Source organism: Mesoplodon mirus (genome assembly GCF_964341445.2).
Source record: "Mesoplodon mirus genome assembly, chromosome: X".
Classification (NCBI taxonomy): domain Eukaryota; kingdom Metazoa; phylum Chordata; class Mammalia; order Artiodactyla; family Ziphiidae; genus Mesoplodon; species Mesoplodon mirus.
The window spans coordinates 111,640,273-111,758,993 of NC_138981.1; the positions used below are offsets into that span (position 1 = coordinate 111,640,273).

The 118,721-nt window shown below is 49.0% G+C and overlaps 3 protein-coding genes and 1 long non-coding RNA gene across 16 annotated transcripts; 2 read left to right on the forward strand and 2 right to left on the reverse strand.

Annotated features, from left to right (window-relative positions):
• Nucleotides 1–5,095: 5,095 nt before the first annotated feature.
• ELF4 (E74 like ETS transcription factor 4) lies at nucleotides 5,096–52,748 on the reverse strand. Of its 9 annotated transcripts, none has more exons than XM_082609162.1 (11): nucleotides 44,795–45,036; nucleotides 19,496–19,617; nucleotides 19,343–19,396; nucleotides 15,110–15,281; nucleotides 14,603–14,695; nucleotides 13,049–13,240; nucleotides 12,123–12,206; nucleotides 11,854–12,046; nucleotides 10,792–11,169; nucleotides 9,378–9,936; nucleotides 5,096–8,760 (listed from the first exon to the last, which is right to left on the reverse strand). In XM_082609162.1, the coding sequence occupies exons 3-11, from the start codon at nucleotides 19,358–19,360 to the stop codon at nucleotides 8,401–8,403; spliced, it is 2,049 nt and encodes a 682-aa protein (XP_082465288.1). In that variant the 5' UTR covers nucleotides 19,361–19,396; nucleotides 19,496–19,617; nucleotides 44,795–45,036; the 3' UTR covers nucleotides 5,096–8,400. The 9 variants fall into 9 exon arrangements, with proteins under 9 accessions (XP_082465288.1, XP_082465290.1, XP_082465286.1 ...); XM_082609164.1 differs by having other exon boundaries at nucleotides 5,096–8,069; nucleotides 8,685–8,760; nucleotides 19,343–19,617; nucleotides 44,795–45,035; XM_082609160.1 differs by lacking the exon at nucleotides 44,795–45,036 and adding an exon at nucleotides 52,665–52,748 and having other exon boundaries at nucleotides 19,343–19,617.
• Nucleotides 45,108–55,032, forward strand: LOC309796125. Its single transcript, XR_014292428.1, has 3 exons — nucleotides 45,108–45,193; nucleotides 54,374–54,583; nucleotides 54,707–55,032. It is a non-coding gene; the product is annotated as an uncharacterized lncRNA (long non-coding RNA).
• A 1,730-nt stretch (nucleotides 55,033–56,762) lies between these two features.
• On the reverse strand, nucleotides 56,763–87,816 carry AIFM1 (apoptosis inducing factor mitochondria associated 1). Of its 3 annotated transcripts, XR_014292427.1 has the most exons (17): nucleotides 87,546–87,816; nucleotides 80,357–80,499; nucleotides 76,061–76,160; nucleotides 74,742–74,866; nucleotides 74,487–74,617; nucleotides 72,921–73,011; nucleotides 68,565–68,649; nucleotides 67,850–67,926; nucleotides 66,828–66,936; nucleotides 65,966–66,073; nucleotides 65,553–65,641; nucleotides 64,953–65,093; nucleotides 63,189–63,331; nucleotides 61,612–61,736; nucleotides 59,624–59,820; nucleotides 59,183–59,308; nucleotides 56,763–57,608 (listed from the first exon to the last, which is right to left on the reverse strand). XR_014292427.1 is itself a non-coding variant. In XM_082609168.1 (16 exons), exons 1-16 carry the CDS (start codon nucleotides 87,649–87,651, stop codon nucleotides 59,237–59,239), a joined length of 1,830 nt encoding a protein of 609 aa, XP_082465294.1. In that variant the 5' UTR covers nucleotides 87,652–87,816; the 3' UTR covers nucleotides 59,043–59,236. The 3 variants fall into 3 exon arrangements, 2 of the variants coding, with proteins under 2 accessions (XP_082465294.1, XP_082465293.1); XM_082609168.1 differs by lacking the exons at nucleotides 56,763–57,608; nucleotides 80,357–80,499 and adding an exon at nucleotides 79,043–79,173 and having other exon boundaries at nucleotides 59,043–59,308; XM_082609167.1 differs by lacking the exon at nucleotides 56,763–57,608 and having other exon boundaries at nucleotides 59,043–59,308.
• A 5,192-nt stretch (nucleotides 87,817–93,008) lies between these two features.
• RAB33A (RAB33A, member RAS oncogene family) lies at nucleotides 93,009–102,719 on the forward strand (the record flags this gene model as incomplete). Of its 3 annotated transcripts, none has more annotated exons than XM_082609836.1 (2): nucleotides 93,009–93,266; nucleotides 102,151–102,719. In XM_082609836.1, 2 exons carry the CDS (start codon nucleotides 93,009–93,011, stop codon nucleotides 102,604–102,606), a joined length of 714 nt encoding a protein of 237 aa, XP_082465962.1. In that variant the 3' UTR covers nucleotides 102,607–102,719. The 3 variants fall into 3 exon arrangements, with proteins under 3 accessions (XP_082465962.1, XP_082465963.1, XP_082465964.1); XM_082609837.1 differs by having other exon boundaries at nucleotides 102,157–102,719; XM_082609838.1 differs by having other exon boundaries at nucleotides 93,009–93,283; nucleotides 102,151–102,324.
• Between the last annotated feature and the right edge of the window lie 16,002 nt (nucleotides 102,720–118,721).

Here is a 118,721-nt window from a genome sequence, read left to right on the forward strand (position 1 = left end):
CTGTCCTCACTGCCCTCCTCAGAGTGCACAGTATGGGTTTGTTCCTGCAGCTTTCCCCCCTGCGCCCCCGACCTCCCTGGATACTGAGCCTCTCGGCTCCCCACCCTTGTCCCCATCTCTCCCCCTTGCCTGACTCAGAGCACCCCTTTCCACTCTCTTCTCTCTCTGCTCCCTCGTTCTCCCTCTGCCCCCCACCCCTGTTCTCCTTTGGAATCTGCAGAGGGCTCTGGGATTGCCTGCCAGATGTTGAACCCAGGCCTCAGCTATTTCCTAGGTTGAGGGCAGGAGACTGGTCTCCGGCCGGCCTCCACTCCTGCCTGGGGACCTGGGGCTGAGTGTGCAGCCCTACCAGGCTTCCCTTCCAGCGCTGGGTTTGTTCGTGGGGAGAGAGGGAGGGGCTTGGGCTGCTTCCCTGTCCCAGCCCCCTCTGTGGCGTTGTCTTTCCCACTCTTGTTCTTATTTTTCTACCAATTGCTATTTTTCCGAACAATCCTTGTAGAGAGTTATGTGCCATCCAAAGGCGGGAGGGCCTCCCTATGGCCAGCTCTGGTTGGAGATGGTACAGTTTTATTGTACAGGTGCTAAAACAACAACAACAAAAGAAGAAAATGGAAAAAAAAAAAAAAGGACAAAAAAAAGGCAAAAAAAAAAAAAAGCCAGTTTGAGGATGGGACAATCTGTTCTCTGGAGACTCCTGACCCTTGCAGGAGCATTGGTGGTTATTTTCTTTGTATTGTGTTTGTTCTTTGTTCCCAGGGGGAAGTTCTAGGCCCCCTTCTGTAGGACTGCTCCCCACCCCCACCATACTGCCCAGTTGGTTTTGAACAGTTGTTCTCCCTTTCTAAAAAAAAAAAAAGATATATATATATATATATGTATGTGTGTATATATATATATATATATATATATATATATATATATATATGAAATTGAGGGTTTTTTTGGGGGGTTTTAATTTTTTGGTTCTGTTGGGGTTCATGGTATTGTGTGGTTTATTTTATGTTTGCCTTTACTTTTTGCATTTGGGTGTGTATTCTGGCTGCCCTTTATGTTTAATTTTAATCAACTGGCTGTGGAGTCAAAAACACTTGCATACTGAAAAACCTGTGTCAGGGCTTCTGTCTCCTGTCTTCTCTCCTCCCCGTATTGGCTCTTCCGTGGTTACAGGAGGTGGGCATCCCCATGAAGTCAGTGGGGAAAGCCCTGATCCTGCTTTGCAGTTTTGGGTCCTTATGGGCACAGCAAATGAGGACAAGGTGGAGTGGCCAGTGAGCATCTGGGTCACTGGGGCAAGATCTGGAAAGGAAAGGAAAGGCAGGGGCAAATCCTGGGGGTGGGCCAGTGGGGAGAATTGAGCACCTGCGTTGGTTTGGCACGGGGCGGTGGGGGTTGGTGGGGTCCCCCTGCGCATGTGCACGCATTCCTCGTTCCGCACAGGAGGAGCATGATCCGGGGGAGGGACCCCCTTTTAGGTGGCTGTGAGGGATGCTGCTCTGCAGGCCTCTCACTGTTGTGGCCTCTCCCGTTGCGGAGCACAGGCTCCGGACGCGCAGGCTCAGCGGCCATGGCTCATGGGCCCAGCCGCTCCGCGGCATGTGGGATCTTCCCGGACCAGGTCATGAACCCGTGTCCCCTGCATCGGCAGGCGGACTCTTAACCACTGCGCCACCAGGGAAGCCCAGATGCTGCTCTTTAACTCAAGCAAATCACCTGCCTGCCAGCTCTCTTTCCTTCCCTGGGCCACCGGTGTCAGCAGCTGACTTCATGGTCTTGTCACTGCCCTCTGTCATGCCGGTGTGCCCCCTGCCCCCGTACCCAGTGCAGTCTTTCTGTGGTTCTGTTTTCCTAAGACCCCGCTACTATGGAGGCAAGATGCCCATTCTGAATTTTACAACTTTTCTCCCTGCTTCTGAAAACCAGTGGTAGAAGCTATGATTCCTTCTGACTGCTGGCTCCAGAATGAACCCGTTATTGTTTGAGGGGAACGGGATGCCTGCAGGCCTGGGATGAGGCCCTTTTAAGCTATGTTCTTAGGACCTCTCACTGTGGCTGCAGTCTCTGGAGAGCCGTATCGGCGTACAGGCCAGGGGTCTGTGTGTCTGGCCGACGGGAGCCCAGCCAGCCCCAGGAGTGATCTGTGAGCTGCTCAGATGCAGGAGCAGCAGTAGTCCTCCCCATTGGCCTTCACTTACCCACTTTCTGATCCTGAGACCTCGGGTTCCCAAACAACACCTGAGGCCATGTGGCGAGTGCAAGGATCCAGCTAGGCCAAGGATGCTATGGGAGCTCAGAGGGATGGGCAGGGGCACAGGGTTGTTCAGAAATGATGCCTGGTTGACAAGTAGGAAAATGGGAATTAGGGGTGGTAGGGAAGAATCTTTTTTTTTTTTTCTTTTTGCGGTATGCGGGCCTCTCACTGTTGTGGCCTCTCCCGTTGCGGAGCACAGGCTCCGGATGCGCAGGCCCAGCGGCCATGGCTCACGGGCCCAGCCGCCCCGCGGCATATGGGATCCTCCCAGACCGGGGCACGAACCCGTATCCCCTGCATCGGCAGGCGGACTCTCAACCACTGCGCCACCAGGGAGGCCCGGGAAGAATCTTTGAACTAAGGAGACATCTGAGCACAGGCTTGGAGACAAAGAAGGGTAGTATGTGCAGGAAACTACAACCCACTTCAGTGTCACCGGAGCTAGAAGGTACAGGTTGGGGAGGAGGGTGCAGGAGCCCTGCCAGCCATGCCACGGAGTATATGGCTTTGACTTTTGCCTGAGGTGATGGGGAACCATGGGAACTCTTTAAACCAGGTATGACACAATATCTTTTTGTTGTTTTTCTTTTAATACATTGGTAAAAATGTGCTGGAGGTAGGACAGGCAGAGGGAGGGGAAGAGGTGATTCCTTGAGATTCAGAAGAAAGGATGAAGGGAGAGTCGTGGGGATGCTATAAGGATTTCTATTTAGGGCAGGAAGGAGATGCTGTGGGCAAAGTCTGAATGACCCCAAAGGAATAGGTGATGGTCCTTTGGGGACCCATGGACAGCCATGGGCGTTTGGGGTGTGTGGGTGTGCGCACCCCTTTATTTCTCTGGAGAAAGGGGATGAGTTAAGAGCGGGACCAAACAGCAGTTTCTTTTCTTGCTTTTGGGTTCCCTTCCCAACACCTTTTCTGAAGTCCTCTCACTGCCCTTCTGCCAGAGTGGGAAGATCAAAGCAGGAGGTACGACTGTGAATCCCGACTGTGAATCCCGTAAAGCAGGAGGTAAATCTGCATCCCTGGTCCGGACTGGGGTGAGGACGATGGCCTCTTATTAAGTGATCTAATCCTTTCAGTGCGGCCTAGGGGAAAGAGCCAGCCCACCACTTAGCCATCTAGGCTGACTTCGGGTGAGAGAGAACCTAATCTTTCGAGCCTTCATTGCCCCATCTGCCAAATGGGGCTCAATTTACTGCCGACGGAAGAGAATCATACTGAGTAAACATGGCTGTTTAGCTGAAGTTAGTTCCTCCTACATGCTGAGGTCACGAGCTTACAGTTAATGATGGTCTTACCAGAATGTTCATTTTGGGGGTGCAGGGTTGAGAGGGAGGCCCAGTTCAAGTCTCCGTACTCCGAGAAAGAACGACCAGCAATCTATTTGGGTTGGGGGGGGAATTGGGCGGTAAGCTCCTGCGCCTTCCATATTTTACCCTATGACGGGGAAGCTTGTTGGGTGCTTTACTGTGTCCCGTCCCTGCTAAGACAAGTGCGTGTGTGGTTTGCGGAGAATGAGGTCCGCCCCAAGGGCGGCCTGCTTAGCTCCCAGGGGGAGGGGCCAAGTGCTGGAGCCTTCTGGACCCCGCAACGGGGCGGGCCAGGCTCCACGTGTTCCCCGAGACCACGGGTTTCCATGGCGAGGCGGGCTGCTAAGCTGCAGCGTTGGGCAAACGGACTCGGACGCCTCCCAGGAGCCCGGGCTCACGCCGCGGGCGGTCGGGGCCCTCCGCGCACAGACGGCTGTCGCGGGTGACTCGATCACTCTCCAATTTCAAGGTTGAAAGCGGCGGTGCGTGCAAGTGTAGCTAAAGGCAGGCCGCGGTGGGGAGGTGGCCAGGCCGGGCGCCCCGCGGCTGGGGGCGGTGGCCCGGTCTCACTCCCGCCGCCCGTGCGAGAGTGGCGGCCGGCGCAGGAGGCCAGGCCCGCCGCGTGCTCACCTGCTAGTCCCGGAGGCTGGGGGTGGGGGGCGACGGGGCGGGGCCAGGGCGCGACCAGCCAATGGGGAGAGGGCATTCATTCGACCGCTGAATTCCCCCTGGAAAGGGGAAGGGGAGGGGAAGGGGAGGGGGAGGGGGCCGGGGGGAAAGTTCCAAGCTACGGAGCGATGGAAGGCCTTGGTGGGGGCCGGAGCCGCCCAGGGACAGTTTGGGGCGCAGGGTCAGGACAGAGGCAGAGGAAGATGCCGGCCGCGGCCGCCTCCGCCAAGAGCGGCACGCCCCGCCCTGGCCGCCTCTCCCTTCCCGGGCTCCGCTGGGTCACCCGCCCGCCTGCGCCGGCTCCATAGCGCCACCTGCTGGACGCAGGCCGCACGCCTAGCGTGCGAAGGCCGAGGCTCTCACAGGCTGCGACCGCCTTGGCCTCCCAGGCCTGGGAGCGGCCAGAGGGGAATGAGCTCACTCACCTCGGATCCAGCGGCTTTGGAGCCGGAGGCAACCGCCTCTTCAAAAATACATGATGGGGTCAGAAAGACTGCGATCGTGAGAATAACTTCTTGTTCCGCCTCTCCCACAGGGCCTGACACTTCTACCACTCAGTCCCACCCAGGGATGAGGAAATAGTGATGAGTCTGTCCCAGGAAGGGGGCAGCAGAAAAGGGCAGGAGTTCAGAGTCTACGGGGCACCTGGTGGCAGCAAGGCACTGCTGGAAGCAGCCTTGGTCTCCTTGTGGACCCTGCTGTCGCTGTCCTGGGGTGGCCGCAGACGTGGGCAAGGGAGGCAGCTGCCTGCAGTGCTATATGAGGGGAAAAAAGCTGTGGTAGCCCCCAAGTATGGGTTGTCCTTTTCTCGCCCCTCTTGCCTGCCTTAGTATAGGGCTGAAATCCCCATGGTTAGAAACAGGACTTATTCATTCTTTCAATAAACATTTATTGAGCACCTACTGTGTGCCAGGCACTGTGCTAGGCGCTGGGGATACATCAGTGACTAACACACAGTCCCTGTCCTTGAGGAGCTCACAGTCTATCGGAGGGGAAACATACATAAACACATAGCTAAGGAGCTACCATGTGCTAAGTGCTACAATAAGAGGTATATACAAAGTGCTGTGGGAGCTCCGAGGAGGGAGTAATGCATCAGCTGCTGGGGGTGAGGAGCAAGTCTCTTGACTCAAACCATTGCAAAGGCAGGGATGTTGTTGCCACGTGACCCTGGTTGAAATGAACCTGTCTCCTGAGGCTCTCCTCTAGCCCTCTCCCATAACTATATCAGCACAGGTTAGTTTATCAGATTAGCTAATTTAACACTTCGAGTAGGAAAGAAACTGGACAGGGAAGTTTCTTTAGGGGCAGGGGATGTTCAAAGTAGTAACAACTCTTGCATGCTAAGGCTGGGGGGTGGGGTGGGGGTACCATGAGGGCACTGAGCCAGGGAGGGCAGGCCCTGGGCAGTGGAGCACCTGGGGTGAGTGCCTGTGCAGAGGGGAGGTCGGAGGTCACCTACCTCAAACTTTGGTCCCCCATCTCTCACCAGCTCAATCAGTAACCGTCTGCTGATGCTCACTAGTTGCTTCGTAGTGTGCCCTGCTCTTTGGGTGATACAGCCCTTGCCCCTCAGAAGGTAACACACTAACTGGGGAGACTAAATAGGTTCAGGTCACTGAAGATGTAAGTAACAGTTTGTGATTATTATAGGGGAGATGTCACAGGCTGCTCACAGTCAGTTGCCAAAAGAGTGGCAAGTGCAACAAGTTTAAATGAACTCACTAAGGATAGGCTGGTCTGGGGAGGCAGCTTCCCTGAACCAAGACTTGAAGGATGGATACAACTTAATTGGTACCAGCGGGGTGGGAAGACCATTCCGGTTGAGCAGAAGCAAGTAAAGCAAAAGCACAGAGCTGGGAAACTCCAACAGAGGCACATTCAAAGGCCAGCCAATCCACCCCTTTGACTGGAGCAGTACACAGGTCAGGGAAGCAATGTTGAGCCGACTGGGGAAGTCAGGCCCTGATGGTGAAGGGCCTTGCCAGAAGGTCAAAGACTTAGGAACCTGTCTGAAGAAAGAGCTGATGCTAAGCGCAAAATACTTCTGGAACGGCTGACCTGAGCCCTCAAGTGCTCCCCCACACCTCCTCCAGGACCCCTGGACTGCCTCACGATTCAGAAAATGAAGGGTTAATGCCCAGCTGCCCAGAACAGATTGGAGGTTAAGTATTTTGAGTGTCACCCCGACCAGGAGGCATCCTGGCAGAGGAAGAACAGAGGTGGTGCCTTGGCAGATTGGAGGGGCTGAGTCGGATCACCCTGGGGGGCTGCCAATATGTCTGGGGAGGGGGTTAAGCTCTGAGTGAGTTTGAGCTAGGCTGGGAATGTGGAAGAACGGCCAGATTTGAGAGACAATGGTGAACTGCGCTGGAGTTCAGGAAATGGGGAGGGGACAGGGTCACGTGAACGCAGCCATCAGCTGGCTCTGAAATGTCAAGCTTAGAAGGTCAGGAAAATGGTGGCACCATTAACAGAAACAGGCAAGTCATGACGGCCTTTTTGTTTCGAAAGGTTTCGCGTGTGTGGAGGACTTTCAAAACTCCTTTTTTTTTTTTTTTTTTTTTTTTTTTGCGGTACGCGGGCCTCTCACTGTTGTGGCCTCTCCCGTTGCGGAGCACAGGCTCCGGACGCGCAGGCTCAGCGGCCATGGCTCACGGGCCCAGCCGCTCCGCGGCATGTGGGATCTTCCCGGACCAGGTCACGAACCCGTGTCCCCTGCATCGGCAGGCGGACTCTCAACCACTGCGCCACCAGGGAAGCCCCGAAAATCCATTTTTGATAGAGGGGCACTCTCTGAGGGACTGACAGGCATCCAGGTAGAACTATCCAGCAGACCGCTAGAAATGTGAGCCACAAGCTGAGGAGAAGAGTGAGGGCTGGAGCTTTAGATTTCAGACCCAACCCAAAGAGCCCTCCTGGAGCCAGGAGGATGGATGAGGCCCTTGGGGGCACCCACATGTAAAGTGGTACATGTGGAGCCAGCACGGGCAGAGAGAGAGAGGGTGACGGAGGACTCGGATGAGCCCAGCTAGTGCCGAAGGGGATGGGAAGTAGTGTCATGTGCCGTGAGGGCTCACAGGGGCCAAGAACTGTGAAGAAGACCTTCGTATGATGAGTTCTATGGGGTTGGGGTGAGGGGGGCAGGGCCACTCTTAACCCATGTGGCACCTTTGTGCCAAAATTACTTTTAAAGGTGACCCTTTTCAAGATGCTTTACTTTCCACCACCAGGAAATGGTCACAATAAACTGATTTTATTAGAAAAAGTCACGTTAACGCCAAGCGCTGGAGACGTGTGAGAAATACACCTGCACAACCATATATGCTTCCCTCCTGGGGGGAGAAGAGGGAGAACAAGAGGACGATAATGGGCTTGGCAGTGAGCAGAAGGAGAGAGAAGGGCAACCAGGGGAGGTAGTTAGGTCACGTGGCTGGTTTTGTGCCAGGGACATAGCAAAGGTCCTGAGGCACTGATTCACATTAACCAAATTCACCAGATAATATCACTGTTTCCAAGGCTGACATATTAGAGCTCTTAGCCTGGCTCTGAAACTTGGCGGAGGGAGAAAAGCAAATTCACAGAAGAGAGAGGGGACGGGATGGAGGCCCCAGGCCGAGGGGTTGACTTCAAGAGAAAATTGGCTGACCCCCTCTCAGAAAGAGGAAAGATGGAAGGAAGGCACGTGGAGAGACAGGAGGAACAGGGAGCTCACAGCTGCTGGCTCCCGTCTTCGTGGAGGAGGAATCAGGGTGAGGTGAGAAAGCTGGAGATCAGGGGCCGCGGCCCACTGGAGGTGGTCTGCTGCAGCCGTCGCGGGAGTGGCTGGGTGGACCGACCTGTGAGGGGAGTAGAAAGTAGGCTGAGCAGCAAGTAGGCACGAGCGGGGACGGAGGCAGGCCCAAAGCACATCGCTACTGGATTATCCGACTGTCCCCGGCCCCGCCTGCCAGCAGGGAAGCGGCAGGGGCAAAATTAATCAAGAGGGAAGCCAGGATTCGGGGTGCAGGGCAGGGCGCCGGTGAAGGCTGCTATTACAGCCCGAGCCCTTGGCACAAATATCCAGCTAATTTAGCCCCCCTCCCCACCCGGGGACGTTGTGGCTGGGTCTGCCCCTGGAGGGGCGCTTCAGCGAAGCACTCTGGGGAGCTGATGTTTCCGGCCTGCTGGCTAATGACTGGTGGGCAAAGAGGCTGAGCCCAGGAAGAAAGCGTCTTCCCCAACATACATGCCCATCGAAGGTCTCCTCCCCTGGACCTGCTCCAGCTCTGTGACATCTCTCGGATTTGGGGGCTCCAACCTGTACCCCATAGGCTCAGAGCAACCGAATCTTGGTTTGTACAAAGGGAACCGGAGAAGGCTTTCCCTTAAAACAGAAAATTCCCCGTCTCTGTGGCTGACCCACAGAGAGACACACACCCTTGAAGACCTCACAGCTACACCCCTGTCCTCACCAAAGAAATGGAGATACAGACCCACGAGTACACACAGATACATACAGAGATATTCACATACGGGGTAGTAAATACTCTGTGGAGGGGAAGAAGATGGTGAAATACAGTCAGGCAAAAAGACTCTTCTCACGAAGCCCCTACTCCAGCCCTGGCTACAAACGTCTCAGGAGGTCTGCCCTCCGTCACCAAGTCAGCCTATTACCCCGACAAGAACATATCCCCTAGTGCTCTTGAAAGCTGTGGTCTGACACCAGGGATGCTCCGACTGGGCCTGTCTTGGCCATGGTGACGCCAGGCAGGGGTGGGGCACGGGGGTGTGGTGTACTGACACCCCACTGAAATATAAGGGCAGGTGTGCTACTTCAGTCAGTCTCTCTTAGAGGAAGTCCGTACACAAATGCTTCTCAACTTTGCCTGGTGGGTCACACTTCCCCCCAAGCCCTCCGTTTATATGTCATGGGGCTCCATCTTAATGAGGGAAGTGGGGTTGAATGGGGAGAAGGGGGCTGGTGTCGGGGATCTGGTCAGCAGGCTCCCAGATGTGGTCACACTAGGCTCAGCCGTAAACAGGGACCCTGAGCCCGAGGAGAGCTCAAGTTCAGCCACCGGGGTCAGCCCAACAGTGGGGCGGCTGGGAGGAGAGAAAGTCTGGTTTCCCAGAAGGCTCGGATTGTGGGAACCCCTTGAAACTACCTGGGTTGGAAGTGGCTGAAGGTGAGCCTGATCCCTCAGGAGCTCCCTCAGGGTCTCTTCAGGAACCAGCAGCCCCTCCATGGGGGCCCCGGTCATCATGCCCTGTACATAGGAGGAGGGCCTCAGCGGCCCCTCCTTGACCCCAGGGGCTGCTGTGGCACCGGAAGTCCTGATGAAGGCCGCAATCACAGTCCCGGGGGGCTGAGAGCTGGGCCCTGCTGGGCCAGCCCCTGTGACCGAGGGTGGTGCTGGATTGGTCGGACAGTTGCCCCCAGCCAGAATTTGGGGGAGGCTACTGAGAATCAGCGGAGCCCCTGGTGCTGCCACCTGGTTCTCTTGGAAACTGGTGTTCAGGGGGAAGGAGGCCTGCAAGGTGAAGGTGTCCTTGAAGGTCGAAGCAGGCGGAACACTCTGGAGAACGAGCTGGGTTGAAGCAGTAGTACTGGCAGGAGGCCCATTGGTCAGCACTGTGGTCAGCGGGATGGTCTGCAGGGTCAAGGCCGAGCCTGACCCGACAGGAGCCACTCCTAGGTGGATGTTGCTGGGCACTGAAGAAGTACTGAGGAGAAATGGAAAACAGATTTGGTTCAGGTAGGAGGCTCAGAAGGAGGGCACAGGAGGAACGGAGCTGAAGGCGTTTTCTTTGTCGTCACTTTGGCTACCGTTTGTTGAGCACTTAGTAAAGGTCAGGGATCATTCTAACTGGCTGGCATGCAGGATTTCACTCAATCTTCCGATCAGCCCATGAGTTGAATAAGATTAACAATCTGATTTTACTGTGTGAGGAAACAGGAACAGAGAGGTTATGTAACTTGCCCTAGACCACACAGCTAGTAACAGGGACACATCAAGGCTTTCTGACTCCAGAGCTCGTGTTTGTCACCACTCCACTCTACTGCCGTCCCTCTTCAGAAGAGCATCCCTGTGGCCCACACCAGCGTAGTGACAGGTGTATACATATAAGCCAGACAAAGCCCAAAGTTTTCATGGAGAATGGGAGGCACCTTAGTGTGGACAAGAAGTAGCAAGAGCTTTCCTGGTGGGCTTGGAGGGCCTGAGGAAGGCAGGAGGTAACATTCTCTGCTGCCTCTTTTCTGGAGTGGAGGAGGCTTGGGGGGATGGGCCCAGGAGTGGAGGCTCCTGGTGGCTGCTTGGGAGCACTCTGGGGTAACAGAAACAGCCCCAGCTGGCAAGAGAAGCACCCCAGGTCAACAGCTGGCTTGGCCGTTACATTGCCGTGTGACCTCAGGCAAGCCTCTTTTCCTCTTTTAACCAACAAGTGTCCTACTGGCTTCCCAGGGATGCCACAAGGGTCCCAGGAGACCCGAGAGAGAGCGGAGCTTTGCAAGAAGCTGAAAACGCTCCCCATCATGAGGTACTGTGGGAAGACTTGGAACGACCTGGGTGCACTTACCTCACAGCTTTGGTGCGTTTGGCCTGGCTCTCTGGTGGAGAGACAAGCACTGTGGAGGTAGTGGGGATCTCCTCATCTAGAGACAGTCCCGATTCCAGACTCGCAGATGGCTGTAGACCAACGTGCTGAACCTTTGGCTTTTCCCAGGAAGTGGCGCCCTTGCCATGCGGGGCAGCTCTGGATGATACCCTGGAGCTGGCTCGCCGGGTGGTGCCGCTGGACGAGGTGGAGGGAGTGGAGGCCTGAGGGGATGTGGCTGGGGCTTCACTTGTCTCATCCTCGTCTTCAATCACCACCAGGTCCTTGGGCATCTCCTTAAACTGGTACACCAGCCTCTGCCCTTCCACTTTGGCAAGGATGCCTCTTTGGTAGTAATATCTGTGGGACATGGGGCAGAAAGTGGGGGGTGAGCCAGGGACACACCACCCTCCCGGGCAGGGCGCGCACGAGGTGGAGGCTGGTCGGGGAGCCAGACGTGAGCCCAAGGGCAAGGGAAGGGGTAGGACCAACTCTCGGACTTGGAAGGCTTTTATGAAATTTCTGAGATCTCCCCCCTGATGACTCAAAGGGTCCACAAGAAGGGATTTCAAATGCTGAACCCCATCCTGCTTTGGAGCAGAGGACGGGGGTGAGTGAAGGATGGGACGGGTGGACAATGGGGGTTCAGCAGTCCCCCAACCTGAGAGACCGACCATGGGTAAGTCAGGCCCATCTTCCTGGGCCCCTAGCTCGCAGAATATGAAGGAAGCCCTTCTTGGGGATGGGGGGCCCTAAAGTTCTCTTTCTACTCTAAAAAGAAAAAAAGGCTAGGACAGAAATGCAAGAGGAAGGGGACCGTCCCTCCCAGGCGGGACCTGGGAAATGGGCTGGGGGGCAAGCAAACGGGAGAGTCACAGGAATTCCCTCCTCGGAAGAGCGTCCCGGTGACCCAGGCCACAGGAGCGAGGCACTTACGCATCACCCAGAGCCCAGTCTTTTCAGGGAAAATTGGAGGCCCCTCAGCGACGGGACTCCTTGGACAGAAGGAAGAGCTTGGTGACTCCTCAAGGCAGGGGCTCCTACCTTAGTGCCCGTCCCATCGTCTCGTAGTTCATGTCAGGCTTGTTCTTCTGCTTCCCCCACAGCTTGGACACCGCTTTGGAATCTACCAGCTTGAAGATGCCTTTCTCTCGCTGGGTCCACTTGATGTACTTGGGGCAGGTGTTCCGGTCTTGCAGAAGTGCGAGGAGGAACTCCCACAGGTAGATGGTGCTGCCTGCAGAGTGGCAGGCGGTAAGGGCGCGCCCAGGCCCCCCGGCTCCCTACCCGCCTCACCTGCCTCCCCACCGTACCTTTGCCATCCTTGGATTTCTTCCGAATAGGGATGCTGGGGTCAGTGACGGGTGAGGTACTGCGGTTGCCCTTGGTCTTCCGGACTGTGGGGGGATGGTGGGAGCAGGGTGAGCGCTGATGGGCAGCTCCCGAGAGGGAGGGCCCAAGCGCTCACCAAGTTAGGGTGATGAGGCAGACAAGGAAGAGGCAGGTCGGGAGGCCCGGGGTCACTCTCCACAGGCACAGACTTCAGGTGCCCGCACCTGCCCAATGGCCAGCCCTCATTTTCAGGCCCCAAAGGTAGAGCAGGATGCTGCTCCTGTGTGGGGTGGCGGAGTGCTTACCGATGAGCCACCTTTAGAAGATCAGAATCTGCCTCGCCTAATTTTTGAAACAAAAAGGCAGCCTAAAGGCGTGACTGTGGTGCGGATAAGTGTGGCACCAGGGTTTGGTTGCCGCACGGACACGGCAGTATCGACCAGGCATCGCCTGAGTAAATCAATAACACTGGGGCTTGGGAAAGCCCAAAGTCCTCTCCCATACATGGTCTCGGCTCCGTAAGCTCCGAGAGGGAAGATAAGAGCACGGGTTGAGGCAGAGGCCCCCGGAGGGCCAGGGACTGGCCAGGGGGCCAAGCCTGGTGTCTGAACACTCAGTACAGGATTCAACCCATGGGGATCATTGGGTTTTTAAGAGTTTACATATCTGCTGGGCAGATGGGGGTGGCCTGGGAAATGTCAGGCTTTGGGCAGGCTACCTGATGAGGCCCGTCTTTCCAGAAGGGAGGACTTTCTGTCCATCCCGCCACACCGGAGAGCTGCTCTCTTAATGTGTCTGTGAACCTCACCCCGACACCCACCCCTACTTATGGTCTCCCTGAGCCCCTCCTACTGCCCACCCCCATGAAGGAACACTGTCCCCCTCCCCCCCGCCTTCTCTCTCTTACGTCTCTTCTTCGATTTTCCAGTCTTCTTGGCACTTTCCTCTCTGGGGACCTTCTCCTCCAGACAGCGCTCCTCCTGGCCACCAGGGTCACCAGCCCTGTTCAGGGCGTCGGGCTCAGAGACAGGAAACAGGTAGCTGGGCAGAGTGACGGCTGGAGCAGGGTCCGGGTCTGGAAGCATTTCGGAGGTGCTGACTACAAGAAGAAAGGCCTGAGGTGGGTGGGGCCCAGGGCATGGTCTCCCAGTGCTCAAGAGAACAGTGGGCTCCTGGCGGGGCGGGGCGAGGCGCCATTCCCCATGGCCCCAGACACAGGATACACCTGAAAATGCCTCCCGTGTCTCACAACACTAGGAGAGGAAACATCTGCAGAGCTGTGGGCACGAGCTGGCCCCAATCACGGCGGCCACGTTTATAGCCCACTGCTGGTGGTGGGGAGGTTCCAGGTGACACCCAAGGAAAAGGGCCACCTTGATTTAGTCATCTACTCATTTCACAACCGGAAGGGGCCTTAGACATCATTTAGCCCAATTCCTCTGCTTTTCTGGTGAGGAAACTGAGACCCAGAGATGGCAGAGCATGTGCCCAAGGTCACACAGCAAGCTGGTCACACATGCCTGGTACATGCAGGCACTCAGAAAATATTTGTTGAATCCTGAATGAATATTAGTGACAGAGTCGGGATTAGGAATGCTAGGATTCAGAATTTGCAGCTTCAGGGCTTTCTTTCCCCCACTGTATCCCAGCACCTCCTTGAGAAGGGGCAGTTGGGGCCAGGAATCCTGTGGAGTCACCGCAAATGCATGGGGGTTGCTGAGGGAGAAGCCTGCCTCGGGGGCCATCGGAGGAGGTAGGGGCCAACCTCCCAGAACAGTGAAGGGATGAGGAGGCCACACCCTGCACAGTCTTCCTGGGAGTTCAGCAAGACAGCAGAGGGGCCTGAAGTTACCCTGGCCAATAGTATTCAGCCTTAAAAAGGAAGGAAATGCTGACACATGCTATACATGGACGGACCTTGAGGACGTTACGTAAGTGAAATAAGCCAGTCCCTCCAAAACAAGTACTGTAAGCTTCTACTTATCTGAGGTCCCTAGAGGAGTCGAATTCATTGACACAGAAAGTAGAATGGTGGTGGCCAGGGGCTGAGGGGAAGGGGAAATGGGGAGTTAGTGTTTCATGGGGACAGACTTTCAGTTTTACAAGATGGCAAGAGGTCTGGAGAGGACGGTGGTGGCTGCATAACAGAACAAATGTACTTAATGCCACGGACCTGCACACTGAAAAATGGTTCAGGTGGTCCATTTTATGTTATGTGTATTTTACCATAATTGAAAAACTAGAAAAAAAAAAAAAAACCAAACAGTCACCCTGGCCATCTTTGCTTGTCTCCAGTGCCATCCTGCCCTTCCCATTCCAGTCAGAACCAAAGAGCACGTGCACGTGTATATGGGTGGGTGTGGGTGCGCACACATGTCCCTGAGAATCTAATACATGGATGTGATATTTTTAAATGGAATTTTGTGTTGCTTCAACTTAAGGCGCCAGGGTTCAAACTTACAGATCTGCTTCTCATCCAGGATGTCATTGGGAGACTCGACGTTGAGCAAGACTTCAGTGGTTGACATGGTTTGCGAGGTTGCTTCATTGTCATCTGGTGCCGGGTTCCATGATGTGGGGGAGAAGAAAAGTTCCCTCAGGGCATAGGGCAGTGGATGCAGCTACAACCAGGGCCAGCTCAGAGAACGGAGCTAAGGAGCCCAGGGGCAGCCGGGAGGGGACCAGCACGCCTCCCACCCTGATTCTCCACCTTTCTCTACACCCAGCCCAGCTGGTCTCCCCTCACTGCCCCGCTCCATCTCAGGAGATCATGAATCCATTTAGGTGGTTTCCTTCTCTCTGAAGTGGTACTACCTCCTGCTTATCCGACTCACCCCATCTAATTTCCAACTGTTGGGGGCCTTGACCTTGGCTGTGTGGGGTCACTAGAAGCCATTGTGGACTACTGTTCCCTGAAGACAGAACCCCTTTCTCCTCCACACCTTCTCTGCCCAGGAAGGAAACAGACCTGCCAGCAAAAAACTACCCTCCAGGATCTGATCCTGAGTCATGCACAAGGTCCCGTCTGTTATGATGCCATTGTGAACGTCGTCCAGCTCCAGGCCTGAGTACAGATGCAGTAATTCGGGGTAGGGGACCTGCTCCACGATCACAGCTGGGAACACTGAGGGGTCTTCCAGCTACGGAGAAGAGAGGGATCTGGTTCAGGGCTCACCCGCCTCTTCCAGGAAGCCCTCCGTACCAGAATCTGACCTTTCTTGCAATTCCTAATTCTTGGATCCCTCAGGGGCTGTCCTTTGTAGGGCATGACATTGCTCTGGGTCCAACCTCACTAGGTGATGCTTTGAGTGGGTTCTTTTTTTTTTTTTTTGTGCGGTACGCGGGCCTCTCACTGTTGTGGCCTCCCCCGTTGTGGAGCACAGGCTCCGGACGCGCAGGCTCGGCGGCCATGGCTCATGGGCCCAGCTGCTCCGCGTGCATGTGGGATCTTCCCGGACTGGGGCACGAACCTGTGTCCCCTGCATCGGCAGGCAGACTCTCAACCACTGCGCCACCAGGGAAGCCCATGAGTGGGCTCTTAATGAATAGAGATGGGTTAGCTCTGTACCAGCTGCACTCAACCAAGGGCAGACAGTTCTAACTGGTCATAGTTATGGGTTCATCGGTGAACAGGGTTAGTGCTCAGTCTATGAAAAGGATAAGGCTCATTCTGAAGCCAGTGGGAAAGGATTCGTCAACGGCAAGGGCGAGGGACTCAGCCTACGCTCAGGGTTGGGTACCAGGGTTAGGGGCTCAGACTGTGAACATCTTAGGGCTCAGTCCGTGGTGATGAGAGTAGGAATGAAGACAGAAGAACAGAGGCATTATAGAGGTAGGAAGGTAAGGGCCTCGTCCCTGCCTGGATGGGGGAGAGGGTTCTGACTTCCAGCTTGATTCAGTGGGTGCATGGGGATACTGTTCTTGTTAAGGGGGAACCCAGAAGGACGAGGAGCAGGGTTTTGGAGAAAGATAAGGGAGAAAGTGTCTGAATATGGTGAGTTGGAGGTACCACTGAGATACTTAAAATGGAGATACCTCAGGGAGTCAAAAATACATATCCAAGAGCTCATCCCTGGGACTGGATAAAATTATTGGGATGAGAATTTGACCCCCAGAGGACATAGTGGTTCTAAAATCAAACAAAGCTAAATTTTAAAAATGAGTGCGATCACAACTGTTTTTTAAAAATGATGAATAGAAGGAAATATACCAGGATGTTCATAATAATTATATTTTGGTTGTGGGATTTTGGGTGATTTTTTTTCTTTTCTACTTGTCTGTATTTTCCAATTTTTCTTTCATGAGTCTGTTAATTCTTTCTTCATGAAAAAAAAGAATGAGAATGCTCAGTTCTGCCTAATGTTCCTGAAGGATCCAGAAGAATAAAATCGATGAAACTGGCTTTGGGTTTGGCCGCTGGGCAGTTACCTGGCTAGAGCAGTTTCAGGGGAGTGCTGGGGTCCCAAAACACATTACAACAGATCTCAGAGACGATGGACAGAGGGAGGTAGGCAGGTGGGCGTAGTGATTAAGGCCACAGAGTCTAGAGCTACCGGTCCAGTACGATAGCCACTAGCCACCGGTGACTGTGTAAATTTTTTCAAGATTAAAATTTCAGTTCTTCAGTTGCACCAGCTATAGTTCAAGTGCTCCATAGCCACATGGCCCCACATTGGACAGCGCAAATCTAGAGCATTTCTAGCATCTCAGAAAATTCTATTGGACTGTGCTGATCTAGAGCCAGACTACCTGGGTTTGAAACCAAACTCTGCTATTTACGAGCAGTGTGATCTTGGGCAAGTTACCTAACCTTTCTGTGCATCGGTTTCCTCCTTTATGAAACTGGGGAGATCATATTATTGACCCCATAGGGTTTTTTAAACAGATCAACGTAGATAAAGCACTTAGAACAGGATCTGGCATAGAGTAGGTTCTCATTAGGTGCTTTAGGCGTCAGGGGCTTCTAGGAGACTAGTAACGTTTTATTTCTTGACCTGGGTGGTGAGTTAATGCGTGTTCACTTTATAGTTATTCTTTAAATATATATATATATATATATATATATATAATTTATGCACTCTTTTGTATTCATTTTTAAATTGAAGTATAGTTAGTTTACAATGCTGTGTTAGTTTCAAGTGTACAGCAAAGTGATGCAGTTATACATACACACACACACATACACACATATATATGTTCTTTTTCAGATTCTTTTCCATTATACGTTACCTCTTTTGTATTCACAGTATATTTTGCAACAAAAATTGTTTCCTAAAAAGAGTGAGAGAAGGGAGGTGAAAAAGTAAACCCAGAGGGTGGAGGCTACACTGGGGAGAAGAACAGAGCTAAGAAGGTGGTATGTTGGAGGAGGCGGGCAGAAGGGAGGAAAGGGTTTCTTTTAGAGTTGGGGAGACATGAAAATGTTCTAGGTTGAGGAGAAAGGTGTGGGAGGTCTGAAAGGTACAAGGGAGAGAGGAGGTGATGGGTGGTGTGAGGTCTTGAAGGCGGCAGGAGAGAAGAGATTAAGCACTGGGGTAGGTGTTACCCAGGACGGCGGAAAGGAAATAGGAACAGGTGATGTTATTGCTAAGAGGGGGAAGGGAGGGAAAGTGAGGGCGTCCTCGGGTTTGAGCTTCTCTGTGAATTGGAGGAGAGGCTGTCTGCTGAGGGTGGAGGGGCAGGCGTGGGGTCGGGAGGGAAGAACAGCTTCGGTGAAGAGCAGCCTTTCTGAAGAACAGAAATAATTGCTGAGTGGACTGGAAACAAGTTAAAAAGTGACTAGCGGAGTTGAGAACCCAGGTAAAGTTAGATTTTTCTTCCCTTCGTCCAGGAGGCTAGGCACGCCAGAGATGCCGGATAAAACTGAGCAACTTTAGGTTAAGACCTAGCTGGACAGAAAGTACCATGTACTCCAAGCCCACTAGGGGGCAGCCTTTGGTAGGTCACTAGAGATTGGACAAAGTTTCCCATCCTCACACGGATCTGGGATAGACAGCATCAGAATTAGGCTGGGGTGCCCTTGGAGATAATCCAGCTGGACCTCCTCTTGGTGAAGATGGGGAGATGGCAGCCAGATAGGGTCGGGGACAGGACTTGCCCAGGTGACACTGTGGCCACACTGGGATCAGAACCCAGGGCTTTGGACTTCTAATCTTCCATTCCTTCTACCGGACCTGGCTGCCTCTTCTTCTCCAGTGTGTGGAAGGAGGGTACTGGAGGGTAGGGATGAGTGTGCCAGGACACCATCCAACGGGTACATATAAGTACCCTAGTGCCAGGCAAGGTATGGAGCAGTGGGGGCCTGAGTGCCAGAATTCTGTTCTATTTTCCAATTTCCTCCCACTAGAGGAACCTATCTCCAGTTTATCCTGAATCCTTAGATCGAGGCTGAAAAGACGGTTATGGAAGGGCTCATCCACCGGGCTAGAGACATGAGTCTGAAGGTGCCGGGGGTTGGACTGTACCCTGCGGTGCCAGCTGGCAGTTCTCAGTCCTGCTATGTGGTTGTCCCAGCACCTTTCTCACTGTGACACTGGAGGTGAAGCAAAGTGGCCAAAAATGCACACGGAGGTCAGTGTACACTTGTGCATTCAGCCCCTGTTGCTGAGTGACAGCTCAGCTAGTGTACTTAGCAGCTGCTTGGCTGGCTTGGGAAGTATACGTGCCCTGTAATTGCACGTGGGCAAAACCAGCTCACTAAATGACCACCTGATGACTACTGCCTGGCCGCATGGGACTCGTTGGTGCACAGTCTGGCTGGCAAGCAGCCCCTATGTCCTGAACCTAGTAGGTGCTTGATCAATATTTGCTGACTGGGACTTCCCTGGTGGTCCAGTTGTAAAGAATCTGCCTTCCAATGCAGGGGATGCGGGTTCGATCCCTGGTCAGGGAACTAAGATCCCACATGCTGCGGGGCAACTAAGACCACGTGCCACAACTACTGAGCCCACATGCCTCATCTAGAGAGAGAAGTCCAAGCGCTGCAACGAAGAACCCGCGCACCACAACAAAAGAATATCCCGTGCGCCACAACCAAGACCCGACGCAGCCAAAAATAAACATACATAAATGAATAAATAAAATATACATTAAAACAACAACAACAACATTTGCTTTCTGGCTCACTGGCTGTCTGCCTGCCTCTCTGTGTCTATCTGATCGTCTGCACTGGCTGACCAGGCTCTGTTCTCTGGGGCCATACCTGGTGGATGTCATCCATTCCGTTGCTTGCAAACTCAAAGATCAGGTCACTGGGCTGCAGAGTAATAGCCATGCTGTCTTCTCAGAGAGCCGACTGCGGGATCCGCAGGGCCCTCTGGAGGCGTGGGGTTGCCTAAATGAAGAGATGCTGTACCTTGGAGCCTAGAGCCTACACCACGAGCCACGGTAAAATAGGGGTTGTAGAGAGCTGGAGTAGGTGGTGGCCTAAGCCAGGTTCAAGGCTGCATGCTGGGCTGGGCCAAATGCAGGAGCGACCTACAGAGAAGGGAGAGATGGGGGCAGTGAGTAAGTCACCTTCCTTGAGCTCTGTTCCTAGGACAGACTGCCAGAAGAGGGATAGCCAAAAGTGGAGGACGGTGGGAGCAGAAGGGGGAGGGAAAAGAAAAGGAGGCAGGTAAGGAAAGAAGGAAGAAGAGAAAGTTAATTGAGTCTCCTTGAGAGGGAAGAGGCTGAGCCTCGATGCCAGTCTGGGTCACCAGCATCTGCACCTGAGCTGGCCTCCCTCCTTTCCCACGCCCTCTGGAGAAGGTGAGACATAGCGAGAATTTCGGCTGTCTCCACTCTGAAGATTAATCCCCAGGGTGCGGCCACAGGGGAAGCCAGGGGCAGGCCATCTGGCCTCATGGATGGAGCATGTAGAATCCCTACAGTACCCTTGGCTGGGGAAAGAATCTGTGTGCGAGACTTGGGGTGGGGACATTTGGGTGCACAGGATGGTCTTCTAGGCTCTGCCTGGCTCAGTTTGCCTTGGGAGTAGGGGCCACTTAGTTCTGAAGGGCAGAGTCCACAGTGGAAGTAATGTCTCACTGTAGGGGTTGCGTTGTCAGGGCCAGTGACAGCCTGACCCTGCTTGAGGGGATGGGACTCTCAGACTCAGCCACGCCTCCAGAGAGCCTGGAGACAGAGGGACAGGTGGGCTGCATGTCCTGCGCTCTCGTCACCACCCAGCCACCGCCGCCACCCGCCAGAGACGATGGCCTCTGTGCCATATGTGGCTTGTGCTCTTGGTTTAGCTTTGCTTTCAGTTTCAAGACTGAACTGTCACCCTGGGAACCGGCGAGGAGAGCCGCAGCTGGGGGAAGGGCGCAGGGAACCTTCCCCATCGTCCAGGGCCAGCTCGGGGGCCCCCCTCTTCTAGGAGATCTGTCTGCTGCAGTCCACACGTCTGCCCTCTGTGGCACTCACAGTCTGTGCCTCAGGTGCTCACGTGGCACCCGGGCCTCTGATTGTTTCCTGTGCTCCCTGCCCTTCTCGAGTCGTCGGCGCAGCACCCAGGCCTGCCTCCCAGAGCCCTGGCTCCCCTCCCACGCCCCTCCCTCCACCGCGGTCAGCATCTCCGGCCCGAACACTCAGGTAGCACAGCACGGCTTTGGCCCCGAGGGTTCTGCTCTGCGTGGTACCCGCGTGTGTGTAGGTGTGGCAGGTCTACCTACGAACAGCCTGGTTCAACCATAAGCGTCTGAAGAACTGGCTCCACGCACCATAGGAGGAGAGACACACTTGACCCCCAGCTCCTCGACACTCCTTTAGCTGTGTCAGGATGGCAAAACCTTCTCCTGGCCCGTAAAGAAAGGAGGAACTTCAGAGAGGGACAAAGGGGAGGAAAGGGAGGGGGATCACGGGTGACCTCCCTGATGACCGCTCTCCCCCACAGGAGACACCCAGGCCTCTCCCACTTCCTTTCCGTTAGCCCACAGGGCTGGCTCCACCCTCCCCCCCACACCTTTCCACCCACCCCCAAGCAAAAACTTTGAGAAGTCGCTCAAGTCAGCGTGGCAGGTCTTAGTTTCCCTTTGGGTGAATGAGAGGCTGAGCCCCACTAGCACGGCTTTCCACCACCACCACCCCGCCCCCCCCACCTGCACGTGACCCGGGAGCCTGTGGCCTCCTGGAGAAGCCTCCCAGGGCCATTTATGCTTGGAAGGTCTGTCTCCCCCAGTCAAAGTGCCCCAAGGTCTGCATTCCGCAGCTCCCACCCTCCCACAGGCCGGCCGTCTGCCCCCAGGAAGCATTCTCATACTAATCAAATGAAAGGCGATCACTTTCACCTAATCCCACTTTGTCTAAACATGAAACTCCTGTGCCTGCCCCTCTCTCCTCCGAGGTCATTCCGCCATGGCCTTTCCCTCCAGGTTTGCTCATCAGTTTGGCTTCTCTTCACAGTTCTGTGCACCTCCCTTACCTCCCCCATTAGAACATGGCTTCACTGAGGGCATGGATGAAACTTTAGCACCTTGCACGGTGCTGGGCATGTAGCAGGCGCTCAACGTATATTTGTGGAACGAACACATGAATGAATGGTACTGGTCAGCTAGTGCCAGTGAGGTGTGTTTTCTGGGCAATAAGTATACCCATGCGTACACTGGGTGTGGGGTGGCTGTCGTGTGCTCTAGCTTACTGGAGAGAGAGAAACGTGTGCACTGTGTATGTGTTACATCTGTGTGTTTCTGCACTGTAATTTACAATGAGGGGAGCTCGGGAGGGGGTTTGCTGTGGGTGTGCAAACACACTGTAGATATACATATGTGCAGGGTGTGGGTATATGTGCGTGAGAGCCTCTGTGTGTCAAAGGGCTCTGGTCCTGTCTGGGCCAGCACAGCCACAAGCTCAGTCGTCGGTTCCTCCTCCGCCAGGCCTGCCTTTGTGAGAATGACAAGCCCGAGCTAATACTGGCTGCACACCAAGCTGATGCCGGCTGGCAGAAGCTGGCTGTGGTGAAGTGGGCCGGGGCGGGGCCCAGGGTTCTGCTGGCGAGAGGGCCGCCACGGCCACCCAGCCCCACACATGGAAAACTCAAAGTCCTCTTGCTTCCCAGGAAAAGAATGCCAGTAGCAGAATGTGTATGTGGCCCACGGGTCCTTGGGGTGAGCCCCCGGGCCAGGCCCGCTCTCCTAGGGGGGTGGTGGGCGAGGGAAGGCAGCTCCGCACTGGATTGGATGGAACCCTTGGCCATCAAGGCAAAAAGGAGAGGTTTGAAATACAGGATAGAGACGAATCCAATTGCCTTCTTTAGGTATCAGCGTGTCTAAATATCCAAATTCAGGACTTGGTTAGTGCAGGTCCTGATGGCCCAGAATTGTGACTATTGTGAGGCTGCATCCAGCACCCAAGGCTGATCCTGGTTTCTTGTTCTGCCCGAGCTTGAGCCTGAAGTTAAGGTGAAGAGGTGTGCGGGGTGGGGGTGGGGAGCTAAGAAAAGTCTCCCCTCACCCCCATGGAACCTTCCAGTCCAGGTTTCACCCTTCCCCCTTCAGATGTTTGAGGATTTGAAAGTGAGAGGTGGGGACAGGCTCATTTGCATGTTCACTCACTCTCCCCCGAGTCCCTCAAAATAACCTCCCTCTCCCAGGAACCTGAAACCAAAGAAGCCACCAGCACAAGAAGGCCCGCCCTGCTGGAGGCCGGGGAGGCCCGCACAGGGGCTCCCCTCCCTGGCGTCCTTACAGACGCCCTGGGACACACACTCCCTGGCCTAGAGCCCTGGACACCGCCTCATGGGTGAGTGGGGGGCTAGGAAGGTCCACAAGGACACTTGGCTCAAGGAATCGGGCACCTGGTTACCCTTAGTAACCGGTGCTGAGTTCCTCCCACCCCGCCCCATCATTGCAAAGCTCACAGCTGGCTCCAGTCAAAGTCCACTCCCAGGGTGGCAAGAGCTCCACTCCCTTTGAGGCCACTGCAGTATCCCTGGCTCCCAGGGCCTGTCCTACTTGGGCTGAAAGCAAAGCCTTTGTGAGAGCATACGCCCCGGCCTGTGCGCGCACGCCACATGAGGGAGCAAGAAAGCGAAGGCGCCCACACCCCCCCGCCTGCAAACGCACACCTCTGGTTCTCTGTGGTTGTGATTGCATTTCAAAACCAAAATAGCAAAATAGAAGTGGTTTGGGCTGTTCCTGCGTCATCACAGCTGGGCCCCCTTCAGACGTACAGACCCTTTCTGGGGCTGTCACTGGAACATGTCAAGCGGTGTCCAGCACCCACCCATCTGGGCCTCCCCTACAGGAAACAGCCCCTATGTGAAAGCCACGTCCACAGTCTCCGTGGAGCAAGTTTAAATCTACACCCGTTCAGCTGAGCCAATGGCTCTCACAGAATCACTAATAACACCCGTGGCATTTTCACACACGCCGGCAAACATTGGGGCCAGATGGTCAGCTGGGCCCACAGAGCAGAGTTCTCCAGTTCCTCGCCCTCTCGCAGCCAGCTCTCACTCCTGAAATACCCCGTCCTCCCTGAAACCTTTCTGGAATTCTCTGGAAAGGAAGTGACAATTTCCTTCATGCCATTTCCCACTCCCTCAACACCCCTCCCCCACAACCACAAACAAAATGGAAACTACCCCAGGAACAGCTGTACCCTCTACTTAAAAACAGCCCCTCCTCCGACTAATAGTCATCAAGCAGCACATTTGCACACTGCACCACATGACCAGTGGCGTGTATTTAAGAGGCAGAGGGCCAGACTCGGGGGTCCAGTCTGCAGCCATGGACGTAGCAGAAGTAAGCCAAGTGTGGGACTCCTGCACAACCTTGGTCCAACTAGAGCTGGACTCTAAGCAGCCAGCTAAACCCCCCTCCTTGAACAGATGCCCAGCAAAGGGGCCCTGGCCACAGCTATTTTGTCAGCTTCTTCTCCTCTATTCCTGCCTTCTTACCACTCCCTCCATTTGAGATGAAATCAGGAAGAGGGAGGGAAAAAAAGAAAGGTTTTGCAAGCTCTGTTGGTTGGGGTTTCTCTGTGCTTATTTACAAGAACCCCAGTTTCCTTCCTTGGCCCTCAGTCACTGCCTAATTCCCGTGTACGGTTTGTCACAGCTCTGATGGTAAGGCAGGCCCAGAGCTCCTCTCCAACTGCCCCTGCCCTTTCTCAGCTCCAGGCCTGGCCCTACTTTCCCGCCGTAGCTGGCGCACTGGAGGAGGGGTCAGGGCTGCAGGTCGCAGGCACAGAGACGTCTGCTCCTCTTTCTCCAGGAGACCCAACAAGAGGTGTGACCCCGGCAAAGTCAGCCATCTTTCTGGGCTGTGGTTTCTGTTATCCTTAAGATGGGTGAGGGCTGAGGGGAATCCAGGCCTAGCAGCTGCTCACCGTGGAGTCTCGGGTGAATGAAGATGGTGGTGGGAAAGTGCTTTGAAAATTAAAACACACTCATTCAGATGATGAGTTCCAGGTGACCTCCCAGAGAGCAAGGGGGGCTGGGGACCCCATTAAGCTCCTGGATGCCCCCCCCCATGGCCCTAGAACATAGACAGGGTGGGCTGCAGGCTTCCAGTTGTCGGCTTGGAAAGGGCTGGCTCCTCTCCTGGGATGGGGGCCCTGTCCTCACCACCTCCACCCAGCCCCAGCCCTCTGGGCTGTGGTTATGTGGCAAGAAGAGCACTACAGAAGCCCCAGTGGGGGGGGGGGGAGGGCTATGACAAAGGGAACCTATTTCCCCAGCTGTCCTGACTCCGGGAGCCTGGCCTGAGAAAGCCAAAAGAGCGCCCCCTGGAGGTGCCTGCAGCCGCCGCACCCTCATCTCCGGAGCTCCAGGGGCCGGGAGGAGGCAGAGGGGCGGGCACCAAGCGCTCCTGGGAAGCGAGGAACAAGTCAGTGACGGGGAGAACATGCTGCGGGAAAGCGGGCAAAGCCCAATCCAGGCCAGCTACTGAAGCCCAGTGGGGCGCGCGGCCAGCCACAGCCTAGAAGACCCCAGAAGTCCCTGCAGACTGTAAGGGCACGGGCTTCCCAGCGAGAGGACCCAGCTTTGCCTTGGGGCTTAGGCAGGTCACCCTCTTCCTCTGGGAAACGAGGCCATCCCCCCTAGCTCACGGGATTGTTGTGGAAGGCCAGCAGGTCAATGTAGGTGAGAGCCCTCTGTTACCCCCTAAGTGTGTTTTTAGATTTCCTGGTCAGATTCGTGTCTCTTTGGCTGAGGTCATGCATTAAGCATTCAGGATATCTTTACCTAGATGGACAGGAAGAAAGGGAAATGGAGTGGTGGGATGAAATGGAGGCTGAGGGGGGGACATAACCAACACTTATCAAACATGGTAGAGAGCGGAAACCAGTTTGACTATGGGGAGGAGGTGGGACTGGCTGGGGGGGCAGGGAAATCAGGGGGTAAGTGCACAGGCCTCGATTCACCAGGTGGTGGAATTTGAACTTGATATGGAAAGCAACTGGGAGTTACTGTTGATTCTTGAGCAAGGGAGGGGCATAAAGCAAGCAGTTCTCAAGGAAGATCAGTTTGGTCTGAGTGCATGAGTGGAGGAGATGGAAGGGGATCAGGTGGGGCACCTGGAGCCAAGGAGGTGAATCCCAGGGCCACTCTGAAGGAATAAAATGACAGAGTACAGGGCCATACAGTAATTGCAGAGATCCCAAGATTGCAGCCTGTTCTTGCTGTGAGAATTGTAAAGGACAGTGACTGGGGCAGGAAATATGGCAAGAACATGAGCTCAGTTTGGACATTTTGAAGTTGGGATTATCTTGAAAAATCCAGGATTAATGGTGGAAAAAAGGGGGTCCAGACAGTCATTTTGCTAAACACACACACATGCACACGCACACGCACACACACACCCTGGCAAGGGGGGCCTCGACAGGCCTTCAGTGGCCAGAGGAGCAGGCCTGGCCTGGCGAGGCTGGCATCCTGGACACTGTAGCAGAAAGCTGCATGTGTTGAATGAAAATGCTTCGAATGGCACACACTCCACCCCCACCCCTGCCCCCAGTAAGGCCTGCCTGCTTCCACGGGGTGGGGGGGGGTGGGCTGGGGACAGACACACTGACCAGAGACTAATTAAATTTATTAGTGGGTTTTTTAGAAGCTGGGGCAATCTGTGGCTGGGCACCAAAAGGATATTAAGTCAGATAACTTTTATTGAAGGGACAGTGTTCTTTGTCGAGGCCCCTGCCAGCACGTGTCCTAGAATGCCAGCACGTGTCCTAGAAACGAATGCAGAGGCTCCCTGCTGGGATCTGGGGCTCCCCCAGGTGGGAGGGGTGGCGCGGGGTTTGAGACCTGCTTGGCCCTTGGTGCCCCTTCCAAATACCCCCTTCCCCTACTGGCTACTTTCCAGGCAAGGAAAAGCAAGGGGCGGTCCAGCGTCCCCTGCACAGAGGGGCGGGCTCGAGAAAGGATGAACTGGAAAGAGCCTACGGGCGGGTGGGCCGGGGTGGGCAGACAGGGAGGGCACCTTCAGCCCAGCCCCGATGTCACCGGGAGCTGGCGGGGGCTCCTCCCTCCCCCCCCCCACATGGCTGAAAGCCTCTCCTTGACTCAGTCTCAGGATGTCAAAGTTAAAAGGGACCTGAAAGATCATGGCATCCATCCTTCCTGTCATCCAGCTGCAGACACCGAGTTCTCGAGGAAGGAGAAGTGACTTGCTCAAGGTCACACAGCTAGTTGCCGTGACTCCCAGGTGACCTTTCTTCCTCCCCTCCTCATTGTCTCTCCCGCATCCTCAAAAAAGCCAACCCTTTCCTTTGGTGAGAACAGACAGCAGCCAAAGACCCACGGCTGGCAAATAACAATGAGGCCGCACATGTGCAGAACACATTTAACTTTCGCAATGACTTCCCCACCTCCGTGTCTTTGTTCCCACTGTCCCCTAGGCCTGATATGCCCTTCCCCAATTTCTGCGGCGCCAATTCCCACACGGTGTTCAAGATCTGAAGCAAATGTCACCTCCTGGGGCTTCCCTGGTGGCGTAGTGGTTGAGAGTCCGCCTGCCGATGCAGGGGATGCGGGTTCGTGCCCCGGTCCGGGAAGATCCCACATGCCGTGGAGTGGCTGGGCCCGTGAGCCATGGCCACTGAGCCTGCGTGTCCGGAGCCTGTGCTCCGCAACGGGAGAGGCCACAACAGTGAGAGGCCCACATACAGCAAAAAAAAAAAGAAAAAAAAATGTCACCTCCTGTACAAAGCTTTACCTGCTTCCTCCTCACCTGATATATCTCCTCCTCCCTCTACTCTTCTTAACACCTTAGCTTGACTTACATTAAAGCAGGGGGTCTGCAAACTATGGCCCATGTGCCAAATCCAGCCCACCGTCTTTTTGTGTGGCCAGTGAGCTAAGGATGGTTTTTGTAATTTTTTAAGGATTGGGGAAAAAAATCAAAAGAAGAACAATATTTCCTGCCACAGGAGAATTATACAAAGTCCAAATTTCAGTGTCCACAAAGAAAGTTTTATTGGAATGCAGCTATGTGCATTCGTTTACGTATTGTCTGTGGTGGTTCTGCATCATAAGTTGAGTTGCTGTGACAAGAGTTCACATGGGCTGCAAAGGCTAAACTACTTACTATGTGGTCCTTTGCAGGAAAAGTTTGCTGACTCCTGGACCAAAGGCTTCACTCTCCTTCAGAATGAATAAATTCAAGTTCCTTTCATAGAAGAATGTCACAAGGACTCACGGGTGCCTGGAGGGAGGCATGGAACATCAAGTACAAACTGCTAATCTTCATCAGAAAGTTCTGGCCCTGGCTCTGCCTATGGTGTGACCTTGAGCAAGTCACTTTTGCTTTGTGGGCCTCAGTTTCCTCAGCTGCACAGCGATGGGGGGTTGGCCTGGATGGCCTCAGGCCTTTTCCGGCCCTACAGTTTAGAGACTCAGCCATCTGCTGCATTTCCAACTCAACACAGTTTTGAGCAGGCACCATTCTGATCATTTTCTCTCAGAACAAGACCTTACAGAAGGTTCCCCTGCCCAGCTGTGGCTTTCCCTACCATCGTGGGCCCCCTCACTTATACTCACTTGCCCCGCCCGACCCTTCCCTTCTGCTGACCTGTCTGCCCTTCTCTCCGAACTCCTCTTCCGGCAAAACGAATGTGGCCTCCTCTGAGGAAGCACCGCCCCCCCTCGCCCGGTGGTCCAGGGGCCTCCATTTTGCGGGGGGGGGGGTGGAGGCAGGGAAAGAAGAGCTCTCGGCTCTCCTCGGCCTCCCAGGGCCCACAGCAGACAGGCAGTGGAGCAGGAGATAGGACCAGCCCTCCCCGCACCCCTGCTCTGCCAGAGGAAACAGCCCCTCTCTGCCACTTCCTGTCCCAGGGGTTTCAGCAGTTTCCCCTTCAGGGCCTGCGGGCCCTCCCAGCCCCGCCCCTGCCCCACACAGGTCAGAGAGTGCAGAGAGGGGAGGGGCCCTGTGGGTGAGTGGGGAGGATCCCTCACAGGAAGGCTGAGGAGACAGCTGTCTACACAAGGGGACGCCCCAGCTGCTCCTCTGCCAGCCGGCTTGGGCTGGGGGAGCCGGGACCTGGGAGGGAGATGGGGCTGCCTCCACAAACCCTCTCCTGTTAGCAGATGAGTACTCGTGAGCTCATCACCTCACCCAGCGACCACCTTGGACAGCACAGTGAGCCTGCTGGGTGGAAGAGTGGGCTGTACATGCTGAGGTCAGTTCTGCCTGGGCTGAGGACCAGCCCTGGGTGGCTTCAGATGGAGAGGCGGGTTGAAGCCAGAGAGCCTGGGGAAACCAGGCCAACCATGGTGGTTAATTCGGAGCAGCAGGTGACACTGAAGTCAATGGCATGTCAAAACTTTGCATGATTTTGTCCCTAGCGCCGATGGACAGAGGCAACAATGGAGAGCAAAGTATTCTGTTACATGCGGGTCAAGGGTAGTGGCATTTTCTGGGTGATGGAACAGGAAGCTATCACGTTCCACAGCCGCTGCTGATTTGGTGTGGTGACTTCTACTTGTAAATACCTCCCAGTTGCCTTTGCAAGGTGGGGCTCCTAGCAGTGGGGCTGTGTGCCCGTGAGGGATCCGGTCAGGTGACCGGAAGCTCTGCCAGGCCTTCCCAAGGCAATGGGTCAGAGGAGCAGTAGTAGCCTGAGGCTCTGCACCTCTGCCCAGTTGTCAGTCCCCCTGAAGACAGGTTAGAAGTACATGATGATGGTTCTAGAAGCCTTGGTGCCTGGGATGGGGGCCTAATAGTGGATAGACACAACCACCTTGGCCCCCTGTCGTAATATTGTTCCATGAGGTTCAGGTAGCAGTGAGCGAAGCTAAGGTAAGGGGACCCCTAGAAATCATGGCTCCGAATGGGCCAACGAAAATGGATGGGAAGATGGTCTTGATACCTCTCCCGGCTCTGAGAGGTCATCTTCTTGTGCTTTTGGCCAAGAGCCCTGACCAGCCAGGCCTCCTGTCAAAAGAACAGTCCGGCTTCGCCCTCTCCCCTCTCCCTCCATGCCTCCAGAGCCAAAAAGACCCAGTGCCCCTGCGATAGAGCCCCATCGCTCCTGAGGGGCGTGCCCGCTCCACCCCGCAAGTTGGAGTAAATACTGCTTCACAGCTGGTATGGAGGATGCCAAGGAAGCCTCAGAGACAACATCTGGATGTGCACCCGGGCTCCTGCCAGCCCCTCCCTCCATCTGCAGTGCAAACCCAGGGACAGGGTTTGGTTACAAGCCCAACTCAAAGCTGGTGGCACGTGTTTGGAAAGCACACCTGACTGGGCGGAGTGGGTGGAAGCACTTGAGACCGGTGCCAGCTCAGGGCAAGCACTTGCGGGGTTGGCACCGATCTGAGCTACTGCTGGACCCGGGATGGCGGGTGTAGCCACTGTGGCCTCAGCCGTGGGCATGTTGCAGGAGGGGCAGAGTGGCGTGGGTACTCATTTAAAGTGGGCACGATTTTCTTTTGTGTCCTCTGATATCACGCCAGCCTGTTCCCTCTGCTTCTGGGGAAGGGGACCGAACAGTAAAAATTACAGGGTGACAGGGTGGAGCATAGGGAAGATGGCATGGATTTACATTTATTGGGTACAAGCCGCGGGGCTGGTGTCATGCCAGTCACTTGCCGTAGGGTTATCTCCTTTCATTCTTACAGCATCCCAAACAAAGTAGCTAGTCAGTGGCAGAGCCCGGGTTTGAACCCAGGTTTATTTCCAACTAGCACGCTCTTTGAACTTTGTTTTCAGTTACATCTCTTTTGGTAATAATCTTGTTTTAATAGTTCCATTTTACAAACAGGAGAAGTGAGGCTTAGAAAAGATTAGGTAACAGGACCAAGGTCACACTGCCTGTCAAGGATGGAGGCAGAACTCAAACCCAGGCCTGTGTGACCTCAAAGTCTGTGCTTTTTCCCACTGCTCCATGCTGGCGACCATCTGCTCAGATTCCTAGCTCAGAGCTTGCTCACAACACCCAACGTTGAAGGCTCGGAGCCCCTATGATGTCCTTCAACAAAAGCTTCCCAAGCCTGTGTCCCAGACGCCTCAAAGCTCCATCTGATAGGTGAAACCTAACTTTCTGGGCAAAGATGCACCAAAATGGTGACGAGTTGAGCCCCTGTGGCCAGCTGTGGAGGAAAGGTATTGTGGAGTACAAGGCTTCCGGCTCTGTTGATGAAGGAGGCTGACTCTATTCCTGTACCTCAGGAGACTACTGTTTCCAGAGTGTTGCTGGCTCCAGACCTGGAGTGGCTTAGGCATGGTCCCTGCCCCATAAATATACACTTGCTCTCGCCTTACACATAATTTAAGTCTGGGTTCTTATCTCAGGGTGTTGGTTCACATGTTTTTTCAAATATTTATGGAAAGTCAGCCCTGAACACCTCATAGGTGCCAGGTCTGTGGCCAGGGGCCTATCGCTGGGCCCACCCCATTCTTCTCTGTGGTAGGGTCTATTTGTATCTAAGTTCCCGGTAAGCTGGGTTAGCCCATCTGCCTAAACAACATTGCTGGGGTTTTTTCCCCTCAAAACACTCCTATAGCAAGTGTCTCTTCAAAATTGAGGCTTGGAGGTTGGGGGAAAACGGGGAGTGACTGCTAATGGGTATAGAGTTTCTTTATGGGGCGATAAAAATATTCTAAAATGGGTTGTGGTGAAGGACATACAACTCTGTGAGTATACAAAAAGGCATTGAATTGTATACTTTAATTGGGTGAATTGTATGGTATTGAATTATAATTATATCTAATAAAGCTGCTATTTAAAAAAAAAAAAAAAAAGTGGCCCAGAGAGGGCTCACTCAAGGCCACACGCAAGTTCATAGAACAGCTCAGGCCAGACTCCAGGTCTTTGGATTTCTGATTCTGAAGCTCGCCCCTCCCATCAGCCTCCCCATAACCCTGAACAAGCATTAACTGCTGAGGTTCAGCGAGTGTGCAAGGCAGCCCTATGCATGAGGGTTGGCAGCTGGATCTAGAGCAACAGGGTAGGAGTAGAAAATGCTCTAGAGCTGGGGCTTCAACTTAGGTCTCCATGAGCGTGGCCAAGTCCCTGCCCATCTCTGAGAGCCAGCGGCCCCATCTGTTAAGTGAAGTGGATGAGTCTGGTGATCTTTGCAAAAGGCTCCACCAGCTCTGACCGTCTGCAGTTCTAATTATAAAGCCCTTCAGGATGGAAGAGACCGGCATCGGATGCGGGGCTCTTCTTGGAGTGCTGCAGGGGGCCTGGACACGATTAGGTGTTCCAGCTGATGCTCCTCATGCAAAGTGACGACCAGGACTTTCCCGTGAGAGTCAGATGCTCTCAGAGGACTCCACTGCTGAGTTTCTCTATGGGGGGGGGGCTAGCTGGGCCTGATTTCGCTCCCCCCCCACCGCCCCTGCCCACCAGCAGTGCTAGGTGGTAGAATTACCCATAATAGAGACCCATGGATCGTGTCCTTTGGAGATGTCAGGAACCAGGTTCTTGGCCAGGCCCCTAGGCAGCCCCACCGCGTGCTGAGCTTGCCTCCGCAGTGGAGGGAATGATTGCTGATGGCCACCAGTCTAGTCCCCACTGGACAGGATGTTTCCACATCGAGCCCCACTTCCTGCAGCTAGGCCTGGGCTCCGGTTTCCCCCTTCTCCTGCCATCTGGTTGCCTGCCCTCTGCCCCCTCCCCTTGCTGGGTGTTTACAGGCTGCCTTATCAGCCTGGGGAATCTGGGCCTCACCCAGTCGGCTGCCCTGCCCCGCCCGGCACAGCCAGCCTGCCCAGGGCCCTACCTGCTGTGGTTTCGTCACTCCAGGCAGGCACCCCTACACCCAGGGCAGGCAGGGGGTGTGGATGAGGGCTTGATGCCTGCCGGAGTGAGAGCTGAATATTCATAGCGCGTCGTCCACCTTGTACAAGCTGGGGTAGGGTATGCCCTCTTTCTACATTGTCACTGTCTCTATCTGCAGGCTCTGGGGACAGAAATGAGGCGCTCGGGCTGCTGAGGAGGCTAACTTTGGCCTGGAGAGCCTCGACGGCTCTTCTGTTCTTGGCCACCAAGAGGTGAGCGGGGGGCTGGGGGCACAGCAGTAGGCTGGAAGGCTCTGAGTGTACAGACAGTTGGTTGTTTTTTTTTTTTTAACTGCAGAGTACTGTAAACACTTCACGCTACAGGTGGGGCGGAATGAGGGGCTGCAGACTGAGTGTGGTGGTGGAGGGAAGGCTGGGGAATCCGTGGGCACAGCCTTCAGAGCCCAGACCTCAGAGCTCCCTGGGTCCCACGCTGTCTCCATCTCACCTTGGGATCTGGTCACCCACCCAAAGGCTACGATGAGGCCAGAGCCAACCACTGAGCAAGTCCAATGACTTCCCCTCAGAGCACAACAGCTTAGATTTTTCCATCAAATGAGTTTGAACTAAGGAAGGGGACAGGAATGGGGACAGTGGGCAAATAAACATGCAGGAGGTGATGGATTTCCCTTCCAGCACTTTGGGCTAAAACCTTGAAAGTTCATGTTCTGACCTGTTCCTAGGTGGGTCCCACAGGGACAGGGCTTGCTTGCTAAAGCTGACCAATCCCCAGAGCAGGAATCAAAGCCACAGTCCAAACCTGCTCATCTTCCAGGGGCTTCCATTTTGTTCACTGAGAAATCAATTAAAATATGCTCAGGCAGTAGACTGCGGCATTCACACTACAGATAAAATGCCATACTTCAAAGAAATTTTATACAGCTGTGCCTTTCTAGGCCTCTAAGATACAATTCAATAGTTTGGGGCGCTTGGGTGGGAAAGTTTGGAAAAACTCTGCTCAGGCAATTTTGCCATTAATGGGCTATGTAACCACAGGCATGCCATGTCACATGGCTCTCACAGCCTCGGGCTTCCCCCGCCCCCCTCCACCAGAGATTTCATGCTACTCAGAGCTTCTCACAAGCTTACTGACCCTAGTAGCAGTCAGGGCTCCGCAGGCCACCCCACCTCCCCAGGAATAACTTCCCACCACTCAGAAAAATCATAAACCATTTAGTGTTAATGTGTTAATGGGTGATACTGGGTTAATGTGTCACCTCTCTCCTCAGCACATTTTCATTTTAAAAGGCCATCCGGAGCTACCCTGCTTTAACCTAAGCAGTGGCTCCGGGGTTAATAGGGGTGCCAGTGAGCCAGGGAGTGTTTCTTGCTGACACCATTAGCCCTGGAGCGAGCCGGCCTTCCCATCTACTCCCCATGCTTGTGGTCTCTGTTGGGAAGCTGTATAGAGGGGATGTGAAAGTCTTTGAAAAGCTAGCCAGGCCTGGTGCAGCAGAAAGCCCACTTGACTGGGCATGAGGAAGAGTAAGTTCCAGTCATGGCCCTGCCTCTGCCTAGCTCCTCCCCTAGCCTCTGAGCTGGCGCCTGCCCCTACTCCAGGGCACACATGTACATCTATGGCTGTGGCCACACCAGCCGTACTCGGCAGAGCTTTACAGTCCAAACTCATCTGCTTGCTTTCCAAAGGTCTTTCACAGTCTGACCCCACCCTACCTACTCAGCCTTGTTTCCCATGATTTCCCAACTCAAGCCTGGGCTTCAAGCCCAGTGGTCTCCTCATGGTCCCCTGAGGGAACATTCCAGGCTCATTCACGGAGTTTCTCAGGCCTGCCAGGCCCTTGCTGCTCTGTTTTGGTTAATCAAATAGTGCCCATCCAGCAAGGTCCCAACCAAGTTCCCCAGATCCATGGAGCTGGTTGTGCCCTGATAACGAGCGAGAGTCCACACCAATGGAGGAGCCCCCTTCTAAACTCCCATAGCCCTTAAATTCGACCACAAGATCTCTTAATCCCACGCAATCTTGAATTGCTCCTTATTTCATGTGTATGTCTTATTTCCCCAACAGGTGGTAAAATCCATAGGATCAAGGTCTATTTAATCTGCTCCTGACTCTAACAAACACAGGTCTGGGCATTCATGAACTAAGTCCGTGTAAATTCTCAGCCCAGGTGAGATCTCTAGAAAAGAGACCCCGAATCCTGATAGATCTGAGGGCTACAGTCTAGGGGTGGGGATAGGGATAGAATTAGGGGGCAAAGGTCTCCAGGCTCAAACATTACTCGTCTTCTCTTGCTCCAGGCCTCTACTAAGGGAAACACATACCAGCTAGAGTCATTTATTCCAAACAGCATCAAGAAGGCGGTTGAGGGCCTCCCTGGTGGCGCAGTGGTTGAGAGTCCGCCTGCCGATGCAGGGGATACGGGTTCGTGCCCCGGTCTGGGAGGATCCCATATGCCGCGGAGCGGCTGGGCCCGTGAGCCATGGCCGCTGAGCCTGCGCGTCCGGAGCCTGCGCGTCCGGAGCCTGTGCTCCGCAACGGGAGAGGCCACAGCAGTGAGAGGCCCGCATACCGCAAAAAGAAAAAAAAAAAAAAAGAAGGCGGTTGATGATCAATCAGGTCATCATCAAAGCATTTTCTCTTTGTACAAAACCACAGTGTTTCTACCTGTTGAATATTGGGTGCTGGTCTGATCACTGGACCCTTGGGAAAGACTTCATGATGCTGGATCAGTTCTAAGAACTAAAGTGGTTCAAGAGAATGCGGTGTAAGGATAACATTTTTTTTTTAAAGAGGTCTTTTGTTGGCTAGATATACAAGGTTGAAAAGGGATATGACTGTCATCTAGAAAATGATGTATGGAGCAGATAATCATGGAACCCTGCACCAAAACTAGGTTATAGGACTTCCCTGGTGGCGCAGTGGTTGGGAGTCCGCCTGCCGATGCGGGGGACGCGGGTTCGTGCCCCGGTCTGGGAAGATCCCACATGCCGCAGAGCGGCTAGGCCCGTGAGCCATGGCTGCTGAGCCTGCGCGTCCGGAGCCTGTGCTCCACAACGGGAGAGGCCACAACAGTGAGAGGCCCACGTACCAAAAAAAAAAAAAAAAAAAAAAAAAAAAAAAGGTTATAAACGAAGGGCAAATAATAAATAGTTCTATTTTGCAAATGCATAGTAAAGTCAAGAAACTCTTTACCGAAGAATATCAATGAGGGACTCCCCTGGTGGTCCAGTGGTTAAGAATCCGCCTTCCAATGCAGGGGGTTTGATTCCTGGTCGGGGAACTAATCCCACATGTCGCGGGGCAACTAAGCCCACGTGCCGAAACTACTGAGCCCGCGTGCCTCAACTAGAGATCTGGCGTGCCACAAACTATGGAGCCCACGTGCTCTGGAGCCCGTGAGCCACAGCTACAGAGAAGCCAGCATGCCACAAGGAAGATCCCGCATGCTGCAACTAAGACCCGACACGGCCAAAAATAAATAAATAAATAAATAATTTTAAAAAAAGAATGAGTTGAAAAAAATAGAATAGCGGACTTCCCTGGTGCCACAGTGGTTAAGAATCTGTCTGCCAATGCAGGGAACAGGCGTTCAACCCTTGGTCTGGAAAGATCCCACATGCCGCGGAGCAACTAAGCCCATGGGCCACAACTACTGAGCCTGTGCTCTAGAGCTCATGCACCACAACTACTGAGCCCGCGCGCCTAGAGCCTGTGCTCCACAACAAGAGAAGCCACTGCAATGATAAGCCTGCACACTGCAATGAAGAGTAGCCCCCTCTCGCCGCAACTAGAGAAAGCCCGTGCGCAGCAATGAAGACCGAACACAGCCAAAAATTTTAAAAAAAATTAAAAAAAAAAAAGAATATCAATGAAGAGATTAAGCATCTTCTAAAATGACAGTAACATTAGGGTCATCCATGATTATAAAATAAGATCACAAAAGCACAGCCAAACATATCTGCTATAACAGTTGATGTAAATAGAATAAATGCAGGTATTAAAAAAAGATGATATTATAAATAAGCCATAAGGATATATTGTAAAACACAGGGAATATAGCCAACATTTTATAATAACTCTAAATAGAGTATAACCTTTAAAAATTGTGAATCACTGTGTTGTACACCTGAAACTTATATGATATTGTAAATCAACTATATGTCAATTAAAAAATGATACTGACAATCTGATTCTAAAATTTACATGGAATTGCAAACAACTTAAAATAGGCAAGAACAACTTTGATAAAGAGCAAAGTTGGAGGGCTAATACTACCTGATTTTAAGAATGATTATAAAGCTACAGTAATCAAAACAATTGGTATTAGCATAAAGATAAACAAATAGATCAGTCAACAGAACAGAATATAGAGCCCAGAAATAAACCTATATATAAGGACAACTGTAACAGACTAACGATAACTTTTTCAACAAGTGGTGCTGGAATAACTGGATATCCACATGTGAAAAGAAAAAAATGGACTTGGATTTGTACCACTCAGCATAGAGAAAAATTAACTCGAAATTGATCGAAGACCAAAATGTAAAACCTAAAATTTCAAAACTTCTAAAAGAAACCATAAGACAAAATATCTGTGACCTGAGGCTAGGTGAAGAATTCTAAGATACAACACCAAAAGCATGATCCATAAAAGTAAAAACTGATTGGTTAGACTTCAACGAAATTGAAAACTTCTGCTCTTCAAAAGACACTATGGGACTGCCCTGGTGGCGCAGTGGTTAAGAATCCACCTGCCAATGCAGGGGACACGGGTTTGAACCCTGGTCTGGGAAGAGCCCACATGCCGCGGAGCAACTAAGCCCATGCGCCACAACTACTGAGTCTGTGCTCTAGAGTCCACGTGCCACAGCTACTGAGCCCACGTGCCACAACTACTGAAGCCTGTGCACCTAGAGCCCGTGCTTCGCAACAGGAGAAGCTACCACAATGAGAAGCCCGCGCACCGCAACGGAGAGTAGCCCCTGCTCATTGCAACTAGAGAAAGCCCACAGCAACGAACACCCAATGCAGTCAAAAATAAACAAACAAACAAACAAATAAATGTAGTAGTAATATTCTAAAAAAAATGACACTATGACTCTGAAGGAATGTCTACATTAATAAAACAATAACCTAAAAAAATTCTTCTAGCTCATTCTAATCACTAAATGGCAAGGATTTTATATGGCTATTTGTGTCTTCAATAAAAAATTTAACACCCCCCCAAAAAAAGAAAGACACTATGAAGAGAATGAAAAGACAAGGCACATACTCAGACAAAATCTTTGCAAAGCATGTATCTGATAAAGGTCTTATATCTAGAATATATAAAGAATTCTCAAAACTCAACTATAAGAAAACAAACAAGTCAATTTAAAAATGGGCCAAAGATTTGAACAGACACCTCACCAAAGTAGATATATTGGTGACAAATAAGTACATGAAAAGATGTTCAATTCATGTTCAGTCAATGGCAACCACATTACAATATATAAACATATCTAATTACCATGGTGTACACCTTAACTTTACACAATGTTATATGTCAAATACAGACGGTCCCCAACTTAATGATGGTTCAACTTCTGATTTTTCAACTTTACGACGGTGTGAAAACGATACACATTCAGTTGCAACTGTACTTCAAATTTTGAACTTTGGTCTTTTCCCGGGCTAGTGATATGTGATGCTGGGCAATGGCAGCCACCACATCGCCCTGTCAGCCACGCATTCACGAGGGTAAACGACTGATAGACTTACAACCATCCTGTATGCAGACAACCATTCTGTTTTTCACTTTCAGTCCATTATTCAATAAATTACATGAGATATTCAACACTTTATCATAAAATAGGCTTTGCGTTAGATGATTTTGCCCAAATGTATGCTAAGGTAACTGTTCTGAGCATGTTTTTTTTTGTTTTTTTTTTTTTTGTTTTGTTTTGTTTTGTTTTGTGGTACGCGGGTCTCTCACTGTTGTGGCCTCTCCCGTTGCAGAGCACAGGCTCCGGACACGCAGGCTCAGCAGCCATGGCTCACGGGCCCAGCCGCTCCACGGCATGCGGGATCTTCCTGGACCGGGGTACGAACCCATGTCCCCTGCATCGGCAGGTGGACTCTCAACCACTGCGCCACCAGGGAAGCCCTCTGAGCATGTTTAAGGTAGGCTAGGCTAAGCTATGGTGCTCAGTAGGTTAGGTGTAATTGACGTATTTTCAGCTTAAGATAGTTTCAACTTCCGATGGGTTTATCAGTATGTAACCTCATCATAAGTCAATGAAGATTTGTACATTTCAATTAAAAAAATGAATACTGGAGACAAATTCTGAACCCTGGAACTTACTGAGTGTGCTGATTCGAAAGTGTTTTGTTGTTTTATCTTTTGCTCCTGCTCCTGCCGATGTTATCGTCCCACCGAGCCTGGAAGGCCCCTAGAGCACAGCCAATGCGCTCTCTTTCCTCTTTTGAAAGGCCATCTGCCCTCTCACTTCCAGGAGACCTTCCCCAATTAAGTTAAGGAGGGAGAAGAATGATCTTCCTCTAGGTAAGCTCTCCTCGAACCCGCCATCAACTAATCTACGAACCTCAAGTGCCACAGGCTGGCTGACACTTCAGCTCCCGCCCTCTGTGAGGCTAAGTGCATGTGTATTACTAGAGCTCCAGAATTGGGTTTAGATTCTTCAGAGCAGGGGCCTGGGCCTGCTGTGGTTTTTTTTTTTTTTTTTAGGATCAGGGTGGCGCCAAGAAAGTGGTCACCTAATGAGACAGGTGTTTTCTGTGCATGGATTCTCACAGAATCAGCAGAGCTGAACTAGCCTCTCTTATCCTCTGGGGGCATTATGGGAAAAAGACAGATTATCTCCTAAATCTGTGTCTTAAGTACCTCCTTGTTATCAGGTCATCAGGAATTTGGGGAGGTTAAGACTAATTGCCCACTCTCCCATCCCCCATCCCATCCCATCCCCCAAGGCCTACTGGTGGGGACCAAGGGACTGAGTGAAGTGGCTCAGGGGTGGTCCAAGTGTGGTCCAGGGCCTCCTGCCCTTGTGGGTGGTCGCAGGCTTCTCAAGCAAACAAAATCCACTTGCTTGCAGATGGAACCTCCAAGTTACTTTCTGGGAGGCCTTTGGAATGGGAGTGGCCCCCAGCCCCCCAGGAACTCTTCTGGGCAAAGGCAGTGTCCCAGCCCCAACCCAAGGCCTCTGGGCATGAGTGAAAGGAGGCAGAAAGTGAGCACTGGTTGGCCTGTCGGCTCCCAGAATTCTACCCTCAGTAGGGTAATAACAACAAACTGATGATTGCTAAATACTTGCCAGGGATGGAACATGAGGCCTTCTCTCAAAGGAACTAACTCACTCGTATTCCTACCGAGAACGAAACTTGAGATGAAGTGGTGAAGAGATGAAGATGGCAATGTTAATAAAAATGTTAAAGACTTGATTTTTACTCTTCACTACAGCACTGCCTGCCACTCAGAAAGATTTTAACACACACACACACACACACACACACACACACACAATCTTCTTCCACATCCCTTCCTTATCCTGTGTGACAGCAGAGTTTACAAAACGTTAGCAGAAAGATGTGGAAAATCTCCCTGTTGGTTTTATGAATGGGCATTGCGTGCCCTGCCAGCACTGCCAGAGAAGCAGTTGATCCCTGGAGCCTGGAAAAGTCAAGGGTGTGGGAGGAGGAAATGATAAGAACAACAACAACAATAATAGTAAGAGCCACAGAATAATAGCAGCTATAACACTTACTGGGTGGTTACCATGTGCCAGGCACCATGCTGAGTGCTTTACGGGCATTATCTCATTTAATCCTCACTCAAACCCTGGGAAGTGGGTTCTGAGACTCAGAGTGGTTATGTGACTAGTCCATAGTCACACAGCCAGTAAGTGATAGGTCTGGGATATGAACGCAGAGAGCCTGTGCTCTTCCTCCTCCGGATAATACTGGTCTCCGAGAGAAGAATACTGGGCTAGACTGGAAGAGGAAGGGAGCTTCGGGAAGGGCAGGTGGAGTGAGAAGTGGGAAGTGCCAGCACTGGGACAAGAAAATGGTCCCTCGAGAAGATGGGAACCTAGGGCAAAGTTTCCTCAGTCCGGGCAAGCTGGTTAATCTCTTGCTTCTTGTTGGTCTGGCTGAGAAATGTTCTGGCACTTTCCCTAGCAGACCCTCCTGCATGAAACACCCCTCCCTGCTCTGCCTGACCCTCCTCATCACCCTGGGAGAAGGCTGGGTGGGGTCTCTTTGCCAAGTAACTCACGTTAGGACACAATTTCCCAGGCCAAGAAGTCAGGGCACCCTGGTGTGTCTCTGTGGTTTTGCAATGTGCTGGGGAGGGTGCAGGGCAAGAGGGCAGTGAGAGAGGAAAACTGATGCATGGCGGGGGCGGTATGTGTGTGACCAGGTGTTTTTATCCAATTAAATCCAACAAGGACCAAGTCCCCCTCCACATCCAGGCACGGGAGATGCAGAAGTCCCAGAACAAATACATGTCTAGTCCTCGCCCTTCCCCAGGGGGTCTGGACAGAAACATGTGGGACATTTTAGTTCTCGGATGGCTGAGAAAATGAAAATCTCTATCCTCTACCGGAACCTCTGGGCTTCCAGAGCAATCCCAGGACCCTGGGGAAAGATGGGACTCAACCAGCCCATGCCTGCAGTGAACATCTGTGGCGGGGCAGCTTTCCTGTCCCTTTGGTGCCCTCTGCCTCTCTTTTTCCCCTCTCCCCTCCAGGGCCTCTGCATGGGCAGTGGAGGGACGGGGGAGGCGGAAGATCAATATGAAATCCCCTCAGCTTGTGGGACGGGAAAGCCTGGCCAACCTTTGTGTCTTATCAATCCGTCCTGGGGGCGCTGGGCTCCCCACCTGGGCCATCCACTTTGCATCTCCCGGGATGGAGACGGGGGTTTGCACCGGGCCACCCACACTGGCTGACCTGGTCTTTTATGTGACATGCATTCGCCAAACAATTATCGAGGCTTTGAAGGTCAGCCTGTGGCCAGGGAAGAGAGAGAAAGGCGTCCTCTCTCCCTGTTCTGCCTAGCCCAATCTCCCCCGCGCCACCCTGCCCCCTTCAAGGTCTAGCTCAGAGCCGAGGCCCTCACAAAGCCTCCCCCCTCCTCCAACTGCTGCTGACCTCAGAGCCCCGGCGCCTCTGGCCCCTGCTCCAAGGAGCACAATTAGCACCTGACCAGCCGCTGGCCTGGCTGCTTGTCCTCGCCTCTGCTTGTCTCAGTGTCTTACTCATCTCTCCCACCCCGCCCCCTTTGCTTATCTCCCCTACAGCACCTAGCACAGGTTGGGCACACAGTAGGTGTTAATAAATATCCGCTGAATTGAAACTCAGCGGCCCCTATGAGGTCAGAACCGTCATAAGCACCCCGACCAGCAGTTCCTTGGCAACCAGCGCTGGGGTCCGAGCTATAGGGCATTAGCAGTGTGGCGCTATTACAGGCCACGCAAGACTCAGCGGCCAGAGATTTGCAGGCAGGTTGGTGTTGATGAGAAAAGCCCCTGACCCCTAGGAAAGCGCCCATGGGATTCTGGGTACCTCGGATGAGTTTCCTCTCTCCCCTGCAGAACTAGTTTCCAGTCTGAGAACCACAAAGGGAATAAATTGGCAGTGAAGCCAGAAACCTCTTTGCAGCTTAGAAATCCTGGAGAGAGAACCAAGCCTGCGTTGGGGTCAGGCCCAAGCCTGAGGGGGGAAGGCTGCCCAAGGCCCTTCCCAGCTTGGTGGGGGACCTCCGGGAAGTGCTGGGGGCACTGCAGGCAGAGGGGCTAGAGGGGCGTCTGGGGGTCGCCCTAAGTAACGCCATCCTGTCCTGCAAACCAACAAGTCACACCACTGAATGCTTGCCACCTGCAGCCCACACAGGAATTGGGTCTCCCCCTCCCTCTCATTCACCCAAATCCCAGTGCAGGCCTCTGTCCAGGGGTGGCGTCCTGACCAGAGCCCAGCCAGTGTCCCCAGACCAGAAGCCTCCAAGTCTGAGGTACCTGGCTCCCACACTGGCTTTGAATTAGGGATTCGAGTCCGGCTTCAAATTTTGGTTATTTATATAGATGACCTAGCCACCCTCTCTGGCCCCCTCCCACATTCCCTACCCTGACTCTGGCCCATGCCAGAAGGTACACACAGTCCCGGAAGACAGGCGGTGTCTTCTTCACCTCTGTATTTCCCTCACTGCCCCTTCGCTGATGCCTAGTACTGGGACTGGTTCTCAGCAAATGTTCGCTGAGTTGAATCTGAGTTTTAGGCACCGTGTAAGACAATACCATAAGGCTCGCTTGCGCTTACCATGTGCCGGGCACTGTTCTAATAAGCAGCTTATGTGCACTGATATATTTCATCCTTGGCAAAACTGTATGAGGTAGGTCTGATTTGACAAATGAGGAAACTGAGGCACACAATTGACTGGGATCACACAGTTAGTAAATAACAGAGCTGGGATAGAGACCCAGACAGTCTGGCTCTAGGGATGGGGGAGGAAATGAAAAAGTTGAGGGGTGAGGGGTGAGGCTCGCAAGGACCAAGGCCAAACTTCGGCGCAGGGCTTTCCCTGGGAAAGCAACCCCCTCGGCCTGCGTCTGGCTGGGCCTCTCAGGGAGGCCCTGAATTTTGCAGGCTAGGGATATTTTGGACATCCTATTAATCAGGCCCCTGAATGACAGACCACAGCACCCTCGTTTTTAGATTCCCATATAGGACAGAGGAGACAGAAGCTGCTGTCCCACCACTTAGCTCAAGGCAGGGGGAGGGCTGCTTTCAGGCCTCCAGTTTGTCCAGGGGTGGGCGCCAGTTCCTGAGCAACCACCGAGCAAACAGTGCAGCAGTGGGAGGAATGCCAGACATAGTTGCAAACAAGCCACTCCTTCGGCTCACAGCTAGAGGCTGGGTGAGGGTGGCAACGTGGAGCCTGCTCAACGACCCCCACCCCTGCAACTCACACCTCCCAGGCTTTGAACCCAGAGACAACCACTTGCAAGGCAGCCTCTTCCCCACACTGGCCAGGATAGGAAGTCCTCCAGGATAGTTAATTCCTCCACTTAACTCAAGATAGCTCCCCGTTATCTGTTACTGCTGTGGGTCTACTGAATTAATGGTTGAGAAAGTGCCTTATAACCGGTAAAACCCTACATAACTAACTGCGGGAGGAGGAATCTGCATTCTTGCCGTGCAAACGTGACCCTGAGCATTTTCAGTGCCAAAGTGTCCTGTCTCCCCAGAGGAGAGAGTTGGATCTGATCCCTTCACCTCCCCCCTCCAACCTGGCACTCAGGCCAGGGGTCAGCTCGCAGTGGGTGAGTCCCTGATGGGTGTGCCCACCAGCTGTTGGGGCCAAGCAGTGGTGGCTCTGGCCCTGGGGTGGTGACCTCACTTCCGCTCCTACCTCCCCAGCACTCCTCCCATATGAGGCCCCACCAGGCCAAAATCGAGAAGTTCAAGGTTAACTGATCCTCCCCACTTTAAGAGCTAATTAAAATGATTAGCCACAATGAACCGCCAAACATTAACCAGAAGAAGCTGCAGGACCAGACAGGCCTCTATCTCGGGCAGAAGGATGAGGGGCAGGAATCAAATGGCCATCAAATCCCATGGCTGGCGTGTGGGGGGTGGGCAGCCGGGGAGAACCTGGCCGAGGCGCGGAGCCAATGGGGTCAGGAGGTGACTCTGGTCAGGAAGGCCGTGTAGTGAGGGAAGGGCGGCAGACTTCGGGTGCGACGGAGGGACCGGGAATCCGTAAAGCCGCCGCCACAGCAGTCTCCAAAAGCCAGGCGCTGTCGGCAGGGGACCCCGCGCTGCGCGGCTGCTGAGTCCCCGTGCCGGCAGCAGAGGAGGGAACAGAGAGGCGGGAGAGCCCGGGAGAGCGGGAACGCGGGAGCGGGAAGGCTGGCGGCCGGCTCACACGGAAACTCCGGCCCCTGACGAGAGAGGTCTCTATTTTGGCGACCCAATTATCCAAGTCATAGGTTCATAGGTGTGTGTGTGTGTGCGCGCGCGTGTGCGTGTGTGTGTGTGTGTGTGTGTGTGTGTGTGGAGAGGGAGAGAAAGAGAGTGTGTGTGTGAGTGTGTGTTACCCTAAGGCGCCTGGTCCCAGAAGCCCTAGAGGCCGCCAGATCAATCTAGCAGCCCCGCCAGTGAGGCCCAACCTCCTGCCCTCGGGCACCGAGCTTTTGGGGCGGGCTGTCACGATAGGCCCAGTCACGGACCCCGGGCTGCCTGGGGAGAGGGCAAACCGGCCCCCACCTCGACTCGGGAAATCGACTCAGCTTCTAACCCAGGATCCGTAGTCCGGGTTCCACAACGCACACGCGGTGGGGCGAGGCAAGGGCGGGACTCAACACGCCGCCGCTCTCCCACCCTTCCCTGGGCCCCAAGCCCCTACGCTCCGGGGCCCAGGCGTCCCCTATCCCGCCCTCAGGCAAACTTTCCGAGGTCCCCGAAGGCTCAGAAAACCGGCGCCATCGACGTACCTGCCGCCGAAGGGGCTCGGTAGCGGGGCCAGGGTCGATCGCCGCGGTCCCCTCCCCGCTCTGAGGGCCAAGACGCGGGTCCCCAGCCCGGCCAGCCCGCTTTCTCCCCTCGGAAGCCGGGCCGGGCGAGTGGCGCCGATACCTCGGCGCCGGCGAAAGGAGAAGTGGAAGTTGAGCGCGGCGCCCGGTCGGTCCCCGCGCCCGCCGGGGCCACCGTCCCCCTCCCTCCCTCCCTCCCTCCCTCCCTCCCTCCTCTCCTCCCTGCCCGCCTGCCCCCGCGGCCCCGAGCCCGTGACTCACCTCGGCGCCGGGGCAGGCTGGTCCGGGCGGGCGAGGCGCAGGGCTCTCCCACACGTCGCGCCGCCAATGGCAAGTTGGAGGGCGAGATGCAAATACCAGGTGAGACGGCGGCGCCCCTGATAAAACGACTCCGGGGGGTTGGGTGGAGTGCGGGGGGAGCCGGGTGGACGCCGGGGAGGGTCAGGCCGAGGGAGGGGGCGGCGGGGGCGCCCGGGGAGGGGGCGCGAGCCAGCGGAGACCTGCACTCAGACAACCGAGCGAAAGGGGAAATTGCACTAGAGACACACACGTCCCCGCAGGCGGCGGCTGGGGCGGGCGCGAAGGAGGCAGGGCGGGAGGGAGGGAAGAGCCGGAGGGAGGGACCGACGGGAGGGACCACGGGCGGGCGGGGTGGGGGAGGGCGCGAGGGAGGGACGAGGCGTCTTGGTGGAAACAGCGCCCCTCCACCCCCGGCCCGCCGCGGTCGCCAGCACGGCAGGGGGAGCCGTGCCAGGGGCCCGCGCGGCCTCTCCTTCCCCTCCCGGCTCGCTCGCCCCCGTGGAGCCGCAAGAGCAGGACTCCCGCGGAGCCCACTTCGCGCTCCCAGCGCCCCACCCCCCACCTGGCGCGTTCCGGGGCCCGCAGCTCCGGCCGGGAAGCCCCTACACAATGCCTCGTAGAGAAAGCCGCTCCATTCCCGGGGGACTCTGGATGGCTATGTCCGGCCCCCTTGGCCTGCGCGCTCCACTCGCTTGACGCCTTTGGCCCCAGCCCTGCGCTCCAGATTATTACTGAGCGCCTGCTGTGTGGAGGACCTGGCGTGAGGGCGGGCCGAGCGGGTGGGTGAGGCCAGGAGATGCCCAGAGGATACAATTCGGGAACGATATGCCAGATGCCGCGGAATCCCTGGCCAAATGCTCGTGCACTTGGCGCGACTGGAGAGTTTTGGGGATTTCTTAGGGAAGTCGAGCTTAGGGCTCCGGGTAGGGGAGGCCAGGAGGATATGAATCCGGGGAAGGATTAGGGGGAGAGGGGCTGGTGCAGCAGGTGCAAAGGTAGCCAGAGTTGGGGTGCTGGGAAAAAGCTCATGCCCCTTTCTGTCCAGAGGCAGGCTGCTGTGCTTGAGGCATCTACTTGAACCCCAGTCTCCCATTCTGCCTCCACCTTACCCTCTACTCTGACCTGCCCCAGCATCCATACCAGCCCGCACCCTCCTCCGTCCCACAGCTAGGAAGTTCTAGGAGGGAGTTCGCTGGGAATTCTCACTTCTTATGGCTCTGTATGGTCTGGAGGAGGGGCCCAGCCAGGCCTCAGCCCGGCATCTACCTCCGGGGCAGAAAGCAGCAAAGCGGAAAGGGCCCCATGGGAGGAGGGCTCTCTGCGGGGTGGGGGTGGACCAAGGGCCTGAGGTTCAGGGACCTGCTCAGCCACCAGCATCTGTCTGCTTCACCAGCCTTGGGGAAGGAGAGTCCCTGGCACAGGACTGGGGAGCAGGAGTGGTGGTTGGATGATGGTGGTGAAGGTAGCTGCAGATTACAGGTTTCCGGGGGAAGACCTAGGGGCTGGACTGGGGCACGGGTGCACCTTGAGACCTCTTGGCCACCTAAAGTTAAGTCCCTGAAATAAGTGCCGAGAGCAAATTTCCAGTTTTCTTCTCTTGTAAATGGGCACACTTTCCCCAGGGGATTCTGGATCAGGAGACAACAATTTTCTGTTGTTCTCTTGCCAGGGAGGCTCCCCTCTCAAAATTGTGGTAGGTTCCAGTCATCCCTAAGCCCCCCTTACTTGACCTTCACACACACACACACACACACACACTTTCCCATTTTGCTGAGAGTTCAGTGGTCTATAACATCAGGCAGACCTGGGTTCCTATTCCAGCTGCACCATTTAGCGGCTGTGTGTCTTTGGGCAAGTCACTTAAACTCTGGGAGCCTCACTATCCTTATTTTTAAATTGAGGATAATAAGAATCTACCTCCCAAGGCGGTGGCAAGGCTTGAATGAGATAGCCTGTGTCTGTGGCAGTGCCTGGTGCTTAGTAAGCCCTCAATAAATGTTAGCTGCCTTCAGCACCATCTCTGTCTCATCTCGTTTTTCCTCAACCCAGCTATCAGGAGAAAGTCTGCCAGGGCCGGGAGCTGCTGAGGACGAATGGTGGATGCCTCCTATGAATGTCTGTGGTTTAAACCAAGGTTGAAGCCTCAAGGCATGGAAGTGCCAGAGGAGAGGCCTTCCTCTTGGGACGGGCAGGGAGAGAGGACAGCACTGGGCCCACCAGCTTACCGTGACAGGCCCTGATGCCTGCCAGTGACCTGGAGCCCATGGCTTGTGGGAATCCCATAAGTTCCCACCTTCCGCAGCCACTCGGAACTAACCGCAGCCCCATGATCTGGGAGTTGCAGCCAAAGCAAACCCCACTCCCTCGATGAAAACCTGGTGTTGCCCTCGCCTTAGGGAGCCATAGGCCACCTGAATGACCTCCCTGACTCCACGGCTCCAGGTCAGCCGGCCTGCCCTTTCCAATGACCTTGCTGCTGCCCAGCCCTTCCCCACCTGGCTCCCCGCTCTTCCACTTACCCGTTGGGTGAGCCCCAGCCAGGTGGGGCCAGCCGGCTGAGATCACCACTCCTGACGACAGGCATGTTGTCTCTGCCAATGGCTCATTCCCTGACTTGGCAGGAATTCCCCTTCTCGAGTTGCCCGTGAATGCCCAGGCTGCGCCATCCAGCTCTCAGCCTCTCTCCTTCCAGCCCTATCCCCCACCCCCACTCTCCAACCCCAACTCTGTCCTCTCAGCCCTCAGAACTGGGGTCCTCCTGGAAGAGGAGGGGCTTCCTGGCTGCCCAGAGCCTGTGTAGGGCCACCTCCCCGCTTCTGCACTCAACTTGCCTTTCCACCTTGGCCACTTTCTCAGCCCCTCTTTGTCCCCTCTTTTCAGCAGTGCCTGCTAGCCTATGTTCCCCTGCAAGTCACCCCAGGTTCTCTGGAAACAAGGTGGCTGGTTGCTTCCTCCCTCCCTTAACCCCTTAGCCTCAACAAATTCTATTCAAACCTGTGGCCAGAACAAAATACCACAGTGCCACAGCCTCTGTGGCCATGGCCCTTACTTTCCACCACAGACACATGCTAGAAAGGTCGCCTATCAATCAGACTTTCAGAATGAGAAGCATATTCAAAAGTCAGGAGAGAAGTTATGGTTTAAAAGGAATCCTCCCACCTGTAAAGCTGAGATGTCCCCTCTAATCCTTTCTCTACAGCCCGCAATCATTCCTCTGTTGATATGTTCAATAACTCCAGATTTGCCTCTATTGGGTTGACATGACGAGGCCCTAGATAGATGCAAATGACGAACGGAAATCTCTACGTCCCAGGCTATGGCTGGGCATCATAAGGAGTTTTTGTTCTGAAAAGATTGTTGAGTAGCTGCAAGATAGAAGGATTCCTTGGGATAGGTTATACCAGAGTGCTCCTTCCCGGGAGACGAGCTGATCTACTGTCTGGCACATGCTGGGGGGTGACGGAGGTGGGGTGCCCAGGCCAAAGCACAGGCATGCTGGTGGGAGAATGTAGTTGGGAGAAACTTCCCAGATTATGACTTTCATCTGGCCAGCCACCTTTCTTGGCTGGGGCTCTTGGAAAGCCGCTTGGTCCCCACCCCTCACCCACCCCTGCTCTCATTCAAATGGAGAGCTTTACATTTCTCCTCCAGGCCTTTACTGGGACGGGACCTGGCATCCTCAGAGCCCCTACAAAATTTCAGAGGAGCGCTGGGTTTCACTTTTTGGAGGGGCCAGACAGCAGCTCAGGGGCCTGCCTGGAGGGAGATGCCAGCCAGATATAGAAGGTGCCACGGGCCCTGAGTGAGTGCCCTGCGTGTCCACCCTGGGCTCAGCGGCTGCAGGGAGGCGCTGTCCACACTGCACGCACTGCCAGGGGAGCGGGCCTGATACTGTATTTGGGAAACAGATCCAGTGCCTCTGGGTTGGCGGGAGATTTGGAGGGTGGGTGTAGGGGGAGGGACCCAATCCTGTGGTTCATTTGCAAAAAATAAGGAAGAATTGGCTCAGGCAGAGTCCAGTAAATGAGGGCAAGCCCTCTGGAGTCTCTAATCCCACTGGTCCCTAGCCCCGATCTTGGGGCCTAGGCTCAGCCTGGAAAAGTCCCTTGGAGAAGAGCCGAGAGCAGGCGCCTGCTCCGGGGCACCTATCAGAGGCAGCAGAGCATCCAGAGCTTTTGGGCCACTGTCCAGTGGAACTAGAGTTAACTCCTCAACCCCCGACATCTGCTGGCCCAGCACCCATCTGGTGCGGTGGGCAGCCTCGCTGTGCCCCTCAGCCCTGCGGGGATTCCAAATGACACTCCAGAGGTGCCTCCCCTCAAGGCTGCAGGAAACACGAGTGCACCTAGGGAGGCCTTGGCCCAAGGAGCTGCTGCTAGGGGGCAGGGCTCGAGATGGGGGTGCAGAGGGATGCCAGCACATGGAGGCCCTGCCGGAGGACAGCAGCAAGTGATCTCTCTGGCGCTTGAGTGTGCTGGGGGACAGGGACCCAAGTAGCCACTGAGCTGGGCGGTACCTCCTCAGATGGAGAAGAGGCTCAGGAGAGAGGAAGGGGCTCCAGTCACGTTGTATGGGGTGCTCGTGTTCTATACGGCGAATGGCGCCTCCTGGAGTTGTGCGGGAGAGGGCAGTAAGGACAAACCCAGGAGAGCTGGGGAGGGGCGCTTGAATGGATGGAGAAAAGACGAAGGGCTCATTCTGGAACACCAGGTGGGGGCACTGGGCCTGACTGCAGGTCTTTGGGACTGGGGATGTGGTGGGATAATGGGGAGGGGCCGTGAGGGGGACTTGGCTCCCGACTTCACCCACTTCACATCCTGCCAAGGGGCGGTTCCAGGCTGAGCTTTGTACCAGGAGGTAAAGGACCCTGCCCTTTCAGGATTGCCCCATCCCACAGGGAGGCGAGGACGAGCCTGAGGCGGGCGCTAGACAGAGGCCCGAGAGGCGCGGGCACGCCTCACTTCCCCTACCGTGCCCCCATGACGGGGAGGGGCGAGGGTGGTGGTGGTGGTTGTTGTTGTTGTTGTTGAATCCAGAAAAGTACAACATTTAATGTCTATAAAGGTGCAGTATGAGTCATTTCACGGAATGTCTAGGCCCCTTCGCTGGCAGCAAACAAACTTTCCAGCCCTCTTTTGAGGAAGCCATCCAACTGGGCTGCCGCTGCTGGTGTGTGTGTGACAGTGTGTGAGTGTGTGTGTGGGTCTGTGTGTGGGATGGGTCTCTGGAGGGCCTAGCCTGCCTATGTGTGACTCCGTGTGTGTCCCTCAGATGTGAGCGAGGGCGTAACCATGGCCAGTGTGTGTGTGCACGCGCGCGCACACACACACACACACACACACACGGGCTCAGCTCTTGGATGTGAGTGTCAAGTCCCCTCGTGCATGCGTGTGTGTTTGTGGAGGGCATGTGCATGTGTGTGTCTGCAAGGCAGTGTGGTATGTGAGCCTGTGTGTCTGAGGGTGTCTACGTGTACATTTTTTCCTCATCGCTGCCAAATTATCTTCCCATCTCTCCCCTCACCAAGTGAAGGGCTGGCTGAGGGAAGCTAGCAGTCTAAAGCGGGGGGGGGGGGGGGCAGCCGCGGAGGGGAGAGGGGTTGGAGGAAAACCAAAGCAATTCCACTCGTCAGAGGAAAGTGTCAGCCAAGGATGAAACTGAAACCGAGGCAGCCGCTCGAAGGCACCAGCACCCTGGGATTGTCCCGAGGCTTGGGTTCCTCCCACTCCCCGCCCCCCCCCCAGCCGCCTGTGGAGATTAGTCAGCCTGCAACCTCGACTTGGGGTTGAGGCAGTGAGGCCGTGGTTAGCACGTGACCCCATTAGTGCCCATTAGCACATTAACACAAATTAGTATATCAGATCCTCTCCCAGTCACCTAGTGGGGCGCAGGGCCAGGCTGGAGGGAGAGGCCACAGCTCAGGCCCTGCTCCGGGAGGAGAAGCCAGCATGTGGGCATCCAGGGAGGGGGCAGGCTGAGGACTGCGGCAGGTCAGGTTGGGGACAGAAAGAGGGGACGGGGGACATCAAACTTTGACAATACGATCCTTTTCCTAGGTCGTGCTCTGGGAGGAGACACTTTGGGGAAGGGGTTGGTAGAAAGGAGGGTGTTTCCAGGAATAGCTGGGCACCGCCCTGTAGGAAGGAGGCCCGGGCTCTGAGGTCTGGGCGGGAGACAGACGGTATTTCTCCTGGCACACAGTGAAACCTGGGAACGTTTAGGATCCTTTGGGTTTTTTCCCCCCTTTCCTCTCCTTTATGGAAAATCCTTAGATAACTTTCTCAGATGGCTTTGGACATCCTGAAAGCAGAGGAGCTGGACTGATTGACGGAGGAGAAGAGGCACCCAGAATCCTAGCACAGGGCATAGCTTTTATATCTTGGCACCGATAAGGGAGACACACTCTATCCATATATTTATATGTAAAGTTGTATCATGGAAAGAGCCAGCCACTGGAGCTTCTGGAAAGGGTGAGGCTGGAGCCCCCAACAACTTTTTTCTTTCAGCTTAAAGGTGTCTGGCCACAGGTTATTTTTGTGCCCTGATACTCTCAATATGTTAACTAACCAGCCACCACATAACCATGAACCAACATGGGAAGGTCAGCTGCATCATGACTACTAGAGTTCAGGGCCTGCACGGAGGTAGGGCACAAAGCTCTATCAACCGAGGCCAAGGTTGCAAGTTTGAGCCCCAGATGGGCCTCTTCGCTTTTTTTCTTTTTTTACGTAGTTGCTGAAGACAGGGTTGACAAGCATGAAATCCGTAACCATCGCCCTACATCTAGCCCAAAGCTGAGCCCCTACCCCTCATCTAGCACGAGCCCTGGTCCCAGACTGCATCCCAACGCCGGCCACAGCCTGTCCCTTTGCAAGAGATGCATCCTTGGTCTCAAGGGAGCCAGGCTGGAGAGTGGCTGCTCAGTGAAACCCACCCTTAACGCTGGAGAAGCGATTCAAAGTTTCCATTCTACTGCCCGCGGGTCAAGAGCGCCATCCCCGGAGAGGAAACGCTGCCCCTAAACCGCGATCCCTTAGTTGGAGGCGAGCTTCCCCGAGCTCTGCGGGACCCGGTAGGTGCCCCGAGGGACCCTGAGGAAGCGCGCACCAGGCGGCCCCACGCCTGGACGCTAGCGTAGCAGGTCGGGTCTCCGAACTCTGCCGCCACTCGGGTGGGAGCGCTGGGCCCGAAGGACAGTGGGGGTTGTGGCGGCCCCTTGCGCCTTCCCCTCGCCATCTCTTTCCATGGGCCGCCCACCCTGCACCCCCGGGATTCCCCGCGGGGGCAGAGCTCCCCACCCAGACCCCCAGCAGCGCGCTCACGGCGCCTCAGCAGCGCCACCTACAGGCGGAAAGCGCGCCACGTCTCGGGCCGAGGCGGGAACTGGCTGCGGCAGAGGAGGAGAGGGGGAGAGGTCGGCGCCGCTGCCCCGAGCGGTCCCCGCTCGCCAGCGGCCTCCTCGCACCGCCCCGGCCCCGAGCGACCTGGCCAGCCCCGAACCCCGTCCCGTAGCCCCGCCCAGCGCTCCGACCTTCCACTCCAGCGGCTGCACTCCGAGCGGCCTCTTGCCCCGGGCGCCTCTTCTCGGGAAGCAGTGAAGTCACACTGAGCCCGATCCGCTGACTCATGAGAATCCTCCCCCCTCCCCGGCACACCCCTTGAAACTTCCCCTCAATCCCTTCTTTCCTGCCCACCCCTCTTCCTCGCTCCCCGTCGGGCGAGAAGGGGCGGGTCCGGACTCCCGGAGAAGGACTCGGTGGGGCAGCTGGGAGAGGAGCGGCGGGAGGGCGGGAGTCCACTTGGAGACCACCAAGCTCGGTCTCCGCCCCTCCACACCGCTCTGTTCTGGGGAACAACAGGTGGTGCCCCGGAGGCAGTGTACGTTTGCAACTTCAGGCAAAACTCCCATCAAGGTACCCTTTTGCAATTATCCATCTCACGCAGTGAGCCTCGCTGCTTCAAGACTGGCTGGGGAGTTCACTTGGAAGCTGAGGTCTCTTTGGAACCTCCTGTTCTAGTGAACAGGCCAGCACAAGGGCTGGCGCCACCAAGGGGACAAAGGCGGAGTGCTCTGAGCTTTGAGCTGCCCTCCACCCCCTGCATTAAGTCAAGCTGATCAATTGCCTGAGAGGTCGATGTGGCCTTTCTCCTAGAACTTGGTATTGGCCCAGGCCAGGTTGAGGTGGGGGTGACTTTGAGGCTAAGGATTCCCTGTTTTCACCACCAGTCTCTGCCCCCCGCACTGTGCCACTAGTTTGAGGACTCTGACTGTAGTGGGAGACCAGAATCTCACTCAGGCTGCTTGGGATATTAGTCTCAATAAAGGTGGCCGAGGACCTCAGGCCTGGGCCAAGGAAGGCTTAACGCTGGCGGGGCTCTGCAGGCCTGCTCTGAAACACCTAAAGCTCCCCTTTCCCTCTGGACGGACAGAGATCCTTAAGCATCCTTTTCCACCTAGCAAATCACAGTGCTGGATTTTCTTTCTTTCCCTGTATGCAGTTTCCTTTTGTCTCTATGGTAAGAATCGGGTGGTGAAGCTTGCCAGCTTCCTGGCTCACTTGGCTCTGCACTTCAGGGCAGGGCTCTGCCAGGACCATGGCCAACGTGGAAATGGCCATGGACTTAAGAGCAAAGGGGATGTACAAGCTAGTCTCAGGACTTGGGGCTTATGTGGTATGAGGGGGGTTTTCTGAGCTGATTATCTCAGCGTCAGGTTGAAAGCTGCCTGGGTTAAGGTGGCTGTTCACCGGCCAGCTCTGCAGGGTGTGTTTGTTGGGGACTGGGAACCACTGAATAGTTGTGTAGGAATATATGTGCTAGGATCATGGCTGAGCATTGTCTCACCATAAAGCCTTCCTGGGGAAATTCTGGGCTTTCATGGAGCGTAGTTTTAAGGCTGCCAAACTCTCCATGGAGAGCAAATCTGGCAAGGAGCGATTTCTAGGGGCCTCGGGCTAAATGTTACTTGCTGAGTCAAAGAAGAATCATAAGCCTCAAACTAAAACAAACAAATAAACAAAAAATCTGTTGAGCCAAAGGGACAGCAGAGGCAATGTGGGGAGACATTTGCCAAAGGCTTTGGGCCCCTTTAGCATCTGCTATAGACTTAGAGATGAAAGGCAACTGAGTCCATGGAGAGATGAAGAAAGTCCTGGGCAAGCACCTGAGAGACGTTTCCATACACAGGATGTTAGAGCTGAGGGTGGAGGGATGATGTAGTCTGTTCTCTTCATTTTACAGATGAGGCTGCCGAGACCTAGGAAATTAGCGGCTCTGGGTCATCCAGGAGTGGGTGGCAAAGCTGAGACGCAAATCCCGAAGTGCGCTCCTTCCGCTGTGCTCCCCAGCTTCGGGAGGAAGAAACACGGGCAGGGAGCACTTACTGGAACCTGAAGAAGAAACACAGGGAGAAGGAAAACAAGTGGGCGAGGAAGGAGGGAAAAGGAAGGGGTGAGGAAAAGTGAAGAGGCAGAGGGGTGATCTCCTAGGGCAAGGAGGCTGGCAGCTCCATCCTCTGTATTCAGGATATTATACATATTTATTTAAGAAAACATATTCATGTTCTGCTCCTAGAGATGAGAGAAGTTACAAGCAGAGAATGGAGGAAGAAACACGATTTGGTCAGTGGAAGAAAAGCCTGGACTAGATGGAAGCGGAACAGTAAAGCCATCTGAGGAGTGACGGAGTTCTGATGTGAACTCACACATCACACTCCCAGCACTTCTGTTGCACTGATGGTTCCTGTTTACCCGTCTGTGTCCGCCACTAGGTTCTAAAGCCATTGAGGGCAGGGACTGTATGTTACTCATCTTCTTATCTCTGGGGCCTATTGGCCCACAGCATGCAGCAAGTTACGCAGCATGTTTGCTAGCTGACCAATAAATCCATTTACGAACGTATGTATGTATGTATTCATAAATTCAACACCCATGTTGGGTGTTCCTCCAGAAGCATCTCCGTGTTGAGCTGCAAATGCCAAGAGAGCACAGGCGGGAAACTGCTTGGGAAGCCAGACACCTCTGTCCAGGCGCCAGATGCGACTCCTGGTCTTCTCCAACTGAGACGCAGACCTTGGAGGCTCCACTGGGACCAGATAAGGTCTTCAAGAAGGTACGAGACTAGGCAAAACTCACAGGTGGGCCTCCCGAAGGTATTTTGGCTCTTTGTCTCCAAATTTTCAATGCCCACCAGCCAAAGACCACCAGGGCACTCTTGTAGTCGAACAAGTTGAGTTGATTGCATGCCCTGGGTAACCATGGGGTGTCTCAGGAAGAGGGTGCTGGGAAGGACTTATTATAGGATTCAGGCCAGGCTGGGTGATTTGGGTGAGGGTTTAAGGAAGCCGGGCTTTGCCCTGGATTGGATGCTGTCAGGGAGTGTCTTACTGAATCAATCATATCCAATGGGAGGGCAGACTGGAGTGAGGCTCAATACGTAATTGGTAAGGAAGCAGCAGTCACTTAGATTAGCCAGGACGGAGGGCAGTATTTGGTCATTTCTGTGGCTCGGGCAGTGTTCATATTTTTGCCTGTGTTCACACATGATTTTGGAGTAGTCTTGCTTTTGTTTCCATCCACCATGATCAGGATGGCCTTGTACGACTCTAATGTCCCGTGAACCTGTTTACGTTCAACAGCACACCCAGGCCTAGTGGGGCGTGTTAAGCCAGTTTTTAGTGAGACCAAGGCCTTGATGACAGTCCCAGGACAGCTTCCAGATGTCAGGGGCTGCGTTTCTCTTTCTCAAAATGTTCATTTTGAGACGATTCCTGTCTTCCAACCAGGGCTTGGCAGTCCAGAATTTAAATATTCAGACCCTCCCTATACTCTGACCCAGTTCACACCCATCTGTAGAACCAGCCAGGCAGGGGAACGTCATCACTGGCCTGAGCTGTGTGTCTCTGTGTGTGGTTCTGTGTACATTTGTCCGTGCCCGCCAGAAATTCCCTGATAAGATGGGAAAGAGGCCAGAGGCGGTCTTACTTCACCTCTGGGCCCTGCAGGACTTTCCCTCTGCCCAGAGAGCAAGGCACTCGAATTGAGTCCCAGTGGTCTCTAGGGCAGCAAGGGTGCCCAGCTTTAGGTGGAGTCAGGGAAGGATGGAAGGGATATTGCAGCAGCCAAACTTGAGAGGAGCGGGAAAGGGAAGGGGTAGTGGTGGAAGGGAGGGGAGAGTTCCTTTGTATAAATGGGTCTCTAGAGGGGCTGCTGATTTTCCTTCAAGGAAGCAGCCTGCAGTAGGTCACTGTGGATTCCCCACACCCCTCCCTTTCGCTTTAAGCCTCTTGTCTCCAAAACAGGCCGTGTTGATTAGAACAACAAAAAAGTCACACATGTTGACCTCATCCTCCACTAAGAGGCTTACTCTGACCCCTTTCCAATCAAACACACTTCCTTCCCTCAGGTCCATTTCTCCAGCTAAAGTACGAGGACATCCCTCGCTGTGCCTTACAGGTGGCCAGGCAAATGTTAGTACCATCGTGAAGCGGTGCCGAGGTACCACCAGATGTCAGTTGTAAAATGGCAAAGAAAAGCGAGGTTGAAGTCAAGTGGGTGAGCCCTGAAAGCTTGATACTTTGGCAGAGCCCCAACTTTGCAGGGTGTGGCTAGCCCTGTACTGCGCTGCGCTGTGGCCCAGCTAATCACAGGCCAGCTATCAAGGGCCAAACCTCAGCTGGCACTGGTCGTCTGTACAGTCAGAACTTGGTCCTTGCGATACTTGGGGGCCTAAGCAGGTTAAATGCATCCTGGGTAAAGTGGCAAGTCGTGGCAGTGGGTGAAGTAATGGGGGTCTGATAACCTGGATTACAGAGAACTGAGGCTACAAGGCAGAGGCTCACTCTTACAACAAGCCCTGTTATCTAGCATCATCCAACCAAGCAATCAAGGACTTGGTCAGCACTTTGCCAGGGTTTTGGGGGATGGTGCATGTTGTCCCCATCCTGAGAAAAAAGTCTCTGCTCTGGGATAGCTTACAATCAATTTAGGGAGTGAACACTAATAATGCAGAGAACGACTTAAAGAACAATCAAGTTCAAAGGCAGTAAGTGCAATCGAAGTTCAGAGATGAAATCATGCGCGGGCACTAGTCCAACTGGTACTACATCACCACGGTGGGATTTCATCTGGGCCTTGAAAGATGAGCAGGATTTGGATACGTAGAAGGGAAGAGGGACAGTGTTCCAGATGTGAAGAGCACAAACAAAAGTTTAAAGGTGGCAATAAACCAGATGTATATGTGCGTATGCACATGCATGTGAAGTCGTGGCAGAGGAGGCCCGCAGGGCAGAGTGGGCTGAGGTCAAGAGCGCTATGGAAGGCTTCGGACTTGCTGTGATTGGTGACAGGGAGTCAATGTACGTTGGTCACCAGGAGGTGGGGGGGGGATATGGACCAAGTGATGCTTTAGGAAGTGATCTAGCAGCAGTAGTTGACAAGGACGGATGCTCTGGCTGATGTCCATTCTTGGTATGTATCTTCCTGTGGACACAACTGAGTATATTATACTTCTGCGTTCACATGTCTGCATTCCTCACTGACACCAGGAGCTCCTTAAGAGAAGTGGCCATGTTTTCTCCATCTTCCTCTTCTGCCATCTACCTGGCTCATAGTAGGCACTCAATGAACACTGAATAGAAGAATACATCCTTTCATTTTAATTAACTGAATTATTATGACATTCCATACAAGGATGACAACTGTCAAAGAGAATTAGACTAAATTGTACCTGATACTAAAACAAGGCAAATCACAATTCAATCTTTTTAAAAAATGATTTGTGAAACACTTCAGGATCTTACAGTTGTAAGATCTTTGTAAGCAGCAATTACTGTATAGTAAGTCCTGTTTCACGGGATACTAGATGAGTTTTCTACCTACATTATGGACTTAAGATATGTCATGCCTCAGATCATATTTCACTAAACCTGTATACATATAGTAAGAACCTGTTCTAGTACAGCTAATTCTTAAAGTGGACATCTGTCCTGTTCTAGTGTTCAGAAGGGATTTCATTGTAGCTGCAACTCCCTTTAAACAAACCCAGTATCGAAAAAATCCAGGCTGGTAATAATTTTCTCTTTAGAAAAAGATTCACAATAGGACTCTTGAAAGTAGTAAAAATTTCCTCTTAATTGAAATAAGATTTGATTTTTAAAAGTTAAGTAATTTGAAATGCAAAAAATGAGTTGATTTATGAAACTTTGACTTCTCTTCCCAGGAAATCATTTGTAAAGTGAGGCATGCCTATAAGCCTATTTGAGATAAAAGGGGTTAGGAGAGGGCAGACTTCTAGTTTGGGAGACAGTGGGCGGAGGAGTTGAGAGACCACAGTCCCTCACCATGAGGCAGGTCTCCGAACCTTCGTTTCTGTCTGCAATAAATGTCTTTTCTGCCCTCCCCTCCCAAGACTAGTTCAGTTCTGGGCTGTGGGGGTACACAGGGGAGCTGTCCCAGGTAGAGCAGAGTCTAGTCCACATGTTTACGTGTACACTCATTCAACGATTCACTAAGCACCTACTGTGAGCCAGACCCTGTGCTCAGCTCTGGAGAGAGAACCATAAGCAAGACGGAAAGCCATGGTTCTGGCTTCCAGGAAGTTGCAGAGCAGCAGGGAGACACGTAAACAAGGAACAGGCTTGGAAGGATCAGGAAAGTCTTCAGAGACTGGGACATTCCCCAGAGGAGGGGAGAGGGGTCAAGTGCTGTGGGCAGAGGTCACAGCAGGTCCGTACAGGAGGTCTGGAGGGGTGAGGGAGAAGTTCAGTGAACTGAAAGAAGCTGAGAGTGTGGAGCAGGGAGCACAAAGCCGAGGAAGGTGATGCACTTGGGAGTGGCTCCAACTGACTTGCCTTCTAATACGCACAGCTTTCCTCCCTTCACCCACTTGCTCCCTTTCAAAGAGAAGATAATTTAATTTAGAAGAATCAGGTTTTATTTAGTGATGTGAACATTAAGAATTTGCCTACATAGTTGAAATATTCACAAAGGACTTGATTATTCACATTCATACATACAGAGGAAGTCTGCTGAATAAAAAACGCTCCTTTACCCATCCAAGCTGCTGTCAGGGACAGCAAAGGGCCTGCCTGTTCCACAGCAGTCTTCAGTCTTCATGAATGTTGAAAAGCTTCGCTACTTCGTTGAGATCTTCATGTTCCTCACCGTCCTTAATGATCTGAGGGACAGAGGAGCAGGAGCGCGTGGGCTGGGCCGCACACCAGGGCAGCCCGGGCCAGTCGCTACTTCACACTGGGAGGGAGTCATGGGAATGGCTTTCTACGAAGCCCAAGTGAGCATGTGCCAACGCCCACGCTACCCAGCCATGTCCTGAGTGAAAAAGAAACATACCCGAGCCAAGGCGATACCTTTGTTCTGCTCAGGCACAGTCTGACCTGGGTGGACAGTGCGTGGCAGGACATCTGACGAAGTCACAGGGACGGTATCCGCCCACACCTCCCATCTTCCTCTCAGAGCTCTGACGGGCACCTACCTTCCTTGCTATTGGCATTCGGTTGAAGATGTTCCACAGCACGATTCCCACCACCACTTTGTCCCTGAGGTAGAAGATGACGCCTTTGCCGTAGTCCTCCCCTTGGGCGGGGACCTGGGGGACTACAGGGTTGCTGGGAGGAAGAGTGATTTCTGAGGCCTCAGACTCTGTCTCACTCTCTGATCGGATACCAGTCCCTGTAGCCAATCCCCAAAGCAAACAAGCAAAGTCAAAACAAAACAAAGTCAGTTCTTATGAGCTTGGAAATTCTACAAGGCAACTATCTTTCAACACCTGCTTCAAGCTGCTTCTAAATGATTTGTTTTTCTATGCGGCATCAGTAAACACTGGCCTATTCCAGCCCCTCTCCATTGACAAAGCCAACAAAAGCTCTTCCTTGCCAGCTCCTGGGCACTGGGTCAGTCTGACCCCAAACTTCCTATCTCATTTTAAATTTACACTACGGATATTTCCTGGTATCTTTTTTCAAAGTGCAGAAGACTTGCTCTTGTCCCCTGAGAAACATTCTAGTGCTACATGGCCAGTACAATAGCCACTAGTCACATATAGCTATTCTAATTAAAATTAATTCAAAATTAAGTTTATTTTAGTTAAAATTAAATCAAATGTAAAATTCAGTTCCTCATTTGCACTAGCCACATTTCAAATACTAAAGAGCCACATGTGGCTAGTGGCTAATGTATTGGGCAGAGTAGAGATAGAACACTGCCATCATAGCAGAAAGTTCACTTGGATGGCACTGCTAGAGACACTGGGCAAAGCAGAAGGCACTTCCATATGGAAAAACCATAGTGCAAGTGTTTCCTCCTGTGCAGGGTGGTGGCAACAGCCTGGGGAGAGGGCTTTTTTTTTGTTTTTTTTTTTTGTTTGTTTGTTTTTTTTTTTCTTTTTGCGGTATGCGGGCCTCTCACTGTTGTGGCCTCCCCCGTTGCGGAGCACAGGCTCCGGACGCGCAGGCCCAGCGGCCACGGCTCACGGGCCCAGCTGCTCCGCGGCATGTGGGATCCTCCCAGACCGGGGCACAAACTCGTGTCCCCTGCATTGGCAGGCGGACTCTCAACCACTGCGCCACCAGGGAGGCCCCGGGGCATTTTGTCTTCTGGGAACAACCAGGCTTCAAGTAATACTGCCCAGTGGAGAGAGTAGTGACCTGTAGTTTATAAACACCTACTGTATAAGTCCCTGGGTCCCCCTCCTGGATCCACTTCCCAGGAGAGGTCCAAATTAAGGAGTGGGTATATGTAATCCACTTAGATTACACAAGAAAAGGACCTCGTATCCATATAATGTCTTGCTTTCTCCTTCTTAAAGAGCAACTTGTCCTTGAAACGCCTCTAACAAGAGGACACAGAGGTTAAATAACTTCAGCCAAGGTCACGAAGGGAGAGAGAAGAGACCTAGGAGTTAATGAAAGAGATGTGTGTCGGAGAGAAGTTCATTCCGAGAGGTGCCTCCCGTCTAGAGAAAACCCGCTATTAAGATCTGACAAATGGAATTAGAGGCAGCTCAAGGACTACTCAGCCCAGTTCTTCACTGTTCAGGGCCCAAGGAGGGGAGCAGGTCCCAAACCAAGGTTCTCAGGCCTAGTTCTTGGGATCAGCAGGAAGCAAAAAAAAAAAAAAAAAAAAAAAAAGCTATTGAAAAAGTTCAGGTTTTCTTCATCACACAGGTCTTCCTAGTCCCTCGGGACAAACTAGACTTACACAGTCGTTGAGTTAGCCACTGTCCAAGAGTCTAGGACGACACCCACAATCCACAATATCTATGCTTTGACCAGGATACCTGATTTCGCCAGCTCTCAGACCACTGAAGAGTGAGGACTTCGGGTTTGGTTTATTTTAAAGCACAACATGAAGAGAGGCTTTCACTGACAGTTCCCTCTGGCCAATACAGATACCCCTTGTTCAGGAGGATTTGGACCATGGTTTCTCAACACTCTTCCAAGAGAAGTGGTTGGGCTTCCTTACCTGACTGCTCTGTGGCAGATTTGGGGTTGTCTTGTGCGGTTGCTTTTGCAAAAACGCCGACTGTGGGCAAACTACTGTCCACAAGACCAATAGCTTCATAGCCAACATCGGGACCCAAATCACTCCTAAGGAAGGAGAGAGAAGAGGGTGTTCTGTCAAAGGACTGTAAAGGATGGTGCGGTAGAACGTTTCCTCTAAGGCACCACACTTTCATGCCAACCAAAGAAACTGGTATGTGCCACAGCAAGAGAAACGCCAAACTGATCTGTCGCCTGCTAGGACGTCTGGGGACAATTGTGAGAAAGCACGATTATTCCAAACAGGTTTTATTTTCCTAACAAGCCACTATGCAGATCACAAATCCATACAATGATCTATACTTTCTTAAATTTAATCATTTAATTTTTACCATATCACATTGGGGGGGGTTCCCCACATTTACTATTCACTACCTTCCTTTACTCTTTTTAAAACTGCCTTTTTGGAACTTTAAAGAGTGCTCCATATTTATGGAATCCAGAATCTGGGATATTTTGTGGTTTTATTCACTGACAGTATTTCCTCTTAGCCTTCAATTTTCAAGGCTGAAGGGCTTTCTATAAAGTGGCACCTTCACTCACTTGGTCATTTTATTTTCATTGTTCTTCTTGGAAGCTTTTCCTATCATCATCATGCTGTTTTTAATATGCTAGGAACTTCACAGGATACTTGTGGCACAGACACACTATGGTTTTGTAATCATCCAAGCTACTTGAGATATTTTGTTTCTGGTGTTCTACATTTTGTTATCTTCTTGGCCACAGAAGCTCACTGGACTGGTGTCTTCAGGGAACAGTCTACAATGACTTCTTGGATTTGTTCCTGGAACCTAACTGATAATTGTATAGCTACGAACTACTTTTTTTCCTAACTGCATTATCTTACACGTGTTGACCCTGAAACCCATCTGTTATGTTTTTTTGCTGCCCACTCATGAAACTGTGTGTGATTGTCTTAAAATGTACTCCCATCAGCTGAGAATTTCCCCAACAGAAACTGCTTAGAGGCTTCTGAAACCTTGAAGTTTTATGTACCCCAACTTTCACATCAACAGATGAGAGTGGGCCAAACAGGGCCAGCTCCAGTATTCAAGAATGTCCATTGCTAACTTTCTACTATCCAGAGAGCTGCCTATATATACGTCTGACTCTGAGTTGCTGATCTTAAGGGTTACATATGAGTGAGCTTCCTTTTTTGTCAGTAGGTTGGGCTCAGTAGAATTAGCAGCAAAGAGCAAATAAAATATACTGCTGTCTGTATCTAAGAGCACACTTTTGTACTACCTACTGTAGCTCGAACTCTGAGCTATTTTAGCAGAAGTGCTGATGCCATTTCCATTCATTCACCTAGTCTAACTTATGTCCGATGGAACCCTTTTACCAGAAGATGGCTCAGGGGTAGGATGCGTGGACACGAGACGGAATTTTTTCACCCCCTGTATGAAGCTAACTGGCCCACCAGGAAACCAAAGCATGTAACTCTGGTTCCATTAATTCTGTGTTCTAACCAATTGAGTCCTCAAGGCACAAAACTATTACCAGAACATTGACTGATGCCAGTACGGCTTAGCAGCTCCAGTCATATTTTCTCCAGCCAATCTTCCGCTCACAACAGCGTGATCATGGTGCTCCACCCGCCTCCTACCCAACTTTATATCGTAGAAACATGCAGCATCTCCTGCCTTTGGAGACAAACACATTACATGAACACATGATAAAAAAGCAAGTTAAGGACAGAACATACACTTTTGGGGCTCAAAAAATGCTTGTGATGTTAACTAATGATTTCCAACCACAGGCCAGAATCATACCTACACTATCAAAAACAGTTGCGCTTCCATTTTTACAAAAACCATTCTGTGCTTCCACAAAGCTAACCTTAATCTTCCATGCTCCAGCTTACAGCTATTTCTTCTCATTCTGCCCTCAGCAGAAACAGGATATTTAATAACCATGATTTGCAGAATATTCTTTCCTGTGTGGAATCCAGTTTTTAGATGTGACTGCCTCTTACCTAGACATCTTTTCCAAGATAATTTTTTTTTGGTCATTCACTATTCATTCAACAAGTATTTACAGAATACTTACTCTGTACAAAGCATTATGCTGTCTGGGCTGCAGAGACACGCCTGACATAGACCTTGCCCACGAGGAGTGTATAAGTGAGTTGAGGAAGGTGTGGCACTCTCCCTCACTACGGTGTACCATGCCAGAGGTATGCAGTGAGTGAGCTCAGTGTTTCAAGCAGAGAGAGAACCCCCGGCTGGAGGTGAACAAGGCCAGCTTCACAAAGGATGTGGTATGGGAGCTCGCTCACCCTTTGTCTTTGTGGCTATTCAGACACCCCCAAAGCAACCTAAAAATCCAACATGTGAGCAACGGCGAGATAAGCTCTGAAATCCACCTAATGGAATATTATACAGTCGTTAACACTGTTTATGGAATCTGAAGCAATGTGGAAAAAACTTACATTTGTATGTTAAGTGAAAAAGAAAATACAAATGTTTATACGTAGTATGCTCGCCATGACTGTCTACAACAAAGAAAACAACTATGCGTGAGAAAATGAAGGGAAGAAACTACACCTAAACATCAGTGGTTGCTGCAGGGGAATGTCCCTTTCTCCTTTTTGCCTGTGTTTTTCATACTGAGTGTGTATTGCTTTTATAACAGTTTTTTAAACTCCAGTACACTGTACACTGTAACTTTAAAAAAAAAAATCTTTACGGGAAAAACACCCTGCAAAGTTCCTATGTCCTCAGTTGCAGAGTCCATAATCAAACACAATACACTTGTAATGATCTAACAATAGGGAAATTACCTCATGGTTCCTACATACTATAGTCTTGTTTGTGTCATAACAGATTTTTAAAAACAGCTAAAAATAGTACTCAAGGAAAATGAAAATGGAGTAATTTTCCTTTCCAGAGAATGTTATAAAACTGCCTCATCCTCCATTCCCTGGACTCGAGTTCAGGCAAGGGAATAGCAGATCAGTCTGAAAGCCACGCACACGCCCGCCAGGGTCATGTTGATGGCTGCTGCCAACAGTGGAACCAGGAGAGACCTACTCCTGTGGGCACGAACACTGCTCATTTCCTTTTCCATGAGCCTGCGGTGTGAGGCCAGACCTGATCTCGTAAGCCAAGCAGTTCACCAGTTCCTGCTCCCCACCCTCAGCTTCCAAACACACTGACCCTATTTGGGTGAGCTGCTACTGAGCCTTCGCACACCACCGGGCAGACCTGCTCCCAGGCCGGGACCAAGGCACCGTGCCTGGTCGGGCTGTCATTGCATACTTACCACCCAGATGTTAGAGCGGGCCTGGAGCTCTGCATTTACCCGGAAGCCACCAAAATCAGAGTCTATCTCCAGTCCGCCAGTCTTGGCCAACTCAACATTGGGCTCCAGGCCCACAGCTGCCACTATGTGGTCAGTTTCTACCTGAGGACAAAAAGAATTCAGTCAATTATTACAGTTTCCTCGTATGCCTATGAACCCAGCGACTGTAAATCACAGTCACAAAAAATCACAAAAAATCGGGGCTTCACACAAAAAATCATCGGGTAACTCTGGTCAAAAGATTTTAAGTTCCATTTCATAAAGTGCCACCCCTCCACACATACATACCCCCTACCATCTGAACAGAAATCTGCCACCCTAGGAAGGTCTCAAAAATCTGTGATACACATAGGAAGAGGCTATGGGAAATGGTTCCCAGGTGGCTACTCTGGCTCTCATCATTCTTCTTTTAGCAAAAGACAGTTCATTAAGAAAATTATGACAGGTTAATGGTGACTACCAAGACAACTAATCTACTGGTTATCAAATGAAGGAGTAAGAATAAGGAAAGGGCAGAGCAGGCTTGGAAGGTGTTCTGGCAGCCTGTCTTCCCCTCCTTACCTTCCGGCCATCTTTCAGCTTGATGAGTAACCTGCCACCGCTGACTCCAACTGATTGCACAATAGCACTGGGCAGCACCTTAACCCCCTCTGTAAAGGCAAACGAGACCTGAGGCTGAGCCTGTGAGCCTACCACCTTCATGACAACCAGAGAAGCTGATGAGAGTAATCATTAGTACGTAGGCAGCCTTGGAGAGCCACAGGCACCCACGCCCACAGTTCACTTCCAGCACTTCCAGGAATCTGGTGTGTCAGATTCAGAACACCTACATGAAGCTGGCTGACAGGAGAATGGTGGAAACTTTTCATCGGGCAGCTGGTAAGGCTTATGGACAGGGGGTTCCCAAAGAAGCAAATTTTGCCTTAGTCTTCACTCAAGGCAAGAGTGGGAGCATATGGAAAGAGTGTCTCTACCTTGCCTGACTTTTTCCATGGTCCAGTTGCTGAGGTATTCGGGGAGGATCTTTCCCATATTTCCTTTCTCAGGGAAGAGCTGAATCACTTCTGTGCCTGAGGCTCGAGCTGGGAAGAAGAAACAGAGTAGGTATAGTGGAGGCAAAAGTCAATCCTAGAAGACAGGAAGAGAAGTAAAGGAGCCACAGGCAGCCATCTACTGCACACAGGGCAATGCCGCGACCCAGGCCAGAGCGCCCATTTGTGGGGCACTAGGGCACAAGGGCATCCACAAGGCAAATACAACAGATGCCAGAACTTGTCCCTGGATTCAACTACATACTGTGAACTCAGTGCACTTATACTTAGGCTTACACAAGTGCCTTGCAAGCTCTGAATAGTAAGCACCCTCCCGAGAAGATGCCCTGATTTCACACAGCTGAAAAATAACATTAAGGAAAAAATGGTTGCCGTGAAAACATTCAAACTGGAACTCACAGATCTGTCAAGCTGGGAACCATCATGTATCTGAAAGAAGTCTTTGACTTTTACAGGGAGCAGCAGTTCAAAGATACATACAGTTCTGTAGTCTACATTGCGCCTACCATCTTAATAACTCACTTTCCTTAATATTTTATTTCTAAGGAGTCCTGGCCTAGAGGCGAGAGGAAAGGAAAAAGGAAAGAAAGCGGCACTGCTCAGCTGCTCAGATGACAGCTTTTCGATCACTAAGGCATCCCTCATCAGAGCTAAGCTCAGTGATTAGTTTTTCACCATGTAAACCTTAATCAAACTCTTTCTACTGATCCTGGTAAATGCATCTCTGAAAAGCATGTGATATAAGACCAGAGAAAGAAAGTCAAGGTCACTCCCCAGTACTCACCCTTTCGGCCAAGAGCACAGGCCAGTTCGCTACCAAGGAAGCCCCCACCGATAATTGTAATCGACTTGACTTCCCGGGAAATCTTCTCTAAGGTTCTAAAGTCTCCAATCTGCAGGATCACACAAGTTTAGTCCATTGATTTCCCAAAGGAGCATAGGATGATAATACCAGGAAATATTTTTGCTAAATCTTTGACAACAATAATTTGCACATAAAATCTTCTCCTTGTATAAAGTGACTCGATTACAGCCTCTATTTTATTGATGTAAATTTCTTTCTCCAATGTAACACTCTTTCTAATAACAGTGGTTCTCAACTGGGGGCAGATATACTCCCCCTCCCCCAGGGGACATCTGGCAATGTCTGGAGACATTTTTGGCTGTCACGACTAGAGTGGGGAGATACTAGTTGAAGCTAGTGGGTAGAGTCCAGGGATGCTGCTGAACACCCTACAATGCACAGGACAGCCCCTCACAACAAATGGTTATACGGCCCCAAATGCCAATAGTGCCAAGGCTGACAAACCTTGTTGTATCAAGAACTTAAAGGACAGTACAAACCTTTTCTGATACCCATAGCAGTGGCTGAAATTTTTCAGCAGTTTTCTTAAGTAAAGCATGGTGTTAAGAAGCAATCCCCTGCTTCCTTTTTCACTTAGGTACTCAACTTTTCTCCCTAAAGTCTCCACAATAGCACTTGCGGTGAAAAATGCCAAGAGGCTATAAGGAGTTCCCATGACTCAAATGCATCAGGAAAAAACAACTATGGAAGGGCAATCGAAGGAACTATAGCAAGCAATAAAAAACACTAAATCTGTTTTTCTCCTAGGAGCTCAAAACCCTTGAGTGAGGTATCTGAGGTGCAGAGAGAGGAAGTGACTTGCTCAAGGCCAGATAACAAGCCGGTAGAAGAGCCATAGTTAGAACTTCAATCTCCCAATTCCCGGGTGGGTACTTGGGGACCACAAGATCATGCTACCTCTTCAAAACCGCCACAACGAAAGCACTAAAGCTGCCAATTACCTTTCTGAAAAGTGTTGTTCTACTCTTCACCTCTGCTCCAGCCCTATCAATGGCAGACAGACTTCTTGGAGTGCCTCCTGGAAATAAGAGGAGAAAACTCCTTTAGTCCAACGAGCAGGAGCTAGGTGGTGCTGTGGCGTGTGCTGCTGGTATCACAGCGGCATCAACAGGATACAAGACTTTGTTTGCCCTCCACTCTCCCCACAGTGGGCTTTAAGCAATTTCCTTTGAAAAGCAGATTTGAGAGTCTCTCTTCAAAGGGCCCACCATTCCCACAGATGGCCAGAAGCCCTCACTTTTTGCTCCCATTCTCTTCTACTTTTTCATGAGGATTCACCAGAAAGCATGGCTATGTTTGTTTAAGCAACTGCATCCTTCTCCTCTCTTGATTACTGATTGGAACTGGCAATGAAGCCATGAGGTTATATCACTTTCAGGACACAGGGCAGAGGGCAGAAGGCAAAGGCTAAGCAGGGAGAGAAAAAAGAAAGGCAGTCCTCTTCAGTACCCATCCATCATGCCTTTACCAGAAGGAACAATACGGATAATCCAGACGGGCAACTGATCAGATGCTTGTAGTTAGCCAAGCTTTGCACCAAGAGAAGACACCCACTTCAGAGTATGGGTTTCAGTTTTCTTAAGATTAAGTAATGTCTTTATACTAAAATTTGAATGAGCTGTATCAGGGAATAAAGCCATCTCCAGAAATACTCACCTGTTGCAATCAAGCACTTTTCATAGGTTATTTGAGAGCCATCGTTAAGTTTCGCCACATTGCCTCTCACATCCAGCTGTACTACCTGGTACAGTCAAACACATACACACACAGAACGATATAAATTGGCTTTAAAATTTTTTACTGAGATATACAACATAAAATTCATCATTTTAAAGTGTACAATTCAGTGAGTTTTAGTATATTCACCAGGTTGTGCAACCATCACCACTATATAATTCTGGAACATTTCCATCACCCCCAAAAGGAACCCTGTACCCATCAGCCCAATGAGAAGAGTTAGTTCTTGACCTAAGGTGATCCTTAAGAAACCATTTCTAGGTAATCACTGGCACTACAGTTTCTGGTACCCAGTTTCTTCAAGTAGTCATAATTTCCTAAGCAGCCAACATTAGAGTTAAGTCCCTACTGTCCCAAAGTTCCTGCCCAATTTGTGGAAATGGACAACAGGGACAGACTCTTCTGTCTGGCTCTTTGGGACCCTTACTTCTTTGCTAACAACTCTCCTACATCCTCAACAGCTTTGCAGGATGCTTTCTCCAACTTCTAGCTTTCACTAAAACTGAGCCCGCTCCCCCCGCCCCCAGGAAAGCTCATACATAGAGACTGCTCACTCACCCAAACTCCTCCCCATCACAAGGAGAGGGTGTTGGCTGCTGGTGGTTCCAAGTTATTCTTGTACTATCATCCCCTCTGAAAGACACCGACATATATCCCTACAAATCAGTGTTATCCAGCCTCCTCCTGGTCGTTCCTCATTCACTGAAGTCCTTGGCAGCGGGATTATACTTCTCCTCTGAGTCACATCTAGAATCCTAGCTCTTAAACTTCTACTTCAAACATCTCACTCTTTGGTCACAATTTTCCATCCTTCCAGCTTTCTCTCGGTTCCACTGCCACCTATCCTTGCTTTTGATTTTCTCCATTTACCCAGTGGGCTGCTCCATTCCAACTAATCTGGGCCAACGGTAGATCATCCAAACTGTGCTCTTGCCAGCATCCCTAATTTCCTTGCACCCTGCTCCTTAGGGTGAAAAGCTGGAGCTTTGCAGTCAGAGAGACTGGGGTTCCTGGCTCTGCTCTACTCCTTATGAGCAGTGAGACCATTCATTCAAGACATATTTATTAAGCACCTAGTATGTGTCAGGCACTGTGGTAAGTGCTGGGGACGCAATGTTGAGAAAAACAGATACTTCCTGCCTTCAGAGTGTAGTAGCCAAGACAGACAATTTAACAAGTACTACAATCAAGGGTGAAAAATTGAGTGAGAAATGCTCTAAGAAGGACAGTACAGGTAGCGCTAGAAACATATGACAGGTGCACTCAATCGAGTTTTCTGGGGTGTGGGGGGGTGGGCAACGACATAAACTGAGATTGGATGTGTGTGCAGCTTCCTTAGCCGCCTTTGATTTGTCCTGGGTAAGATCCCTCTTCAATCCAACGCCTGTACTCAACCCTCAAACTGCTCACTCTCAGATAACCACCTGGTGTCCTAGTTTATTGCAAAAACAAGTAAAGCCATCAGATGTGATCTTCCTCAGCTTCCCGTACGGATTCCCACCTCCCAACGCCCAAATAAAAACTTTACTTCCTTTCTTCCAGCTTCTGGGATGAGGTGGCCTTTCTGTTCTGTTTCTATGCCTGACCCCCATCCCTTTCTTTCTCTCCCAGAACATTCCCCTATTAGTCACTTGCTCATTCCCCCATCTCTCTCCTGACATCTTACCCCTCAGCCCATTGACATGTTTAAGTCTGTCCCATCCTAAATGTCCCACCTTTGATTCTATGTCCTCCTCAAGCTTTTGTCCAATGTCATCTCCGTTTTGTCATTTAAACTTTCTGAAAGAGAAGTTTATCTTCTTTTCTAACTTCACAATGATATCTGAACATTTAAATGTAATGGGTCATTTTATGATTCTTTTTCTAGCAGATTCCTTTGCTGCGGTAATACTATGGATCACATCCTGCTTCTTGAAACTCCAACCTTGGCCCCTGCCCTGGGTTCTCCTCATCCTATGCTTTTAGTACTTCTTTCCTAGTCTCCTTTTTGGACATTTTTTCTTAAGGCTGTTTCCTGAAATTTCGGTTCCTCAGGGTTCCATCTTTGCCTCACTCCTTTTCTGACTACCTCAGTTCTCCCAAATCTGTATCTGAGCCCAGAACCCTCCTCTGAACATTATAGTAATGTATCCAACTGCCCTTAGGACATATCCACACAGATATTCCATTTAATACTTAACAGTGCAAAACGAAATTTTATGTCCCCCTTAAACTAGGTCTTCCTCTTGCAATGTCTCTCTCAGCTGGGGGTGCACCAGCGTCTACCACACAAGCTGGAAATGAGAAAGTCATCCCTGCCTCCCTGTCTCCCTCACGTTCTGCTTCCAATCAGTTGCCACCACGCCCTACCAAGTTTGCCTTATGCCGTCAGTCTGTTCCCTGCTCTTCACCACCTTTCTGTCAGGAAGCTATACAATGATGTAATTAAAAGCTTGGGCTCTGGAATCAGAATTCTCCATTCAGAGAGATCTGGGCTCAAATTCTGTCTCCACCACTTATTAACTATGTGATCTTGAGCAAGTTACTTAACCTCTTTTTCATCTCAATTTCTTTCTCTATAAAATGAAAATAATAATAGTACCTACTTCATAAGATTATTGTGAGGGTAAAATGATGTAATACACGTAAAGCACTTAAAAAAAACTATGCTTACTTCATCTTCTTCCTCATCATCACCACCACCATCACCATCACCACCACCACCACTACTGCCCTAATTTGGGCTCCCATCATCTCTCACCTGGATTATTATAATCGTCTTCAAAATGGTTTACTTCTAATCTTGTTCCCCTGAAGACCATCTTCCTCACAGCCAACCGAGTGATTACTTAAAATTCAATCCAACTGTTTTATATCCTTGTTTAAAACTCAACAGCTCCTCAGTGCCAATGGGATAAAACTCAAGCTCTTTCACACGACAGAGCTCTCGACGATCAGACCCTGCACAACTTCTCAGTTTCATCTCCTGCCACTCCTGAACTTTCTGCTCTATCGGTACCTAGCTGCTTGTGTTCCCCTGCACCAAACATGCTTTTTCATACCCTTGTGCCTTTGCTTATGCTATTCTTTTTTTTTTTTTTTTTTTTTGCGGTACGCGGGCCTCTCCCGTTGCGGAGCACAGGCTCCGGACACGCAGGATCACGGGCCCAGCCGCTCCGTGGCATGTGGGATCTTCCCGGACCAGGGCATGAACCCGCGTCCCCTGCATCGGCAGGTGGACTTTCAACCACTGCGCCACCAGGGAAGCCCTATGCTATTCTTTTTCACTTGAATGCTTTTCACTTTTCTCTCATCTGGTGAATGCCTCTTCATTCCATAAGATTTCTCATTCTGTAAGACTGCCTTCTCCAGCAAGCCTTTCCTGAAACCATCATTATACTGGGCACACTTCCCAATAATTCCCACAGTATACTGAGTTTCTTTCTTACTTCACATCTGTGTTATGATTATCTGTTCATGTTTCTGCCTAATAGTGTTAGCCGCTGGACGGCAGTGCCTGTGTGCTATTTACTCATAGGTGATACTTAATACATAAGGTCTTCTTACCAGCTTATCCACAAACCCATATCCACCTTCTCTGCCTAACATCCCCTTATAGGAGAAGTGGGCCTATCCCTATCAAAGGTCAATGCTTCCACTTGTGCTCTGGATCCCATCTACTCTGGGCTTTATTCCTTCTGATAACCCTTCCCTCTCTACTGGAACATTGCCATTAGTTTACAAACACACTCTAGACCTCCCTCTTGTTAACAAAAACAAAACATAACACAACAAAACAAAACCCTCCCTGGACCCTAAATGACCTCCTGTAACTGCCCCCAGTATTCAGGCACTCAACTTTGTAAAGTCTAACAATATTTTCCATGCTGATGTCATGCCTGAATTATTTTACTATCCTGAATAATATACATTTGTCAATGTCTTGCCATCAATAATCCCAAAGAAATGTTAGTGTGGAAAAACAGGAAGAAGAAGGAAAGGCAGAGGAGCAAATCAGCAAAAGGAACAGCTTCAGAGTCACGGTCCCCAATGATTTGACTTCCCCTGGAAAGTTTAGCTAGCCTGCTACTCTAGGCTTGAGACTAGTGCTTTCCCCAGGAAGACACACTAATTAGTGTAGACTGGCAATATTAAACCTAAAATGACTTGATCTTTCTTTGATGAACTACAATGGCAGGACAGACATAAATGGTAGTGGGAATACAAGTCACCATGTTCGCTGCCCACATGGGCACATAGGTGGAGCCTGACAAAGGAAGCAGCCTACTAGTTCACCTTCTTCCCAGTGAGGACGGCCACACCACCATTCTCAATGTGAGGCAGCTCCTGAGCAGAGACATAGAAAGAAGGTGGCTGGAAATATATGCTGTACGGAGGAAAGGGAAAAAATATTATAAGTACCTGGAACTGCTATCGACTTCCCCCAGAGCTTTAGTAAAATTGCTTCCACCATGGAAAACTTTTAGGAACATTTTCTAAAGTAAGTTTCCAAGGCCACTAAATCTTGGTTGCGACTTACTCATACAGAGGTGTTTTATGCTAGTGAGTCTCAACTGGGAGCAGTTTTGCCTACCAGGGACATTTGACAATGTCTGGATACATTTTTGGCTATAATAGCTTTGGGGGAGTATGCTTCTGGTATCTAGTGGGTAGAGGCCAGGGATGCTGTTAAACATCCTACGATGCACAGACAAGGCCCCCAAAACAAAGAATTATCCAACCCTAAAGGTCAGCAGTGCCAAGGTTGAGAAACCCTGCTCTGGATTTAGGTTCCTTTCAAAGTTAGAACACGGGGAGTGTCCAAGGAGCTGGTATGCACATCCACCCAAACGAGCTGTCCAGAATGGCACTGGTCAATGGACAACTAGGTCTAGCTCCTGAGATGATTTTGCCTCAAACAGTAGACAGTAACCATGAAATATTAATTAAGGGATGGATAACATAAGTGGAAGTATGCATCCTGCCTGAGAATAGGACATGATAATACGAGTGAGGGAGGCAGGCAGATTTATAAAATTTAGTCCAGTGTCAAAGGGATCCACTAATGAGAAAAAAAAATTGATACCTGAAGAACATGGTACTGGACTCAGGAGATCCAAGGAGTCTTTTAAAAGGAAAGGGCTTCTTGACTTGTATTTCCAAGTCTCTCATGCAAACATTTTAATAGAGGTTCTTCCTTACAGTGTTCCCACTATATACTCCCAATTCTTTTTTTTTTTTTTTTTTTTGCAGTACGCAGGCCTCTCACTGCCGTGGCCTCTCCCATTGCAGAGCACAGGCTCCGGATGCGCAGGCTCAGCAGCCGTGGCTCACAGGCCCAGCCGCTCCGCGGCATGTGGGATCCTCCCGGACCAGGGCACGAACCCATGTCCCCTGCATCGGCAGGCGGACTCTCAACCACTGCGCCACCAGGGAAGCCATATACCCCCAATTCTAAGTGCTTCCTAGGGCATCCAAGGAAGTGCCACCGAACAGTTTCTTTTTTTTTTTTTTTGCTTTTATGGGACATGCCTAGGCAGGTGTGAAGAAGTGACAACACAGGCTGAGCTGCTCTTCACTACAGAAGTCTAACACAAAGGTCCTGGAAACAGGAGCATTAGTGCTTCAGAGGCCAACATTACATCTTCTGTTGTTGGTAGATCTGGTTAACAGAATCCAGGACTCTTGCCACTACAGCCTGTTGTTGCCCCTAAGCTATACCAAGTGTGTACCACAGCGGACTCCAGTGGGCAGCCAAGTCATCTGTCCTACTCGCTACATGTGGTTCATGCAAAATCCTGACCTACTCTTTGTGCTTAGCTGAAGTTGCTGGTCGGACCCATTTTACATAAGTGAACAGACCTCCTCTCTTTCCCATTCCATTGTTTGAATCGCAGTGTCTTTGTGACATTTGGATCATCTGAAAACCACAGTTCTTTTGAAAGAGGAGGTCTCATGTATGGCAGCTCAGGATCTTCAGATACGATTAGTACCTTTAGACATGAAACAATGATACTTATCAGAGCCAAGTCATTTAAGAGGCAAATAAAGTGTTCACATTGGCTAAGTGCTTGCAGACTGCGCCCTCCATGCCAAGCAAGACAGTATGTGCCTTACCCTGGCCCCAGGATCCCGAGCCCGGATGGATCTGGCTGCAGCAAAAGCAGCAGTGCCTCCACCGATGAGCAGGAATGGAATGTGACTTGGTACCCTGACTTCAGGAACTGGCTCTCCTTCTGGAGCTGTAAGCAAAAGACCAGACAGGGTGAATTTTTTTTAAGTCTCAAACAACTCCTTACCACTATTAAAAAAAAAAAAAAAAGGGCTTCCCTGCTGGCGCAGTGGTTGAGAGTCCGCCTGCCGATGCAGGGGACATGGGTTTGTGCCCTGGTCCGGGAGGATCCCACATGCCGCGGAGCGGCTGGGCCCATGAGCCATGGCCACTGCGCCTGCGCATCCAGAGCCTGTGCTCCGCAACGGGAGAGGCCACAGCAGTGAGAGGCCCGTGTACCGCAAAAAAAACAAAAAACACCTTGTACTTGACTCAATCCTTTACATAAAAAGCTAGCAAAACACTGCAGCTACATTAATCTTATCAAATTTCATTGCATTCTGATAGTATAGGAGAAGGAAGCATCCCTTTCATTTCATAAGTGAAAAATACCCAAAAAAGAGGTGAATAATTTGGCCAATGTCATTCATTCACTAAGTCTCTCAGAACTAGAACCTAGCTTAGTGTTTAGCTATTTCTAAAATATATGAGAAAGTATATATTAGAAAGCTTCTGCCCTTCCCATTAATTTCTTAATGACCAACAGGAACATATCAAGTTCAGTTTCACCTTTTGTTAGCAATAAAGGGGGAAAACTCAGCAGATCAATTGTGGATTATTAAACAATGTTCAAAACTAAGGAGGTGGTATGAAGGAAAGCAATGGAAATCGCCTACCCAGAGTCGTGGGGCTTATTAAAGGATTAAAACATTCCTCTCTGAAAAATCAGGCCAGATGTGTGGGATGGAAGTGATGGCTAGACCTATATGCTTTAGGGAAACAAATATATCTTTAACAAATTGAAACTCCAAAGACTCAAAAGGGGAACAAAACAGACCAAAAGAATGTCCTCATGGAAAAAAAAGGGGCTTCATCTCTTTTCCAATAATTTTCCTTGCCAAGCTTGCATTTTTTATTTAAAGCTTGCCCTTAAGAGTCTAATATAAAGAAAAACAACCAATCATAATTATCACTAATTTTATTCTCAAACCCAAATTACAGTCAAACACTGTAACAAATTGCTCCCCGGTCTGGGGTAATACCATAGTTTCTGGAAGCTTACAATCTCACAGCATCATCGTGTCTAAACAGTATACCTGCAAAGCATAGCACCCAAATTGTTTATAACTTTCCCTTTATATACTGAGTCTCAAATCATACTCACCAGATGATGTGGCCTTTTTCTGTTTCTCTTCTGGTGTCAGCCCTAACCCTGAAATTCTTTCATTGTATCTTTTTTGGTCATCTTTTATTGTCTTGTAGGCCTGAAGACCCAAACATGGAGAAAATTTATTTCATCATACAGCTAGCTAGCTCATACCAGAAGTAACATTCATTATCTTTTGATTAAATGAGAAACTTTTGTCTACATGAGGTAAGTTCTTCTATGTTAGAATCACTAAGGCAAAAATTATTTTCTTAAGAAATAAAAAATACCGAGTGTGTACACACTTGGTGTGGAAAGAATACACGTAAGCAGAAGGAAATGTTGCAGTTTCAGATTTCCTTAGGCTATATGTGAAGAATTTTCCTCATATTTAATTCTGAAGGTACAGCTAAAGAAAAAAGAAAAACATTTTATACTGGAAGAATAAAGTGCTAGGAAGAGCTAAACTTTATAAAAGGGGTTTTGGACTATGCTGGATACTACCTGTGAAACCAATCTATATGGTCCTGAGTAGGAAGCTGGGACATAGGTTTTCTTGGTAGATGTCCCAAGTTTCGCTAAGTACTTAGATAATGCCCTGAAGCATGTCTGCCTGTATGCCTAGTCTTATAGAGTAACCCATCTTTCCCTCAATGGCCTATCCTTTTATGACACTCGGATACTTAATGGGCAAACATCTCTATTAAGCACCTACTGTATTTCAAATATACTATCTTCTCTATCCTTTCAAATTGAAGAAGGGTACCTTAGCACTGACTAGTTATTTTTTTTAAATACAGCATCAGAATTTATTGAAGATTTTTTAAAAAGCAGTAGGCAAGAATGACTTGTTTGCGTTACAACACTTTTGCTCTTTTGTACCCCACAGGGTCAATAAGATAGGAATTTAAGTGACCATATGTCAGTTGAAATCCCAGATTGTTAATTAATTGGAGGAGAAAGTAAGGACAATCAGAGGAAGTATCATAAAACATGTTCTAAGAATACTTCTATGAGCCCCTTACAAAGCAGCCCACTAGGCAATGTGCTGCAATAAGGAACCTGGACTCTCAGACCTGGACTTGACATTTATGAGCCTGGAAACATCTAACATATGATATGAATGGACTATAAAATTAAGTACTGTATGTTAAAAGATAATGGTTATTCCTTGAATTTACCACTAAATTCATCAAATTCATAAACTGAATTCAACTAACATTAATTTCAGGAAGAAAGTTTTTTTATCTTGGCATCAGATATCATACACAAGTCCAGCATTTACCCATTCCTTAAAAAAATATTTATTTTAAGAAAGAGACGTTTACCTAAAAAGACGGCTTAAGCTGGTCAGTGTGAGTGAACAGAGAAATAAACTGGGGTCATGTTCACATTGAGAGGGATATCCAAAAATAGCCTAGGGCCTCTCATACCTCCTAATGGCTTCACACACGAAGGGAAGAGCAAACCAAGAAATAGCTTGAGGTTTAGTGGGGAAAGGACAAGAAAGAGGTTTGTCACATATTTATATACATATATATTTATATATTTAGCTTTTAAGTAAATGTTCCAATATAAAAATAAGTTTACAGACATACTAAATAAAAATTTACCTTTTTCCCCCGAGTGTTTCTGTCTCCCCAGATTGCACAGATTTTCAGTTAGTGACATGAATACATGTCAGGTTAAGAAAAACTACAAACTTATGAAATATGTTAGCAGACAACTTTCCTAAACAGATGAATATAACACCATATATTCATCTTAAAGGAATATGAAAGGAAATAGTTCATTTTCTGGGCCAGGCAATGTGGTCCTATCAGTTGAACAATGGCAAAGGGCCCAAATACTAAATCTCATTAAATATTCTAAAGGCCACCTTGACTCTGCTCACTGACAAATCTAAGCCACCTCATTATTTAAAATGTAATATAAAACTATACAAAATAGTTTGGTAGACAAAAGCTTATCATTTAATCTGAAATCACTATAATATAGCAGCTTTATTATTACCAGTGTTGGATAAACCCAGAGGGCAATGAGGCATTTAACTGAATGGCTTGAGAGGAACTTGTGCTTCACAGACATTTCTAGGCAGGAGAAAGCAACAGTGAGTGGCCCTATCTTGTGGCCTGGCATTAAGAGATTCGCCTGGCCAGCTCTGTGGAGGCCATCCAACTCTGGTACAGCAACATAAACCAGAGGTTTAATAGCTTTCAACTGTTACAAACATATCAGATGCAAACAATTTAAATCTATTTCTGAATGAATGGGGTGTAACTGATGGGAAAAGTTGAGAGAGCTATAAAATGGAAAAGTTAAGGTTTAGACGGTAGTATCTGAATTATAAGAGAGGCATTTAAGAAAGCAATCCACACGAATGCATTAGCTTGTACCACTTCAGCCACTAGTTTGACCAAATTACAGATTACAAAAGGGACACTGCCAAATGAATTTACTTGAAATAGAGGCTGGGGATGAGCGGGAAGAACACTGCAATTTCTATGGCTTTTTGGACCTCCTCCGAAGCATTCAATAAAATGCCTTTTCACAATAAAAGTAGGGTTAATTTATTGTTTCCCACAAAACACAAAAATTACATTTTACCTAAAATGATTCAAAATGGTGTTCAAGTTACCTTTACTTGCATTCAATGTTTACTCTTTGAGACTGTCTTGTTAGGTATGCAGCACTAAAGCACAATATAATTTAGCATCATAAAAAAAAGAATTATGAAATTGGCAAAAGTTTCAAAGAAAGGGTTGATGATGAGGATTTATAATAATCATTAAATGTACAGCTTTAGATATATCTGGTAAGACTTCCACAGTCTGAAGAATGAGACTGGAGGACTCCCTAGTGACTGACAATGTCCCTTTAATAAATACCTAGAAAGCACATGCTGTGAATATTTCATTGTATTCTAATGGATCAAGTTTTCATTAGTGCCATGGTCTCACCCACCCTACCCCAAAATATATTTTACTGTAAGTATCTTACATAATAAACTCCTGCCCCAGTGACTGTTGCTCCTACAATTAAGAAGTATACTAGGCTGCTGCCATCTTTCCCAGAAGCACCTGTAGACGCTAGTGATCTAGAAGGGGATCCTAGGTGATGACACTGCACAACTGTAGGTAAAGATAAGGCCAAGAAAGAAACAAAAGGAAATAGAAAAAGCACTAAGTATTAATGAAGAAACATTCAACACAAAGGCAGGGAAGCATTTTTGGTTACCCTGTGCTAAAAAAGAAAAAAATGCTGCTCCAGGAATGGAGGAGAATGTATATTTCCTCAAAGTCTGTTATCAGACAGAGCTCACCTATTTCTTACTCTGATTTGACCCACAACTGGTAAGAGCTGTCTACTTTTCTTGTGCACTTGGGAGTCAGGTCAGGGAATGATAATCTAAGTAGCTTCAAATAATTTTCATGTCCCCCCCTTTTTTTAACCTAGATCAAGTAACAAAGATAAGTTCACCATCTTACCAGGGTAGAAAGAACTAAAACTGTAATGTCATCCAACCATTTGCTCTCAATAAGTAAAACAAACAGCTTCCTTCAATCAAGGGTGCTACTAGGTGTTATCTAAGTTGGTTCACTCAGCCTTACATGATCCAACTTTAGACTGATCTGCTTAGTCACAGTAAACCCTGCCAAGTTAAAGAAAAATGCCCACAGAATAACTCCTCTGTGACCAGCTAAGCTGATCAGAGTTCATTTAAGGAGATATTATTGTGGTACTACTACATAGCAGTTTAAACCATATTTCTCACCTCACACAAACTCCATCCTAAAACTGGAGATACTAGGCCTACTTCTATAATTTAGTATTTGGGTGAGATTCAGGGATAGTTTTCCTTTCAGGAATGCCAGATTGAAGGTTGTTGTTTTTAAATGTTTATTATCCCAAACTAAGGAAAAATAAAATATTTGACAAATGGGTCAAAATCAAATATTGTGCTAAGGAGCTGCAATGAATTTTGACCATATTCACAGGTTAGTGTGTCACATCGAAGAGAAAAGGTACAATTTTGTGGATTAGTCAAATCTAAGAAAACGCAGAGGCCTTCAAGTAAAGAGTAAAAAGACAAGTGAAAAAAGCAAAGATAATCAACGTGAGATTAAATTTCAGTCATTCCCAAATTGGCTCTCATAGGATATTAGACAGTAGGCACTTTGAAGAAGGCTTTTTGGAAATTTTTCCAAAAGGAGAAAGGAGAATTAGTTGTAAAAGTCTTAAAGCAGAGTAGTACTGAGTCTATTAATGGGAGCTGTTTGGCAGCTTCTTTACACAAGCTGCTTTTCTACTTACATATGCACCAGCTCCTATTGTTGATAAGCCCACAATAAGGACTAATACAGAATTATCGATTTTGCCCCCTGATGCACCAGAGCTAGTCATTTGTCTTGTCATCTGGAGTTCTAGAGGAACATGCCATCGCTGGAACAAGTTGCCTAAGGAACACAATTTATTAAGACACACACATACAAAAATAAAATAGTTAATACATGTTTATGACTAAACATTAATGCACTGTACAAGTAAAGACTTAACTGGCCATTGGGCTGTGTGATACTCACTGTCAAATGACGAAGGGAAAAAAATCTTCAAAACTGTACACACAAATACAACAGATATCAGAATGCACACTCTTACGTTGTTGGAGTTTTAACAGTACAATTTAATGCTGTCCAGGGAGGAATTTATAGCTTCCAGAAAAGGTAATGAAAAACACACGGGCAGTTCATCAAATACCTCTCTCTTCACATCTTCACCGTAAATGAAGTAAACATGGAGAGATGACTGAATAGATAGATATAACAAGTTAACTACAGACTACCTGGGACACGCTAACAACTACTTAAGGAGTAGTCTAAATGGCTGGCTCAAACCTTGCACAAAATAATAAACTCCTGCAACACAATCTAACCAGAATACAGTTTAGTCTTGTGTGAAAGGTAATGTGTCCTAGAAGACAGAAATGGTAAAGCTTAGAAGAAAACCAGAAAAAAAAATTTAGGTGAATTTATCTCCCCCAAAGAACTGAAGAATTTTGGACTATGAAATATTTTTTACAATGACAAAATTTAAAATATCTACCAACTATCAATACTTGGCTCTCAGTCCTCCAAAATAATACAAAGATTATGTTGATGTAAAAACTCGGTACAGCTATGTAAGAATCTGAGGATCATAACAACGCTCACACATGGAAATGTAAGAGTTTCATAGACTTCTTTCTCCAGGCGGATGCTGGCATTTTCAGATGAAGGAAGAAGGTCTCAGCACCTTCTCTGCTTGTGATATTCCTCGTGTTGACTATTGACCTAGAACAGGGGTTTGCAAAACTTTTTCTGTAAAGAACCAGATAGAAAATATTTTCAGGTTTGCAGGTCACATGGTGTCTGCTGCAACTACTCAATTCTGCTGATGTTGCACAAAAGCCATAACATATAAATGAATGGGCGTGACTGTGTCCCAATAAAACTTTGTTAATGGACACTGAAAGGTGAATTTAAAAAATTTTTCAAAAACTAGTCTATTAACAATTTTTTCAGCCATCTGAAAAATGTAAAAACCAATTTTAGCTCAAGGGGCATACAAAAGCATGTGGGTTTGGCCTGTGGGCTGTAGTTTGCCAATCCTGATCTAGAACAGTGGTTCTAAAACTTGAGTGTGCTTCAGAATCCCCTGGAGGGTTTGTTAAAACATGGATGGCCAGACCTACCCCCAGAGTCTCTGAGTTGGAGGATCTGGGATAGGGCTCAAGAATGTACATTTCTAACAAGTTCCCAGGTGATGCTGATGCTGCCAGTCTACACTTTGAGAATCACTGGTCTAGAGGCAAGTATATATGTTCTGGTCTGACCAAGCTTTAAAAGACAAACAGAACGGCTCCGGTAGCTATTCCATATGTACTTGCAGAGATGTGAAATAGGGAGTTTTCCCCCTTGCTTTCACAATTACAGGGCTCAGAGGGGTAAAAACAAGTCCAAAACAGGGCTGCAGTCTCTTACCTGAAATGAAATCCTTGGGAACATGTGCATTCCAGAACTTGGAATTGTTAGGTTTTAAGTATATAATGCATACACCATATAGTAACACCCAACACAGTAAGGGGCAGCAACCCAGTCACACACATTAATGTTTCTATGACCAAGCACACTGAGTGGAATAAACAAGACTCTAAGTAGCTTCTCTCCAGTCCAGGTCAGGTTTTACTGACAAATGAGTTACAAAAACTTGATTTTTAGTCCTATTTTGATTTCTAGATTATAGATAAGAGACTACGGACCTATATTCTTAGAACTGGAAATGTATTTTTCTCTACTGTTTTTTATTTCTTACCTGTTTTAGAATTCTTCATCACCACATGAAATAAAAGGGCTTATATTTGGAAATAACAACAAATCACTAAAATAAAAACATGTGCAAGAGTGGAGAAGCTTATCTCGATCTGGGCAAGCTTTTGATTTTCAGAAGTCCATAAAAACGATGAAGCATCAGAAATAGAAACTGACAACTCTCAGAGCTTAGAAAATGAAACTGGGTAGAAAAAGTTCCACATGGCTTAGTACAAAGAATTTAGTTTTGTCCCTTACCTTCACTCCAAGTTTTTTTTTTTTTTACTGAAAATAAATGCTTTTAAAATTCCGTTTATCCCTCTAGAAGATCCTAAATACAGAAATAATAATAACTTTGCTTTAATATAATAATTTAATATAATATTCTGATTTTGCTTGCTTTTCACAAACATAAAACTAAAGGTGTAGATTTGGGTAAGTTCAGCAGTTCTGGCCTCAATTTGCACAAAAAAAAAAAGACATTTAAAAGTAAATTGGTTTCCTCAGGGTATATGCCCAGTAGTGGGATTGCTGGGTCATATGGCAGTTCTATTTTTAGTTTTTTAAGGAACTTCCATACTGTTCTCCGTAGAGGCTGTATCAATTCACATTCCCACCAACAGGGCAAGAGGGTTCCCTTTTCTCCACACCCTCTCCAGCACTGATTGTTTGTAGATTTTTTTTTTGATGATGGTCATTCTGACCGTCATACCTCATTGTAGTTTTGACTTGCATTTCTCTAAAAAAAAAAAAGGTGCTAAAGAACCTAGGGGCAGGACAGGAATAAAGACGCAGACGTAGAGAATGGACTTGAGGACACAGGGAAGGGGAAGCTGAGACGAAGTGAGAGAGTGTCATGGACATATATACACTACGAAATGTAAACTAGATAGCTAGTGGGAAGCAGCCGCAAAGCACAGGGAGATCAGCTCGGTCCTACGTGACCACCTAGCGGGGTGGGATAGGGAGGGTGGGAGGGAGATGCAAGAGAGAGGGGATACGGGGATATATGTATACATATAGCTGATTCACTTTGTTATATGGCAGAAACTAACACACCGTTGTAAAGCAATTATACTCCAATAAAGATGTTTTAAAAAAAGTAAATTGATTTTTTACAAAGTAAATGGGTTTACATTTAAACTATTGTTTGAAAAGAAATATAATACAATACTGTCATTAACAAACCAACTTTTTACATACCTAGTGACTTTAATTTTGTAAAAGGTGATAATATTGTATGGATGTTCATATTTTCCCTCCAATCTTCTTTTACCTATAAAATTATTCCCACACCTTTCCCCCCATAGCCTCAAAGTCTTAGGAGATTTTACATTATGACTGAAACATGCCTTTTCACTTGTCTTATTAATGTGGGAAAGCCACCTTACTCCTTGACTTCTCATTGCCCCAATCTACTTGTTTTAGATTTTCTGCAGTCAGACCACATGTACAGAGGTAGAGCTTCCTTCCTCACATTTAGGATTCAATTCTTTCTTTTTAAATTTGATCATTTATACATAATAATATGATTGCCATTTTAGCGATAATTAGAACCTCTACTGTGTCATATAATTATCATTTCTTTTTAGTGGTTGGAATAATTAAGATCTAGTCTCTTAGCAAGTCTGATAATATAATACAACATTATTGTCTATATTCAGTATATCGTGCAAAGATTCAATTCCTATAGGTGTCTGCTCAACAAATATTTCTTGAATTAATGAATAAAATAAGGAAATAGAAATTCTTCCCAGTTCTACTGATAAGGACTGAACATTTTGAAGAATTCTTTGCAAAGAAGTTTTGGCCATATCCCATTGTACAGGCTGCTTAATAATAAATTAGTAACTTCAAATACCACAGGCTAGCATTAGAATAGTACCTAAATTAGCAAATTCATTTCTTTAGATTTCATAATCTCCTGTTTTTCCATACTCCCAGAAGGCCTTTTCCAGAAATACATCCACACAATTGAGGCACCTAGGAATCTCAAGTGGTTAAGAGGTCTATATGCTCTTGAATCTTGTTTCTGAATGTCAAACTTATTTTTCTGACATGGATAAAACACAGGATAGGACAAGCCTAGATGATCTGTCCATTGTAGTTTGATGCCTCTTGTGTGAAACACTCTGAAGGCACCAGAAGAAAAATGATTTAGATGACAGAAAAAAAAATCTAACTCTATTTTGCAAAGTTAAGTCCTTCACAGTACTAGGGTTCAGTCACTGAGAATTCACCACGTACCAGAGACTGTACAAAATGCTGAGGACACAAAAATAAATATGACATAACTCCTGTCTCAGATAGTGTATAGTTTAGGAGGGGAGAATGGCTGCTACTATTCTGAATATCAGAAAATGAACTTGACACAAATCACAAGAGACTCAAGACTGCTCAGTTTGGTTTTTAATCCTTAGGTAAGAAGAATGGAAGGGAAAGAGTCATTATTCATCAGAACAGTAGTTTCCAAACTTGCCTGATCATATGAATTACATCAAGGGGCTTGTTAAATATAAATATAAATTCCCAAGGCTCTCTCCTAGAGATTCTCATTCAGTACTTTTAGGGTTGGCCCTCCACTGAATTTATATGACCAGGCAAGTTTTGGAAACATAAAACTTACAATATGCAACAACTCCCTTAAAATATTAGAAAATGTCTAGAAAATACAACATACTAATTGGTTGCAGAAAATGCTGACTTGCTAAAATTTTCTTCTGGAAAGTTTTGCCTCAGCAGAAAGAGTGGGTAAAGGCTCATCTTCTAGGCTTCAAAGAAAGTGTCATTTGGCAGTGTCCAGGAAGCCTGGATCCTTGCCCACAAGATGTCCAGTTTCCTTTTTAAAGAGGTGAGAAGGATTCTGAACAGAGAAAAATGTTCAAACATTTGACCCTCACCTCAGGGGTCGGTGATCAGTCTGATCACATCGGTGGCACAATGTTTGATAACCAAATAAAATACTACAGAACAGAAAATATCTACTACCTAACCAATGTGCTCAGTGCTGAATGCAGATATAAAGTGGTGACTATTAATTACCTTTAATAATTTCTGGAAAGAGGCAGAGCATCCAAATAAAGTAAATAAACAAATAGTAGCAATTATGGTTTTAAGGTAAAAGGCAACATATAATGGACATGAACCTGACAATGGTGACAGATGTGGATGAGATGTTTCAAGGGAGGTTTAAAGTTTGCTATAATCCTGGCAAAGAACTAGTGGGGAGGAAGGGAAAAAAGGAGGGGACATGGCATATCAACAAACAATGCCTCTTCCTGAAATATGCAAAAACATATGTAAATGCTGCTATGTGCAAAAGAAACCAGATGAAAAGCAATCAGTAATCAAGCCAGAAAACAAGGTTGATTCCTTAAATGACAGAAGCATTTCTTTTTGAAATTGTAACCACCCCCACCCACTGCTAAAGGTAATGATGTTATACTCTGGTGCTTGGCCAAAGGACAAAGTAAGTGTATACAAAGAAATGATGGATGTGTCGAGAAGTCAGAATATATTCTACAGCAGACTGCCTTAAAATAAAGTCATGCAATGGAAAAGAACATTTTCAGTGGGTATTTTTCAGTAGTTCTAATATCATCAACCACCTCAAATGTCTCATAAATCAATTTACCTTTGCAAATCCATACTTAATTGATGAGAACTTTTGGTCAGACTTCAGAATGCTGGCAAAAGTTGTGAGTTTTAAGCAAAATAAGCACACAAAGTTTGAAAGCCCAGTGTGGATGAAAATCTTCAGCTTACCTAAATTCCTGTCCAACTTACATAGAGCATCCTCATTTCAATGCACAAAACCCATACAGATGACATCATAGACAGGATGTTAGTTTTTAAAATCTAATCTGGTTTTTAAGTTCCCAAAGCAACATGTCTTAGAACATACCTCAGGTACACCCATCAGGAAACATTTTCTTGAGGCATAGCAACTGGAAAAACTATTCAAATGCACATTTCCGAAGACTCTCACAATCTAAGAGAAATATTTTCCACTTTTTTTTAAAGCACCCAGAAGGCAGTTCCAAATTGAAAAGGCCTCAAGGCAGTTCCACACTGACATAGCAAATGTGAATATCCTCGGGTGGCCATTCAAAGATGATTGATAAAAAAAAAAAAAAACCAAGAACAACAAAACAGCACCTCCTACAGGTGGATAACTCTTTACCCCCCTGAGATGTGCAGGTTGGAAATCAGCAGGCTCAAGACATGCTTAGATAAATTCAAGGAATCTGATGCCCAGTGGGCTAAAGGGGAACCAGATTCATCCTTAACCTTTTGAGGTCAAACTTTAGGAAGCAGTGTGGAGTTGGGGAAAGAGGATTAGGGACCTAGAGACTGGCAAACTAACCTTTGCTCTGCCTGTTACTTAGGTATGTGACCTTGAGCAAGCAATTTCACCTCTCTGTGCCTCGGTTTATTATCTATAAAATGAGTGGGTTGAACTTCACTACGAAATCCCTTCTAGCTCTAAAATTTGTTGAAACAACTTCATGGAGGGCAAATACAATGCTTGCTGCAAACTGTTTCTTCAAAGCGTTGAGACTACCAAGAATTACACTGACCAGGCATCTCAGACTAATTCTAGGCCAGCTCTTCCCGGTGGCTGGTGCACGGCGGACTGACCCCTTACTTGCACTGATCGCACTGTTTCTGCTTCACAGGGCACTCAAATCTATGAATCTGATCTGGGGTTTGGAAGGTAGGCAGGTAATATGCTCATTTACAGAAGGAACTGAGGCGTAGGGCTTAAGTGTCCTGCTTAAAGTCTCTCAATGGATAAATGACAAAGTCTACTTCACCTCATTGCTCTAAAAAGGCAGACTGGGGGTGGCCGGGAGGTGGCATTGGACAATACGAGACAGCCAGCCGTTCTGTTATCCCTGAATAGCAAACCCTCCCAGTAAAAGGCCTCAAGCCGACTACTGGGCTCAAATCCCTTGAAGGTCAGGCCGGCACGGCTTGCGAAACTCACGGTTTGGATCCCGCCAATTCGGAATTCACGCGACTGTGAGTGTGTTTATAGTTTTTCCCCAGGGGTGGGGGTGGGGTGGGGAGGGAAGGCCTGAGAGGCATAGGGAGCCTGTAGAACCCAGGCCCTTGGTCTTCAAGGTGGGGTTTGCCCGGGATGGGTCAGTCACCTGGGAGCCGGTTCCTCTGCCTCGGGCCTCGGAAGCACACTGTCCGCACCAAGGGCGCCAGCTTCTGCTTCAAAGCACCCGCCGCCAGGCCTCCACACCGGTACATTTCGGCAACCGTTACTCTGGACCTCCTCCTCCTTTCCTTTCTTCTTAAGCACCGACCGACAGGTCAAACACCGTGGTCCTTGGCCCGTTCCCCCGGCTCCCTTCACACGCACTCTACGTAGGCTCCTCCTCCCAGCTCCGGGTGGGCATTGGACAGCTAGGCCGGCCTTCTAGAGCAGGGGAAGGGGAAGCGCAAGCGCGACTGGAGGCCTACTGCGCAGGCGTAATGCTCAGCGCCGCATTGCGATTGGTCCGCACGGGGAGAAGCTGTGCGCATGCGCCTAGCTGTCCGAACACTTGGAAAGACCCCAGGCTGAGTTGCTTGCAAGTTTCTGCGGGTTGATAGCAACGCGTTCCGCTAAGCGAGCTCAAAAGCTGTCCAAGGAGGGACCGGTGGGGCCGCTTTGCCTAGCGGTTGTGGCCGGTGTTGCCGCTCTGTCGATGGCGGGAACCTGTAATGGCACCTCACAAAGCGTGGCCCCAGCACCACAGTTTGTTCTTCTGTTTTAGGCCACTAATTACTAGGTACTAAGCTTTCCCGGTTCTCTGGCTGGAGTTCACTTCCAGTATTTCCGTAGGTCCAGCCGGCGCACCTGGCTTCCCAGATTCGGAGTGGACTTCCGTCTTTTACACATTGCTGGCTCTTTCCCACCCAGCCCCTGTTTGCAGGACAAGTAATCATTCCGCGCTCTCTTTCCCAAATCGCTTTTATATTGTGCAGTTCTGTGTCCTAGATGCTGTACGAGGTGCTGCGGACAGTCTCCTGCTATTATGGCTTCCGTGCTTGAGAGCAGGATGCTGGCAAAAAGAGTTCGTGCTTCCCAGACTTTCTGTGAGAGTATTCCTAAGCAGGATTTTAAGAGTTGTGGGAGGAGTAGGGTGAGGGGCTGAGTGTAAATAGGTGTTTTGACTCTACCAAATGTAAGCTAAATTGGAAATAAATTATTGGCTGTATGCAAAACATAACATATGCCTATTTCAAAGTTTTGAGTTACATGTTCATTTAACAGGTATTTATTGAGCACTTGCCACTTGGACTGTGCTATTAAAGGAGCTCTGGGGGATATGAAAAGTATAGGAAGTGGTCACTGTCTAGTTGGGGAGATGTCATATACTGGTCATTTAAATAATAAATAATATCTGATGTAGTGCAAGAGCAAGAGAAAATATGGGATGGAATAGCTAAGGAAGGACTTCATGTAAGAAGTGTTACTTGAGCTGTGTCTTGAAGGATGAGTAGTAAAATTCAAATAGTGGAGGAGAAGGAATGATATTTCAGATGGTGAATACTTTGGGACCAAAGGTAATGTTTTCAGTGGTTAAGCACCATTGACTTTGCATCCGGTCTGCCCCAGGTTGAATCCTGGCTCTGCCACTTGGGCAAGTCACTTAACTTGTGCCTCACTTTCCTCTTTTACCAATCTCATAGGGTTGTTATGAAGATTAAATGAGCTAATATTTGTAAAGTATCTTAGAGGAAGCACCATGCTGCTTGGAGGTATAAAACAAAACCCAGCACGTTTTCAGGGGACAATGGTAGAGAGTACATACTAGGAAGTAAGTAAGGATGGGTGAATATGGTGGGGCCAGATATGAACAGGCAAAAGAGTTTGGCCCTAATATCGTAGGTGATGAAGTTATTATCTTTAGTGGAATAGGGATAAAGAATGAAATTACAAAGTTGTTTTAGGAAGTTTAACCCAGGAAGCAGTATTTATTGCGTGAAAATGATCCAGGGCTCCCTTACTAATTAAGAATAGGTTAATGTTCAGAAGTGCAGGTAGTAGTTGCCTTTAAAAAAAACATTTATTTATTTTTATTCTTGGCTGCATTGGGTCTTCGTTGTTGTGCACGGGCTTTCTCTAGTTGCAGCTAGCAGGGGCTACTCTTTGTTGCAGTGTGCGGGCTTCTCATTGCGGTGGTCTCTCTTGTTGCAGAGCATGGACTCTAGGTGTGCGGGCTTCAGTAGTTGTGGCACGTGGGCTCAGTAGTTGTGGCTTGCAGGCTGTAGAGCACAGGCTCAGTAGTTGTGGCGCATGGGCTTAGTTGCTCTGCGGCATGTGGGATCTTCCTGGACCAGGGCTCAAACCCATGTCCCTTGCATTGGCAGGTGGATTCTTAACCACTGTGCCACCAGGGAGGTCCCAGTAGTTGCCTTTTAACCTAAGGCTCTTTGGGGGGATAAATATTGAAAATATCAATTCCACAATAAGGTAAAAAATTATTTCTACTTATTTCATATTTTAAAGGTCTTGCAGACATTGAAATTTATTGCTATTTCTAAAAGCCAATAATAAACATGGATTGATTAAATACAAAGTTAATCATATCTGTTGGTGAAAGAAGCTTTGGAAAACACTATCAAAATCATGACGATCATATACCTATGAAAACAACTGGGTGTATTTGAAAGATAGTCATTTAATGATGCACAATTAACATACAAAAAAGACACTGTACAGCACATTTATTTTTGCAATAGGTACAATGAGGTTTTCTTGTCCTCTTAATAAAAAATTATATTTTATCATTTTGGGTGGCAAAAGCAACTTACGCATATTGAATAACTCCAAAACTATAAGTGAAAGTTCCCCAAAATCTCACTCCACAGAGTATTTTATTAGGGCATGGGGCCCATTTTGATATACCACATTTCCAGAAATCAGTGTTTCTACCTTACAAATATAATGTGAACGCTCAGACTCAGTGACAAGTTTTTTCTGGGAGCATGTGTCTAAATAAACTTATGTGGATGTAATATCTTTTTATATCTCCCAGAAAGTTAGCATTAATTATGGCTATGAATTAGCAAAGCTTCTTTTCACTCTTTTTTTATTTTTTGGCTGTGTTGGGTCTTCATGGCTGCGCACGGGCTTTCTGTAGTTGCAGCGAGCAGGGGCTATTCTTCATTGCCGTGTGTGGGCTTCTCACTGCGGTGGCTTCTCTTGTTGTGGAGCATGGGCTCTAGGCGCACGGGCTTCAGTAGTTGTACCACGCGGGCTCAGTAGTTGTGGCTCGCGGGCTCTAGAGCGCAGGCTCGGTAGTTGTGGCACACAGGCTTAGTTGCTCCGCGGCATGTGGGATCTTCCCGGCCCAGGGCTCGAACCTGTGTCCCCTGCATTGGCAGGCGGATTCTTAACCACTGCACCACCAGGGAAGCCCTTCTTTTCACTCTTACCTACTGGATATGCCTAATTAATAGTTACCTTTTTAAAAAAATAGCTACTCTTCTGTAGATAATGATCACCATGATCCGGCAAACTATTATGTAGACATCAACCAATCAGAAACAAAATACTGTACAATGAGGATTACTATTCACACTGGACAATGATAATTGGTATTCATAATGATGACCTTCGATTAGCCAACTAAGATTAAATCCTTCTCGAGGTTTAATACTGAATAGTATAATCTAGGGTTTTAGAAATGGGTGACCCACATATATGCTAAAAGAGTTAGCTATAGATATATCTGCTAACTCAGCTTAAAAAGCTTCTTAACTAGAAGACCCCATTTTCCTAGCCATTTTGAGTAACTTGGACTTGGCTGAGCAGTCACATTCCAGTTTGCTTAGAGATCTATCACTGATGCACTGAATTGTTCTCCTCATAGTGGGAATGGATTTAGTCATATTTGTCTCTTCTGCAGCTCAGCCTCACACACAAATAAGATGGTAACCCACGTGGGCTGCTGGAATCCCTGACCTTGATGGCGTTAGCAAATAACTCCTACGTCGGTGCTATTGGTATGTGTCAATATTACCTTAGCTTATGAAATATGTGGGAGGAGGGATAAAGTCTTAAAAGCAAACATAAACGGGCACATTTTATTGTATGTAAATTGTACCTCAGCAGAGTTGATTTCAAACAAATTCTGAACCTGCAAATCACTTCCAGCAGAGGGAATACTGGTCTTGACCAAGATGTGTTATGCTTATTAAGCCTTGGGAAGCTGCCCTCTTTTTAACACCGTAAGAAAGTTCTGTTCATTTATCATCTTCCAAGCATAACCTAGGCTTCTGGCAAATTAGACCCAACCACTTTGTTCTACATTCAGTTGCAGAGGGGTGAACGCTCCTAGGGGTTTCTAATTCCTTTTGAAACTCCACCATTCTGGAAGAATTTATGATTATATGGAGGGCTCGGGAATGCAACACACTGTGAGGTTTATGCTGTGTCCCAAGATCCCTCCACCTGGACCTGGAATGGTTAGCCCCGGAAACAAAGTCCCCTTTGGCTGAAGCTGCCACCACCAGCTTCCCCCTTCTTCTACCCCCATGTTCGGCCCTCTCCCGTGGCGGGCCTTCCCCATTGGCCAGACAAACACAACCGACTGCGGCAGCCAATGGGAGCCACTCTCCTGAACATTCAGAGGATGGGTGCTCGTGGTGTGATGAGGGGAGGTTGGCGCCTGGCACGCGCCCCCCTACATCTGACAAGTCTGTGACAGAAACACTAACTCCCCCTACACACGCACACCCGTGCCCCTGCCTACCTTTCGCAGCTGCGCGGGCCCCCATAACCCACAGCGTGTCTTGGCAGCGCCCTCCCCATCTCCTTGGGGCGCGCGAGCGCACCTGCTTTCTCAATAAGACAGAGCATCACTTTATCCTAAGGCTTGGGAGGGGGCTGCGGAGGCGCGGTGCAGCTGCCGGCCGCTTGGTGAAGGAGGTATCTCCGCCCCACCCCCCACCCCCGCCGAGTAGTGTGGCTCCAAGGCCGAGGTGCTCCAGAGATGCCTGAGGGTGCAGCTCTCTTTGTCCTCCCCAGCTGTGCCCGCTGACCCCGTGCGCTCCGAGAAAGTGGGGGTGGGGAGCCCGAAACCTATAAACCTATAAAATAAATGGGGGCAAGGAGAAAGGAAGACCATCCTGGGGTGGTGTGTGCGGCTCTCTCCACCCACCCTTTCCTCCTTAGGCTTCCTCCCTCCGGTGTGTCCCTGGAGTCCAGGCAGAGGAGGATCTAGGCAAAGGTGCGGTGGCGGCCGCGGCAGCCTGGGGAGCGCGGTAGGATCGCACGCCCGAGCGTCCCGTCCCAGCGCACAGGCGCAGGGAGAACGTTTGCCCACTCTCCTCCATCTCTCCTCCCCTCCCTGGCTTTTGTGTCGCTGTCTCAGAGCTGCTAGTAGGGTGCGCTGGAGGACGGGGGGCCCTGGGGTGAGAGGCACCCCCTTCACGCGCGCGCGCGCACACGTTGCTGGCGCACGCACACACGCGCGGATACAGACACGCACACTCTCACACACACACACATATACACACGCACAAAGCTCGCTCGCCTCGAGCGCACTAACGTGGCCGTTTTCTTTGTGTGGAGCCCTCGAGGGGGGTTGGGGCCCGGGTCCGGTCCGGGGGAGATGGCGCAGCCCATCCTGGGCCATGGGAACTTGCAGCCCACCTCGGCCGCTGGCCTGGCATCCCTGGAGCTGGACTCGTCGCTGGACCAGTACGTGCAGATTCGAATCTTCAAAATCATCGTGATTGGGGACTCCAACGTGGGCAAGACCTGCCTGACCTTCCGCTTCTGCGGGGGGACCTTCCCGGACAAGACTGAGGCCACCATCGGCGTGGACTTCAGGGAGAAGACCGTGGAAATCGAGGGCGAGAAGATCAAGGTGATCCAGACGGTCAGGTCCGGGAAGGGAGGGATCTGGGAGGGGGCCTTGCCAGAGGCGTTGCTCTAGTGGTTGTAAATGTCCAGCGCGTGGCTGTGTCGCCGCTTGCTGAGCCCAAGACCCTCGGCACGTCCTCATCCCCTTCGCCTCTCTCAGTGGCCCAGTACCCACCTCACCCGTTTTCTGAGGGCAGGCGGGAGTGGCTGCATTCATGCCCTTTGCCCCTGCCTGACAGCTCCCACTAGGAAAAGCCTGTTTGATCCTATCCTTGACCCTGAGCCGGGAGCAGCGGCACCTGTGGGCAGAGGGCGGTATGAAGAATCTCCGTCCTGGTCTGTGGGATGGATCCCAAAGCGCTTTACACATCTTGAGGTCCCTTCTACCTCGTGGGTGCCAATAGGTTGCAAAAACCTGCTTTAGCTAAGCCCCCAGGCCTTGCGGGGGTGGGGGGAGATGGAAATCCATAGAGAATGAAAGCTGCTTTATTTTAAATTACAAGTTATAATTAAGTTTAAGGCTGATTTGGAATGGGAGTGGTGTGGGGTGCTTCTGGCACAAAGCCATGAGCCCTTTTAAAGAAATTGAGACAGGGTTACCTGCCAACACTTCATAATAGATAAAACTAGTTCTTTTGGAAAGTACCCCTTAAGTGGTATCTTCTTTATTTGTCTGGGTACCTAATGCCCATTACTCATTCTGTGGGTATTGTCTTCAGCAGGCCTTTGTAAAAATGCAGAGCAACTTATCTGAGGGCTAAGGGAAGTGTCTTGGTGACCCCTCTCTTTGGTTTGTCAAGTAGGCTAAGTACAGGTATTCTTGTCTGACCATTTGTGCTCACTTTTGGTTCATAAAAGGTAGAAACTCGATAGGACAGTAATATTTCAATGTGCAGAGGATGGAGGGAGGGAGGACATGGCAAGGGCAGCTTCATGTGTCAGAGGAGCAGAGGGGGCAGGGTTATGGGCAGGAAAGCCACCTCAGAAGGCACTGGGCACTCAAGACCAACTTCTTTAGACCCACAGCTGGCCTTTTCTTAATTCTTTTTGTCTTTTAATTAATTAATTAATTAATTTTTGGCTGTGCTGGGTCTTCGTTGCTGCACGCGGGCTTTTCTCTAGTTGCAGCGAGTGGGGGCTACTCTTCCTTCGGTGCACAGGCTTCTCATTGCGGTGGCTTCTCTTGTTGTGGAGCACCAGCTCTAGGTACGTGGGCTTCAGTAGTTGTGGCACACGGGCTCAGTAGTTGTGGCTCGTGGGCTCTAGAACACAGGCTCAGCAGTCGTGGCGCATTTGGCTTAGTTGCTCTGTGGCATGTGGGATCCTCCTGGACCAGGGCTCGGACTCATGTACCCTGCATTGGCAGGTGAACTCTAAACCACTGTGCTACCAGGGAAGTCCCACAGCCGGCCTTTTCTTGAGCCTATGGTCGGACACTGTCGGGTGAAGGCAACCCTCCCCCCCTGGTGGGTAAACAGCCCCAGTGACCACAGGGCCTCTCTTCTGAGTGATGTGGAGAGAAGGACTGAGTAACTGAGGAGAATGATGAAATGCTCTAAACTGTACACGATTCCTGACTCCTTCATTATTAAAATGAATGTGTTTTAAAATAGCTTCAGAGACCAGGCCAAGGCACTAGATGTCAGGAATATGGGCAGCTCAGTGTTGGTAAGGGAGTGCTCTTGAAAACAACTGAGACCCAGGATCAGGAAGACAGGGCACTGTTTGGAAATGGTGATCTTTTTTGCCCCTCGCATTTTGGAGGGAATTGCTACATTTCCTTTCAAAAGTCAAAGTAGGTCAATATCTGCTTGGCTAGGACTTCTTTTAATGTAACATTGTAAGACTCTGGCATTTTTAAAACATGCCTTTTAAAATCCAAAATAGAAATGTACTTATGGATGTGCTCTTAAACCCTCAAAACCTTTTGAATTTAATGCTATCGCTTGTTTAAAATCGTGTCACATTGAGCCAACGAGTCCTCTGGATTTAACAGAGGGGGAAATAAGTCCCCTTGAAATTTAGATGGAGGAAAAAGGAAGCGTTTGGGAGTCTAGGGAAGGAGAACAGGGGGAGAGGAGAGGAGGAAGCCAGAAAGTGGGAGGTGAAAACGAGTGGAAGAGGGTCACTACCCAATGGCCTTGGGGAAATTTTGCAAAGATTCCTTCCCTTCTAACATCCAGTACTTGATCAAACTGGATTTTACAGTCTCTGCCAAAGATTCCGGACTTTTTCCCAGAGGGCAGAGCCTGTGACAATGTGACTCACTAGAAACAGAGCCCAGCACAGCACCACGTGCAGATAAATGCTTAACACAGGCTTTTTTGGGAAGATGATATTTTCAAGAGGGCAAAACCTTGTGACACTGCTCATGGAGGAGCCCTCTGAGTGCAGATTCTGAAGGAGCTCAGGGTGGGGTGTGGGAGCAGCGGGATGGGGACCCTGCCTCTGGCAAAGCTGCTGCAAGCTCAGGGCCCAAGCCGGCAGGCGAGACCAGCATGTCCTTGGGGAGATGGCAGAGAATGGCAGCTAGCAAATGAGCTCCATAGGAGATGATTTTGCCCCATACTCCGGCTGGCCTGAAGTTTCTCACGGAACAGGTACCAAAGGCACGCTAGGAGGTGACTGCCTTTGGGGAAGGGAGAAAAGTCCCCAGGCTGAGGTGGCCCTAGACCACAGCCAGCAACAGAAGGCTGTCAGGCTCTAAAATGCCAGTGCTCACAGGAGAGTGGCAGAGAGGTCTCAGCAAGCCCTTCTCTCAGTTTAAGAATAGGGTGTGGCCTCTCCTGGGCTGCCCTGCTGTGTCCCAGGGTAGCGAATACTGTCAACCCCTGCAGGGGGACGACTAATTTAGCATATTTGGGGCTACTGTCTTAATTACCAGGGCCATCCCTAGGGCCTTGAAGCCCCATTTGGTATCTCCAATCAATGTGTCCCCCATGCCCTCACAAGATTTATAATCTAGCATTTTCTAGTTCACAAGAACATCAAGAAAAGCCTGCAAGGAGTAGGCAATAATCATAATAACAACAACAAGTTCTATTTATTGAAGAAGCAAAGAGCACAGGCTAGGCACTTTCCATGCACTATCTTATTTGGTCTTCTCAGCAACCCTATGAAATTAGGACTATTATTACCATTCTTGTTTTAGAGATAAGGAGTCCAAAGTTAGAGAGATTAAATAATTTGCCCCAAGGCACGTGGATCTGACCTTCAGTATTTGACTCTTGAGCCCAAGCACTCTGCCATCTCACTATCCTGCCTTCCCCGTGACAGGGCCAGGATTTCAACCTAGATTCCGAGCTCATGCTCTTTCCTACTGCTCTCTCCTCTAGCGGGGCAGTATCTGGCTGGGGGGGGGGCATTGTGCTCAGGGGGAGGTGGCATGCCGGGCAACCAGCCTTATGGTCTCTTCTAGGCCAGGGGCTCAGGGTTTCAGCCCCAGAACCCAGGAGCCTTCAAGATGTCACCTTCAGCTGCACCCCAGACATCGAGCCGAGTACCTGGGTTTTACTTTTTGCACCTTGACTGTCTCATCTTGGGTATGAGAATCAGAGGATGTTCAGAGATGGAAGAGACCTTAGAGCATCTCTAATCCGACTTCCTTGTTTTACAGAGAGGAAACTGAGGCTCAGAGAGGGAACGTGACTTGCTCAAGATCACCCAGGGCCCGGCCTACAACTCAGGTCTCCTAATTCCCTTTTCGGTGCTCTTTCCATACACCATGCTGCCTGGCTTAGAAGAGCATGTAAATCCCCACTCTGGGCCAGCCTCATCGTCCATCCAACCCACAAAGTTACCTGTGACAGGGACATGGTGACACATCATATGGGAAAGCTGACAGTCCTCCCTGACACCAGCCTAGGAAGGATGGAGGCCTCCCCCAGTCTCCAAAGGCAGGGTGGAGCTTCCCTTAATGACCATTATGTGTCTCTCACCTTACAGGTTTAGCTAAATCATATTGCGCCTGTCTCAGTCTAAAAGCATTGGAAGATGCCAACTGGGGCGTGTGTTTGGGGGTGGGCAGGTAGTAGAGGGGAGGCTCAGTTCTAACTTTTGAGCCATTCCTTGTAAATTTTCATGCAAGCACCCCCTGCTGTCCAGTTGGGCTCCTCCTATAGCCTGGGCAACCCTCTGCCCCATCACTCCAGACCAGGCACGCTCGCTGCAGGACAACCGAGGCTGTGGGCAGGTGCTGCTCAGGATTGTGGATTTCTCTTCCTCTGCCGATCACTTGGAAAAACACCTTCGTGTGTTACATTACCGAGTGGCTGAGCTAAGCGTTCCCTCGGAAGCTGCCCGCAGTCAGAATGACGTCATGTCTTCCTTAGGGCTTCTGAGCTTCCATCTTCTGCCAGTTAGCTGAATGGTAAATTATCCAGCCGTTTTGTTGTTTCTCTGTCTCCATTGCTGCCTCTCTTGCTGTGGGTGAGTTTCTCTTTGTTGTCCTCCTTTGCTGTTCTCTGTGTCAGCCTGGTGTGTGAACGTGGTGTATCTTAGATGCAGATGGGACAGCCAGCTAGCTGAAGAGTTATCTTAAACTTTTCCCGTCATCCACTCGGGCATCCTCCAAAGGTTACAGATGTAGTTTCTCTCTTTTCCCACTTCTACCCCACACCCCCCACCAGCCTCCAACAAAAGGACATTCATGCCTCATCTGTAGAAAGATGCCAGATATGTTCCCTAGGGATAAGAAATACCCATGTCAGCTAAGAGCACGTGCAGGGGTGAGGGACTTGCCGAAGCTTGCTCAGGCAGCGGTAGCCCCAGGAAAATGGTTTACAAGGCTAGATTTATCTTTGGCAGCTCCCCACCCTGTGCCCCTTGACTCTCCAGAGCCCCTGTCACTTTGGGCCTGCCCCCAGCCACCCATGGCATGTTGCTGGCCTTCCTCTCTCTTCCCCCTCCCCACTGACTGCGTTTGCCTTGGCTCTATCTCATCATCAAGAAGCCAAGCTTGGACTTCCCTGGCGGGCCAGTGGTTGAGACTCCGTGCTTCCAATGCAGGGGACACAGGTTCAATCCTTTGTCAGGGCAGTAGGATCCCATATGCTGTGTGGCGCAGCCAAAAAAAGAAGCCAAGCTTTCTGCACTTTCCAGGATGAGCACCAACAGATCCAAGGAGCAGTGCTACCAGGACAGGGCTCATGGGCCCTCTGAGACAATGGCAACAGCTAATATTTGCAGAGCACTTTATACTGTGCAAAAGCTCTTCCTCGCATGTTATTTCATTTGGCTGGTCATTGACTCAGCTAGAAAGCTGAGGGGCTAGAACCCGGCTTTCCCAATTCCACATCTACTGCTGCGTTTCCAACAGCGCCAGCCCAATTAGCTGTCAGGCCAGACTTGATGGTGGCGGTTTCAGGCCAGGGACGAAGGGGGAGTGTATTAGGCACTGTGTCCTGTACTCACAGGGAATGCTAATCCTCACAGCATCCCTACCAGATTGCTGTGTTTATCCTTAGTTTCCAGAGGAGGACACTGAAGATAAAGTAACTTGACTGAGGACACCTAACTAGTGGGACATGATTGGGTTGAGATTTGCACCCTAGTTGGTTTGACTCCACTATACCCCACTGGCCCTTGGAGAGAAAAGAGGGTCCTGGGGGCATGTGTGTGGCTAAGGGGCAGGCGTCAGATGCAGTGCCCACAGGAAGGGAGGACTGGGTGAGGGAGCGCCAGCTGCCAAAGGGAGAGGAGATGCTCTCACTGTCCGACAGAGACCAGGGGTTTATGAGGATGCGGAGAAGGACAGGGACACTAAACCCAGAAACAAAATGAGGTCTGTCGTGTTCCAGCGATCCTGACTGCCGTGCTGTCCCTTTCTGATGGCTCTTGAGGCCACAGCATTGGCTCTTCTGATTCTCTGCTGTGAACAGCCTGCTTCCTGGCTCCCCTCCCACCACAGACAGGGGTGCAAAGAACCTGGGGTGGGGTTTCTAAAGAACTGGAATGAGAGCAGTAGTTGAAATTCTGAGCCTCCAAATAAAAGCTTCAAGGCTCCCCAGGCACTGGAAAGGCAAAGGAGGTCTCCAGCAGAGAGGGCCCTCCCTGCAGTTCTGGCAGCTTGGGTGGCGTGCATAATTCTGAAGCCATAGAAAAGCCAAACAGCCAAACTACTCAGCCCCAAACACCTCATACACTCCCACCCACGTTCCTGCTAGTGGCAGGTATTTTTAGAGTCCTGAGCTCATGGTGTTAAAGCATCTGCCACATGCCTGAGGGCTGGTAGGCATTCAGCCTTACTCAGAGGCAAGAGTTCCGACTACCGGAGGGTGGGGGTGGGAGCCAAGTGGTAATGATATTCTCGCAGGATACCTGCCCTCTTCCCACTGACCTCCGTTCCTTTCCTGGCCTGCTCTCCTCTTTCTTCCTGCTCAGAGCACCAGAGAGGTGGAAGAAATGAAAATCTCTTCCGTCTCTGCTTGCCGAAGCAAATCAGCCTTTGAGGACTTATGTTTTTCTGGGTAACCAAAGTCAAATGTTGTCTCTGAAATCACCTTGGCAGATACCTAGGATGCCAGACAGTAGTTTTGCTGGCTCAGGCCAATACTGCTTTTTGATCACGACGACGATTATTGACAAGCATGATGACGAGTGATCTGATGCAGAAAAAGACTGCTTACAGTCTAGCTGGAGGGATGCCAAGAACACTGATGAAACAACTAGAGAACAAATAAATATATTCTAAATGGTGTGGTGCAGACTCAAAGTGCGATAGGAATGCCTAAGGAAAGAGAATTGAAGAAAAGTTGGAGAAGGTTTTAGGAAGAAGGTACAGTGTGAGACGAGCCTGGAAGAATGGGTGAGATGTGGATAGAGCAATGAGGGGGCAACCACTTCTGTAGGGGAAGGTAGACTAGAAGGACCAAAGGGACAGAGGAGAGAATGAAGCAGGTGCAGCTGAGTAGTTGGAAACCAGCTTGGGTGGGGTCCGATTAGGGCAGACAAATGTTTCCATTTTGATGTCACATGCAGTAGAGGGCTATCGGAATTGGCTGAAGAGGAGGATGACATGCTGATACAAGCAGGGATTTAGGAAGGCTAGTTTGAAAGTGGTATGCAAGAGGCACTGGAGTGGAGACGTCTAGAATCCAAAAGACTTTGCTGTAATCCAGGAGTGAGGAGAGGAGAGTCTGACCAAGAGACATGGAAATCTAAATAGAAGAAAGAGATGAATTCGAATGTCGTGCCAAAGGAATATGGAGGCCATCTCCATTGAGGAGATGAAGGGAAGCCTGGACAATGAAAACTGATGTTCACAATGATGACTCTGGGGCCCTGTAAGATCTTCATTCAGCAAAGAGATTTAATTATATTTACTAGATTATACTTACTGACTGCTAACTCCAAATAAAGGCTATACTTCGTTTTAAGAACCATAGTAGTCAATTAGTGACCATAATCACATTTTCTTTCATAACTGAGAATTGTATAAGGCCTTGGGACTGTCGTTCTCAGCATGATTTCTCTTGTCCAAGACTTTGGATGTATAACGGGAAATAGATTGGGCTGAATGTGTTTAGACTCCAGAGTATCCCCTGGGAGTTGTATCTTTACATATGTTACTGATTGGCGTGATCCCAAAAGCTGAGATGCAGAAGAAAAATCCAGTGAGCTAAATTACCTTTTACATAACAAAGAAGTGAACTTAAAATCAATTGAGCCACACGGTGAGATTTTAACACTAACTTTGTTTTCTTTAAAAAGTCATGAAAAAAAAACCCAAACCAAACAAACAAACAAAAAAAACCACAAAGTGATGTATGCATGCAGTAGAAAATTTGGAAAACATAAAAAAAAAGAAGAAACTAAATATCACCTAAGTTCCACTGTTCATAAATAACCATTAATGTCCTGGCCTATACACTTCCAGTCTTTCCTAGGCATATGTCTATGTTTAATTTTTTTTAAAAAAATTGGGACCACAGCATATGAAAAATTTTGTTTCCTACTTTTTTCACTTACATTTTATGAGCATTTTCTACACCATTTATTCTATGAAAAGGTTATTTTAACGGCTGCATAATAGCCCATTGTATAGATATATATTGGGTTGGCCAAAAAGTTCATTCAGGTTTTTCATAACATCATATGGAAAACCCCAAATGAAAATTTTGGCCAACCCAATACATACATTTTAGCTGCTCCTCTCCTAGTGAATATTTAGGTTGTTTCCTATTGTTTTTCTTTTAAGTGATTAAGATCTTTGTGCAGAATTTTGACCACATATCTCTTTCTTTTCTTTTTTTTTGCTCTCCCCCCGTTTTATTGAGATATAATTGACGTACATCACTGTATAAGGTTAAGGTGTGCAGCATAATGGTTTGAGTTACGTATATTGTGAAATAATTACCACAGTAAGTTTAGTGAGCACGCATCATCTCATACAGATACAATTAAAAAGAAAAAGCCAAAAGAAGAAAAAGTTCTTCCTTGTGATGAGAATTCTTACGATTTATTCTCTTAACAACTTTCATATATATTATACAGCAGTGGTAACTATGGTCATCATGCTGTATATTATATCCCAAGTACTTATTTACGTTATCTGCTATTTCTTTTGTATAGATTTCTGGAAGTGGGATTCTAGGCTCTAAGAGTTTTGTACATTTTTAAGGTTTTTGATAATACTGCCAAATTGCCCTCCAGGAAAGTTGACCAATTTACATTCCAGTTTTTCAACTAAAAACCTTAAGAAAGACTTAATAAACCCTGAAAGAAACTTCTCTCTATATGTTGATAAGTCCATTCTGCCAATTTGTCGAAGAACCACTTCCTGTGTCAGGGCTTGTCACCTCACTTTTATAATGCCACAGAACCATGTTTTCTCCTATCTGTTCATGTTTCACTTTCTGACTCCAAATACGGGTCTTTGTATCTTCCAGGTTCAGGTGTGGGACACCGCCGGTCAGGAACGCTTCCGAAAAAGCATGGTCGAGCATTACTACCGCAATGTGCATGCCGTGGTCTTTGTCTATGACGTCACCAAGATGACATCCTTCACCAACCTCAAAATGTGGATCCAAGAATGCAATGGGCATGCCGTGCCTCCACTAGTCCCGAAAGTGCTTGTGGGCAACAAGTGTGACTTGAGGGAACAGATCCAGGTGCCCTCCAACTTAGCCCTGAAATTTGCCGATGCCCACAACATGCTCTTATTTGAGACATCGGCCAAGGACCCCAAAGAGAGCCAGAACGTGGAGTCAATTTTCATGTGCCTGGCTTGCCGATTGAAGGCTCAGAAATCCCTGCTCTATCGTGATGCTGAGAGGCAGCAGGGGAAGGTGCAGAAACTGGAGTTCCCACAGGAAGCTAACAGTAAAACTTCCTGTCCCTGTTGAAACCAAACGGTGTAAATACAAAAGCAGTTATCGCTGGAGGTTTTTTCTTTCCCTTTTTTCCGTGCCTGTGTAACACTGACACCTGCTTGTTTCCATACAAATTGATATTAAAATAAAATTTGTATAGATTATCATATGCCTTCATGTCTTGCTTTCCTCCAAGAAGACATTTCTTTTTTTTTTTTTTTTTTTTTTAATTTTTTGCCTTATAACAAATTTAATCAGTTATACATATACATGTTTCCATATCCCCTCCCTTTTGCGTCTCCCTCCCACCCTCCCTATCCCACCCCTCCAGGCGGTCACAAAGCACCGAGCTGACCTCCCCGCGCCATGCGGCTGCCCCCCACCAGCCATCCACCCCACGCTTGGCAGTGTACATATGTCCATGCCGCTCCCTCACTCCGCCACAGCCCACCCCTCCCCCTCCCCACATCCCCAAGTCCACTCTCTAGCAGGTCCGCGTCCCCACTCCCGTCCCACCCCTATGTTCTTCACGACATTCCCCCTCCTAAATTCCATATATATGTGTTAGCATACAGCACTCGTCCTTCTCTTTCTGACCCACCTCACCCTGCACGACAGACTCCAGGTCTATCCACCTCACCACAAACAGCTCAACCTCACCTCTTTTTATGGCTGAGCAACACTCCACTGCACATATGTGCCACATCCTCTCCACCCACCCATCCGACGATGGACACCCAGGTTACCTCCATCTCCGGGCCATTGTAAATAGGGCTGCCATGAACATTTTGGTACATGTCTCTTTTTGAATTATGGTTTTCTCAGGGTATATGCCCAGTAGTGGGATCGCTGGGCCACATGGCAGTTCTATTCGTAGTCCTTCAAGGAACCTCCATACCGTTCTCCACAGCGGCCGCACCAATTCACACTCCCACCAGCAGTGCAAGAGTGCCCCCCCCCTCCACACCCTCTCCAGCATTCACCGTCTCCAGATTCCTCGATGATGGCCATTCCGACCGGTGTGAGATGACACCTCACCGCAGTTCTGATCCGCATTCAAGAAGACATTTCTGATTGTGATGAGTAGAAGAGGCAGCTCGCCCTGCTAGAAAGGCACACTCCCTACCAGCCTTCTACGCTGCCTGAAATGCTCATCCTTTGAGTCACTTCTTCAGGACTAATTCATTCTCTCACATGATGTCATCAGTGGGCAGAAACACCCGGAGGGGGTGGAATACAGGACAGGTATGTGGTTCTAGGGAGTCAGTGCAGGCAGAGGGATAGAGAAGTTTTGAAAGGAGACATTGACTCATCATTATTTCCTAGTTTCCTTGGATGTCGAGAGTAGGCTGCTCTCTTCTTATTTCCCAAAATTTAAAAATAAAAATATAGGTTGCCCAACAGGCCCAGTTCCTTCCAACGCCGTTAGCTCCTGCTTCCCCATTTTTCACCAAGCAGCCCCTGATACCAAAAGTATTTCTCTCCCCCTGCCCTTTCTTGAAGAGGGCAGGGTTCAAGCTAACATAGGTCTATGATGTCCCCAGATCTTTGCTGGAAGAAATGTAACAGGAGGATTCATCCCCTACGTTCCAAGACCCTCTGATTTAGTTGTGAGAACAATGTACACACTGAAACTACTTGGAAACAAAAATTAGACAATAATATTACCAAGTGCAAGACTGTGCTATGGAACTTGAGAGCATCATATACTCAACATCAGGGAGGAGTCACCAAAAAAATCATTGAACTTATTTTGGTTGTTGAATAAAGTGTAATATTTGGATTGGTAAAGAGGAGGGGAGTAGGCAAAAGTAGGGAGGCAGGAACGACCCTGGGGCTTGGGCAGGAGGACAGCTAGGAGTCTGGCCCACTGACAGCTGAGCAGCCCACGCCCCAGGCAGGACAGTTTATTGCTTTTTGAGCCAGTGGGAACTTCTGGTGGCTCTCCAGCAGAAGTCCTGTAGGTATTTCTTGTACATCTGGTCCTATGGATGTGAAAGCTCCTTGTCCAATGGTTAAAGAAACTAAAAGTGGCTCTGAAGGTGTATCTATTGTACAACAGCCCCACGTAGATTTCTTTGCTTGGGGGTGCTCCTAAAGGTAGCCCTCTTGTTGGAAGCCCAAGAGGAGGGGAGGGGGTCCCAGACAGATAGCACCTGAGCACTGTCCTCTGATAGGCACACGCAGCTCTGGCCCTGCCCCTGACAGTAAAGGGTAACAGATGTGCTTCCCACCCAAACAGCCTGTCTGCTCCTGCGTCCCTCACTGACTACTTCCCCACCCAAACCCACTCCCGCCTGGTCTCAGCCTCGGCCCAGCCGCCAGTCTGGTTCTCATCACTTTGTTTCTGCCTGGATCCTGGTTTTTGGAGTCTTCCTAGTACCCCCAGTTAAGGCTGTGTTTTCTGACCGGTTGTCCCCACCCAACGTCCTGCCCCCGACTCTCACCCGAGGGGCTGGGGTCCTGTTGTCTGTTGGTGAACTGCCCGCTGAAGCCCCTGTCGCTGTGCTTCTCCCCGATGGAATACCCCAGGACCTTGTCTCAAACTTCAGATGCCGACTTCTTGCCCAGGATACGGACTACTGTTGTGGCATCTTTTGGCTCTCGTGACCTGGCTGCAGGGCCGGGCCACCTCTCAGTGGCTGCGGGGACACTTGTCCATACTAATGGATGCATTTTAGTCCGGGTCCCGGCCCGTCTTGGTCACACCCGTTTCTGCTTTAACAGGGTCAAGATGACAACATTCCAAGTCCTCTGACCAGGATTGCCTCTGACACCTTTCAGGCATTCAACAAACGTTTACTGAGCACCTACTGTGTGCCACTGTTCTAGGCCCCGGGGATACATAGGTAAACAAAATAAAATCCTACTCTCATAAAGGAGACAGACACTAAACAAGAAATGAGATATATAAATGAGATCGTCTGAGAGAGTGATAAGGACTCCACGGGCCATAAAATGGGGTAAATGGACAGAAAGTGCGGGAGGTGGGGGGAGGGCAACATATTAGATAGAGTGGTCACAAGAGGCATCTTTGAAGAGAGAACATCTGAGCTGAAACCTAAATGAAAGAAAGCAACCAGCTGTGAGGGAAAAGAACCCCAAGCAGAGGAAACAGCAGATACCAAGGCCCTGAGGCAGGGGTAAGGTTGGTGCATTTGAGGAACAGAAAGAGGGCTGGTGGGGCTGAGCAAGCAGGGAGGAGAATGTCGGTTTATTTAAGTGCAGTGGGAAGCCAGTGGAAGGGCTTAGCATCATCTAGATTCAGTAACCTTTGGGAAGATTCAGCAGGTTTACTGATCGGCAAGGGGAAAAAGCCTCCAGTTTTCTTAGCTCCTCTGAGAGGAATAGGCAGCCTTCCCGGGTGCCTCCTGAGTGTGGGCCCCAGGGATGTCCCTTCCATGCTGGCTGCTCCCCACCTTAAAATCCAGACTTGAAAACTGCCCCCAGACAATTACCTTTTTGTAATTGGTACCGCCAAGGCTCTGGTAGTTTTGCTGCCAAAAGCAGGCACTCACCAATCCTACCTGCCTGTATCTTCTGCAGCTCACCTGCCCAATCCCGTCCCTTCCTGTAGGATGACATTGCTCTCGCTCAGGCACCTAGGGACAGCCAAGAAGTCAGGGGGTTCCCCACTGTGGCCCCAGGAATCCTGAGAAGCTCTGGGCTCCATCCAGTCTCCCAGCCCCAGAACTTCCTGCTGGCAGCAGCAGGGTGGCATGGTGGCGCCCAGGCCTCCCACAGACTGAGCAAGAGGACCTGGGAATGGGCTGTTCCCAGAGTGCACCCAGAGGAAGGGGACTCAGGAGGCCAGAAAACGGTGACACCCTTGTTGCTGTGAGGGTGGTGAGGAGCGGGGGGCTTCAAGAGACACAGGCTCCTCATTCAGCCTCAGTAAAGCTCTGGAACGATGCATGATGGCCAGTATCTCCCCTCTACAGCTCCCCTTCACTTTCCAGACCTGTACCCTTGAGTCTTCAACTGTGCTTCAACAGAGGCAGGACCTGGAGAAATAACTACGAACATTTCAATGCCTAGTGGATACCAGACCCTGTACTAAAACACTTTATATTTTTTCACTAGCTCATTTAATCTTCCTTCAACCCTGTGAGGTAGGGATAATACCTTCCATTTTACCGATAAGAATATGGGTGCTGACCTGTCCAAGGTAGTAACTGGTGAAGGGAAATTTGTCCTACTTCAAGTCTAGGCTCTTTCTATGATATTATACTGTCTTTCCAGCTGGTTCCAAGCTCCAGGATTTCTCCCCTTGCAGGGACTGTGGGTTTGCTCCAGCCAGTCCCCCTGACCTATGGAGGCTTGACCAAGAGGCCACTCAATATCCGGGAGGCCAGACGGGGACATTCCTCCCTGAATGGGACACCCCTGACCACATCCTCCAGGAAATCCAATTGGCTGACAGAAGAAGTGTCAGCTCCAGGCCAAAGGAGTCCCTGAGATGTCCTTGGCTTGGACAACAGCTAGGAACCACACAGCCAGCCAGACTCTGCAGCTCAGCCTTTGGGGGCTGTAGGATCCTGTCACTGGGACCCCCAGCACCACCCTCACCCCAATATCGGAACATTTGCTCAGGACCCCGATTCAGCCTGAGGACTGGCTCTGGCTGAGTTCAGTGTGGCTGAGAACTGTTTCAGCAGGGTCCTTCAGTCAGAGAGACCAAGACCAAATGCTTCTCTGAGCACTGCCACCTGGAGCAGTGCTGGGGAGGGAGACCCAGGCCGGAATAGCTGGAGAAGCCCACCCCCCAAGTGTAGCTGAGTGCAGCCCACCCTGTGTGCATGCGGGGCGGGGATGGAGGGCTTGGAGACGTGCTGAGAGCTCCCTGGAAAGCAAGGCTTAGCTTCTCCTGCAACTTTGAGCGGCAGATGCAGAGAGGGGTCAGTGATTATTCTCTTATAGCATCTGAGGGGACAGAGTTGCTGCCTTAACTTATAGAGGCCTCCCTCCACCCACCATCCCTCATCCCCTCACTGGGAGGGGCCTTGCTCCCTCTGGAAGGGCTGGCCTAGGCCCCACTGGTTTCACACCTAGTTCTGACTCCATGACTGTCCATGTCCCTAAGGGCTGGAGCTGCAGGAGCAAGACTGAGATAGGAACGCCAGAGATTGCCCTAGATTAGCAGTTCCCAAACGCTGGTTCACATCTGACTGAATGAAATCCGTTGGCACAGTGTTAAAGTATAGATTCCTGGGGCACCAGCCTGGACATTCTGATCTACTAGATCTGGGGGCAAGGCCCAGGAATTTATTTTTTTTAACATCCATAGTTGATTCTGATGTGTCTCCAGGTCTTTCCCTCCCCCCCCCCCAACCGCCAGGCTTCCTGATAAACCCTAAGATCTGCAACTACCTTTCCTGAACCACGCCTTCAAAATTAGTGGTCTAGTTAACATGGAATCCAGCTTGGTGAGGTGGATCCTTTCCTAGGATAAATGAAACTGTTCCAGTCATACCAAACGTCCTTGGGCTGTGCGTCTGAAACTAGTAGGCAAGAGCCTCTTAACCATGAGAGGCCAATGAAGAACTAATTCGGAGCATAAACAGCTCTGCACTATGAGGACCACTCTGGACGCAAGGTTGATAATTCAATAGAAATTGCATGTCTGTTGTGCGCCCTCTGCTGGTAAAATTAGTGAAGGCTGGAAAGTGTTTACCGGTAGTTTTTTCTTTTTATTTTTTAAACATCTTTATTGGAGTATAATTGCTTTACAGTGGTGTGTTGGTTTCTGCTTTATAACAAAGTGAGTCATGGAAGCAGCCGCATAGCACAGGGAGATCAGCTCAGTGCTTTGTGACCACCTGGAGTGGGGGATAGGGAGGGTGGGAGGGAGGGAGACGCAAGAGGGAAGAGATATGGGGATATTTGTATATGTATACCGGTAGTTTTTTTAATGGGTGCTGACCATGTCCTGGCAAGGAAGCCCATACAGAAGGAGCTAATCCTGGTCCCAGTTTGGGTACTTAAGACACTGGGAACTAGAAAGGTTACTAATTAAAAAATATTGAAGTGGACTTCCCTGGTGGCGCAGTGGTTAAGAATCCGTCTGCCAATGCAGGGGACACGGGTTCGAGCCCTGGTCTGGGAAGATCCTACATGCCGCGGAGCAACTAAGCCCGTGTGCCACAACTGCTGAGCCTGCGCTCTAGAGCCCGCGAGCCACAACTACTGAAGCCCGTGCGCCTAGAACCCATGCTCTGCAACGAGAAGGCAACGCAATGAGAAGCCCGCACACTGCAACGAAGCCTGCTCTCTGCAACTAGAGAAAGCCTGTGCGCAGCAACGAAGACCCAACGCAGCCAAATAAATAAATAATTTTAAAAAAATATTGAAGTGTAATTGATATATAAAAACAACATATTGACTTTATACAATTTGATGAGCTTGGACGTATGCACACACCCCGTGAAATCATCATCACAGTCAAGGTAATAACCATATCCATCACCTCCAAAAGTTTCTTTGTGCTCCACGCTTTTGTGTCAAGAACACTTAAAATGTGTTAAGAGGGTGGATCTCATGTTAATGGTTACTCTTATAAGTAAGCTACCTTCACTAAATCACTGGGGCTTAACTCTCTTAAGGGAAATCTGTGACCCCTGGTGAGAACTATAAGCCTGGCAGCAGAGAGGGAGGGGAGACATTGAGAAGCACCTCACCTGTCCAGGAAGATAGATTTTGAATCTATCCAAGGGAAGTAACCCTGGGAGCCTTAAGAGAGACCCCTGGGGTCACAGGGAGAGTCCCCTAAGCCATGACACAGTTGAAATAGACAGAAATGGACTTCATGACCTGAGCTCTGTGGTTGGTCCTTAGTCTCTTCTCCAGTAATAAAGTAAGGATTGTGACCCGCCGCGTTTAACTTTTTTTTTTAACATCTTTATTGGAGTATAATTGCTTTACAATGGTGTGTTAGTTTCTGCTTTATCGCATTTAATCTTAGACTATTGGAGGAAGCGTCAGGTAAAAGCTCGGATAGGAAACCTGGCTTATCTGATTCTTACTCACCAATTCCAGGTAGAAACCCCGATGCTTCAGATAAAGGGGAATTACACAGGTATAGTGGTCCTGCCTATCCTTCCAGGGGGATCACTCCATGGGAAGGATGATATCAGATCTAGCCTAATTTTCAATCTCTATACCTCCAACTCAAATAATGACAATTATTAATGGCAGCTAATCTTTATTGTTTACTCTGCACTGCTAAGTACTCTGTTATGTGCTTAACATGGACTACCATGCTTGATCTTCACAGTAAACTCCGAGGCACAGAATGATCAAAGCAACTTGCCCAGACTCACACTGCTGCCCAGGGTCAGAGCAGGGGCTAACCCAGGTCTAACTGCAGAGCCAGAACCACAATGCTAACTTCTCTTATCTCTATTTCTTTCAAGCCTGGAAGGAAGCTGTGCTCCTGGGCCTGGGACTAATGGCTCTGCTCCTGCTGCATTCAGGACTAAGTAGTAGATTAGTTGGGAGATGATCCTAGATGCCAGGGCTTGATCTGGTGAAATCACTCTTAGCCCAGGGGTAGGTCCAGAACCTGGGTGTAGGGGCTGAGTAGGTACCTGAGGATCGAACTGTCCTCCTAGGAAGAGAGGGCAGGGCAGGGGTATGGAAAGGCTAGGAATGGGCTGGCTCTAACAGTTGGAACTTTAAAAAAGAGATACTTTAGAAGAGCTTCTTGCACCATTTGAGAGATGGGAAAAAATGACCTTCATGAACCTTTCCAGTTCTACATTCATATGGACAACACGGAGAATAGTGTGATGTGCGCTAGCTTTTTTTCGATGGCCGTACGCATTTTAAGCCAGCTATGAAGATAATGACGTTTTAGGCCTTTGGATAAGAGTTGCTTCCCTGTCTGCAGATCAGAAGTCTGCTTTGAAATTGTGCAGATCTTCCATTAGAGAAGATGCTCAGATTTGACCAAAGCTGGGGCAGGGAGGATGGTGCTTCCGAGTCAGTACTTCCTGATACCATTTTATTTTCAGAATAAGTAACCTGTTTGTTCCTCTGTAAAATGGGATTGAAAATCATCTTTACAGGATTTTTTGAAGATTTAAATAAGATAGCATGTGAAATGTAGTGTATGGGTAAACATTTGTATATTATACTTTATTCAATTCCCCTAATATAAAGGGCATTAGGAAGAAACAAAAATGGAAGACTATTCAGGTTTTTCCAGATCATTCAGTTTTAAAAATAAAGCAGTATTGAATAAATTCTTCTCTTAAATTATTCAGAACTGAGGTAATTTGACCACAAAGCCACTTGAAAGTTACTGAGATAACTAAATCAAGTTTTTAAAATAAATAATTAATTAATTTTTGGCTGCGTTGGGTCTTCGTTGCTGCACGTGGGCTTCCTCTAGTTGTGGTGAGCGGGGGCTACACTTCCCATTACAGTGCGTGGGCTTCTCACTGCAGTGGCTTCTCTTGTTGTGGAGCATAGGCTCTAGGCGTGCAGGCTTCACTAGTTATGGCACCCGGGCTCAGTAGTTGTGGCTCATGGGCTCTAGAGCGCAGGCTCAGTAGCTGTGGTGCACAGGCTTAGTTGCTCTGCGGGCATGTGGGATCTTCCTGGACCACAGCTCGAACCCGTGTCTCCTGCACTGGCAGGCGGATTCTTAACCACTGTGCCACCAGGGAAGTCCCTTAATCAACTTTTAAAATCACTTCAAATTGTGGTCTTTAGGACATTTGAGTCAATCAGTAAATAGACAACTGGTTAAATAGCCTAATTTTCTAAGCTTGAGATATTTATTGATTTACCCAAGGATTCTTATGCTTTGAGGCGCTGAAGATTTGCTAGATAGAAATACCCCATTCTGTTCTCAACATTTTATCAAGAAAGAGAAGCTTGTACAACTTCAAACGCTCCTTCTGTTCTATGTTATAATTAATCTATTCAGGCAGATATACTGGAGAAAATGGAGGATAGGAAAGGAGATAAGGGGCAAACAGATGGAGCAATTCCCAGGCTGAATGAAAATATCCCTAACTTCTGAGAAAAGCAGGTACTTTTTAATCATTTCAAAGTCCTACTAAAGGAAAGGCCACTTTACTGCTGGTATTTACAATTATACTTTTTCATCAAATTACTGGTATTAGATAAGCTGAGATTCCTGGAAATGAATTCCTGGTAATAATCATTAAAAATTTTCCTGTAAAGATGGGATTCTCTCAGCACAAAAGGAATGTTTTCCCCCAAAGCAGATTGGATTCTGTACTCATTTTTAACAAGGCGGTGTCTTTTCATTGTCTTGACAGGAAAAGCCAGAACTACCCTCATTTCCGACATTAGACAATTATACCACGTGTAATTGAAGCATTGTGATAAGATGTCATCCACCGTGCAGTCTGGAGGAATGTACTGCAGGACATCTGAACTACAAGCCAAAGTTACAGATAACCACAGTGCTGACGGATTGCCTCTAAAGCTGTCAATGAGAAAATTCCACTGATGTGTAGTTCCCAGGGTCTCCTTCCAGCGGTAGCAATAGTAGTAAGTAACAGCAATGAAAGCAATCACAGCAGGAGCAGCAGCAGGAATGACACTAACGTTAGTAGTACTAGGGTAAGCAATGGCATTTATCAAGCGCCTACTTTTGTCAGGCCAGTGCCAAATTACATATATATATATATATATATATATATATATATATATATATATATATATACACTTTTCACTGATGAGGAGCCTGAGGCGTGACAAGCTTAGGTAATTCACCCGAGGCTACACAGCTGGCTAGGTTCAAACCCAGGATTTAAACTTAGGACTGTCTTATTTCAAGCCTGAATTCCCTTCATACCACCATACATCCCAGTGGTATCAATAAATAGATATTTTTCAGTGTGAAGGATTAAAAACAGTAGAAGAGGGGCACAGTAGCCTCTCCAAGTTGCTTGGCGACAACAAGATTTTCCACGTGGTCGAATACCAAAGTGACAGGAGTGACGCTATGGAAGGATCTCAAAATCAGAGAATCGAGGTGTATGAATATGAGTATGAGGTGAACCATTGTGTGATCAAGTACAAGGCAGTGTAATTTAGGAGAAATACCCTAATACTATTTATAAAAGACAGTTATGACTCAAACGAACCTAGGAGCGTTCATACACGTTCCCTAAAAATAGAAGTCTAGTGAGCTTGAGACACCAAAAGCTAATGGTATGCCTTACCTTTAGTACTCTGTGCTTCAACAATGATTCTCAAGAAAGACATACTGGGTTAGGAAAAGAAAGTTAACAGAAATGATTGTGAAAGTGGTGTTGGAAGGTGGGAATGAAAAATAGGGAGGAGGCTGGTGGGAATGTAAATTGATACAGCCACTATGGAGAACAGTATGGAGGGTCCTTGAAAAACTAGAAATAAAACTACCATATGACCCAGCAATCCCACTACTGGGCATATACCCTGAGAAAACCATAATTCAAAAAGAATCATGTATCACAATGTTCATTGCAGCTCTATTTACCATACCAGGACATGGAAGCAACCTAAATGCCCATCGACAGACGACTGGATAAAGAAGATGTGGTACATATATACAATGGAATATTACTCAGCCATAAAAGGAACGAAATTGAGATATTTGTAGTGAGGTGGATGGACCTAGAGTCTGTCATTACAGAGTGAAGTAAGTCAGAAAGAGGAAAACAAATACCATATGCTAACACATATATATGGAATCTAAAAAAAAATGGTTCTGATGAACCTAGGGGCAGGACAGGAATAAAAACGCAGATGTAGAGAATGGACTTGAGGACATGGGGAGGGGGAAGGGTAAGCTGGGAGGAAGTGAGAGCGTGGCATGGACATATATACACTACCAAAGGTAAAATAGATAGCTAGTGGGAAGCAGCTGCTTAGCACAAGGAGATCAGCTCAGTGCTTTGTGACCACCTAGAGGGGTGGGATAGGGAGGATGGGAGGGAGATGCAAGAGAGAGGAGATATGGGGATATATGTATATGTATAGCTGATTCACTTTGTTATAAAACAGAAACTAACACAGCATTGTAAAGCAACTATACTCCAATAAAGATGTTAAAAAAAAGAAAGAAAAATAGGGGGGAGATTAGGGTCATTCTATCTGAATAAAATGAAGGTAGAAATAAAATCAGGAAGTTTAGTAATAGACTAACAATAATAGTAACAAAGATGACTTACACTCCTGGGTGCCAGTCACTGTTCTAAGTGCTATATACATGTATTAACTCGTTTAATTCCCTCAACCCTATGAGTAGGTGCTGTTATTTGCATTTCACAAATGAGGAAACTGAAGCCCAGAGCCCAGAGTAAAATATCTAGTTGCTGGCAGGGCAGGAACTCCAACCTAGGTAGTCTGCTGCAGGCCCTGGGCTCTTAGCCACCCCACTGAACTGCCCCTTTAAGGTACAGGGAGGCTTTACTGTGCAGTTTGGGATCGAAGCTCGTAATCTTAGTATCAAGGAAAATCTCTTGAAGCTGTTTAAGCAGGAAGTAAACTTTACAGAGTAAGAAAGTCCTTAACAGATTAAAAATTGGCTGAAAATAGTAATAGTTTCAAGAAAAGTAGGCAAATGTGTAGATTTGATAAGCATGAGTTACAGAGAGAAGTTAGACATAATTTCAATAAGAGTCTGAAGCCTCCTGAGTTTGAAACAATGTAAAGTGACCATATACTCCAACACAAATTACTGGTCTCTTCCAGTTATGTATTTCTTATACTTTACAACCACAATCATGAGCACACAAGTTTCTTCTGATATAATTTCCAAAACTATGAAAATGGATATTGCTAGCCTCCAGTTTCATACTCCATCTTACAAATGATTCATGAACGTGAATGAAATGTCTAGAAGTTCATCTTAGTCAACACTCTCACCCAACTATTTTTTATTTCCCAGTTCAGAAAATCGAATGATTATTCTAGGTCAGCATTCTCCATACTGTATCTTATGGAGATTAATGTTTAGAAGTTATTAAGTATTGGGGGTGAAATTCCAGAGTCAAATAAATGTCTGCTAATTTTTTTCTTAGAGAACCATAAACCACATGTAGCATGAAAAATCCCACAATAAAGAATCTATTTAACTGTAACCCAGCATTTCCTAAATTTATTTGACCATGGCACTTTTATTATGCAGATCATTTACAAATTATGGACAACTCTAGACCTAGATCCCTTCTTTTGCAGAAATGGAAGAGTATTGCTTTTACAAGAGTACATGTAGAGAGTTAACCATGACTAGGAATAATTGGGGTATTTCATTCAATGTATAAAAACTGTTTCTGCTATTGGGGAAAAAACTGTTTCTGCTATTGGGGAGAGTGGATGTGACATTCTGAATTCACTTTCTTCTAAGAACAAATTATAAGTGATGTTTAGGTATAACAAAAATACAATAATAAAATCCAAGAACTCCAGAACAAGTTAGTACCCACATTTTACAAATAGGCTATCTGAAGTCAAGGATACTGCCACTTCCCTGGTGTTCTTCTCACATCACTAGCCACGCCTCAGTCTCCTCTGCTGATTCCTTCTCCTCTCTAACCGCTTATTGTTGGAATGCCCCAGGGCTTTATCTGTGGACCTTGTCCGTTCTCTACCTCTACTCTATCCCTCGGAGATCTCATACCACCTTGTGACTTAAAAAGAAATTTAAATGTTGACAGCCTGGACCTCTCCCCTAAACTCCAGGCTCACACATGAGAATGTCCATGACATCCCCACTTGGATATCTATCTAATAGGCATCTCAAATTCAAACATGTCCCAAATCAAAGTCCTCATCTTCCCTCCCAAATCTGCTCTTTTAGTCTTCTCCACCTCAGTTAATATCAACATTATCTTCCCAGGTGCCTAGGCTACTGACTGTGGTGTCCCCTACAACACTTTTTCTCTCACACCTCACATCCAACAAATTCTGTTGGCTCGACTTTCACGATATAGCCCCAGTTGAACCACTTATAAACGTACACTCTTACCATCCTACTCCAAACCCGTTATCTCCCACCTGGATTATTACAATAGCTTCCTAGCTGATCTCCCTGATTCTGCCCTTGGTCCCCTGCATCTTATTCTCAAGTCAGCAGCTAGAGTGATCCTGTTCACTGTACTTAAGAATTTTTGTTTTTCACTGAGGTATAAAACACTCCTGTATTCATCTGGAGAGGGTGTGGAGAAAAGGGAACCCTCCTACACTGTTGGTGAGAATGTAAATTGGTGCAGCCAGTATGGAGATTCCTTAAAAAACTAAAAATAGAGCTACCATATGATCCAGCAATCCCACTCCTGGGCATATATCTGGAGAAAACTCTAACTCAAAAAGATACATGCACCCCAATGTTCATTGCAGCACTATTTACAATAGCCAAGACATGGAAGCAACCTAAATGTTTACTGACAGATGAATGGATAAAGAAGATGTGGGATACACACACACACACACACACACAATGGGATACTACTCAGCCATAAAAAAGAATGAAATAATGCCATCTGAAGCAACATGGATGGACCTAGAGATTATCATACTAACGGAAGTAAGTCAGAGAAAGACAAATATCATCCTCTATCACTTATATGTGGAATCTAAAAAAATGATACAAATGAACTTATTTACAAAACAGAAATAGGACTTCCCTGGTGGTGCAGTGGTTAAGAATCTGCCTGCCAATACAGGGGACACGGGTTCGAGCCCTGGTCCAGGAAGATCCCACATGCCGTGGATCAACTAAGCCCCGTGCAACACAACTACTGAGCCTGTGCTCTAGAGCCCGTGTGCCACAACTACTGAAGCCCGTGTGCCTAGAGCCCACGCTCCGCAACGAGAAGCCACCGCAGTGAGAAGCCCACATGCCGCAATGAAGAGTAGCCCCTGCTCGCCACTAGAAAAAGCCTGCACAAAGCGCGAAGACTGAACAAAGACCCAACACAGCCAAAAATAAAATAAAAATTTTAAAAATTAAATTAAATTAAAAAACAATACAAAACAGAATCAGACTCACATAGAAAACAAACTTCTGGTTACCAAAAGGGAAAGGGGGGAGGGGTGAATTTGGAATTTGAGATTAACAGATACACACTACTATATATAAAATGGACAAGGATTTACTGTATAGCACAGGGAACTATATTCAATATGTTGTAATAACTTAGAAAATAATAATTATATATGTATGTATAACTGAATCACTTTGCTGTACACCTGAAACATTGTAAATCAACTACACTTCAGTAAGAAATAAAAATTTAAAAATGAAAACAACACTCCTCTGTTCAAAATCCACTAATGGCCTCCTCTCCCAGAATAATAGCCAAATCTTCACAATTGCCTGTAAGGCTCTATACTACATGGTCCACATTACCTCTCAGGCTCCATCTCCTGCTACTGTCCCCTCTTCTCCCCAACTCTACTGCAGACCCATCAGTCTTGTTGCTGTTCCTTGAACCAGGCATGATCCTACTTCAGGGCCCTTCTTTTTCTTCCTCTCATTATGCTAGCTGTAGATTTTTATTAGGTTTAGGTTAAGGAGGTTTCCTTCATATTCCTAGTTTGCTAAGGTTTTTTTTTTGTTTTTGGTTTCTTTTGTAAAAGATTCACATGCCATAGAATTAACCATTCTAAAGTGAACAATTCAGTTGCATTTAGTACATTCACAATGTTGTGCAGCCATCTTCTGTCTAGTTCCTCAACACTGTCGTCACCCTGAAAAGAAAACCCTGTACCCATTATGCAGTCGCTCCCCATTAGGGACCCTCCTCCCCATAACCCCTGGCAAACACCAATCTTTCTGTCTCTATAGATTTGCCTATTCTGTATATTCCATATAAGTGTAATTATACAATGTGACCTGTGATTTTTTTTCACTTAGCATCGTGTTTTTGAGGTCCATCCACATTGTAGCATGTATCATTACTTCATTCCTTTTCATGCCTAGATAATAGTGCATTTTATGAATATACTAGTTTATCCCTTCATCTGTTTATGACATTTAGCCTGTTTCCCTCTTTTGTCTGTTGTGAACATGTGCTGTGCTATGAACATGCATGTACAAGTATCTGAGTCCCTGCTTTCGAGGCTTTTGGATACATACCTTGGAGTGCAACTGCTGGGTCATGTGGTAATTGTTTAACTTTTTGAGCAACCACCAAACTGTTTTTCACAGTGGCTGAACCATTTTGCATTACCATCAGCAACGAACGAGGATTCTAACTCCCCCTTCAGGGCTTTTGCCTTTGCTGTTGTCTCTTTGGAATGCTCTTCTGATAGATATCCAAGTGGCTCACTTCCTTATCTCCAGGTCTTTAACTCAGTTGTCATCCTGTCATGGAGGCCTATTCGGATCACCAAATTTAAAACTGCAACCTCCCAACTACCAATCTGTACTCACTATCCTCCTTCCGCACTTAATTTTTCTCAAGAATATTGATCATCATCTAACATACTATACACTTTTCTTATTTTCTATTGTCTATCTTCCAACACTGAAAAATAAGCTCCACAGGGGCAGAGATTTCAGTCTGTTTTGCCAGCACCTAGAATAGTGTCAGGCACATAGTAAGTGCTCAATAAATATTTACTAAACAAATAAATGAGGTCCAAAGAGGTGCTTTGGCAAAGTTTGACAAAACAGAGTAAGAAACAGTCTTTGTAGTTCAGAGGTTATTTTTCTAATAATGGTGATGGATTGAAACTGAGCCAATCACACTTTTTATTCAGCTGTAACCAAGAAGCATGCGTGCGTAAGATGGCTATTTCTAAATCAGGTGAAAGGACTATTTAGAATAGCCTGAAAGTGAAGAGATCAGACTGTCAAGCTAAAATTCATTAGCACCAATTAAAACTGAACTAACTGCCTGTAATAAGCAAGCTTAGTACCGACTGAGATGTCTTATTTAAATGAAGTAAAAAAAATGATGCTATGGGATACAGAATTTTAAGAGCATTATACTTTACGAAAATGAACCTAATATATACTGTAAGAAATAGAATCCTATGGAAGAACACAAAGGTGCACCCCTGCCTAAAATATTCCTATAGCAAGAATGTGGTTTATCGTTATTTGTGAACTATGAGAGAGGCAGAGAAAATATCTGTATATAAAAAGAGAACCCATGTTAAAACCACAAAGAAGTTAT

Bases quoted from the DNA above. Each gene is read 5' to 3' on its own strand.
- ELF4 (XM_082609160.1), bottom strand. From the start codon at position 19,414: ATGGCTATTACTCTGCAGCCCAGTGACCTGATCTTTGAGTTTGCAAGC. The intron at 12,047-12,122 runs GTACGGTGGGGA...GCCACTCTGCAG, and splicing joins GAAATCCAAGGATGGCAAAG to GCAGCACCATCTACCTGTGG. The intron at 9,937-10,791 runs GTAAGTGCACCC...ATTTCTCCTCAG, and splicing joins AAACGCACCAAAGCTGTGAG to TACTTCTTCAGTGCCCAGCA.
- AIFM1 (XM_082609167.1), bottom strand. From the start codon at position 87,651: ATGTACCGGTGTGGAGGCCTGGCGGCGGGTGCTTTGAAGCAGAAGCTG. The intron at 68,650-72,920 runs GTGAACTAGTAG...TGACTGTACCAG, and splicing joins CCGTCCTCACTGGGAAGAAG to GTAGTACAGCTGGATGTGAG. The intron at 65,094-65,552 runs GTAAGGAGGGGA...TTTTGTCCTCAG, and splicing joins AGCTGAAAGATGGCCGGAAG to GTAGAAACTGACCACATAGT.